Source organism: Convolutriloba macropyga, chromosome 9 (genome assembly GCF_964194025.1).
Source record: "Convolutriloba macropyga chromosome 9, txConMacr16.3, whole genome shotgun sequence".
Taxonomy (NCBI): domain Eukaryota; kingdom Metazoa; phylum Xenacoelomorpha; order Acoela; family Convolutidae; genus Convolutriloba; species Convolutriloba macropyga.
Window position 1 is genome coordinate 12420247 of NC_134476.1, and position 137438 is coordinate 12557684.

Genomic DNA, 137438 nt, shown 5'->3' on the forward strand with positions numbered 1-137438 from the left:
AGAAATTGAACGACAAAAATTCACATAATGAAACTAATCAAACAAATCATTTTGAAACAATAACAGGAAAATTAACAATGCAATTTATCTGACAACATAAATTTATAAAGCATCTGGTAATTTTTTTTTGCAAATTGACTCCAAAACAAATAACAACAATAGACTTTTCATAAAATTAATTTCTGTTATTAAACGACTACAATTCTTTGAAAAACCAACAAAATATCAGATCGGGAATTCGAGAAAAAAACAAAGGACAAATATTGTTTCCTCCAAAATTCTTGAACAAAATTATGCAAAAAAAAATCTGAAATGCTACTTGCAACATTACTTTGTAGACGAAACATTTATTACTTCTTCTGCTGAAGCATTCACTTGTTCATTGCTTGAAAAAAAAACATATAAAATAACAAAACGCAAAAAAAAAAGAAATCGAATCCGGAAAAATTAAAACATATTTTAAATTTTATTAGTGAAAAATGGCTTGTCTGGTTTTCAATAAATAACAAAATTGTGCAAGAGCCCCAAATCATAATTGTAAAAAGGAACAATTAGAAAACCAAAATTCTTAAAAGAAAAATTGTCATTCATATATTTCCCTTTCACTTACAAAAGTTTTTTTTAGGTCAAAACGCAAGCATAAGCGCGGAAACGAAAACAAATAACTCTGCAAAAAAAACTTTAGAAAAATTGTTACTCTTCGGTCATGCTAGGAAAATTATTAGAGACTTGCTTATGAGACTTACAGAAAACAGACTGTTATCATTGTACAGCAGGACTATCAGTTAGATGAATGGGTTACAGTAAAACACATGGCTGTGCCTGTTGTGATTTTAGATTTTATTCAGTCATTTCGATTTGAGAAACGCCTTATGAAAGGAGCTCAATACTTGCTGGATTTTGTAACTTCTTATGCCAGAGAGTTTGTATTGGAACCAGACACATTGGACGACGGAGTACAAAAATTTTTTTACGATTGTGACGGAACAATTAGAAAACCAAAATTCTTAAAAGAAAAATTGTCCCTCATATTTTTCCCTTTCACTTACAAAAGTTTTTTAAGGTCAAAATGCAAGCATAAGCGCGGAAACGAAAACAAATAACTTTGCAAAAAAAAACTTTAGAAAAATTGTTACTCTTCGGTCATGCTAGGAAAATTATTAGAGACTTGCTTATGAGACTTACAGAAAACAGACTGTTATCATTGTACAGCAGGACTATCAGTTAGATGAATGGGTTACAGTAAATCACATGGCTGTGCCTATTGTGATTTTAGATTTTATTCAGCCATTTCGATTTCAGAAACGCCTCATGAAAGGAGCTCAAAACTTGCTGGATTTTGTAACTTCTTATGTCAGAGAGTTTGTATTGGAACCAGACACATTGGACGACGGAGTACGAAAATTTTTTTACGATTATGACGGAGCAATTAGAAAACCAAAATTATTAAAAGAAAAATTGTCATTCATATTTTTCCCTTTCACTTACAAAAGTTTTTTAAGGTCAAAATGCAAGCATAAGCTCGGAAACGAAAACAAATAACTCTGCAAAAAAAACTTTAGAAAAATTGTTACTCTTCGGTCATGCTAGGAAAATTATTAGAGACTTGCTTATGAGACTTACAGAAAACAGACTGTTATCATTGTACAGCAGGACTATCAGTTAGATGAATGAGTTACAGTAAATCACATGGCTGTGCCTATTGTGATTTTAGATTTTATTCAGTCATTTCGATTTGAGAAACGCCTTATGAAAGGAGCTCATTACTTGCTGGATTGTGTAACTTCTTATGTCAGAGAGTTTGTATTGGAACCAGACACATTGGACGACGGAGTACGAAAATTTTTTTACGATTATGACGGAACAATTAGAAAACCAAAATTCTTAAAAGAAAAATTGTCATTCATATTTTTCCCTTTCACTTAGAAAAGTTTTTTTAGGTCAAAACGCAAGCATAAGCGCGGAAACGAAAACAAACAACTCTGCAAAAAAAACTTTAGAAAAATTGTTACTCTTCGGTCATATAGGACAATTTCCTCCACAAAAACTTATTCGTCAGTTTTTTCCATCTTTTCTTCATATGTCGTGTTAACTCGGGTTGAACTTGTTCTTGAACATGAGATCTAAAACAATTGGTTACACTATCTAATGGCCGAAAACAAAATAATAAAGGAAAAAGGCAAACTTAAACGAAACACAGACATCTCATTTTTTGATCAGTACTCTAAGACATTCAAATCGAAAATCAATCAATTTGTCAATTCGCTGTGCCTCACAGGCCCTTGGAAACATACCCGGCAGATTGACGGAAAACAGCCGCGGTTTATTCCCATGACCAAGATTGGGATTGCGAGAAGGGAAAAAACTAATGAAAAAATTGATTTTCGTACACTAACATTTTTAAAGTACAAAATATTTTGATGTCATTTTGGAGCTGGACAGACTCCTGTTTCGTAGCAAGACAACACAGGGTCTATTATCAATACCAATATGCGTTACAGATGTTAACTAAGAACAAAAATTGATTAACGGGCATCTAAAATTTGGCTTTATTGGTTTATCCCATTTCTATTTCTGATTTCGTTTTTTAACGACTCTGTCCATTTTGAATTTCTTTGCTGGGCAACTGCTGCCTAAAAACAGTTTTAGCAGATTGAAACAAGAGTGAAACTAGCCTAGAGAAATCAAAAAGACTTCACGCAAAATGTTGCAAAAGCTGAGAACTAAGGTAAAGCGAATAAATTTTATTCGACGAAGTAAAAAAAAAAACATAGCAGTGCAAGTCCTGAAATACGATTCGAAAAATTTTCTTTGACTACTCAAAAAACTAGACCTAGAACTGACTATGAGTGAAGAGGGAAATCAGATAAAAAAAATGATAAAAGACAGAAAATCAATGTCAAAATGCCGCTTGTGAACAAAAAATCACTAGCGAAAAAAGGAAATTTGGTTCGAACAAAAAACTAGGCCTAGAATGAACTATGAATGGATTTGGAAAACCTTTTAGAAAAAAATCCGATTCAAAATCCAATTTTAAAAAAATAGAAAAAACAGTAAACATCAAAAAGTGAAACTTCCACATGCGAACAAAAAACCACTAGGGAGAAGGCAAATTTTTGTTCAAACACCGTTTCTTCACTGTACTTTGAAATGAAAGTGAATAAATTTCACTTTACAAAGCTATTCGCTTTTTCGCTCCGCTTCCTGTTTCGGCGTGACCGAAATCACAACTCCAATTTGACTTCAAATATCATGAAAATATCATGAACAGATCCAAAACAAAAGACAGCGCCCCAATACAATTCAAATTCTTTGAATTGTAAAAAAATTAGGAGCGCTATAATAGTCGGCTGAGAAGCTGAGGCTGTTATTGAAAATGTGCTTGAGTGTATTATGAGCATAATATACCAATAACCTATACCAATAAAAGTACCAGAGTCTTTGACAGATAAAGGAAAGTTTTTTTCGCGCTCATCTCTACTCGTAAAAAGCGCCAAGTGAGTAGGGGAGTGGGGGTGACTAAGTGGCGAGCTCAAACTCCCAAGATTAAGAACTGCCCTTCACACTGTGAAATTTTCGCCTCAAAACAGTTTTTATGAATCGCATTCTTAGAGACCGATTACGCATAAGGCTCTTATAGAACTTTATGCCCTCCGAGCACCCGTTTTTGAGGACGAAAAGTCAAATGGGTCAGACGAAAAACCGGTCAATCGAAAATCCGCATTAAAAAGACCACATGAGTAATATAATTGCTACAATATCTTAATATTATTCTCTATTCCCTACAACTAGTTGGTGGCTGTGTCAAAAACTTTCACTAATTGAAAAGACAAGGTTTAATTTGGTTAAATTGGAACAAAAACTGTTGAAGTAATTTATTTCAAATCAATCATTAACCAATCATAGTTATACGAATTTTTTAGCACAAATCAATTCACTTCGATATACCAAATACAACACCATTTTTGTTTTCGCTTTCTTAGTGAAAAGACTCAAAAAGTAAAATCGTGTTAATTTTTCATCAAGTCTTCTTATTTCAGATATTTTTCACTGTCGAAAACGAATGAGGTATGATTAAATGCTGCGTTTTATCAAATTAAGTTTAAAATAAGTCAATGAACAATAATTGTGCGCAAAATTTAAGCAATATTTATTTATATATGCAATTAAATCAAATCATCATCGCCTCTCGATATAAAATCACTTTTAGTAAAAATATGTTTTTACAATATATGAACAAAGTAAAGAAGCCGGTAATCACATGGACACATTTTTAACTGCATTGTTGATTGTATTTGTAGATTAAAATTTGTTTGTTTTCACACCTGTGTGTAATATTGAGTAGTAGCGATAGTTATAGTAGTTATAGTGGTAGATCTCTATTCAAACTCCGATCGTTATCTCGTAAGATCTTGCACGATTCTCCAAAGACAGATCATTGTTTAATAATTTCAGTGAGCTGTGTATGGATTTCGACACGAGGATAGCCATGTTATACTGTTTCTCACAATCGATTAGTACATCAAAGGCAAGGAGTATCTTACAGACACAAAGCAAGACTATATTGAGACCCTATTAGTTAAAAAATTAGGGGTTATAAACCACGGCATAAAATGCATGTTTGAAAAAGACTCCAAATCCCAAAAACGCTTGAAATCACTGCATATATCAGCTGAATTCTCGTGTGTCCCTCTCTATGTATCTGTCAACTAAGCTTAAGGTAACTCTTATATTAACTTAGAAATAATTCATCAGAGAATACAATAAAAATGAATATTCTGATCTTTTTGTCTGTTTTTGAATCTGAAATTAGTAAAAGTAGTATTTTGTAGCTTCTAGTCGAGGACCAGCTATTGCCTAAAACATTGAATTTCCGAAGTAAAATTTTTATAAAGTGGTTCGTCTATTTGCTGAGACTATACAGTTTCGTCGTCAAAAAAGAACATATAAAAAGAATGAGTGATGCGCTCTATAAAGTCGGTTAACAAATCAATTCCTCCGTTTTGAAATGAATCTGTAGTTTACAAATAGCGTTTTCAACAATTTTTGGTGTCTTTTTTTAAGTAAATTCCAAAATAACTTCTGTCCAACAAAGCCTAAAAGTCTAGTTTTGAATACAATTTATCATAGACTCACAGTTCAACGCCGTGGAAAAATTAATCAATCTCAACTTAATTTTAAAATGTTTTCATTGAACGAAAATCAACAGTTCCGAACTCTCTTGTTTTCTGTTTTTCTTACGCAGTTCTTTTTTCAGCTTTCATTAATTTAGGTGCACCGTCATCTGACACGTGGCAATATCAATCCTTAAATATACGAAAAACTTGTCATCAATTTGATCGAATTTACCAAATCTCTTTTGGTTGGCAGCTTGATAGCCAGTTCATTTTCATTTACTCATTTGTTTGCTCTAAAATGTGTTATCCTAAAGTGAACTCAATGCTCATTATTAAACAAAAAGTCAGCCTATAGTGCTCCTCCTTATACCATCAGGTGTCGATGTGTCTTCAATAAAATTCACGTCTGCCCAGTAATTAAAAAGTCCAAAATTAGTAAAACTCGTCTGATAATACACGTTACATTACTGATCACGATTATATTTCAGGTTAATCTTTGTTTGACTTATAATGATTTTCAGGAAATTGGAAAATTCGAGGATGTCATTATATAATCCGTTCATTTTAGAACTGTTTCGGAATTTTATATAAATCTCCCACAGTTCCACGACAACCAACAATCTGCTGAAAAAAAATTTTGTTGTTCTGCTACCAAATAACTTTTTTTTATGCGTGTCTCAATATCAGTTGAGTAACAAAAACCCATTTCCGCATCGTCCATTAAATTTAAAACACTTATAAAAGCACGGGGAGCTCATTGGGGAGTCGCACTTATCCCTAACTTTGTCTACATACATCGTGGACGTAAAATTTGTTCTAATATTCTCATTCCTTCTACAATATTAAATTTCTTTTCAATCCAGCATTTCTGAACAATTTTGGCAATATTTCAGGCGTTTTTAAATCTTTCCGTGCTCCTGTTTAGCTTTTTTGTTATTGCGCAGTACCCAGAACAGATGGATGCCAAATCCGCTCTCTTGAAAGCTAAGTTCTCATTGCCATTTCATAAAATTCTTTTTGTTGTCATCATTCTTCAAAGTTTAATACTTTCATGTTCTCCATTTTCCCATAAAAAGTGGTGCAATGAACGAACATAAAATCTATTCTGATCAAAAGTAGAGGACCCCTGAGGGTCCGATACCAAATTCTGAATCCAGAAAGTGAAGTAGTTTTTTTTAAAAAATCAGACTAAATTCCCAGTGCATGGATTGAAAAACTACCTTAAAAAGTTGTTCTTCAAAATTCAGAACGCTATCAAACTTCTGAACACGTTCGACAAAAGATTGGGAAACATCGAAAAACATTCACGCTGTATATCTTCACCAGCAAGGAATTGGAAAATCATAAGAAATTTTCGTCAACGGACTATAAAACGTTTACAACTGATGCATATTTGCACAAATTTGCATATAAGCATATACGTTCCATTTTTTGTGTTAAAACGTATACGCCTATTGACGTCTTGTTACCGCCGAGGGAAAGCAAATAGTGCAAATAATTGAGCAGAAACGGATATCATTTTGTCAGGTACTCGGATCAGAGCCCGAAGAGGAACTTCCTTTTCATATTAGAGATGCTTATCACAACATCTACCGAAACAACTGATCGAGCTGAAAGACTGTGCAATTAACCGCTACAAATGTTTCATTTTTAGTGCAAAATGTACGGGGTCAATTAGAACTCTGAAGCACTCGCTGAAGCGTTGGAGGTGGCTCGTGAGAGTAGTTTCAAGAAGTGGTACAACAGTTAAAATTTTCCGTGCATTGATAATATAATGAGTACCATGCGGACATAGTTATTTGGGGTTTTTATGCTAGCAAAAACCGGGGATGCCAAAATGGCAAAGTTTATACTAGATTCGAGAAACGCAATGAAAACAAGGCTCACTCTATGCAATGATGGACGTCTTTTAACTGTCGAGGGTAAACGAATGGGGCAAGTAAGTGAGAAGAGACAGATAAAATTTTCTCATGTACCGGCATCAAAGCCTATGCAGAAAGTTCCCTTTAATGATAGCAATGCTTCCTGAGTACATCTACCAAAGAATTTGTTTAATTGCGAGACTTCCGATAAGTGTCTAACTGCTTGCGTTAGAGAACAAGTTTATGAGACAAAAATAAAATCTGAAGTAGTCGTTGCGTTGTTGTTGCGTTGTAGGTCGCCCGTGAGACTTTTCTAAAGAAGAGGCAACAAAGTTGAAAAATTCCGCAAATAGATGCTAGGAAGAGCCAAAAACATCTTGTAATCAAACCGTCATCTTATCTGCTGTGGCTAAGATCTTGCGAGTTAACATTATCGAAACCGATGCACAACTCGTTACAGGATGGGGTCCCGGTTTACTAACCACACTGTAGACGTATGAACTTTTTTTGTGAAAACTCCTCTAGCCAAGAACTAGCAAGCGCCAAAAACTCGATCAATTTCTCAATGATTATTCGGTGGATTGCCTACTTGCTAAGACCGAAAAGCTTTGTTCTCTGATACTTGCATTTGGTGGTTAAAAAGTTGTTGATTACTTGTTGATTACTTGAATTGAAACGAGGAAAATCATCTAATTGTAGTAGTTTTGACAGCCAAACGTAAGTTCGTAGGAAACCTATAATAGAACGGAAAGGTTGACAGACATATTGAAAAAAATGCACGCAATATTAAAAAGAAGTGCGGCATTTTATTAAAAAGATTTATAAACCAAGTCCTAGCTGTGAAACCTTCGCTAGTTTTTAAAAAAAATTCGCAAAAATCTTAGGTCTTCCTCTGGTTAGATACCATTTCTCTTTGTTCAAAGGAATACAAAAGTCTTTTTTGACTTCTAGCTGATCTTGACAAAATTAAACAATCTTCATTTAATTTTAATTTTATTTTAAACAATCAAAACAAAAACCAATTTTTCAGTACTGTTTTTCCTCTCTTAGCCTTACATGCTTTTAGTTTTCAATAAATAAGCCAGAATTCATTCTCGAGACACCTTGTATCAAAGATGCAATTCAAGATTCTCTGCTAACAAATACTTTGGAGCTGGGTTTGGCAGCGAGAAATTTCTCATAGGTCCAATTGTTATAAACTTCTGTCAATTGTTATAGACATTTGTATTGGTATTTAAAAAGCTTAAAATGCCACACATTATTTTTGGTAGTGGACTCAAACACTTCAGCAACCCTAGCTTTGAGACGAATCTCCCTTGAGTTCTTGCATGTCAATTTCAAAATTGAAAAGAACTTGGATACCCATTTTCCTAATTAAAAAAACGCAGGGGTAACCAAGGAGAAGCTCTTGTGCGAAATTCGCGTTATCCAAATTTTATGTCAAAATACAGCGTGGACCTTGAAATAAACCTTTGATTCTGAGGAAGATTGCTGCAGGAAGACGCTTAACTACTAATACCAAAGGCAATAATCGCAAAACCAACATAGAAAATTATCCGAAGCGTCCTTCATCATTCCCTATTCCAGGGAAATGGAAATGTTCTTAACTGATGAAACTAAGACACTATTCATTGGAACATAATAAACGTTGGCATGAGACCTCAGGGCAGAAAAAACTTTGATTGGAACAGATTTTGATTTCCAATTACTGTGTGAACATGGAGGAGATTTATACTGAGTGGTTATGCCAAAAAAGGCTTTCCAAATAACATCTCAGAATAGATAACAAGTTTAATAAAACGTGATATGAGAGCTCAAAGAAGCCTTTACTTTTGATAGTAATAGTTTTTATATACAAACATTTTGTCAAAAGTACTTTTCACACGGAAAAGTGGAGAACATAGAGGTGAATAATTTGGAATGGTCAAGCCAACAGATTGAAATTTCCCACCAGCACTTACAACTCGGATTTGATAGCAAACGTAATGGCAGATAGATATCTGACCCTTCCTATTCCTGGTATTTCTGTATGTTTTTGGCGTTTTGGTTAGAGCAGTCCTTCGCTGCGTAACCAGTAACACCCAATTGGCCCCCATTGCGTGCCCAAGAAGAAACGGTAATTTTCTTCTATTTATCCAGTATAAAAACCAAACCTTTTCATTACAGCAGAAATTCTATTAAAATAATTCAGGTCTTCTCATTAAATGTTCCAAACACTTTCTGTCGTAAACGTTCAGTACACTTTGTTATTTTAATTTGTTTTGTGTTTCCCTAACCTCTCTAATGTATTTAAGTTCACGTCGTTGAATCGCACTCGTACTCTGGTTGTTTTGATCGTCTATTTTTATGTATTTGTTTACTCATTATAACTTAGGCACTTTTCTGTAAATTTTGTCTCGAAATACTTTCTTTCAATTACAAAATCGAATCTTCACATTTGAGTGCTTGAAAGCGTCGAGGGATAACTTCAAACCAGGACTGCCTGGATGTAGTAAAAATGCATTCAGTGTACTAAGGAACGCATAACCGCGGTGGTTTGAGAATGGTGTAGAGATAAACAACGAAAAACATCGTCTGTTATTAGCGCAAACACTTTTGTACGTTTGCGGGCACTAAATTAGGAAACTGTCTGTTTCGTTTCTTTTTTGGTCTCTAATGAACCAGGCACCGCAGCTATTGCAAGCAATGCAACTATATTTACCTCTCCACAGAGTACCAAAAAGGGAATCCTTGTGTATTAGGGTTTAAAAGAAGCAAGAAAAAGATAAATTTCCGCAAGCAGCTAAATTGATCGGCGGTTTTAAGCTGCTTGAAGGCAAAGATAATGCTCATTGTGAATCTTACACACCTCACAACTACAATATTTTCTTTCAAAGGCTTTTTACCAAGGAAATCAAAATGTACTATACTTCCGAAACAAATCAAAATCGTTTCATAGGTTTCAAAGGCCTTAATTAGTCCTAAAAACATTCGCTTGATGGACCTCCTAACCGTATTCAACATATCTGATTGTGATTTGTATTCCAGTTACATTTTTATTTATATTAAAAGTTCTAATTTTTTCAACGACATGAAATTGAAATATAGCAAAAAGACTAACGATAAAAGTTCAAAATAGTATATTCCTCTGAAAGGTAAAGGAGAATTGCAATGACAAAAAAATCAGCAACCAATTCAAACTTCTCGAATATTTCTATTATTGGAAGCGATTATCTATGTAACACAAGAATTTTTTCGGACAACATCTTCAAAATCTTTCTGCATAGATTATTCACAAATAAATAATAATCCTACAGATATTTTTCAAAGATATTCCTTGCAGAAACTTTTGGTTATTTGCAATGACACCACAGTGCGTGCCATCTGTAGTTTCGAGAATTAGTTGCAATTTTGTTGTTGATTCACTCTCAAAGCCTCCAAGTGGGAGTGGGAACAACTTCATAATGCCTCCATACAAGTTAATAGCGTCTGTAATTAGGCCAAAACCATGTTAGTTGTACGGGAGATTTGTTCGGGAGATATTAATACGTTTTGCGAACACGAACTTGAAAACCACATCACCTGGCATCAATTTTTTCACATGTTTGTTTACAACATGTTAGTGAGTAATTTGATTATAGGTTCACAATTTTTTAGGACCCCATCTGCGGTAAAATCAGGTGGCCAAAAAGTTTGAGCGCAATCAGTCCCATTTGTTTAAAACAAAAGGTATGAAACCTTTCAAACACGACTGCTAGCTGCATTATGTCTACTGATAGGCATAGACAATGATGGTCAACCAAAGTGAAGCAAACAAAAATTTGAAAAATTATGTTTTTTAAACGCTATTTTTATTTGACAATGAATTACCCCAGTTGTTCAGGGGTAAAAGTTTCTATTCATACAATTGGTCATAAAAATGGCTATGGAAGTGAGGTTAAAATATCAATTAGTGACAGTTTTCAAAGTGCTGATCCAAAAACCTAAAATTATCGTCTGGCCGTGATTCATCCAATTTTTCTAGCGAAGTTTTCATTAAACGAAAAGAGTCCAAAAATCGCAAGTCCCTTTACACTTGAACGAGCATGTGTTTTTGGTCTAGATGTTCTTCTATGAAAACATTCAGCGTTAGGCTGATATACGTTTCATCGGTGTTTGGTAAAATACTAAACCTAATCCTATGGTGGCAGTTGTTTAATGCATTGCATAGGTGGTCTAAATCGTAATGACTCAAGATATGAGCTAAAACAGGAGTCAAACTTTGAAATTTTTTGTTGCTATTACAAACATCATCAGCCAAGTCAAGAAACTTGTCACTGAAATGACAACGATCTAAACATTTAAATCATTAAATCAAATTCACTTTCACAAATCCCACAGCAATTTGCGTTTCAATTTTGCTAGTTTATTGGAATAGTTCCGGGGAAAAAACACGATGCTGCTGTTTTCTGCAATAAATATTATGAGCCGGGTTTCTTCTTTTGGTCTACAAAACCCATCATAAAGTCAGGTCTTCGTTCCAGTCTGCATTTGTACGGTACTGCGTAATTCTGTCCCACTGAAACGAAGCAATACGCGCTCGGCGTATGCTTTTCATTTCACATCGAATGACTTTTTTTACAGTACACTTTGTTATTTTAATTTGTTTAGACTTTGTTTCCCTAACCTCTCTAATGTATTTAAGTTCACGTCGTTGCATCGCAATCGTACTCTGGTTGTTTTGATCGTCTATTTTTATGTATTTGTTTACTCATTATAACTTAGGCACTTTTCTGTAAATTTCGTCTCAAAATACTTTCTTTCAATTACAAAATCGAATCTTCACATTTGAGTGCTTGAACGCGTCGAGGGATCACTTCAAACAAGGATTGCCTGGGTGTAGTAAAATTGTATTCAGTGTACTAAGGAACGCAATACAGCGGTGGTTTAAGAATGGTGTAGAGATAAACAACGAAAAACATCGTCTGTTATTAGCGCAAACACTTTTGTACGTTTGCGGGCACTAAATTAGAAAACTGTCTGTTTCGTTTCTTTTTTGGTCTCTAATGAACCAGGCACCGCAGCTATTGCAAGCAATCCAACTTTATTTACCTCTCCACAGAGTACAAAAAAGGGAATCCTTGTGTATTAGGGTTTAAAAGAAGCAAGAAAAAGATAAATTTCCGCCAGCAGCTAAATTGATCGGCGGTTTTAAGCTGCTTGAAGGCAAAGATAATGCTCATTGTGAATCTTACACACCTCACAACTACTATATTTTCTTTCAAAGGCTTTTTACCAAGGAAATCAAAATGTACTATACTTCCGAAACAAATCAAAATCGTTTCATAGGTTTCAGAGGCCTTAATTACTCCTAAAAACATTCGCTTGATGGACCTCCTAACCGTATTCAATATATCTGATTGTGATTTGTATTCCAGTTACATTTTTATTTATATTAAAAGTTCTAATTTTTTCAACGACATGAAATTGAAATATAGCAAAAAGACTAACAATAAAAGTTCAAAATAGTATTTTCCTCTGAAAGGTAAAGGAGAATTGCAATGACAAAAAAATCAGCAACCAATTAAAACTTCTCGAATATTTCTATTATTGGAAGCGATTATCTATGTAACACAAGAATTTTTTCGGACAAAATCTTCAAAATCTTTCTGCATAGATTATTCACAAATAAATAATAATCCTACAGATCTTTTTCAAAGATATTCCTTGCAGAAACTTTGGTTATTTGCAATGACACCACAGTGCGTGCCATCTGTAGTTTCGAGAATTAGTTGGAATTTTGTTGTTGATTCACTATCAAAGCCTCCAAGTGGGAGTGGGAACAACTTCATAATGCCTCCATACAAGTTAATAGCGTCTGTAATTAGGCCAAAACCATGTTAGTTGTACGGGAGATTTGTTCGGGAGATATTAATACGTTTTGCGAACACGAACTTGAAAACCACATCACCTGGCATCAATTTTTTCACATGTTTGTTTACAACATGTTAGTGAGTAATTTGATTATAGGTTCACAATTGTTTAAGACCGCATCTGCGGTAAAATCAGGTGGCCAAAAAGTTTGAGCGCAATCAGTCCCATTTGTTTAAAACAAAAGGTATGAAACCTTTCAAACACGACTGCTAGCTGCATTATGTCTACTGATAGGCATAGACAATGATGGTCAACCAAAGTGAAGCAAACAAAAATTTGAAAAATTATGTTTTTTAAACGTTATTTTTATTTGACAATGAATTACCCCAGTTGTTCAGGGGTAAAAGTTTCGATTCATACAATTGGTCATAAAAATGGCTATGGAAGTGAGGATAAAATATCAATTAGTGACATTTTTCAAAGTGCTGATCCAAAAACCTAAAATTATCGTCTGGCCGTGATTCATCCAATTTTTCTAGCGAAGTTTTCATTAAACGAAAAGAGTCCAAAAATCGCAAGTCCCTTTACACTTGAACGAGCATGTGTTTTTGGTCTAGATGTTCTTCTATGAAAACTTTCAGCGTTAGGCTGATATACGTTTCATCGGTGTTTGGTAAAATACTAAACCTAATCCTATGGTGGCAGTTGTTTAATGCATTGCATAGGTGGTCTAAATCGTAATGACTCAAAATATGAGCTAAAACAGGAGCCAAACTTTGAAATTTTTTGTTGCTATTACAAACATCATCAGCCAAGTCAAGAAACTTGTCACTGAAATGACAACGATCTAAATATTTAAATCATTAAATCAAATTCACTTTCACAAATCCCACCAGCAATTTGCGTTTCAATTTTGCTAGTTTAATTGAATAGTTCCGGGGAAAAAACACGATGCTGCTGTTTTCTGCAATAAATATTATGAGCCTGGTTTCTTCTTTTGGTCTACAAAACCCATCATAAAGTCAGGTCTTCGTTCCAGTCCGCATTTGTACGGTACTGCGTAATTCTGTCCCACTGAAACGAAGCAAAACGCGCTCGGCGTATGCTTTTCATTTCACATCGAATGACTTTTTTCCGGGCCATTTTGTACGCTGTGAACTTTTTCCAGTATAAGTTCAAGATCATAGTACACTACAACTGGGGACAAATTTTTGCTCTAAGTTTTTTAAAGGTCACTTCCTTTATAGTTGGCAAGCAATAAACGCAGCGTCAAAATCCTAGCTCAAATCTTGATTTTTTCAATGAAACAGCTTCTACAACAAAATTGAACGAAATTCCTACAAACAGCCAGACAGTTGTCGACTTCTATGCTTCTTATTTTTGCCGTCAGCTTGTCTAGATTTTTTATCGTTTACGAAAATAGTTGATTGCTGGCCCGCAGAGATCAGAAGTACATTAAGGAGTAGATCGCATCTTTTCTCGAATACTAAAAAAGGCAACAAATCTTTTTGATAACGATGTTCCATTGGCATCTCAAACACGCCTTGAGATTGATGAGCAGTCGCGTTCCGTTCGTACTGTTATACAGAGTTGGACTTGTGATCATGCGTCATGAGGTTGATCCCAGGCGCTCCGTATTTCAAGTGCTATGCTGTAGTGCAGCAATAGAGGAAACAGTTACATCGTTTACATTGCGGATGTTTAGCAGAAGTTTGTTGTGAACCAGTTCTGATGGCAGCAATAGATATGACGAGCCATTTTTTTGTTCCAAATTGTTTATTTTGTCTAGTACACAAGCTCTCTCATTCGATGAAAAGCAGTTCAGAGCCAAAATCATTTATTGAGCCAACCTGAAAAGTTAATCTTTGGATAAAGCATCATAGTAGACAGTTTTCAAACAGATTTTGTTTTCGCAAAAATTGTTGCGTATTCACATTCATTGTCAACTCGTGTCTTCAAGAGCTTCAACCCTGCTGTCAACCGAAATTTATGGGCTCCAAGGCTTGTTTTGTAAAACTTCATCTCCGGCTTCACTGTAGTGAGGTAAGACAGCAGGTGAGTTTCTAATGTTGGGCTGATATTGCCAAAGTCATCACAGCCGTTGAAGGCTGATTTTACAGATTTTGGCCAATTATACCTTCTCTTGGAAACTCCTCAGCATCCGAACTCGTGATGGTCCAGCTTGGTTCGAACATTTAGCCTGTGTTGTCGCATCTGCATCCCAAACAAGTAATCCGTGCTCGTTTTTCATGTGTCAGACAAAATTTTCCTTGCTCTTCAAGTATATGCAGTATAGGTACACACTCTCGACATTTTCACCTCCGTGTCGGCTGCGGCCGTGACCAGTGAAGCCGAGTAGGATTTGACTTTTGAAAGTTCATTGATTACATGAGTCGGACGCGCTGGCTCTTCTTTATGAATTAGGTATAGATCTCTTCTCAAACGGGTTTTGTCGGAGAGATCTCGATTCAAAGGAGCACAACAAAAGGCCTTTTTGCCGTGTTTTCTGTTTTTGTGGTCTACTGTAGAAAAAAAAATTAGAGACCAACCAGTTGCTGAGAGATTCAGAGCTTTTCTGATTAGTTGTTAAAATCTTGTTATTATTACAATTTTTCATGGAGCTGTGTTTGCGCTTATAGTTAAAATTTCTGTGTAGGATTTTGCTCAAAGAAAAAGTGTTTAATAGTTAAGTTTTCGGTTTCCAGTTGCTGTTAATTTTATTAGTTTCTCAAGATCTAGAACTTTATATTAGTCCCATTGTCCCACGACTCCTTGGCTGTGGTGGATGGTGTCAACTTGCTTCGGCCTGTAGCCTAATATGACTGACTTTTGTTTTTTTTACTAACCAAGATTTTCATTCAATTAATTGAGCTTCTTTTGCATGTCCTATATACAGAGGAAAAACGTTGTTTTAGAAAAGATCCAAGAGAAAATTTAAACAAGTCATCATTTTTACAAAACTTTTGGAACTACGACTTGAACTAACAATTTTCAACAATTCGGTGTTCAATGCGTTCATTAAAAAAAATGCACGCTTTGAAATAGTTGAGGGGTATATAGAGGCCGCAAAAATATATAATTGAATGTATTTGAAATCATAAAGATTTTACAACACAGAGACGTACACACACTAAATTAACGCAAAATTTTATCAATTGCTTAGAGGTCTGATTTTCTGCCCGCATCATTTTCATAGAATAGAACTCTATCACTTCGCTTAAATTTGTTTTTCGGGGGAGCGAATGTAAGTAGTGATGTTTCTTGGTTGAGTGTTGACTGAAGTTGCATCGTAATATCTATAGTACTCTGCTAACTACTATCAGCAATGGCTGCCGTACTTCGAAAATTTTGAAATAAGGAGCTTTTTCATAGAGTTCTCAAAAAGAGACGTTGACCTAGGACTAACTAGGTCCCTAGTTCTTTGAAAATCTTGATATTGCTTGTTGTGTTAAACCGTCTTGTTTTTCATGACTTTTTATCCAAAATGTAGAATCTAATTAATATGAATCACGAATTGTACCTTCAAGATTTTCATAAACAGTGACGGTTGAACAACTCATTTCATAGAGGGATTTCAGATTTGAACTGTCGAGAGTAGTTGGTTCTGAATAACAATCTGTTGATAGTCCAGAAATTAGGTCAACCGGTGAAAGATTTCCAAGTGATGATCTTGTTTCTGATAAAAAGAGAAAAAGGTGATAGTAGGGAGCAAAATTTTATTGACGTTCACCCACCGTTTTTTTTCACAATTTGGTTCAAAGACGGCTGCACATCGACATTGCTAACTTTCGAGAAATAAACTTTTGTAGCAGAAAACTTGCGCCTTTGGAGAATTAAAGCCGCGAAAAGCATTTTGCTCTGAAATAGCAAAACGCTTTTAATTTTGAACAAGTTTGAAGTTTATAATACTCGGTTGGACTTGCCTTTAGCTTAAAATATAACTACTGGATGCGGTGTCTAGTAGATTTATTTAAACTATGATTGTGTGTGTGTGTTTGTGTGTGCGAGAAAGACTAGGGAGTGTCAACAAGTCTTGATAATTTAACGAGCTGGTCTAAAGTTATACGAATCGTAGGTATTGAGTATTGGCGAGAAAAGGGTTCATTTCCTAAGTTGAAACAACAGAACTAACTTCCATTATCTAAGCTATGACATCACCAATTGATAAAGGTTGTGAAAAACTCTTTATCAATCTGTGAGAGCAAAAAACGAACAGATAGAGCTTATGTAAAGACTTATAAGAATACCGGTACATATGTTTTTCTGACATTGTACAAGCGCAATGAGGTTGACGATTTGAGTTTTAGTCAACGAATTTTGTTCTCTTTATCAGGGTTTCAGAAAGTTAGCAGCGAAACTGAAAGAAATAAAGCGATTGGTGTCAAAAACTCCAATGAGGAGCTAAGAGCAAGTACTACGCAAAAATCTTCGCGAAGATTGAAGAAGAGAGCGATTCAGTCAGATGAATAAGAAAAAAATTGCCAACCTCCAAATTTTATAACTTGAATAGATATCGTGATTGAGAAATCATTAATTGTGTTTCAAAAACCACAACATCGTAAAGCTATGTGTGAACAGTCTCAAGATTTTTTCCAAAAGTTTCAAAACCTTTCAAGATTTAGATTTGCTATACATTACCGGAAATGGTTTTTTCTCCAAATAACGACCGAGTCAGTTATGCTGACGCAAAACACGCAACAGATGACACAAGCAATTATATGAGTGAAAACAACACCGTCTGACATTTTCATTATCATGTTTTGATTGAAATGAAAAATCTTCTACCGAACCGCGAAGACATTAATGTCAAAACGCTTCAGTTTACGATGACTGTTCACATGCTTCAAGGAGCTGATTTCAGATGTGAAAGATTAGGTTGCTGTGGGACACATAACGGAAAAATTGACTACATCGGTTTTATACAATAAATTTCACAGCCTGGAAACACCAGGGCGACATTCAGGAAAGGGTTTAACACAATTTTTTTTTGTTCAAACGCACTACAAGCTAACTCAGCACACTCAAACTATCATATTACCGCTCGTTACTATCAACCGTATAACAAATGTTCTTTTTTGTTCTCATGCCGCAGATTTATGAAGAACTTTAGAAATAATGCAAAGTGTATTTGGAGATTAGGTTTGCGTTGTCGCATCCGTATGCCATATAGGTAATCCGAGCTTGTTTTTCATCTGTCGGAAAAGTCTTCCTTGCTCATGAAGTATATGCAGCATATGTATACACTCACGATATTTTCCCTACGAGGTGGCTGCGGCAGTGACCAGTGAGTCCGAGAATGATTTAATTTTTGAAATTTGATAGGGCGCTCCGTCTCTACTTTATTAATTAGATGTATACTTCCTTTGTCGGAGAGTTCTCGATTGAAGTGAGGACAAGGAAGAGTTATTTTTGCAGCGTTATTAGTTTCTGTGCTCTACTATAGAGAATAAAAAAGAAAGAACAACTAGTTGCTGAGAGATTAAGAGTTTTTGTGCTTAACTTGTTAATATCATTTTATTATTACAATTTTTCCTGGAGCTGTGTTTGTGGTAAAAAAAATTGCGTAGGATTTTGCTCAAGGAAAAAGTGACTGAGAATTAGGCTTTTTTTGTTTCCAGTTTCTCTTGATTTTATTAGTTTCTCAAAACCTAAAAAAGTATATAGTCCTACATACCTGATTATTGTTTCACCTACACAACCTTTTATGTATACCTAAGTGAATACAAACCATAAGCAAACTTATGATTAAAATATCCAAAGGGGCTTTAATATGATTCTGTTTGGTTAAAGTTAAGTTTTGACACCAAAACATAAGTCTTGGCGTAGCCTCTTTTACTTCAAGGCAATGATTTCTCAATTGTTACTCACGGAAAAAGTTAAATAGGAATATAACTGTAATAATTTAGTACAATGGTTAACCTCAACAAAACCTTACCAATGCTTAACCTTACCAATACAAAATGAGAAAGCCTAATACAATTCAAATGTCCTCGTGATTAGATGAAAGGCAGCCCCGTTGGAGTACAATACGTGTTGCATATCGAAGTCGGAGAGATGCAGCGACACAGACTCCAGCGAGTGTAGAGGTGTGGAGTTCAATTGACAATGAGCAAGAAAACCAGAGGGAGAGGCTTTTTGCCTCTCAATATTTTATGGCCGCTACCATCGATTCCCAGAAACGTCAGACTGCGAGGCTCGTGGAGGCACTTCAAATGCAGAGTGTCTGTGTCCCAAGATGCCTCGGCGTTGGTGGAGGAAATCGACCTGCTTCGGCCGGTAGCAACATGACTGACTTTTGTTTATTGCTAACTGTTTGTTTTTTTAATAACCAAGATTTTCATTCCATTAATTGAACTTCTTTTGCATGTCTTATATACAGAGAAAATATTTTGTTTTAGAAAAGTTTCACTATATAAAGTTGAAACAAGTCAACATTATCACAAAGCCTTAAAAACTACGACCTGAACTAACAATTTTCAAAAATTCGGTGTTCAATGCGCTCATTTGAAAAGAAAACTGCATGCTTTGAAATAGTTGATAGGTATGTAGAGGCCGCAAAAAAAATTATAATTGAATGTTTTTGAAATTATAAAGAAATTCTACTACACACAGACGCTCACTCACAAAATTAACCCGGAATTTTATCCATTGCTCAGAGTTTTTGTTTTTGCCTGGATCTTCTTCATAGAAAAGAACTCTATCGCTCTAACTTCGCTTAAATATGTTTTTTGGGGGAGCAATTGTAATTGGTGGTGTTTCTTTTATGAGCGATGACTGACGTTGCATCGTAATATCTATAGTACTGTACAAACTAATGTCATCAAAGGCAGCCATGGTTGCGAAATGTGAACAGGGGAGTTTTTTCATTCAGCTTTCGAAAAGAGACGGCGGCGTAGAACTAACTAGGTCCATAGTTCTTTGAGAGCCTTGATATTGCTTGTTTTGTTAAATCATTTTGTTTTTCTAGGTTTTTTATCCGATATGTAGAATCTAACTGACGTAAATCACAAATTGTACCTGCTTGATTCTCATAAACAGGGACGGTTGAACAAGGCATTTCATTGAGAGATTTCAGAAATGAACTGTCGAGAGTAGTAGGCTCTGAAATAAATTCTCTTTCAAGTCCAAGAATTAGGTCAACCGGTTCGAGGCTTCCAAGTGATGATCTTGTTTCTAATAAAAAGGGAAATAGGTGATAGTAGACGTATTTGGAAGCAACATTTAATTGCCGTCCACCCACCGACTGTTTTCAACATTTTGTTCAATGACGACTGCACATCAACGTTTATTTTTTCAGGAAATAAACATTTGCTGCCGAAAACTCGGACTCTTGGAGAATCATAGTCGAGAAACCATTTTGTTCTAATATAGCAAAAAGATTTTTCAACTTGAACAAGCTTCATTTTGTAAACTGTACAATACTCGCTCACACTAGCCTTCAATTGAAAAAAAAACAACTACTGGGTGCGATGTCTAGTGCATGTATTTGGACTATGATTGTGTGTGTGTTTGTGTCTGTGTGTAAGAAAGCTTACGGAGTATCTACATGTCTTGTTATTTTTATGAGCTGATCTAAGATCATACGCGTAGTAGGTATTGAGTATTGGAGAGAAAATAATTCATTTCCTAAGTTGAGACAAAAGAGATAAGTTCTGTTTTTTGAGCTATGACATCAGCAATTGAAACAGACTGTACGTTTTCTGCTTACTCCGTATCAATGACCTATGATAATACTCCGTGTCAATGACCTATGATAATACCGGCACATACATGTTCCTGTCATTGAACAAGCCCAATGAGGATGATGATTAGATTCTTAGTCAACGAATTTTGTTGTTTTTATCAGATGTTCAGAAATTTAGAAGCAACATTGAAAAAACTTTTGGTGTCGAAAAACCTTTAAAATTAATAGTTTCCTGTTGCTGTGGGACACATAATGAAAAATTTGACTTCAAGGTTTTAAACAATATTTTTCACAGCCTGAAAACACAAGAACGACATTCAAGAAACAATTTACAACAAGTTTGTGTTCAATCGCACTACAAAGGGACTCAACAGACTCAAACTAACTTATTACCGCTTGATAACATAATCGTATAACAAATGTTCTTTTTTGTTCTCCTCGTGTTGTAGTTTCATGTAGATCAGAACATAATGCAAAGTGCTTTTGGAGAATTTGATTTCAAGTTTGATGATTGTAGATTCGAAATTTCAATAGATAGTAGTAATAACTTGATTTAAACGTTTTCGCTAATGTTTTATCCCCTGCAACTTTGGTAAACAATGGTGAACGTTTTAAATTTATATCACATGTGCTCGCTTAATAGCATTAAACCATTGTCGTTCATAAAAATCAATGGTGAAACTTTAGAACTAAACGAATTATCAGCTGTATAAATAGATCCATAAAAACAGACCAAAGAGAACAGACTCCATGGGTTGAATAGTTTGTGATTTGAATCCTCGTTTGCTTTGTGAATACATTTGAGAGAATCGTTTGAAAACTTGTTGGTAGTTTTCAATAGGGTATCCCAGAGGACAAGCGAAATGTATGTCGTTTCGTCGTCTGCATAGTAGAAGCAAATGGCTGTGAAGGGATGTTCCATGGATGTTCCTGTCTGTGACGTTGCTCAGGAGAATGTGAGGTTAACTGATGTTGAACAGTTGGTTATTTACGGTTGAATGAAATCATGAGAAGCTTCCTCAGTGATGTAAGATCAAAAGCCATAACGAAATGATTATCATAGTCTCCGAGCGAAATACCATCTCATGTAGTAAATACCAACAGAAATACCATCTCCCTTCAGTAGTAAATCTGAAACCTCACTTGCATTGTAGTATTTTCGCTTCTGTTGTGTTGTAGATAAAGGAATCCTTAAAATAGGTAAACCGTAACCGTAAGTAGTGACTTTGGATAAATTTAAAGCTCGGTAACAAAAAGGATTTGTCCGGTTTGTTTAGAAGTAAAGTTGATTAATTGTCATTGCAATTTTCATGCCACGCACCATTTTCTTCGAAAAAACGTCCGCCTGACGCTGATTTTGAACACCTAGCAAGAAAAGTTCAATTAGAACTTTTGTGAAACCATACTCAGCTGATGTCTTCAATAACTGTCTCTCAAGTACTCCCAAAACCTTATCGGTGATTGTCAAAACTTCTAGTTGGCTTGCTAAGAAAGACCTTTCTAGGTGTGCTTGATAGCGGTAGCACTTCAGATCGCCAAAATGTCACTGTGAATTATTATCAACAGGTGCTTGTTGAGGAATCCAAGTAATCTAGATTTTATGTCAACATAAGCGTGGAACTACTATTTATTCAAAGAACCTCATCCCGTGAACTCAAGATCAAATTTCATTTCACGCTCGCAGTTCCAGGCAATTTTCAAGATCAATCATTAGCCTTAGTGTATCTCTGTGCTCCTGTTTACCTTTTGTTATGGCGCAATACCACGCATAAGAGGGATGACAAATCCGCCCCCTATCAAGAATATTACCTAATCTAAGTTCAAACTGAATTCTGGACAATTGAGATTGCCATCAAAACCGTTCATAAATAATCACGTCCAACCTCTTCATTTTTCCATGGGACAACTTCCTCTGCTGCGATGTATGGGTCCGAAGAGTAGTTTCAGCCAAAGAAAGTGTCAGCTTCATCCGATATCAAGCTCAGCTACTTTGGACTCTTTTCGCAAGATCTTATGTTTTCAAATTGTAAATTTCACCATGATATGGTCGTATTGAGGTCATCATATCTGTCTGCTCCCGCAATTGTTAATCGAGTTATTTTTCGCGAAATGGGGTTTAATTCTCAAAGGTGGTTTTTAATACTATTTTTGAAAAAAATTCTAAGTATTCATTCAATTTCACCTGATTAAAAGGTCTTTTTTATTGTTTTCCTTTGTCACGAAAAAAATTACATTTTTCACAAATCTCAAAATAGTAACGTTCGATTAGATCTTTCTAAAAATTAATTCATTCAAATTAATGATGTTTTTGTTCTTCATTTGTTGGTTGGATTGATCTTTATGCATCGAAAAAATTTAGAATGACAATAATAAGCAAAATAGTTTTTTGATCATGCTTTAAGGCGAAGTATCCCGGAAAGCTACCGTTCGATAGTTGCAACACTATAATATTTCCAATGGCGTTCTATAAAAAACTGCAAAAACTGTTTTCCTTGCTTCTGCAGCATTCCACGATTTCTCCAGATATTTCGATGTCGCGAAGTTCGATCAACAAGGTGGGAAAAACGCATTAGAAACGAAACGCCATTTTTATGTTACGGAATTTAGAACGTTCTTTTACTTTGCTTTGTACTGTACGCAATTCTCCACGCCTTCTCACAGCCAATATTAGGCAAATAGTGCATATATAGGACCAAAAACTGATAACAGGCTGTCGGGTACTGGGATTAAGGATAAATTTCTCTCTAACGCTAACTATGCTCCTTCGATAGATCTAGAGAAGGAACCGAAAGAACTATTTAATCAGAAAAATTGCGCAACTACTTGCTATAGTTGCCGACTAGCCTGCATTAGCTTACAGTATCCATTAGTAACACCAAAGCACACGTTGTTGCGCTGTATGTCGCCCTTGAACAATTAATTACTTCATGAACTGGAGCAATAGTTACTACTCACAGCATATAGTTATTCAGAGCCTACAACAAAGCATAATTCAAATCCTTGACATGTTTGCTCCGGCTAAGATCTTGCAACCTTATCAATTGCTTTAAACAATATGATTTGGTTTTACTACGCAGGCGTTAAAAGGGGAAGACAAGATGGCGCAGTTTTTACTTGACTTTGAGAGGCGCAAAGACAACGAGGCTCACTCCACGCTTATCTTGGGTGCCTTGAATAAACCGAAGCAACCGAAAACCAAGAGTTGTCGCTATTGGTGCAGTCTTTGAGGCCTACTCGATTTGAATAGATGTTGTTGGCGGAGCAAAGTTTCATTCGTTCTCTGTTCATTAGCGACTGATTAATTTCATTGCTTAAATCTTTCTAGAATTCTTTCTAGCTTACGTTGCAGCAAAAACGATACGCAAACTAATGAGCATAAAAGTTCGTTTGTATCAAATACATTTCCATCTTGGTTAAATTTGTTAAACTGGTCATTTGATTGATTAGAATTCTTATTTTTTCAACAGTAAATATAAAATTCTACTGTAAACAAAAGTAAATATCTATACTTAGCTACAACCATTTATTCTCATCTCACTAGTTAATTGTAAGATACTAGTAAAGTTTAGCCACTTCGTCAGCAGTGCCCGCCAAATTCCACGCAAGCTTAGATAAACGTCGAGCTCGCGAAATAATAGGGGAGTTGTGTGCATTTTCTCCTCCCCAATGGCAAGAGAACACTTGGACTTCAATTAAGACTCACCAAAAAGAGGGCTAAGCAATAATATGTGGCAGCTGAATTTATTGCACTCAACCAAAAAAGGGAGTTTGATTTTAGCAAAATTTCAGCTGAGCTGCTAGTATTGATCAGATATCTTGAAAAATACTCCCAACTGTTTTCCATTATAGAATAGCCCTCTACACCAGAGTTAGAATTCATTAGCGATCACTTACAGGCATTCAATTCTCATGTTTTGGGGAAGAGTTACAATAAAGATTAACTGTAACTAGAACAATAAACTTTTTTTTTGCAATGCAAAAATATTATATAGTTTTTAGCGGAGAACTTGCTAACCTTGTGTATAACTGAAGCTAAATTTTAGTGGTGATCTTACAAAAATTCACCACCTCCTCAGAGACTCTATACATTAATTACGCGAAAGCAAGTCTGCAAGTGCCGTTACTGTAGCAGAAAAAAACAAAATTTGTCCCACTACGCACGATATCTAGCTAGAATATTTTGGGTTTTCTGTTAATATTTACCTCGACTGGTTAAGCAACGTTTTCGTGCACATTTTTGATCCGATCACTGCAAACCCGTAAGATAAATGATATTAGCTTAACATAAAATTTTTCCGTGAAAAGTCTGAAAAACCTTAATAATGACAATAAATGTCAAAATTGAAAAAAAAAAGCAAAATTTGTTAAAAAAATGCTAAAATTCGCGATGTTAAAATGCTGCAACCATTCCACTACTACTAGAAACTACAGTAACCTATTATAATACCCTACAGGAGGTTCCTTGACACCTAGGGCAGAAAAAACTCAAAAATGACAAAAATTTTCAAAAAACTTGAAAAAAATTGTGAAAATTAGTATGAAATTGCGAGTTTTTTAGCGATCGGTTGCTCGAGCGTAGCCATGGGGGCGGGGGGCTTGCACCGGAGCCTGAGGGGGGATGGTGGGGGCAACAGTGGGGTGGGGGCAACATCGCAGTGCCGGAAATGATAACTGTTCAATCCTTAGACGAACTTGAACAGTTATCTACTAAAACCCTAACAAGAGCCCTTGAAAGGTGATGCATTGCATGTGCGAGCTTTAGCTGATAGCCGTCCCAATTAACCTGGGTATGGTTCGAAGTTCTTGCGAGGAAACGATCAGAGTTCGAATTGGGTTTCAAAGTTGTGTGATCAAAGCTTAACTGTCGAGGATACAAGATTGGGCAAAGTGCAGACGAGTGAACACTAATCTGTTGCTGTGTTGCTGTTGTGTGTGATAGAACTCAGCTCAGTAGAACCTGAAACAAATATCAGTTGATAGAATCATTCAAGTAAATAAAAGATCAACTTTGATTGCCGTTTTAAGCGAATTTACAATTTTATCACGAATTGCTTCCGAAGTTTTCAGTGACTCATTAACGAAAAACTGCCTCTTTAACTTTGTGATCTGAAAGTTGACAAATTTTGCATACTTTATGGCCGATGTAGGGCAAATATCAGTTAAATTTGATGGTGCCCTTTTTATAAATTTCTTGAGCAAATTTCTTAATATTTTTATTTCCAACAAATTTCAATAAAATCTTATCTTTAGATGGTTTTTCTATGCTATTCCAAAGTGGTTGTCTTGAACCAAAATTAGAAACAATTTTACATAAAATTTTGAGTTTAGAATTTTTCCGAGAAATCTCGGATTATATCATGCGATAGATTTCGAACTTTTGCAAGAAATAAGAGTTCATTTAATTCAAAAATTCAAAAAATGATTAATTAATGATGTTGTGATAAAATAGGGATGTGAGAGAAAGGATTTAAATTTTTCATTCAGGTTATAAAGTATTATTTGTACAGAAAAAGAATGTGCCATATTACTTCGTGCACTGCGTAAGTTCAGTGCCGTGAATTCTAAACCAGATCTGAAATTTCAGACAAATGATTAGTAGGAAACTTTTTGACGCTGTTGGCAAAAAAATTTCCTGGTGAACATATTCACGGGTGTACAAATTAATTGATAGCACATTAATTGATGCAGAAAACAGTCAAGTAGGGGTCACATAGATGTGCGAAAAAGACAAATAAATATCTATAACATATCTATCATGACCTTTGTTGGGATTGAAGCACGTGGCGAAAGAAAAAGATTTTAAATATGATGTTCTTCTTCTAATTTCCTTTTCAACTTCTATTTGTCTATTTGAATAATAAATGCGCACGCACAAGGAATAGAGGTAAGTTAAATTTTAGATGTTTAATTTGTTTGCAGTCAGATTATTTTCAATCAGAGTTTGAATCAAAAGTTTAAATTCATTCATTAAGAGAGTTAATTTTTTGAGCGAGGTGGGTGATATATGACCGGAAACCTGATCACATTATTCAGCTGAAAATAATGCTAAATATAGAAGCGTTTCTAGTCACAAAAAAGGGGAAAAATGCTGTTTCGAATGATTGAAGCGTGACCAAAAGATTGCAAAAAGATTGATGCAGACAACAAATTCAAACCCATACAACTATCGAAACAGTGAACCTAGCACCAAAAATTTGCTGCTGTCAAGTAATACCTAAATTTAACTCAAAAGCTGTATTGAAAATTAATAACTACTTTAGAATGGAAACAGACAAATTTGTCATAAATGTTAAAACATGATTCTGAGGCTCATAATATTTCCAAATTTTTGTCATTGTGACAGCTTACTGAACAAAAAACAGTCAAAGCAAACCAAACAAATCGTAAAGCAAAAATGGGGAAAAAGTCAATAGAAAATCATAGTCCCTTCCAATAGACAAAAAATTGTTTTCCGTTCCTTACTTTCCATAAACTACGACCAAACCGGACAAAAACACAACCTAAAATATTACTGAGACTAAGAGATTTTACTACTAACTTTTTCCCTGTGATACACTAATGACCTCTCGAAAAACCAATTTCTAAAACTTCGGTCGCAGAATTTTTTATGATCGAAAAATAGCCAAGAATTCCAAAAGGAAAGAAAAATGGCCAAACACCGCAGAAGTACCTTAAGAAAAGTCGGCCCGACGTTAACCTCTGCCATTTATATTGTCTTAAGTGAGTTTAAAATATGACACCGTTTTCCATATTGCATAGCTCAGTTGAAACCAGGCCTGAAGAACGTTTACATATTTTTTTAAACGTTCTTCCTGAAACGTTTGTGCCTGAAACGTTAAGTGCCTGAAACTTTAGGTGACTGCAATAACAGAAAACCTACCTAAAACTCACAATTTCCCATAAAGAAGAAATTGAAATAGTAACCCATAAAGTGCTGTCATTTGTACGCCTAATACAGCGAAGGAAACTGTGAAAAAAGCTTCTCCAAACTAATTCAAGATCTGAAAATCAATTTGTAGTGTTTATTAGAGTGTCAACCAAAAACCAAAACAAAAAATACCTGAAAACAATGCTTCGTGAACTTTGCTTCTACTGTAAATTTTGTCAAAGTATATCATCTCAGTGTGCGGTAGAGCTATTGTTATACACAACTTTGCTTTACACGTTTAACGAAGTTCTCAAAATGTTTTGAGTGCACCATAGAATTTAAAAAAAAGTTAAATGATAAAACTTGCTGTTTCCAAAATTACCCTAAAACTCATTATTTTTAACAAATCTGCTTTCTATTAGAAGTTTTTGTACACAACCTTTTGTCTCATTTTTATACAAACTTTGGGCGTTCTTGATCAATGTTCTTGATTTTAGTTAATAATGGATTGAAAATATTCTCCACTAACAGATATTCAATTATTAACTGGTTCTAGAACTTTGAATAATGGTACATAATTTGACGGGAAAATTTTTTAAACATAGCCGGCAGATTGCCGGAAAATAGCCACCGTTGAGGCGCTTGATTCACATCGCGATTGAAACAGATGAAAAGAAAAATAAATTTATCAAATTTTTTTCTGTTTATTTTTTCAATGTCAAAAAGTGTTCTAATTTGGCGTGCAGTTTCCGTTGCATTCTATAACTATGCGTAATTCAGCTTCTAAACTGAAAGCTAACAAGCTTAATACCAACGTCAGCTAGCAGGCACTCTAATGAATTTTGATAACCTAATTCTCAATGACTTAATGACCGGTCTTTATCAGTTTATCCCCTCTCTTTTGATTATGAACTTTTGACTTTCACAGTATTCATCACATTGCTTAATTGAATGCGTGAAAAAATTTGAAATTCATTCAGTAGAAACAGTGAGTGAAGTGCGCCAATATCAAACGTTAAAATCCTGACTTATGTTAAACGAAAAACGTTAACAAAAGGCAAAGCGAAAAAAAAACAGGAGAACACCTAAATAATAGCCACTGAGAGCCTGACGGCAGCTATTCAAAAAACAATTGGAAAAAATCTCAATTGGTAGAAACAATCGAATAATGCTATCCCCATTAATACAGAATACCTTGAAAATCCGTCTCTGTAGCTAAAACAAACATGTTTTTTGGCGAAAGTGTAATTTAAATAATAATTTCCAAGCGCAAGAAAATTTCTCAAAGCTATTGATTTTAAACTGCCGGCCTAAGTGGCAGTAACATGAACAAATTTAAGAAAACGATTGGCTATGGTTCCACAGCTCTCGATTTTAATTAGCATTAGCGTTTCCAACCGAAGCAGAGCGACAGTTTTGAAACTTCTCCAAATTATAAATCCAAAAAAATTGATAAAAGAAGCAAAACTAGAGTACAAAAAATTCAGCACCATCAATTTGCAGTTAAAAATTATTTCATAAAATCAATTGAAAAACTGAAATGAAAAATAATAACTACTATATGATGAAAATAAAATAAATTGTCAAAAATAGTAAAAAGTTCTCCTCAAAAAATAATCCTCAATTTTAGACAGCATACTGAACATTAAACGGTAGGGCAGAAACAAACCAAAAAATCTTTAGAATTTTTAAAAAGAGAACGAAAATTAAAAAATTAATAGAACAAAATTGATAAAACCATTCATCCCGTTCTTATGCTTATGAGAATCACCACAGAACTGCAACACGCTTTTACAAAAAAGTGGAATGAGACTGACATTTCACATCCAACTTTTACCGCTGAGACCTACTAAAAACCTCTAGAAAACCCCATGTCATATGATTTGGCACCAGAATTTTTGATGCCAAAAAGATAGCCACATGGAAAGATTAAGGGCAAGACATCGCAGATTCACCCTAAAGAAACTTGGCTCACTTTAATCTGCCATTTTTATTATCTCAAATTTGTTCAATGACGAGACCCCTTTTCCTATACTGCATAGCTCAGTTTAAAAAAACAAGCAGTTTTTTTAAATGATCTATGCAGTATAGAAAATGGGCTCTCACCATATATTGAACAAAATTAAGATAATAAAAATGGTAGATTTTAAATTGAGCCAACTTTCCTTAGTGTAAATCTGCGATGTCTTGCCGTTAATATTTCCATTTGGCTAATTTTCATCATTAAAAATCTGAAGCCAAATCACATGACATTGGGTTTTCTAGAGGTCTTCGGTAGGTTTCAGCGGAAAAAGTTGAATGTGAATGTAACTCTCGGTCAACTCTTTTGTAAAAGCGTGTTGCGGTTCCATGGTAATTATCAAAATTTTCGACAGATCTGCTCAAGCTCGGCGACGTGGCTGCAACGTCAGATAATTGTAATCACAAAGTATCTCAATCCAAATTTCCTCCCTTTTGGAACAAATTGAATTTGCAACCCACAAAGTGCTTTCATTTGTACTCCTAATACAGCAAAGGAAACTAAAGAAGCTTCCAAAATCTAATACAAGATCTGGAAATTAATTTGTGCTGTTAATTAGAGTGTCAACCAAAAACAAATACCAAAACACCTCAGAATTGAGTTTCGTGCGATTTGCTTCTACTTTCCACTTTCTGAAAACCATCATCCAATAATTGAATTTTTAGAACCTCTAGAGAGCGGCACAGAAAAACAAAAAAAAACAATTATCTTCTGAAAACTTGCTGTTTCGAGAACTACCCTATTAAAATTTCGAAAAACCTTCTTTTCTATGGAAATCCTTATACAAATTTTTGTCTCAGTTTTATCAATCAACTTTTTTGGATGAATTTGCTGATTTTTATCACACCTAATAGCTGCTCCTCCCCAATTTTTTAAAACTTTTATTGATTTACTGTAATGCACAAAAAAGCAGCACTATATTGGTGACGTTGAATGTGCCACATGTCAATTGTTGCCAATTTAGACAAATCATTTTTTGTCGTTAAACACTTAACTTTTTTAACCGAGTGCTGGCCGGAGTTTTTCGTAAAAAAAATGAGGTAACTATTGTTTTTTTTGATGAAAATTTTTTCAACTTTATTTTTTGTCCTTCTCTCAACCAATGACAACTATCAGTTAACTAACTGTCACAGTAATATACTGAAATAATATTTCACACTTAAGCCATAAAAGGGTTTGATTTTCTTGCAATATAAAGCTATTATCATTTCAAAGTTAGCTTTTTTTCAATTCATACTACCTCCGTCATTAATTTTGCTTCTTAGATTTGTTTTGGATCAATTTCACAGCAACGATTTTTTTTTAAAAAAATCTCAAAATTTTTCGATTTTTTCATTCTTGTTTCACGTTGAATCAATCAAAATTCCGGTCGAAACTTGAAATTCAAAACTTCAAATAAGCAATTCTCAAATCACAAGTTAAAACAATGTCAGCACTATGATAGAGATAAAATTGAGAGAAACAACCTGACGACAAAACAGCAATCTCTCAACACACAGCGGCCAAGTTAACGGAAAATAGCCGCCCTTGACGCGCACTTGATGCACGTCCGGATTGAAAAAGAAAAAAGTAGAGATTAAACTGACAGAAGTTTCAGAAAGTGTTTTAATCTAGTGAACATTTTCAGTTAGATTCAAGAATTATAATTAATTCAACTTTTAAACTGAACGCTATCAAGCGTTATACTAATAATAGCTTGCAATGGCTCTAATGAAGTTTGATAACCTAATGCACAATGACTTAATGACAGGGCTTCATCGGTTTATCTCGTTTCTTTGATTTTGCTCTTTTGACATTGACCGTTTTCACTACCCTGCCTTATTCACTGCGTGAAAGAATTTGAAATCGAAGAAACTCAGTTGAAACAGTGAGTGAGGTAACTCACGAGCCAAACGTGAAAAATTTGACTTATGAAAAACGCGATCAAAAGGTAAATCGATTTAAAAAACATAGCAGGACAAGTCCTGGCCGACAGTTCGAAGAAATTTCATTGACTAAACAAAGAAACTAGACCTCGAATGTGGTATAAATAAGAGGCAAGCTGATGCAGGCAAAACAATAACAAAACTAGAAACTTGAAAAAAAAAACACTGAAGCCTCACTAGAGGTTTTGGTGTCAATATCCTCAAGAACAAACCTATAATGAAACTTTATTCAAACCGTCACTATCAAGCTTAAATAAACATAACCGACTAAAGTCAGGCGAATTGCTCTCAAAAAAACCGGCGAGCGGTTGACTTCGTCAGTAGCTTCGTCGGTCAGTAATGATCGTTAAACTCAGAAAAGGACAAAAATATTCAAAAATTTGAAACCAATCGCAAATTTTAACAAAATCTTGGTAGAATTCAAGATATTAAAAACTTCAAAACGATTTCATTGTCTCGAGAGACCATCCAGTATTCCTATTTCAAGCTTTAAATAGTTTCACTGGTTCAAAGACCCATAAACTTGGAACATGACAATAATTTTCCGAAAACTTAAAAAAATTTAACTTTTATCAAAAAATTGCTTAAACACTAGTCATTGAAATAATGATTACAATTCCATTAACTCTAGAAACTATGGAGCACTTTATTATCAAATTTTGGGAGGAGGTCCCTGGTCCCCTTGTGCCGGAAAAAATCGAAAAATATTCAAAGAACTTGAAAAAATTGATAACATTTTTAAAAATTGCTATTACAACTAGAAGCTATGCAGTAACCTATAATCAAACCCTACAGGAGGTTATGTGGCTCTTGAGGCTGAAAAAAACCTAAAAAATGACAAAAATTTTTAAAAAAAACTTGAAAAAATTGTCATCATTTGTCATATTAAAAAATTGAAAGCTATTCCATGGTAAATAAATTTTTTTCAGCAACTTAATATCAAACCCTTGAGGAGGTTTTTCGTCTGGAAAGACGTGCGTAATGAAAATTAAAGGTCACAAAAAATGAAAAAACTTGCACGTTTTGTCAAAACAATGCTAAAATTCGTGATGTTGAAATGTTGAAACCAATCCACTACCACTAGAAACTAAGCAGTAACCTATTATAAAACCACAGAGGAGGTTCCTGGACAACTAGGGCTGAAAGAACTCAAAAAATGACAAAAATGTTCAAAAACCTTGACACAAATTGTGAAAATTAGTATAAAATTGCGTGTTTTTAGCGATCTGTTGTTCGTCAGTTGCCACGTGTGGGGAGGGGGGTGCACCGGGTTCTTAATGGTGAGGGAAGGGGGTGGGCAACAGTGGCGGGGGGAGGGGTGGGGTCAATAGTGTTGGGGGTCAACACTGGGGGTGTAATCAACCTCTAATAAGAACCGCCCTTCACGCCATAACTATAAGTCTCCAAAACAGTTTGAGCTGAAACAGAGCTGAAAGGCTCTAAGAGCACTTAATGCCCGCTGGGCGCTACCTGTTTATACCGTTTTTGAGGACAAAAAGTCAAAAGAGTCAGACGAAAAATCGGCCAAGCGAAAAATCGCATTAAAAAAGAACAACGGGCCTAATACAATTGCTACAAACTTCGTTTGAGAGCAATTAATTATTATAAATGGCGGACATTAAGGTAATTTGAAAAAGACAAAAGGCATTCCAGATAAAATGGACATATTACAAAACTATTTGCAAACTTGTCTAACTCTTCCTACTCATGACTTTGCATTTTTTCCACCTAAAATATACGGAATAACCAATTTACAGGCTAGCAGAAATCTGGTTGCAATTGTGAAAAGGCAATCAGAAGCATAAACGTCGAAACATTTGTTCTCCTGATTTGTTCATCTTGGATAGTACTGATTTTGTGTCTTGTGATAACAAACTGACAAACGTCGGAAAAATTCCTCTCGATTGACACGCAGCGCAATTTAATTCAAGGGCTGTAGCCTAGATAAATTTTTCTTTATGGATGCGAAAATATCAGCCAAAGGTAGGATTTGAACCCCAAACAAAAAACAAACTTGGACCAACAAACTTTATTTTGGAGCGAAAGCAATTGAAACCACTCAAAAATCAAGTGAGTGAAAGATTCTTCTGCAGAACGTAACAAAGGAAAGTTCAATTATTTTAAGGTAATTTTACGTTAACAGAGCTAACTTATATTTTTACCTTTACTCGAGTTAAGGTAAAAATAAGGTAAACTTTACATTAACTTTACCTAATCAAAGGTTTACCTTAACTCCGTTATGGTAAAAATACCTTAAATTTATATAGTGTGTTATTCTAGAAGAAAAGCGAAAAACTGTCAAGCGGACATTTTGCATAAAAAGACACACGTTTACAATAATTGGTTCTTAGTCGAGAGCAATTAAAAACAAAAATTAGTGAATCGAACTCTTTTTCTGATAAATAACTCAGTTTTCTTTTTATTAGATCACAGGATTGAACAAAATCAAACCATTGAAAATAAAAACAGGACAAGAGAGCGCCGCAAAGAAACCACAGTTTTGTCCTACATTAAAATTTTGAATTTACTAACTTTAAAAATTGATCAAACTTTAAATTCAGCAAAAACTATTAATATAAACATTAATGAATTTTGAAATATTGGGGTATTAATAATGAGGAAAAATCTAGCTAAAATGAGTCTAAAACTTGTCAACCTGGCCTTTTCACTTTGAATAATACCGATTAAAAGTACCGGAAGTAATTCTCGTAGTGATGTAAGTCATTGTGATTTCTTTCGCGCATAGTTCGAATGCCTGATCATAATAGTATAAGAATCGGAAATTCGTGCACTATCTCTTAACTAGCCGTACCTAAATCATGAAATCAAAAATAGAAAAATAGCAAAGAAAATTTAATTTCCCAATAAAACTATACAAAGTAAGTAGTTGGCGGAGAGGAGCGGTAAAAAAAACTACATTTATAGCATTGTGAGCAGTATTTCTGTAATTATTGATCAGTTACGGGCTGCTGCAACTGCCAATTGTCTTCTCACCCCAATTTTCAATTAAAGGGACTTTTTTGATTAATCAGCTATTAAACTTTCCTTCATTTTGGTAAAATTGACATCGTTAGCTATCGCTGTTAGGTAACCGTGGGCAGCAGTGACAGCATGGAAGTTTGACGAGGGAATTGGAAAATAGTCAAAATATTGTGACTGTTGTACACGTTTGCTCAAAAAAAGGCATGTCGGAAAAATGTGCCGGCTATTTTCAAACTCGAAGCAAAATTGAACTAAATTTGCTTTCTGTCACATATGTCCGCAGAACTCGTTTATAACGCTAATCTTAAATGATCGCGGAAAACTGTGACAAACTTGAATACATTTAGACGAGCAAATGGACTTTCGCCAGGTAAAGAAAATGGGCTGAAATTCTGTGGACCAACTGCCTTTTATGAAAAAGTAACAATCTGACAAACCCTTTTATCCTTTATTGGGGTTTTTTTACTTCGAATTATATGCGTAAACGGTTTACAATTTTGTAATTTCCACTGTAACTTGGAAATTCCCGCCCCAAAATTACTTCTTGTTAAAGAAGTACTTCTTGTCCAATTTGTCGAAAACTACGAGAGCATTTGTTTCGTACTTTTACTGAGGTCTTTAAATGTTTTTCCTTAATTTCTGATGCAAAAGCTTTTGTTTCGGAGCGTTTTTTTCAGGTTTTTGAAGAATAGAATTCTTTCATGTTAAAAGTATTGCTAGACAAACAATCACGATAACTGCTCGAATTATACAAGTCTGTCAAAACAGAAAACAGAGACCAGATGCGCTATGAAGCAGCATCAATAGTTCGTATCAGAAAGTTATCTGGGTTTTGGTAGTTCATTATGGTTCATAGTGGTCAATTATGGTAGTCCGTTATCGCCAATTTGGATCCGACATTTAGCAGCCTAAGACCAAAATTAGGCACCAGAGATTCATTGAAAATTCGAATGCTTGTTTCCATTGTTGCCTTGTTTCTGCGTTTTAACCCTAGCTGTAGCCTGCTGAATCTGAGAAATATTCGAATTCAAACTTTTCTGCAATAATATAACAATGAAGCATTTTTATACAATTACCAAGATAAGAGATTTTAATGCGATGGATTAGTAATTTGGATAAAGATCTTTTCAATAACGTAAAACTGTATGCAGGCAGATTTACAATGAATTAAAACACCAATACTTATTTATATTTATTTGTTTTGTGAACAATTTGCTGACAAGATAATATTAGGAGAATATTGTGCTAAAGTCAAGCGAGCCTCCGTGTTGTCTTAAGTAGTTGAATGATTAAGGTTCCTGGCTGTTTTTCCTGGCAATTATAAGTATTATAAGTATCATTGGTTCACGAAAATCAGTTTTTGCAATGTTTGAAGAAGCCATAGATATTTAAATTTAGGGAACTTTTCCGCCAACCCCCCCCCCCCCCCCCTCCGCATAGTGGGTCGCATATCATTTGTACCCCCACCCCCCTAGACGCAGCATGCTATTTTTTACATAATTATTCAATATGTAATGGACCATGTTCTGTTACTTGGGCTGCATAACGTCTTGGGGTGGGTGGGGGGGGGGGGGGCTGTGCGCACAAACGGAAAAGATCTAAATTTAGTAGTGCAAAAAAATTTACAAATCCTCTGTAGGATTAACCTAAACCCCAGTAGCGAACCAAAATTGAGATGTACGCGTTTCGAACTCCTGTGTCGAACTCTTCGCCCCAAAAATTAAAAACATAGCTGGCAGATTGCCAGAAAATAGCCGCAATAGATTCGTAGATCGGCAGTCTAAAAAAAACAGCAAAAAAGACCGACCAAAAAAATTCGTCTTTTCATTGAAGGCTGATCTGTTAATATTTGATTAAAAATCTGTATAATTTATTGCTGCCTCTATTAGCTGATCTCAATTAACCTTCATTTAGAGTGAAACACACCTTATCTCTTTGAATTAAAGTAAATAAAAGTCAATTTCAAAGTGAGGAAGTCATTTTTGAGAGTGAGGTAAGTCAAGTGTGACCAAAAATTTAATCACGCGAATGAACAAAAAAACTCGCTCCACTAAGAGCGAAAAATGACGTAGCGCATGCAATTCAGTTGAAATTGCATGAACGAATGAACAAAAAGTGGCTGTGAAGTCATATGGTCGTAACAAAAATCATGACGACGAAATAAAAAAAACATAGCAGGACAAGTCCTGACGTACAATTCAAAGAATTTTCATTGACAAAACAGAAAAACTAGACCTAGAATGGACTATGAGTGAATTCAGAAAAACATTTTAAGAAAATCAGAAAAAAATAAGAAAAAAAACAGAAAATCACTATCAAAATCTAATCACGCAAAAAACTTTTGCTAAAGAGAGTGAGAAATGACGTCACGCGCGCAAACGCCGTTAGTGAGAGAAATAAGTCATTCAGAAAATTTGACTTTTTCAGCTTTGCTGTGTGGACAAATGTAAAACGAAAAAAGAGCGTCAGACGACGAAACAAAAAAACATAGCAGGACAAGTCCTGACGTACGATTCAAAGAATTTTCATTGACTTAACAAACAACTAGACCTAGAACGGACAATGAGTGAATTGGGAAAACCATTTCTAAAAAAAATCAGATAAAAAAAACAGAAAATCAATGTCAAAATGCTGCTAGGGAGAACAAAAAACCACTAGTGAGATATGAATTTTGATTCTAACAAAATAACTAGGTCGAGAATGAGCTGTGAATGGATTGGGAAAACTATTTAGAAAATCCGATCCAAAAAATCGAAAAAACAGTAAAAATCAGAGTGAAATTGCCGCATGTGAACAAAAAACTACTACCGAGAAACCGAATTTTTGTTCAAACACCGTTTTCTCACTCTATTTTAAAATTAGAGCGAAAAAAATTCACGCCACAAAACCACTCGCTTTTTCGCTCCATTTCCTGTTTCGGCGTGACCAAAATCATCACTCCAATTTGACTTCAAAAATCATGAAAATGTGTGAACAGATCTTAAAAAAAAGACAGCGCCCGAATACAATTCAAATTCCTTGAATTTTAAAAAAACCAAGTGAAGGCCAATAATAGCCCCAGCTATCGCTGTGCGGCTATTAAAAAACGAAGGTAACTGCGGGCTTTGTTCAAAACTCCTCCTCAAATCAATTTTCTTTGAGGTGGAGGGGAGATGGGGTGAGGCAAGAATAGGGTACTGAAGTAGGCGGTGGGGCAATTAACCCCCCTGTACAGATCTGTGGACACTATTTCTGGACATTGATCTACCAATACCGCCGGTATTAATTACTTACCTGTGCCATTTTTACTGTATTCTATGTTTGCGCCCTTTCATACATACGTGTTCTTCACAGCCGTTTCACAGGTAGGTTAGTTTTGAAAATCCAGAACAAGATCTTGTTACTTCATACTGTGCAGCCCAATACAATCCGCATTAGTGCTCTATCATGATATTAGATTGTACAACTGACGTTGCATTTGGTCCTACCTTTAAGGGGTCCGCAATGACCCAACCCGCCCAACAAAACTCATTGCCCGTTTCCGTACAGAGGGCACAATGTCCCAGATCCCAGGGCAAAAGAGGATCAGAGCTGGTTAGGTCTAATCGTGTTTGAGTAAGTTGGAGTGTTGGGTTTGAAGTTGAGTGTGTGTTTGTCAGAGAAATTGACTAAAAGAAGAGAGTGAATGTTGTGGTCATTAGAGAGTTGAGGTCATAAAGACACAATCAATGGACCACTCTCATTACTCCTCCTTTTCAGAAGTGGTCGAGGAACACCTGTTGGGAAGAAGCACAGCACGAATTCATGATAACCATAAGTCAATATGTCATTCCGGATGACTGTAAATTCACTCTTATTATTAAATTAACTCTATAAGCTATCTAAACTAATTAGAAACTAAATCTAAAAGAGCATCAAGCATCAGACTCTGCAATATAAAGCACATATGGTTGCATTAAGAAATTAGAAAATTGGGTTAAAAAAAGTTGAGATTAACTTTATTAGATGAATTAAATGCTCAGATTAATTGGACAGTCGATAACTCTTATTATTTGTGCCGAGTAACATCGTTAAAGCTGGACACAAAAAGCTGGCAACAATTTAAAGCACATTGTGCTAGCCTTGCCATAAAAACATCCTCCTGAACAAAAAAAAACATTTTTGACAGAATGTTTGATTAGAATTTACAAAATCAACTGAAATTCTCTTTTTAATGTTGCCAGGCACCAGAAACATCGACAGCGCTCTGATTTAATGCACTGATTTGTCGCGTCGCGAAGATCAGAAATCAGCATACCTGTGTATCGTGGCGTTTGAACAGGATCAAAGGCTTGAAAATTAAAACTAAAATTGAGCGAATGGCTCTCAAATGACAGATGAGCGACTGGCTCGTCAATAAATACAGGAGCTCGGGAGAAGGGTGAAGCTGAGGTCTAAACAGAAAAACTGCCCCTGAACATGATTTTGTCTTCTCAGCAGCATAGAGTTCACTTGGAGACTAGTAAACCTATACGAAAACAAATCAGCTATTTAGCGCCCTCTGGGATTAAGCTCTTAATTCCGTTTCTGAGGATCAAAAATCTAACGGACAGACGAAAATAACTTTCAGACGGAAAGTAGCACAGAAAGTCGCGAAAACCAACAGGACTAACATTAATGACACAACTTTGTTTGATATCAATTAACAAAGCAGCAAATCATGACTTCAGAAACAGATATAAGTTGAAAAAGTTATTGGCGCAGCACAAAAAGCTATGTAAAAAACATTTAGCGATAAATTAAAAAGACTGTTGAAATTCATTGCGCGGAAGCCTTTTTATTAGAGAGCTGTATAACACATATGAGTTCCTTTGACCTTCATTCAAAATAACCTTAAGTACTTAAGTGCAAAACCATTTTATTGAGTAAGGTAAGTCACGTATGATCAATATCCAATCGCGCAAATGACCTAAAAACTGTTGCTAAAGAGTGAAAAATGCCGTCACGCAAGCAGACACCGTTAGTGAGAGGAAGAAGTCATTCAGAAATACTGACTTCAGCTTTGCTGAGTGAAATAAAAAACGAAAAAAAGAGCATCAGACGACAACAAAAACGTAGGACGAGTCCTGAAACACAATTCAAAGAAATGCATGGAAAACTAAAAACTCCACTATCTGACCAGCAGACCAAATGACAATTACGAATCATAAAAACAACAGAGATTCAAAAATTTAGAGAACAATGTATACAATTTCAGGATAATCGTGTTGAATACCATGCTTTTCAAACAAAACTGTCACAAGGCGAAGAAAAAAATATGAAACAAACAAAATTTGCTGGATACATAGACAAACATCTATAGGCAAAGCAGGCAAAATGAGCGTCAAACCACGAAACATAAAAAACATAACATGACAAGTCCTGACACAATATAAAGTTAAGGTCATCCGTATTTTGTTGCTCATCAAACTAACCAAAAATTTGTATAGTCAGCAGCAAAGAGCACTATTTTATTTCTTTTTGTCAAATTTACAAAGTCATTTATATAAACTAGAAAAAAAGCAATGCACCAAGCACTGATCCTTGAGAAACTCGACAAAACATTTGTAAGTAGTGAGTAAATGAACACAAAAAGTATGATTGAGAAATATGATTTTAGAAGGTCTCTCTATGTGCCTCTGAATGTCTGAACAGGATCCAACGACGCACAATCGGACAATATTTCCATGACTGCGTTAATTTGCAGACTCCGACTTGACTGCTGACCTCTTGCTTAGATATAAAAGTATTTAGAATGCCCGCTACCATTAAATTACTGTGTGTGAGACCCTCAAACTAATCAAGAGGCCATTTTACTCCTAACAATGAATTTCAAAAAATATTGTCAATCTACAACTGAGAACTTTCTTGTTTTATAAAGAAATCCAAACCAGAGACGACAGCTAATATCAGGCGCAATCACTGAATCGAAGAAACTTTTTCATAAAATGAAAGTTAAAAATCAAATTTAAATTGACTAGGAAAATATATTCAAAAGAATTGCATAGAAACATTAGCATACTTTATTACATAAAGTTTATTTAAGTACACATATTAGAAGCGGCAAACAAAAGAATTTTCACAAAGCACGCAAGTTGAAATTAGTATTAATAAATTAAACGATTGTAAAATAAATGGAAACAAACAAATTATTTATAAACTGAATTCAATTCAACAACATTTCTGTTTATTGATATGCTTTTTCGGTGCAGTTATTTGTTATACACAAATTTGTGAGTACACTCGACATTGACGTTTCAAAAACAACCCATTTGAACGGAACTGTTCACTTTGCTCGGCTATGCATTACAAGACATTCTTTTTAAAAACATAAACAGCAGATTGCCAGAAAATTGATTCCCATAACCCAGATTGGGATTGAAAAAACAGGAAAGAAAAAATTATTGATGAACGAAAACATTTTTGAAGTGCGCTCTATTCTGATTTAATATTTTAGTCAGACATACTCTTGTTTCGTAATGAGAGGATGCGATACGGCGACTAGATAAATACCAATAAGCATTAGAGACGGTTAAGACTTATAAGACCAAAATTTGATCGTTTTTCGATACCAACTCTGTTGACTCAAATTTTGAAATAGTTTCAACAGGGGCTACGATCAATACAAACAAGCATTAGAGATGGTATCTCGTAACAAAGACTAATAAGAACAAAATTCAAGTAGCGGGCATCTAACAATGGGTTTTATGGGTTTATCCCGGTTCTATTCTGGATTTCGTTTTTATGACTACATTCATTGTAGATCGCTTTGTTATAAACTGCTTTTTAAAAGCGCTTTGCTCAGAGTGGGCAAAAAATAAAGCTAGCCTAGAGGTCAGAATAATTCAAATATTGAACGAGCTGTGAAGAACGGCAAAGCAAAACAAATTTTTATTTGAAGTAAAAAACAGTAACAGGACAAAACCTGATCTACAATTCAAAGAATTTTCATTGTCAAAAAAGGACCTAAAATGGACTATGAATGGATTGGGAAATCTATTTAGGAAAAAAACGATCAAAAAATCGAAAAACGGTAAAAATCGTAGCCAAACTGCCGCATGTGAACCAAAACCACAAGTGAGCAAACGAATTCTTGTTCAAACACCGTGTTCTCACTCTATTTTAAATTAGAGTGAAAAAACTTCACGTCGCAAAACCGCTGGGTTTTTTGCTACACTTACTGTTTCGGCGTGACCAAAAGCATCACTTCAATTTGCCTTAAAAAATCATGAAAGAAATAAGATACTTTTTCACGATTCTTTGAATTTTATAATAATAGGGCCGCTATATTAGTCGGCTGAACAGATAAGGGCGGGCGTGAAACAGTAAAAATTTAATTAAAATTGTCGAATATGAACAAAACCACTAGCGAGAAAGCGAGTTTTTTTTTCAAACACAGTCTTCTTACTGAACTTTTAGAGTGAAAAATCTTCGCTCCGCAAAACCACTCGCCTTTTCGCTCAACTTCCTGATTCACTGTGACCAAAATCACTTCTCCAATTTGACTTCATAAATCATCAAAATGTGTGAAAATATCTTATAAAAAGTGCGCTAATACAATTCAAATTCTTTGAGCAGTAAAAAAGGGCAGCTATAATAGCTGGCTGATTAGATGAGGGCAGCATTCTTAGCACCTCTCGTGTTAAAGCCACTAGCCCCATTGTAGATACCGAAAATCGATAATTGATAATTTTGCACGTTTTAATGGCTAGTCCCAACTTTCAGTAGGCCGCACAAGCCATTATTTTTAAAAGCATTATTTTTTAATACATGTAAAGCCGAGCAGTGAAAACAAATTTGTTCACGCAAGAGAATAGGAAACAGATCCGACTTTATCGCTCGCTACCAATGCTGATACCCGAATTTTGCGAAGAAGATAAACCGGATTGAGAGGACTAATTTATAATATTGATGGAATCTTTTATGCATTATCCCCGTGCTTGCGCCCCCAAAAATATTTTATCTGTGTCATTATCTAGGAACCCATTTTTTTCGTTATACGAATAAGATGCATTCACCCAGCCATATTGGGAATGAGGGGTCAGGTACAAACGAAAAAGATCCCATTACTGAGCAGGGGAAGTTACAAAAGAGATAAAACTGTTAATTGGTGAAAATGAACGAGATGTATGTTTGTTGGCTGCGAGGGGGTAGGGTAGGGGGGGGGGGGAGGGGTGCACGCACACCGGAGAGGGGGGCGGGAGGTAAAGTGAGTGAGTGATAAGTAGCACCGATGATACAACACATACCAAGCACAGTTAGCACGTATTAAATATAATAGGAGAAACTTTATTTCAAGAGGTAAGAATTGGACTGTAATTTTTTCAACTATTTCATTTTAAGGTAAAAATGACTTTTTATCTGTTTTTGCACACACACTTTTGTAAGTTAATTGTTAACACTATTCGTGTATTTAACATTATTATCGGTGATTAACAAGTTGAACAGCGTAGCAGGGTTTGTGTTCAAGATTTTGAGATCTGATATAGGACGGGCAATTTTTGGCGGTGGGTTTGAGGGGAGGGGTTAGAGTGGGTGGGGGGATGAGATACGTAGGTGACGATTCAGAGGTAAGTTGATTTTACTTCAGTACGTGGTCAAGGATCACCCCAACTTAATGTGAGTTAGTTAGTTGGTTGCATATACAGTTGATTAACACAGTTTTGGCCGTGGGTAGGACAAAACGCACAAATTTTGGCAGAAACAATAGTCGGTGGGTTAAACACCAGAGCAGAAATGTCGATATCCAACTAATCGTGATCGAAGATGATGACAGAAAAGACAACGGAACAGATTTGCAGACTAGAAGAACAACAGAATTAGAGATCCCAAATCGTGAATGTTGAGATGGAAGCGGGTGCCACTATAGCAGGAGTTGGTAGTTAGTTCAGCGTGAGAGGGCTGTTAGTTTGTATTGAATTATGGTTTGTGCATTAGTACCATCGTGATAGCCAAATTGCCAGACGCAGAAGCAACGTAACAGACCATAACAGAGTAAAGAGACCAGATTAATTGAACTGAATGGGCTGACCAACTCCAGTTTGAGTGGGTAATTGTTAGATTGCGCTAAGGTGCGTTAGGTACCAACTTGAAAATGAATCCGGAGTAACCGATTCCAGTTAAACGTACTCTGTTAGCTTTCTGGGAATACCACCCAGTCCTCCGGAAGATGTGGTAGTGTGCCCGGTGACTCCTGGTGCCCCAGGTAGCAGACCGTTCGACTGTCTCTGCACCCACTTTTTCATTTCAGCCACAACAAACACGGATGAAGTCAAGGACACCAAGAAGAACAGGTCTGAAACATTTGTGTGCACATTGAACAAATAAAAAAAATAATTTCTGAATCAATTGTCATGAAACAGTATCACAAGATTAAGCGGACAAATAAAAGATCAGTACATATCTGCTTTTTAATTTATTCTTTAATATTACTCAGTTAACATAATTACTCAATGTCACCTTACACTTCCAAAAAAAAAGTTTTCACAGGATCAGGAGTATGTTTCAGGGTAAATATGTTTCTGGAGCTATTAAAATTATGACAAAGCTTATTAGCTTTTTCCAACTCGTATACAGATAGTATATTGCAATTAAAAAACAGATCCTCAATGCTATCTGTATTTTCTCTGAAAAAGATCAATTCAATCTGCAGTATGAAAATAAACAAGGACGTGTAGCTGCAACAAATGTATACAAGAACGCCATACTGAATAATTAGTAAAGTGATATTTGATCAAACAAAGAGGCTCGGTAATGTGCGATCGCACATAAGGTTCCGACCCCGCTCATCCACAATTTTGGCATAATTGTCAACCAAATGAGGAACAGATGGAAAAACACAAACACATATTTTTCAAAAAAACTGGCGTATGAACGAAAAGATAACCTCCAAAGCAAATAACTCAGTGGAATAAAAACTGATGCAATAGATTGATGAGATATGCCGATATGAAGAAAGCGATCGAAAACGAACGGCAAAATCAAACAATAACAACAAACATTAATTACATCAAAAAATTTATGTCCGTTTTAAAAATCAAAACTTAACAAAGTCAAAATAGCGTGAGATAAAACTGAAAATAAACAAAATAACTTGTAATTCACCAGAAAAAAAATGGTTATTCACCAGTTCATAATAAGGCCTGGTAACAATTAGACAAAAAAGAACAAACTTTAAAGTCAGAAACTTTGCTGAATTTTTTTTAAATAAACGATTAATTTCAAAGTAATGAAAACCATTAGGAATCAACTGAAAACATACCACGCAGATTGCCGGCAAATAGCCGCCGTTGATTCCAATAAGCATGATTGGGATTGAAAGAATAGAAGAATTGAAAAAAAAAGATTTTTGTACAAAAACATTTTTTAAGTCCGATTTATTTTGATGGCATTTCGTAGTTGAACATAACGTACTTCTGTTTCTTAGAGAGAGGCTACAGGGGCTACTATCAATACCAATAAGCATTAGAGATGGTAACTAAGACTTATAGGAACGACGTTCAAATAGCAGGCATCTAAGAAGGCTTTATGGGTTTATCCCGTTTCTACTTCTGACTTCAATTTTTTATACTGACTCTGTTCATTTTGAATTGCTTTGCTGAGCAACTGATGTTCAAAATCACTTTCAGCAGAATGAGAGAAGAGAGAAAGTAGCCCAGAGAAGTCGTCAAAAAGATATCACGCAAAATGTTGAAAAAGCGGCAAAATGAGGTAAAGCGAAACATTTTTTTATTCGACGAAGTAAAAAAACATAGCAGGACAAGTCCTGACGTACAATTCAAAGAATTTTCATTGACTAAACAAAAAACTAGACCTAGAACGGACTATGAATGGATTGGGAAAACCATTTAGAAAAAAATCCAATCCAAAAAATCGAAAAAACAGTAAAAATCAAAGTGAAATTGCCGCATGTGAACAAAAAACCACAAGCGAGAAAGCGAATTTTTGTTCAATCACCGTTTTCTCACTCGATTTTAAAATTAGAGCGAAAAAATTTCACGCCGCAAAACCACTCGCTTTTTCGCTCCACTTCCTGTTTCGGCGTGACCAAAATCACTACTCCAATTTGACTTCAAAAATCATGAAAATGTGTGAACAGATCTTAAAAAAAAAGACAGCGCCCCAATACAATTCAAATTCTTTGAATTGTAAAAATAGGAGCACTATAATAGCCGACTGAGAAGATGAGGGCGGCTATTAATAACCCATAGGTTTACAATTACCAACTATACTATAGAAGGGAATTAAGAACTCTCGGTATTCAATTTTTTATGCAGTTGCAAAAAGAACAACAAATAGACAACAAACAAAAAATCAATTAAAACTTGCCAGAAAATGCTTTGGAAACCATAAAGCCATACTTTTGCCCCCAAAATATGTTTCATTGCACCGTCATCGAACACCATAATGTATTATGTGACTTCTCATTAATGAAACTATGAAACTAAGTAATAATTAGACAAAAAAGAAAAAAACGCAAAATTATGTAATACTTGTTTTTTTTCGAAAAAATTTTATTTCCAAAGACATGAAAGCCATTAATTACAAAATGAAAAATTTGAATAGCTTCGTCCATTCTTCCAAAGGAAGACCTTGAGACCTGCAATTATCCAGAATATGTCTTACGTCTACAAAAAACCGTCAAATATGACAAAAATAAAAAATTTCATTTACTTTTTTTTGTGAAAAACCCGTGTGGAAGCCAGTAAAGTCGTAACGAATTCTCTTAAAATAATATATTTTGTGACACCACTCCCTTTTCAGACCTTTCCTTGGAATGTTTTAAGTGACCTCTCCTTAATGAAACTTGGTAACAATTAGACAAAAAATAAAAAAAGCAAGATTATGTAAAACTTGTTTTTATCGAAAAAAATTTTATCTCCAAAGACATGAAAGCCATTAATTACAAAATGAAAAAATTGAATATGTTCGTTTATTTTTGAAACGAAACACTCCAGACCTGCAGTTATCCAGAACATGTCTTACGTCTACAAAGAGAACGTCAAATATGACAAAAGTCAAAACTTATTTCTTTTTTTTTTTGTGAAAAAACCGTGCCGAAGCCGGTAAAGTCATAACGAATTCTTTAAAAACATTAGATTTTGTGACACCAATACCTTTTGACTCCTTCCCTTGACAAAAATAATGTCATCTTCAACCTCTAATAAACGAGACGAGGTAACAAACAGACAATAAGAGGAACAAAATTGCGAAAATGAAGTGTTTTTTTTAATTTTGGAAAACAATTGTTTTCAAAGTCATGAAAGCCATCCTCTATCTACTAATATCAGAACATCGGCTCCTCTACTCTTCCATGAAAAGCCAATCAAACCGGGTCATTGTACAGGAAATTAAATACGACTCAAAAACAAAGTAAAAATGACAAATGAAGACAAAATAAAAAAATTTCAATTGAATTCTTCGAGAAAGTATTGTCGAAGTGGTACAGAACCACAATCAATATCTTTAGGGATTTAAATATTGTCAATTGTGCGTTATTTTAAACGCAAAAAATGTGATATATAAACTGCCAATAACGTGATAATTTGACAAAACTAGAAAACATTAAAATTGGGCAAATACCTAAAAAAAATTGTGAAATCTAGTAGAACACCATAACTTAAGGCGTTTGAACACCATAACTTAAGGCGTAAAACCAAAAAACAACTAATTTTGAAATCAGCAGAAGGAAGGAGCACTCTTTGATTGCTGATACTAAGCTACAAGTTGACCAAATTAAGAGAAAAATGGAGGCAAAGTTCAATAAGCCATTTTTTAATTTAAAAATCAAATATTTTAAAAGTCAAAACAAGCATAAGCTTTCAAGCAATCATCTAGAATAATAGATTTGGAGCTAATCAGGAAGCCAATAGGACCTATCACTAGTGAGCTTTGATTTGAAATGTTCTGTTATTTAATTAATATAAAAATGATCGAATTTTTTATATAAAAAACCGACTGACGACAATCCGAATTATTTTTGGATTGTAACGGTCCAAGATTGGTACAGAACTAGTATTGCTAATGCTGATTGTCCATTGAGAATATTTAATTTTTCGAATGTTATCGATATAGATATTTTGTTAAAAAAAACAAAAATAAATGCTGCGTTTTTGATAATCAACGAATAAAGTTAGCAAAAAACGGCAAAGTTTTAATTACAGAGCACTCTCAACCAAAAGTTGAAGTAGAATTAGCCCACTTTTTAGTCTACAAAGATTGTGTTAGTGGTGTTTGGGTATGCACTTCCTGCAAATTTAATCAGAGTTGACTAAAGAAACTTATTTCGTGCTGTTTTCGATGAAAAAGTCTGAATTTTGTGAAATATTTGGCCGGAATTTGTGACAAAAAAATGCAATGGAAATAGCCGACAATATATTTTGTCTTTAAACGTAAAATCAACAACGTTTTCTTGAAAAATTTTATTAAATTTTATCAAAATTGGCAAAAATTTTAGTCAAAAATTCCGAAAAAAGGTGAATGAAATCAACGAATTCACTCTATTTTCTCGAAAGTTTAAACCTCTATATATCCCTGCAAAAAACGAAAATAAAAAAAAATCTTTTTAATTCCACATTCTACGCTGGACAAGTTTCTAATGATACCGGTCTCAACTCTCTACGATGAATATATCGATCGGCCAAAATTGACTGAACAAAAAAAAACCCATTTGAGTATATAGTTCCTCCCCCCTCAAGAGGGGTCGGAACAATGATATCTGCGATCATAAAGCCGTAAATTGGCGATTACATATTTCGTGGACATTTATAGCTTAATATTATCAATATGACACTAAAAGCCTAAACATTAATCTAAGTATACTCTTCAGAACTTGCATTTGTTTGTTGATATGCCGTTCAGCGAAAAAAACTTAGAATTCCCTTTTACCTTAATCGGCTTTACAATGAAACGGAGTTCTATTAAAGTTGATTACTAACGTGTTTGTATTTAGCCATTTGTCCGAAAGTTTACACTCGAGTTGTAGGTCATTTATATTGATAACAAACAAAAGTAAAAGTGGGTTCAGAATTGATCCCTGAGGCAAGCCACATTTGAACTCTTTCCAGTTTGACCACTGACAATTTAATCGGTTCTCTGTTTTCTAAATCTTAAGTGAGAGTGGGACCAGTTTAATGTTTTTCATCTTATTCCATACATCTCTAGTTTGTTCCAAAAAAGCTGATGATTTAAGGTATCGAATGCCTTACTGACTTAATTTCTCTGTAAGCTTAACTAGTGCATACATAGCACTATGTTTGTTTCTAAAACCAAACTAGTTATTATGAACAAGCTTGAAGTTTTCAAATAAATCGTATTGTCAATTGAACATAACCTTTTCGTAAACCTTGCTCCATACAGTAAGAAGTAAAATCGGACGACAAGTAATGACTGAAAATTTAGTTACCAAAGTTGAGTTGTCAAAGTTAGGTGCATGTGAAAGCACGGTTAGCATTCAGCTTGCTTAATTTTAGGACTCAGCATCAGAGCTTCCTTTGTAGTATATCATTACATTTAATCACGCTATTTACAACTTTGGTAACTCAAGAAAACAACGCAAACGCATTGGACCACTTTAAATTTACAATCACGTTTTTTGCAGCATGGTAATATTTAGGTAAAAAAAATTTCCTCTCAACTTGAATAAAATTTTGCTACAGCTAATGCTAGAATTTTTACGCAATAGAACTAAACCGCCATAGAATTTTACCTTTGAACCCCAGCTCAGTAGATTGCTCCATATCATTTCCAACTCCCGAGTTCATTAGCTATACTAACACAATGATTTGCTACGCAATGACAATTGTTTAGTTACTGGAGCGCATAGCTTTCTGTGGGAGGGAGGGGATATAGAAAAATATCTATGCATGTCATACCTCCGAAAGAGAGCGCCTCAGTCTGGAAGATTCTCTGTGCAGGTGGGAAATAGATGACAGCCAGCTGACCGGCAATCGACAGACCAACTGCAATCAGGAAGGGCTTGTTCTCCAGGAATCCTATCTGCAGGATCGACTTAGTCTGAAATACACACAACACTTCACAACTTAGATCAACATCATTTTTTATTCCGGGTGTGAAGAGAGTTACACACATTAAAATTTCACTTATTTTGACAGAATCTGAAAGCCATTATAATAAGCATTATAACAGGACCCCAAAAGCATGATTTGGTGGGTTGAGTTCTTGTGTGGGTGGTATTACTGACCTGAGATCTGCAACTGAGTGCGTTGAACATGTCGAAGAAGACGAAACAGGTGAAGGTCATAGTTGTGTCTCGAGGAGTCATTTCGTTGTCACTCATCTGAAACATCAACATACCATTATCGAAATCTTTACCCAGAATGCTCGCTATAAATTTTTCCCAGAAATTTTTTTTAAAAGACAGGCATAAATTCAAATCAAAATCGTGATCCGCGAGTTGAAATATAATTCCAAAAGTTAGTTACATGTAGTTGACCATTATTCATTATTGACACCCCCTCCCCGCCACAAGCTCAATGTGGTTAAAATATCTACATTTCCCAATTACTATGACTATAACATAGCAAATTTTGTTGGTTGTCTATAATAGAAAAGAGTCTCTATAACACAAAATTCTTTAAATCGGCCATCTACTTGATTCCATTGTTTCCATAACCAAATCCAATCTACAAAATGGGCAGTACCTCTCTCATGAATACGTAGAGGGTTCCAACTACGATAATGAGGGCGGAGATCAGAACATTTGTAATGAGCTGTCTGGTTATGATTGGATCCTGCACTCTCCTAGGGGCACACTTGATCACGTCTCCATCTACTGGCTCCACACCCAAACTAAAAACAACACCAACATTTATACGCAACTCTATCTACACTATCGCATCTCAAAAAACTTCGACCGTTTAATTGCACTTAAACAATGTTCTTAGCAGGAAAAGGCTATTTTGAACACAAAATATTGTGATGCAAAAGTTGAATATTCCCAGTAAAGTGAAGATCATGTTAACGAAAATAAAAGCACGTTTATCATCCCTAAGGCAAATCTGAGCAGCTGGGAATTCAAGCAATTTCGGAAAACAACTCGAAGAGTTGTATTCAACATGCCATCAGTTCAACAAACATAGCTGTCAAATTGCCGGAATAACTGCAAAATAGACTGGCGCGCCGAATAATATAGATAGAAACAGATACAGATAAAAGTTTAAAAATTTATGGACGTCGCTCAAAAAGCTATGTAAAAATCATCAGCGATAAATTAATTAGGCCTGTTAAAATTCATTAGGCGGAGGCCTTTTATTAGGAACCTTTATTAAACATATGGGTTCCTCTGACCTTAAACTAAATAAAGTAAGTATTAAAAGTATTAAACCTTCAAATAAAGTAAGTATTAAAAAGCAAAAGCCATTTTATTGAGTGAGTTGTCACGTATGATCAGAATCTAATCACGCAAATGACCTACAAACTTTGGCTAAGGAGTGAGAAATAACGTCACGCGCGCAAACACCTTAGTGAGAGGAAGTCTTTCAGAAATTTTTATTAGCTTTGCTGAGTGAACAAATGTAAAATATAGCTGGCAGATTGTCAGAAAACAGCCGCAATAGCTTCGTAGATCAGCAGCCTAAAAAAACAGTAAAAAAGACAGACAAAAATACGCTTTCAATTAAAGGATGAGATGTTATATTTTGAGTAAGAACCTGTATAAGTTATTGCTGCCTCTATTCACTGATCTCAAATAACCTTCAATTAGAGTGGCACACACACACTCACTTGACCTCATCTCGTTGAATTAAAGTAAGGAAAAAGTTTTGAGAGTCAGGTAAGTCACGCGTGACCAAAAACTTAATCACGCCAATGAACACAAGAACTCGCTGCAATAAGAGTGAGAAATGACGTCACGCACGCACTTCAGATGAAATTGCATGAACGAATGAACAAAAGGCAGATTTTAAGTGGTTGTGACGTCATATGGTCGTAACAAAAATCTTGACGAAATAAAAAAAAACATAGCAGGACAAGTCCTGACATACAATTTAAAGAATTTTCATCACTAACCAAACAAAAATAACTAGACCTAGAACGGACTATGAGTGAATTGAAAGAACCATTTCTAAAAAAATCAGCTAAAAAAACATTAGCGAGAAATGGAAATTTGGTTCAAACAAAAAAAACTAGGTCTAAAATGAACTATGAACGGATTGGGAAAACCAATTAGAAAAAAATTCGATACAGAAAATTGAAAAAACATAGCCGGCAGATTGCCGGAATAGCTGCGAAATAGACTTGCGTGCCGTAAAATACAGATAGAAAAAGATACAGAAGTGAGTTGATAATAGTTATCGCCGCCGCCTATAAAACTTACAAGATTATTTCAAAGGAGGTTGTTTTTGGGTGCAAAAAAATTTTCCCTGTCGGGTCTCGAACCGGCGATCTCCGGATTAACAGCCAGTCGCCTTAACCACTCGGCTGTCGGACCATACAATCTGTTTTCTTACAATCAACTTGTTTTAGGAACAGATTCTGTTTCTGAATAACCGCAATTTAGGTCACGCAGAAAGCGTGAAATCAAGCGCGAAAAAGCCATTTAAGCGGTGACGAGACAGAATGTTCTAGAACAAATGTAAAACGAAAATGAAGCGTCAGACGACGAAACAAAAAAACCAAGAGCACCGCAATATAGCTACGCTCAGCTTACAGCTTCGCAGCTATAAAAACAGTAAAAAATCAAAGTGAAATTGCCGCATGTGAACAAAAAACCACTACAGAGAAAGCGAATTTTCTCTCTCTACTTTAAATTTAGAGCAAAAAAATTTCACGCCGCAAAACTACTTGCTTTTTCGCTCCACTTCCTGTTTCGGCGTGACCAAAATCACAACTCCAATTTGACTTCAAAAATCATGGAAGTGTGAACAGATCTTAAAAAAACAGCGCCCCTAATACAATTCAAATTCTTTGAATTGTAAAAACCAAGTGAAGGCCAATAACAGCCCCAGATATTGCTGTGCGGCTATATTAAACAAAAAAAGAGCGTCAGACGACAAAAAACATAGGACAAGTCATGAAATAGAATCCAAAGAATTGAATGAAGACCCAAAAACTCCACTATCTGACCATCACACCACGGCGAATCAAACATTACGAATCCAAGAGACAAACATAGTTCACCAAATTTAGACAATAACAGCATTCAAAAAGTATACACTTCCAAGATAATTTCGTTGAATACTATACGTTTCCATCAAAACTGTCACAAGGCCCAAAAAAGGAAACTGGGAAACAAAAGCAAAATTTGTTAGATACATAGGAATGAATCTATAGGCAGAAGCAGGCAACAACAGAAAAAAAAGAAACTAGTAAAAACACGGAATCATTACGTCAATGTCCTTAAAACTAAAATTGCACTTCTGTTTTGTGCGTGAGACAGCAACAACCTCAAAAAATTTTTGACCACCTGAGTTTAAAATTGTTCTTCAAAATTGAAAATGGTAAAACTGAGAGCTTGAAATTACAAAATTATTGCAAATCTTTCTAAATTATTCCTACTTAACAAAATCACATCAATCTTGCTTTAAAAAATACCGAATAACTAAATTACACGGTAGCAGAAACCTGTTTGCACATCTAAGATACAAACAGGCAAAAAAAATGTTTTCAAAATTGAATAAAATAGCCAAACATGTTTGTTTTTGAGCAAATGCCCTCAAAAACAAATTTATGCATCGTCAGTTTACCCACTGACACAAACACAAGCGGGGATAAGGCTCCATGGGCCCCTAAAGATTGAAAAAAATTCAAAAAGAACAAAATTCTTTAAATAACATTAATATTTTCAAAACGAGATAAAAAGGATTCATGGCTCCTAGAGATCAAAAACTTCAAAAAAAAACTTTATGCAAAAAAAACTTGAACAAAATGCAAAAATTAATACACCTTTTTGAATTCTCTCTTGTGGCCTTGTAATAGCTTATCTTACGACCGTTTACTTTGGCAACAAACAATTTGCGCAATTCCGGTGGCGCAAAGATCAGGAAAAACTGCTCGAAAAAGTCACTGGAGAATAAAATCGAAATTGAATTGTCCCAAAAACTCATTTGAGAGAGCGAAAAATTGAGTGAACAACAACACCTTGCATAAGCAAGAAAAAGGAAGTCACACATGCAATTATTTTTCAAAAATTTTATGAATAAATGAGCAAAAAGCTGATTTGAAGTGAGAGTCACTGGTCATTAAAAACTTGACGACCAAATAAACAGCAAAATACTAAGAAAAGGCCAATAATAGTTCTGCAAGGCCATCGAAGCTATTAAAAAACATAGCCGACAGACTGCCGGAATAGCTGCGAAATAGATTTGCATGCCGTAAAACAAACATAGAAACAGATACAGAAATGACTTGAGAATATCGCGGTCACCTTAAAAACTTTAATTCAAAGGGTGTGGGTGTGTATCATTGAGAACATTTTTGGGGCGCAAAAAGTTTTGACAACGGAGAGATTCGAAACCCAATCCCCGGCGCAAGAACCAGAAGCATTAACGACTTGGCTTTCAGGCCCGCCACCTCTTAGCTCACAATCAAGTTTGTTTTAGCCAGAGACGATTTCTGCAATCGAGCAATTTTTGAAGTCACGCAAAAAGCAAGAAATCAAGCGTCAAAAAGTTACCGAAAAACGAAAGCAAAAGGATGTTCTAGAACAAATGTAAAACGAGAAGAGACGACGAAGAAAAAACATGAGCACCGAATATAGCTATCGCAGATATAATAAACACGCTAATGTCGATGAATTGCTCTCCAACGGCAGTCGGCGGCAACTTAATTTAGGTGGTGTAGCTTACAGAAATCTTTTTATGGGTGCAAAAAAAATCCGACCTCAAAAGGTTTGCACCCGTGACCTTCAGGACTACATTCTGACATTTTTACCACTAAGATATAGCGGGTTTCATACTCAATAGTTCACAATCGCATTTATTTTTTAGCAAAACGATATTTCAGGTTGAAAGCAAGTGAGATCACACAGAAATCGAGTCAATCTTTAAAAAGTCACTTGAAAGGGAGGAATATTCCTGAAAAATTCCAAAAAAGTTCATGCAAAAAATTTGCATAAAGACATGCGTATACAATAATGCTTCACAAATCGTTCGAGATCAATTAAACACAAGTATAACCAAACTAACTGCGATGAAATTGAATTGAGAGCAATTAATAAGGCATTAAACTATTATAATAAGGGGTGTAGGTAAAATAATGTAAGGGGTGTAGGTTAAAAATTTTGAGGGTGCAAAACATCGACATCATAGGCTTCAAACCAGCGACCTTCAGGACAGCAGTCTCACATTTGAAATACCAAGCTACAACGGCCTTCATCCTCAACGGCTCAATCAATTTTATATTAGCAACAAACAATGAGAGCAATTGAGGTCACTCAAAAATGAAGTGAAAAGTCACTTCAGAAGTCCAAGAATGTTCTAGAACAAAAGCGCAAAGACAGGCAAAAAAATTTTGCATGTAAAAACGTAGCCAGTAGAATACCAGAAACGAATAGAAGAGTCGTGCAATAAAAACTCTTAACTCACCCTACCTATTTCAGAGATATGAAAATAAAACATAACCGACTAACGTCGGGCGAATTGCTCTCAAACGACCGGCAAGCGGTTGACTTTGTTTAGCACAGTTTGATGAGGCTAGCTTTAGCTTAATTGAAGGGGCATAAGGTGATCGCAGCTGGGGGGGTGCACCGGGGGATGATGGAGGGCAACAGTGTGGGGGGTGGGTGGGGACAACAGTGGGAAGGGGGGCTTGGCTGAGTGAGAAGGGGGGATAAAGTAAGAGTGTGCTAATGTGGGAGGAGGGTTGTGGTGGGGTGGGGGTGGTGAGGGTCAACCTCTCAGAACCGCTCTTCACACAATAAGTATAAGACTCCAAAACAATTTCTGTGAATCGCATACGAGGAGACTAGTGAGCTGAAAGGCTCTAAGAGCACTTAAAGCTCGCTGGGCGCTGCCGAAAAATCGCATAAAAAAGAGCGACATGATTAATATAATTGTTACCAACTTCGTTTGAGAGCAATTAAAAAGCAATATATAGTGTGAAAAACTCAGTTTTGGGTAGTTAAGTGGTGGGGGGTAGTTTAGATAGGTTGAAGGGACTTATATGGGATCAAAAATTCTGGTAATGACCTTTTAACCTTGAATATTATCGTTAGTTCTTAGTTATCAAACATTACAAACTAAGCTACTTTTAATGTCCAATGTTTGAAAACAGAAGTCAACGTTCTAAAACAGAACCAATGTTCGAAAACAAAAGACAAATTTCAAATCAGGACTTTAGCTTTAAAAAAACCGTAGAATCTCAATACTCCTCTTCGAGTCGTAAAAAGACACGTTTAACTGCCTCAAACTTCGTTCGAGAGCAATTGAACGCTAAAAACTTTCTCTCTTCACTTTGTCTCGGTTGCAGAAACAAGACTGATTTAATACCTGATTGGATTTCACACTCAGCTCCAAAACACTGGTTATTTACTGCTTCTTACCTCTGGGCAGGTGGTCCGTCCATGATAATGTTGATCCACAGAATCTGCATGGCATTGAGTGGGTTCGGGATCTGCAGGATGGTTGAGGTCGCAATTAGTGTCAGGGCAGCAATGCTCCTAAAAAGAACACAACACCACATTATATGTCAACTAGCACGTGAGATGATATATATTTATTAAACTTAGATTAAAGGCACTTTAAAGGCACAAGAAAACCGCACAATAAGCCATGAGAAAGTCAAACATTGTTCTAGCATCCCGTGTTTACAAAATCTCACAATTTTTAAATTTCAACTTCCCCATTTAGTTCATTTCGAAGCATTCTTCAGAAACAATTTTGCATTCCGGCAAGGGGCGATTAGCAAGCATCAGTATTTTTAGCAAATAGAATTCTACTTTTATTTAAGTGGTCTTATTGCTAGAAAGGTCGATGCAGGATACATACGTGCTAAGTTGGAACCGGACAAAGTTCTTGATGTTGTAGAAGATACATTTACCCTCCTCCACGGCACTCCTAAACAACACAACAAAGTTCATAGACACAATACGAAAAAGAAACTGAATCTGTTTCCCCTTACCTTGCCGATTATGACAGCATATAATACAAGATCAACAGCAAGTTTATATAAATCTTTATCATAACGTTCTTGTCAATGACTTAGAAGCTGCTAGCAACCATTCTGTATGTAGAAATAAATCTTCATTATCTTTTACAAGATGTTGTGTCTTTGCAGTAGAGTTCGAGATCTGCCCATAGTGAAATGGTCAGACAATTCTAAATCATCAAAGTGATTTCATATCTATGCGTTCCTTTTACTTTCGATTCTCAAAATATCATCCAGAAAGACAAAGAAAACTACACAAAAACAGTTCGTTTAGGTACTGTCTGTTTAATGCTTCGTTCAACATTTAATGTGCTTCGTTTTTTTAATCCTAAACACCTTTTTGACACGTTTTTTAAATCCTTGAAAATCCATGATGAAAATCAACACTAACAGAATAGTTGAAAAATCATCGTCAACCAGAATCATATCAGCAGCCTCTTTTGAGACATCAGTGCCTGTTTTGCCCATTGAGATTCCAATGTCCGCCTGTTTGAGAGCCACTGCATCATTCACACCATCTCCAGTCATGCCGACCATGTAATCCAGACTCTGGAGAGCTTCCACAATCTTCACCTGAAATATCCATAAACCTTCAGATTGATTAGATAAAAACTTTAAGTTATAGCTCTTCGTCTTTTTTATTGATCTGAAAATCTCATTTCTTCGAAACAGATAAAGTTAACGTCTAACGCAGTTTTGGAGGTAGCGTAGAGAGAACTTCTATAAGAAGATCATTAACCATAACAGCAATATTAATAGCAACTATTGGCACAAAATTGACATGCATACAGGAACACTTCTTTCTTTTTCAAATCATCCAACATGATAATTCCACATTTGATCCGATTTTGATTTTTAAAGCCTACGCATATGTTTCCCTGTATTTAAAATTTCTATTTTTAAACGACTGTGTGGACAAACTAATTGAAATTTTGGCCTAACAAAAGGTGTGGCCTGACATAACGATTTAAAATGACGGTTATAAAGGCGTAAAAATGACAATTATAGTCGCATATTATACTGAGCGTGATAGGAAAGTGATTCAAGGTTCCATTCCGAGTCTTTTCTGACCCGGTCTATCAACGCCCGCCCTCTGGCATCGCCAAACGCAAAGCACTATTCTAGTTTAGCTAAATCTTGTAACCTTGTGTTTTGGGTTGACTCTGTAGAAGACAGACACATTCTCGATTATCTCAGCCAGAGATTTGGTTGTGACTCGCTCTACTTCATCTCCAGACATGCACTTGTCCAGCGGGCTCAGGATACCAAGCGTCATTGCTATCAACAATAAATTGTTAAAAATCAATATGGTCTTCTATTTCGCTCTTTCAGGTCCTATAAAAGTTTACGCGATACTTTGACGTACAAAATTTCCCTTTTCTTTTTGTTGTTCTACTTCCTTTGTTTTTCGTTTGAGTTATCGTCAAATTTTTGAGTTATCGTCAAGTTATCGTTTGAGTTATCGTCAAGTCTGTAACGTCAATACAGACTTGCATTGAAAATCTTGCGCAGGCGTTTCAAATTACGTTGAGTGTCCATAAATATAATCTAATCAAGCTCGTAGCTATATATTAATATTAACCGATTGGAAAATATTAAACTCACCGATAGATCTGGCAGTTTCTTCAGCATCTCCAGTGAGCATTTTGACCTTAACTCCACTCTGCTTCAGAGTATCAATAGCCTGCTTCACACCTGGTCTCGGGGGATCATGGATACCCACAAGACCCAGGAGGGTCAGTTTGCCCAAATCGGTGCCAGTTGCTATAGCAACAACCCTGAGTCCCCTAGATCCCATTTCCCTGGACTGTTGGATGAACTCCTGGGTGTGGTGTGAGGTAAGAGGCACTGGGTTGTTGGCTTGCAGAGTGTGTGTGCACTGTGTGAGGACTTTTTCCAAGGCACCCTTCATGAACAGCACCTCCTCTTCCTAGAATTGTGAACAAATACAAATTCAGCAATCAATGCAAACATGAATCAAGTGATTCACGACCAGTCATGATAAAAAACTTAACCTTACTCAACTATCTACTCTTGTATCAAACTACGTCAAGGTAAAGAACGAAAATGGATTGCAGAGAAATTAGGGTCCTTCCCGTCATACCTGTTCCCGTTATTACAAATATCAGGATTGGATAAGTAAGCGGCAATTATTCGCCTGAGGGTTGCAAATACCAAGGGTTGCAAATAGGCAAGGCAACACCAAGCTTGTACCTTTGATCTTAACTTTTTATAGTTCAAAGCTCCTGTTTTTAGAGGTTGTAAATTAAGATGTGACTAACTGTGTTGACGTAGATGCCTTTGACAGCCATCCACTTGTTCTCTGAGCTGAATGGGTATTCGAATGTGCGTCTGAACAGATGTCTGGGGTCTCCCAGTCCATACTTCTTGCCCAGTGCCAGAATAGCACCTTCAGTTGGTGCACCCAACAGGTAACCGTCCTTGAAGTCAGCGTCATTGCACAGACACCCAGCCTGTAGCAGATCACTATCATATTATTAACAGACATCAACTCATACGTTTCAACGCGGTTCAGAACACGCCCATCTATAATAGATTTTTTGCTAAATTAAAATGTTTTATATAAATTCTAAGACAAATTTTTTGATACTAGGGCACAGGAATATTTTTTCAAGTCTTAGATTTTTTGCATTTGGTTATCATTGCCTTGTCACTCCCCGTTGACACCGCTGATCAACTTTTGGATTGAAACGGTAAGAGAACAGTAAAGAGAAAATTAAAGACAACCTATCTAAATTTTCGTTTTGACAGCAAGGGAAGACAGCCTAAGGGTAACAAAGTATTCTAATTCGGTCCAGAGTTTCATTAAATTCGATATGCTGATTTCGGCCTTAAAATTGGAGAACAGCAAGCTTAATTACTAATACCATTTAGCAGCTAGTCTAAGGAAATTTGAAAACTTAATGCATGAAGTCTTAAACAAATACGACTAACGTCGCGCAAACTGCTGCTCTCCCTCCAACGACCGTAGAGCAAAATTGGTAGCAGAGCAGCGTGTGTGTGCGGAGTAGGGGTTAGGGTTGTGGGAGAGCTGGACGAGAGGATAGACAAAATGCCAGGTTGGAGGAGGGTGGAGGGGGTGCCGGGAGGGGCGTTGGGGGTGAAAAATTTAAGGAGGGTAGTAGGGCTTAAGACTCTAAGAGAGCTACTCGGCCACATAATGTTCTCCGAGCGATACCAGTTTATCCCCCGCTTGAGGACTAAAAGTCAAATAGGTAAAAAAATGGTCAAGAGAAAAACCAAATAAAAAAGACCACAGGACAACTACAATTGCTAATCCTCATTAGCGAATTAAAAATACTCACAAAATTTCAACAAAAAAAAGCAAAAACTAACATCAGTTTGAAAGCAAAAACCTCTATGAACTTTTACAAACGTTAAATTATTGCCCATCTAACAAAAATCAATTGACGAAATACCAAAAAAATAAACCATTTAAGGCTCAAAAACTAAAACTGATCTTTTCAACTTTAAATTAGGATTTCCTAGCAGACTCAGCACACTAAGCACTTTAAAGAATAAGCTCAAAGTCATGGAAAAATAAGCAAAAAACCTTATAAAAAAGACAGCGCACCAATACAATCCTAAAATCAGAAACGAAAAATTGAATAAAACCTGGAACCGAAAATCAGACATATCAGACACTTCCGATGATTATGAAAGCAAATAAACGTACATCGAGAAAACGAAAAGAAAATTCTAAAGATTTAACTACTATTCTTTTTTCGGAAACCAATTTATTCAGAGACCTGGAATCCGATAACAAAATTTCAATTACTGTTGACAATACTCGTTCACAGAACGCAGAATTAAATTTGAAGTTCACAGAACTAAATTTGAGCCAAACCAATGAAGACAAAATTTAGGATGAAAACAAAATTACTTCGAAAAAATGTCTTTGAAAGAATGACGTCAGTCATTACGAAATGTTCCAATTTGTTGAATCCCCTAGAAACATAAAATCTATCTGCTTGCAGAAAGCACATATACTCCACAATGCCTATATAATCACATGACTAAAAACAAAAGGAACATCAAACGTGTTTTTGTGAGATCAAAGAATGTCATTGAAATTTTAAGTTCTCATCTAAATCCATTACGCTCATTCAATTAAATCTAATAATAAGGCATGCTCAGAAGAGATCTGTCGATAATATGACTAAGTGATCGATTGTATCAAAAAAAAATTTTCAATGAGCAAAAGCAGTAAAACAAACGGAAGGCGCTAAGTAGAATAACTTACATCACACTAAAACAAAAACAGACTTTTCATTAAACACGCTAAGTGAGAAATCGACAAAAATAACAGCAAACACGTTAGATCACAATAACTTATTAAAAACTCAAAAAAGACAAAGAGAGTCAAAAGAGGCCGACGAAAAAATAGTGTCAAAGTTACAAATATCAAAAGCAATCACTTCAAACTTACACTTAAAACGCCAATGCTTCATTAGCAAGAAAGAAAAAAAAACAGAGTAAGGCCGGATAAACTGCTCTCGAAAGACAGACGGGGTAATTTTTTGAGGGGGCGAGTTAAATGTTTCATGGATGCAAAAAAAACTTCCCCACTGGGAATTGCACCCGGACCTCTAAGTTAGCAGCCTGACAACTAAATTAGAACGAGAGCAAATTACATCACTCAAAAATGAAGAACTGAATCGAGATAAAACTGATTGTCACTCCAGGAGTCAAAAAATATTCTAGAACAAAAACGCAAAAGCATCAAGCAAACATTTTGCATTACAAAAAACGCACGTTTACATAATTGCTTCTAACGTCGTTCGCGAGCAATTAACAAAAATTTCCGGCCCAAAAGAATTTATTATCAAATGAAAAAGAAATAGAATCAGCCAAAAAACTTTAAATATCACCTGGAAACCTAAATATATCATCGTACGGCTCTTTAATTAGAGGGCCCATAGGACCTGCAATCAATGAGATGAAGCAACAGAACACCGAAAAGGACATTAGTTACATGCAAAACTCAAATTACCATGAAATAGTTTAAACTAATGAAAACCGACAGCTACGAACTAAAAGCAGTAACGCATTCCAATATGCCCTATTTGAAAGCCCATAAGACATGCCATTAATGACATCAGGTGACGGAACAAACAACAGATGTAGGCAACACCAAAGAATTCAACGGAGGTAACGATGGGATGGCGGTTTTTCACTGCACGGGACTCAACCTCTAAGAACCGCCCTTCACGCGATAAGTATAAGTCTCCAAAACAGTTTCTGTAAACCGAAATACTTGGAGACTAGTGAGATGAAAGGCTCCAAGAGCACTTAATGCCCACCTGTTAATCCCGTTTCTGAGGGCAAGTTAAATGGGTCCGACTACAAATCGGTCAAGCAAAAAATCGCATAAAAAGACCGACAGGACTAATACAATAGCAACAAACTTCGTTTGAGAGCAATTAAAAACAACAGATGTGGGCAACACCAAAGAATTCACTTATTTGGAGAACAAAGTGTTGAACACATAACAACCAGTAGCTATGAACTGAAACTATCTATTAACTACTTTCATTTGAGCCTCATTCGAAAATAGATGATCATTAAAGTGAGAATTCTAGGTGACAAAACATTCTAAGAGATAAATACGGGCAAAAGTAAAAAATTCATTAAAAATTTATGAGAACAGATAAAAAGTCAAAAAGCATTAGCTGCCCCATTAAAATTTCAAAACAGTTCAAAAATGCATGCTTTAAATTACCTGCTTTTTGCTCGTTAGACTACCCTAATGGGATTTAAATAAATAGTCCAAATTGACTTCTCATTGACATCAAAAGAGTGAAAACAATGGACCTTTTCGGTTTTCGCCCCAGCTTTTCATGACCAACAATTACAATTTATGAGTTGTTATATAGCACTTCAAGTTTAGAAAATACACGTGCGCCTGGAGGCATAAAAGATATATGCCCGCTAGGCACGGGGGTTGAAACAGAGTAGAAAAAAATTCACGCCGCAAAACCACTAGCTTTTTCGCTCCAATTTTTGTTTCGGCTTAACCAAAAGCACTACTCCAATTTGACTTCAAAAATCATGAAAGTGTGTAAACAGATCTTAAAACATAGCCGGCAGATTGCCGGAATAGCTGCGAAAGAATAGACTTGCGTGCCGTATAATGGAGATAGAAACAGATACAGATCTAAATTGAAACAAAAATCTACGCCGTTCAAAAAGCTAGGTATAAAAAACATTCAGCGATAAACTAATAAAGCTTGTTAAAATTCATTCCGCAGAAGTCTTTCATTTGGAACCTTTACTGCACAATATGAGTTCCTTTGACCATAAACTAATTAAAATCAAACTTTTTGAAGTGCAAAAGTCATTTTATTGAGTGAGGTAAGTCACGTATGATCAAAATTTAATCACACAAATTATCTTAAAACCTTTGCTAGAGAGAATGAGAAATGACGTCACGCGCGCAAACGCCGTTAGTGAGAGGAAGAAGTCATTCAGGAAATTTGCCTTTTTCAGCCTTGCTGTGTGCACAAATGTAAAAGGAAAAAGAGCGTCAGACGACAAAACAAAAAACCAAGAGCACCGCAATATAACTCCGCTCAGCTGACAGCTTCGCAGCTATGAAAAGAACGATAGCAACCCAATACAACTCAAATTCTTTGAATTGTAAAAAAGGAGAACGCCTAAAAAATAGCCGTTGAGAGGCCGATGCCGGCTATTAACCAGAAATAAACGATTGTATAACAACAAACCGAAAATTTACTGCCATTATACTATTTGTTGCCATTATCGAAGTGAAAGTAGGAGACTTTTTAAGGCAATGCTATTTTTATAACCGTACAATGCAGTCTTATTTCAACTTCCACGTCACATTACTCTAGTGAAATTTTAAAAATGAAAATAACCGACAGTACGATAAGGACAAAATAGAGATATTTCGCAGGGATAAAGGTTTATTTCCTTCACAGATGATTATTATCGCCGAATAACATCTTAACAAATTTTGGCCAACCAGGCTCGCGATGCAAACACAGAAAAGTTCTATAAATAATTAAGAAACAAGCAGCTTTTATATAGGCAGTTTTAACGGGTCGATATCCGCATTTCGTACATTCCATATCTCAATTCTTCTGTTTGAGAGAACTGTAGACAATAATTTGTAGATCTGTTTGGCAACAGAACTGTCACATGATTTTCTCTACGTTTGTTTTTGTTGAATGTTAACCTTCTGTAGACAAACAATCTAGCGATTGTTAAGAATAAAAGGACTCGGAGCATCATTTGACTCTACATATCAATTTTTTCAAGCCTCCTTGTTAATTTTTTCGCTTGATTTTCAAAGAAAAATGAATATAAAAAAATGTTAATTACACGAAAAATGGATATTAGACGCAGCGAATGGATACAAAACATCCCTGTTCCAGAAACATTAAAAAATCTTTGTAAGAACTTAATAACTTAATAAGATTCAACTCGGAAAATTTCGACATATTTAAACTTATTAGAATTTTGTCAGTGATTGATAACTTCCTAAATGATTGTCATAGATCTAGATTCGAAACCAACCTTAAACTGTTTTCATTCAAGAACTTAAAGCATAAATTTGTAAATTTTATCAATTGCGTTTCATAGGAATCCCTCAAAAACCATTTCAAATTTCCGTTCTTTCAGTTTAATAATTTGTTATTGAAATATTATTCAACTTTCTTAATATGCAATTCTACATTGCATTGTGGGAATTATATCGCTATTAAAAACATAACCGACTAAACGTCGGAAGAATTGCTCTCGAACGACTAGTGAGAGCTCTATTCAATTGCAGCCTGCTCCAGTCGGGGGAGTCTAAATGGGACTAAGAAGTTCAATAGTGGGCTTCAAATAACCACATTAGAGGTTAACATATACCACTGTTAAGATTGAAAGTGAAAAATGGTACCAGTTTCGGCGCACTTTTCATTTGACTTTTAGTATTAAATTGCCGCCAATTGAGTTCAGCTGCTTGAAATTGTGATTGAGAGAGAACTTTAGATCAAGCGAAACGCAAAAAGTCAAGGGCGTAAAAGTCACTCGAAAAGTCAAAACAGTCAAGCGAAAATTTTGCAAGAAGACACACACGTTTACAATAATTGCTATGAACTTCATTCAAGAGCAATTAATAACACTGATGAACGAATGCAGTGATTTTTTTACCCAAGAGATGACATACCTGAACGAGCTTAGTGAGAGAGGGATACAGCTTCGGTTCATTAACAGCCACTTGTTTCACAAACACGGTGCCCTCCCCAGAGTACCCTACACCCTCTGTCTCTGCCATGATCCCATCCGAGGTATAAATCATAGTCACTGTCATCTCATTCATTGTCAAAGTTCCAGTCTTGTCAGAGCAGATCACGTTTACACACCCCAAGGATTCAACAGTTGGCAGTTTCTTCACAATGGCATTACGTTTGGCCATTCGCATTGTGCCCAGAGCCAGAGTCACTGTGACCACAATCGGAAGGCCTTCTGGAATAGCTGCTACTGCCAAACTAAAATAAGAACAGAACATAAGTTTTTCTATAACAAGCCAGTAGACTGGCTATAACATAGCCAGCAGATTGCCGGAAAATAGCCGAGATTGACCAGCCTGCCCTCCTTTGAAAAAAAACTGACAAGAAAAGATAATATCAACAGCCCGTTTTCTTCCAATAAACTAAAAAGTGTTTCAATATGGTGTACAAAATAGATATGCCCCAAATTCGTCAAGTTTCCAAATGAATAACGCCCTGTTGAATTTGCCGCTGTTGTACAAAACTGATAGGACTTTAATTCCTATCGTTAATTTCCAAGTCACGTGAGGAACTTCACGAATGATCATTTAACTTATCACTCAAATGAAACAATAACTCACACGCATAAGTTTAGCAAATGACCTTGCGCGAGCATCTCTGTTGGTGAGCTGTAGATGTGACAATTTTGAGCTTCGAAGGCGCGAGTTAATTGTTTCGTGAAAAACCAATGAACACGGCCAACGGGAAAATGCAACAGGAAAAGTCCTGAAGAGTCATCACAGAATTGAAAGAAAAACAACTTGGAAATCCGAGCGAATGCAAAAGTCGAAACTCCAAATAGAGAAATTTAACAAGAACAGAAAGCACATTCTAAAAATATCATATTTCCAACCAAAAAATATCAATAGCTAATGACAAATTATAATGCAGGAATCAAAAAAAATAATTATTTCACTGAAATTAAATAAAATTACGTTGAGAACGAAAGAACAGCACTATTGATTGAAAATTGTGTTCATGTTTCCAAAAACTACAAAAGTCTTTTAACCATTAGGAACCAAACAAAAAATCCCCAAAATTCGATTTTGAAAATTGACAAAATTGCAAAAATAGTGTCTATCATTAAACTGATGTGAAAAACATTCAAAAGTTAGCAGAAAATTCCTTTGACCTGAAAAACAAACATAACTGACTAACGTCGGGCGAATTGCTCACAAACGACCGGCGAGCGGTTGGCTTCGTCAGTAGCTAGCCGCGGTTTAGTGAGGCTAGCTTCAGCTTGATTCGACTCTTCAACTTTTAAATTTCTAGCCTTGTTAGTAAATAAATCAAATAAAAAACTGATACTTAAAAATTTGCAAAGTATATCAAAAAATAGAAGAAAAGCTTCCAGATTTCGCAGTGAAAATTTTCAAAACTATTTTTTGTCTCTGAGGTGATGTCAACTAACCCATCTGAAACACTTGAAAAGCTTCGTTGGCCAGTAATGATTGTTAAACTTAGAAAAGGACAAAAATATGCCAATCGCAAATTTTAACAAAACCTTACTAATATTCAAGTTATTAAAATCTTCGAAACCATTTCATTGTCCCAAGAGACTATCCAGTATCCCTATTTCAAGCTTTAAATAGTTTCACTGGCTCCGTAAACTTGAAATCTTTAAAAACATTCCATTACATTCAGAAACTATACAGCTACCTATTTTCAAACCCTAGAAGAGGTTCCTCGGCTTTTGAGGCTGGAGAAACCTAAAAACCGACAAAAATTTTCGAAAACTTGAAAAAATGCAAGTTTTATGAAAAAAATCGCTAAGGTTTTTCATGTTAAAAAATGAAAGCTATTCGATGGCAAATAAAATTTTTTCAGTAACTTATTATCAAACCCTTAAGGACTTTTTCTGGCCCCTGCATCAGGAAAGAAGTAAATAATGGAAAAAAATGTCAAAAAAATTTGCTCGTTTTGTCAAAAAAATTGCTAAAATTCGTAATATTAAAATGTTGAAACCATTCTACTACCACTAGAAACTATCCAGTAGCCTTTTATAAAACCTAGAGGAGGTTTAGTGACACCAAGGTCTGAAAAAAAAACAACAGAAATTTTTAAAAAGCTTGCAAAAATTGTGAAAAGTAGTATAAAATTTCGTCTTTTTAGCGATTGGTTGTTCAAATGAAGCCACGGGTGGGGGGAGGGTGTGCACCAGGTGTCTGATGGGGAGGGAATTGGGGGTGGACAACATTTTGGTGGGGGAGGGGTCAACAGTGGGGGTGGGGTGTCTTCAACCTCTAAGAACCGCCCTTCACACAATAAATATAAGTCACCAAAACAGTTTGAGCTAAAACAGAGCTGAAAAGCTCTATGAGCAGTTAATTCCCGCTGGGCGCTACCCGTTTATCCAGTTTTTGAGGATGAAAAGTCCAAAGCGTCAGACGAAAATCGGTCAAGCAAAAAATCGCATAAAAAAGACCGACAAGACTAAAATCATTGATTCAAATTCGTTTGAGAGCAATTAACAACAAACAAAAAAGATTTTGACAGCATAAAAATTCTTTGGTTAGTGATGAAAAAACAATCAGGTATAAATAACAAACAACAGAAAACTTGAAAATATCGACTGCTAAAACGTTGCCAAAAGTTCACGGTGTTGATGTCATGAAAAAATAACCGACTAACGTAGGGCGAATTGCTCTCAAACGACCGGCGAGCGGTTGAATTTGTCAGTAGCTAGTCACGGTTTAATGAGACTACCTTTAGCTTAATTGAAAGGGCGTGAGGTGAGCGCAGTGGGGTGGAGTTATGGGGGGCAACCATGGGAGGGTGGCCTTTGGCTGCACGGGGCTCTTACGGCCTGAACGATGTGCAGGGTTGGGTATTGGGGGTGAAGTGAGGGGGGGGAGGGGGGGGGGGGGGTGGCTGATGTTGGAGGGGTGGGGGTTGGTCCACTTCGAAAAACCGACCTTCACACCACAAGTATAAGTCTCCAAAACAGTTTCTGTGAATCGCATACTTGGAGACTAGTGAGATTAAAGGCTCTAAGAGAACATAATACCCCTCTGGGCGCTGCCTGTTTATTCCGTTTTCGAGGACGAAAATTCAAATGGGTCAGACGAAAATTCGGTCAAGCGAAAAATCGCACAAAACAGACCAACATGACTAAAATAATTGCTACGAACTTCGTTTGAGAACAATTAAAAATGTCATTAAAAGCTACACAAGTACGAGCAAGCTTAATAAAATTCCTCTTTCGAAATAAAAACATACCAAGACCAATGAAAAATTTTCAGTCGCTTATTATAAAACACATAACGAGGTTTTCTGGAACATGGGGATGAATGAAATTGAATAATGACAGTGAAAAAAATGAAAAAATTGCAAGTTTTGTCAAACAAATGCAAAAATTCCTGATGCTAAAATGCTGAAAACCATTCCATTACCACTAAAAGACGAAAAATTAAATTGTGAACATAAATATGAATTTGCGTGTTTTTGTTTGGAGTACCAAAACAAAGCTCTTAAAATGGGCATTAATGTACTTATATCTTGCAAAAGACCTTCATCAACTTTAACCAGCCTCAATTTTTGACTGGTCCAACAAAAAAACAAACCCAGCAGATTGCCGGAAAATAGCCGCCGTTGATTCCAATAAGCATGATTGGGATTGAAAGAATAGAAGATATTGAAAAAAAAAGATTTTTGTAAAAAAAAAAACATTTTTTTCAGTCAGACTAATTTTGATGCCATTTCGTAGTTGAACGTACTTCTGTTTCTTAGAGAAAGGCTACAGGGGCTACTATCTACTACCAATAAGCATTAGAGATGGTAACTAAGACTTATAGGAACGACGTTCAATTAGCGGGCATCTAAAATTGGGCTTTATGGGTTTATTCCGTTTCCATTTCTGACTTCAATTTTTATACTGACTCTGTTCATTTTGAATTGCTTTGCTGAGCAACTGATGTTCAAATTCTTTTTAAGCAGAATGCGAGAAGAGATAAACTAGCCTAGAGAAGTCAAAAGATTTCACGCAAAATGTCGAAAAAGCGGCAAAATGGTAAAGCGAAAAAAAGTTCGACGAAGTAAAAAAAATCATAGCAGGACAAGTCCTGACGTACAATTCAAAGAATTTTCATTGACTAAACAAAAGACTAGACCTGGAATGAACTATGAATGGATTGGAAAAACCATTTAGAAAAAAAACACGATCCAAAAAATAGAAAAAAGTAAAAATCAGAGTGAAATTGCCGCATGTGAACAAAAAAAACACTAGCGAGAAAACGAATTTTTGTTCAAACATCGTTTTCTCACTTTACTTCAAAATTAGAGCGAAAAAATTTTACACCGCAAAACCACCCGCTTTTTCGCTCCATTTCGTGTTCCGGCGTGACCAAAATGACTACTCCAATTTGACTTCAAAAATCATGAAAATGTGTGAACAGATCTTAAAAAAAAACATAGCCCAAAGAATTCCGGAAACGACTCGAAGGAAAAAACTAACGCCCCTAACAAACATTTAATTTATTCTACTGATTGACCACAATAACTAACATAATGCTAATCCTTCTGAATAACACTTGTCACTTTAAAACAAGAAAATGAAAAACATCAATGAAAAAATAACTGACCAGAAAAGACGATAAAGCACGTGATAAAAAATTTAACATTGAGTTGCACGTTTAAAAAATACAACTTTTGGCGAAAACATATGTAATAGGTTTAGTTTGATTTCGTTGAATCACTGCAAATTGAGACAAAAACCAAACACAAAATTTTCAAGTAGAATAAACGAAGGTAAAAGAAAGGAAATGAAAAACAAAACAAAAAATATTCTGTAAAAGAACAAAAAAAAATTGGCCACAAATTGTGAATCAAATACCATTATGCTGAATTCAAATCATTATTTCAAAAAACTTTTAACACTACATCTGGTGAAGCGTCCACCAATCCAAATCATTATCTATTTATAAAAGTAAAAACGAAGAACGAAAAAAATAGAAAAAAGTTAGAGATTAAGAAAAGTTAATTATATTTGTCATTGAAAAGTGCACTAAAAATATTCCGATAAAACCTCTAGAAAAGCTCCTATCAAACGCTAGAACACTAAAAAGTGTCAAAAAGCAGACAATCAGAAGATTTCAGCAAAAATTCCAAAAAAACACAAATAATCGAGAAAATCTTCATAAAAATTACTCAATTATCTTTATCAAAATGTCTCAAAAATAAAATCAAAACCATCAAAACGCATCAAAAACAACTAATTTGGACTATAGGCTTCCCCAATGCTATAAAAAATTGAACACAAAGCGGCATTTAAAAACAACTTGAAAAAAAACATAGAAAAAAATGAGCTTTTTTTATTTTACGGGAGCACATAGACCCAAAAAAACGTTAATGGGAGCGAATATAGTACTGGAAGACTTCTAAAACAATAGAAAAGTCGAATAGGCTAAAAAATTTCTCCAAGTTTAGAAAAAAAGCGAAAAACAGCAAAAAAAATTAATACAAATAATTAAATATTTTTCAGTTTATCGTCATTTTTCTAAACAAAAATGATGAGGGCGGCTATTAAAAAGAGACAAATTTGCCAAAAATTGCGAATGATCAAATTTTCGAACAATTTGGTTTGAATCTTGTCATTGCAATACATACACCTAAGACCTCAGTTTACAAAACTAAATGCATTTCAACAAAAACCGCGCGGGAAGACCATCGCTTAACATCTGCTATTTAGCAAAACACAATAAATTTGATTGCGCGTTCTCTCAGTGGAAAAGAATTCGGCGTTTCAATTACTATTGAAGTACAATGTGGGGATGGCAGCAGGTGCAATATCTTCACTGTAGGGAAAACTTCACTACAGTGCTACAAATTGTTGTTAGAGTTTACCAAAGACCACTCAAGACTATCAATTTTACAACTCTCTAATCGTAAATCAACATCCATTGCTCTCAAGACGTTAAGAAAGTTGTCTCTCAAAATAAACTTTTTCAACGTTTAAAATATTAAAAACAAACCAGAGATATAAAATCAATGGGAGATCAAGTTGACGAAATCTATGAAAATGGAGATACAATAATGTGACAATACGGAAGTGGAAGTTAAATTATAGCATGGCTATGAGGCAGTATAACTGAATTAATAAATGTGACATGCTTTGAATTGAACTGTATTCCATCTGAAGTGAATATTTGATTTCACTTTTGTCAAATAGCGCGTTTAAAAAAAAATCAGGTGCTCAAAAACTCATTATCGCTCAAATCATCATAAGATAAAAATGAGTATTAAACGGTCAACGCCGCCTCTTATCTGTGTTGCTTCTAAGTCTGGTTAAATTTCATAACTAAAAATATCCATCATTCATTATTGGGCTTTCCACGGCAGTCAATATCGATGCACTTTTTCACCGCAAACCATGATTATGTGATTTTCCTTAGAATGCTGCTATAGTTGAGTCATTTATTCATCTTTTATCGAAATGTCAGCTCGTTCCCTTTACAGATCCCAAACAAAAATGAAGCTTGGCTAATATGGTAAAATGACAGGAATTTAGGGTGTAACAGCCATTCCCCCTCTCTGTTAATCACAGTCATTTACTGTTATCTAATACGAAGTACAGCCTAGACATATCTGAAATGTAGCAAATTTCCCGTGACGTTCACCAAAAAGTATCGTGCTGTTCAGAAGTAAGGAAGCTTTCGTGTCTTAAAATTATCTAGAGAAGAAGTCTACAGATTCAAAAAGTAACAAAGAATTTCGATAATTTGTAACAGTCATTAGCAAGTTGTAAAATGGCAAATCTCTGCAAAGCCAAGTTTTCCTATATGTAGTGCCAGATATTAAAACTTCAATCGTCAGAATTCTCAAAAGATGTTTTTTTTTACCTCACTCCGACTGTGAACATTTCCAGGATGGGTCTCTTCTGCACCCAGCCAATCAACACAATTACACCTGTAAACAAAATGAAACAACCATTACTTACATCAAAAAGAAACAACATGTGTATTGCATGCGTGTAGCTTCAGAAAAACAACAAGCAAAACGTATTTTTAACTAATCAGTGCACTTTTAGAGTGCGTGTTTCATACCATTGAAACTAAATATGCGGTGGCGCTTTCTGATTGGATAAGAGTAAAACTGACCATTAAATACCACAAAAGTATTACGTAAGGCAAACGAACCATTACGTAATCATACGCAAAAAAATACAACAATGTAAAAGCTTTGCTCTAATTACAGTACATTATATTCATGCAGCTCTTCAGAGCATGATCTCAGCTTTTGTTTTGAGACACCAGAACTTTAGCAAGTACATAATTTATGACAGAATAAATAATTCATTTTGTATGCGGAAATGTGGATAGATTTAGGAAAGTCTTGCTAATACGGTAGACAGTAAACTTTCCATATAACCCCACTCGTTTAAATCTTAACCCATAGCTCTGTCAATACTAGACATGTAATTGGGTATTTAGTAGAAACAGGAATACCACCAGTGCATGTAAGCAACCCCGCTTTCATACGTCACTAAATCACACAGATATAAGTGTTTATACAGTAGTCAAGGGTCTTATGGTAAGGTAGGGCCTCTTTTCAAAAGAAACAGAGGGTTTGCACCAGTTATTGTTGGGGGGGGGGGAGTTTGGTTGATAGTTTTGCCAGAATACAAGGTACATGACATGTGGTCGGGTAATGGTGGTAGTGTTGGGTTGGGGGGGGGGGGGGGGGGGGTGATGCTTTGCTCTAGAATAAGTGCACGAAGTCTGACTAACTATACAACCCGAACCGTGTAACTGGCTACACAAACTGAGGTCGAGGGAAGGGGAATAATTTCAAGTCATAACAAGCAGAATTCGGAGCATTTAAGGCGTAAAACGGCCAAATCTATCAATTTTCCTGTTCCTTGCTCCCTTTATTTGCCAATTTCTATTTCTTGACTTCGCTTCACGGAGTTAATACAGAAAAGGACCTCCAACAAAGCCCAACTCAGTTAGCCTTTCGGTTTGAAATAAATCAAGCGTAGAACAGCTGCGTGTAACCGTCTAGAACACACACACACGTTTTCATAGCTACTTGTAAAAATTCCATTTGACCTGACGCTTATGTGTAAACTTGTGCGTGTTTTCCACAAATTTCAGGGAAAATGTTGTGCTTTCGTAATCTATAGGAAGCCTTGAATAAAACACCAGGCAAAGTAAATACCACGAAAGTTACCACAAACTTATAGTCTATACCGGCAATGTTTAAATTAGCTCGAGAGACGGAAACAAATTTTGAAACGTCTGCTTAATCTGATTTTCCAGCAACATGAATTACACCCTTTATTTGTTGTGTATTTTGTCAAACTGGCACTTCACTTCACTTAAATTATGAACATACTGATAAATTGATAATTTGATTCAAATGCTTGCGAACAGCTTGTCGCAATACTTAGCTCCTTAAAAGTTTTTCTCAAATTACATATAATTTTAAGTGTTACTGTTAATTTCAAAAAAGAACAAGCTGAAAAAAAGCTCTGGGAATAAATTCATACGAACACGGCTGGCAAAAATTGATATAATATCACCATCGCGGCCTATCAAAATGATGTTCGAAAGTTTACAAACATAGCCGACGTATTGCAGGAAAATAGTCGTCATTGACCACCTTACAGATAATTAATGGAATTGGAATCTTTTCCGTTTGTGCCCTCTCCCGAGCTTGATGGGGGCATATTTCTGCACCCCACGGACGCACATCCCATATTTTTACTTAATGATTTGCCACGTAATATCACGTGCTCTGTAAATGGGTGGTGCAAAACGTACTTGGGGGGGGGGGGGGGGCAAACGGAAAAGATCCTGGAACTGAAAGAGGCAATAAAGAGCAAAAAAGAGGAAATAAAGTTAGTAACAAGACTCACTGATTGTAATAGTAGTAACTCTAATAGAAATAACTCACCGATGATGACCATAGAGTACAAAGAGAGCTGTTTGCCCAGAGTGTCCATAGTTTTCTGCAGAGGAGTCTTGGGGGGTTCTACGTCATGCATCATCTTGAAGATCTCTCCAAACTGTGTGTTCTCTCCAGTACCAATCACAATACCCTACAATCAATCCAAAAAATAGTGTCATGCAAATTATCCAAAATAATTCAGCAGTATAGCAGAAACAAGTCAATTCTGACCCCCATCCAGGCAAGTGGGCATAAATTTTTACGCTTCGCAGATGCACGTGGTTTTTAATATAGTAATTTGGTGCATAGCAACCCAAACTATAATTGTGGGTCTAAATTGGCACTGAGGGGGAGGGGTGATCCAAACCGCGGAAAAACTGTTCTTCACACCATTTGTATATTCTCAGCAGCTAACAAGAATTGTACAAATAGAAGACTAGTAAAGTTTTAAGAGCTGCTCAGCCACTTAATGCTCTCCGGTCTTAACCTGTTTATCCCGTTTTTGAGGACAAAGTTAACCGAAAAATCGATCAAGCGAAAAATATCATGAAAAAGAAGGGGACTAAAATAATTCTACAAACTTCGTTTGACAGCATTTAACTTCTACTCACCTTTGCCTTGCCAGTTCTCACGAGTGTACCCATAAAGGCCACCGTTGATAAAGCTTTTTTGTCACCCTCAGCCACTTCCGTGCCGTCTCCGATCACCTTTGAAGACTGGTTCGATTTATCAATTAGGCTAAGCGGTACTTCGGCACTCTTGAACACTGGCTCGTTCTCTCCCGTGAAGGAGGACTCGTCACATGACAGTTCCGCACTCTGCATCACTCTCAGGTCTGCCGGAACCCTGTCACCTGTCGCCAGGTGTACTATGTCACCCGGAACCAGTTCTCTCGCTAGAAGGGTTTCTGTCTTCCCACCATTTCGCACACTAAACAAACGATTGAGACTTCCAGATTGGCGACGCAGCTTTTTTAGAAGAAAAACAATGAGATCTAGGCCGATTTGATAACGCTCACTTCTCAGAGTTTTTATCTAGTTAAGTTACTGGTTCTCGGGTGTTGCAGTGGACAAGATCGCTGCTGTGTGCGGTGGTTGCATTTCAACAAAAACAAACTAAATTCCATTTTCACAAATAATAAACCTTGCATCACTTTTCATGTAAATCCGTAGCTCAATTTTTAACTAATTAAATTTTCTTTTTAACTAATTATGCAGAAACTTGTGAGAGCAAAAATTTAGAGGCAACCTTAATTGCAAGAATAAATAGATATCAAATGTTATGTGAAACTTACACTTTGGCAGCTGGTGGCATTAGCTTCTTCAATTCTTCTAAGCTCTTCTCAGATCTGTACTCCTGAATGAACGCAACTGTGACCACAATTATTATTGCCTAAACACACGTACATTCATTCAATCAATCACATTATTTACATATAAGGATCAACCCGGGTCTTGACGGCGATCGACAATATTTAGTGGGTTTTTCCTATTGTAGCCCTACTTCCCACTCTAGAGTGTATCGAGCAGAGCTCCCCCAATGCACAATGCATGCCTCAACGGGGTTTATTTTCATGAGGATGAGGGGTCAAAAATGGGGAAGTCTTCTTAGCAAACAAAAACCTGGTACCGGATATAACCAGAACTCGCTACATCAAATGTGTTCACTAAAATCTGGACAAACTTGATTACAATTCAGAGCGTTTTCTTAAAGAGTTCAATATTTCAATTTTAGTTTAAAAAACATTGTCAAAATGTTCCTATTAAACTCGTTTCTGTCACTTTCAACAGACATTTTTAAATTGAAGTTTTCAATTATCGCTGTCCAGCTATCCACATTTCTGAACACATAAAAAGGAAGGCTTAAAAATTATCAAGCAACATCTCGCGAAATGAGTTAAAAAACTCCAGAAAAAGTCGAAGTTGAACCCTGACATTCAGAATGAATCAGGTAGAATAAGAGATAAAAATCGACAGGCTAAATTTTTTTTCTCAAGAGTCAAAAAGTGCTCTGATATGGCCCTTTCATTAGATTCGGTAAATATGGTGAGCTCAACCTCCAAACTGGAGGACAAAACATAAACCGACTAACGTCGGAAGAATTGCTCCTGAACGACAGGCGAGGCCATTTAATTCAGGGGCTGTAGCCTAGATCAATTTTTTTTATTCGAACCATGGACCTCCCGAGCCCTCATCAGAAGCACTATCCACTCGGCTATCAGTCCCTGCTTGTTGCTATGCTGCAATCGTTTTTTTGTATTTTAGCAACAAGATTTACTTCGGAGCAATAGACATCACTCAAAAATGAAGAACGAAAGCGTGAAAAAGTCACTTGAGAAATCAAAGAATGTTCTAGAAGAAAAGTGCAAAATTCTCACGCGAAAAATTTGCATAAAAAAGACCAAAACGTTTACAACAATTGCTATGAACTTCGTTCAAGAGCAATTAAAAACTTAACTCTACGACCAGATAGCAATAAACTATACGCAATTTAATGCACGAATTCTTAACATATTAGGTCTTATCGTTTTGTCCAGTTTCTTGAGATTCCGCTTTCTCACTTCAAACGCATTTGCATAAATTTATTGATCGAATTTTAAGTCAGAAGCAAAATGATAAAGTCGTGACACCTGTGCAAAACAAAAAATTAAAGCGCACTAAAAACAAAAAGCGCCTAATAGCCGTATGAGATGACGGCGTCTATTAAACAAAGAGTTTGAGAACTTCGAGAAGCTCAAACTTTCTTAGCTTAAAATTTGTCGGGAAGACTGTGAAAAACTTGAGCAATAAGTATGTGTAATGAAGGGAGACATTTTTCAAAAACCTGAAAAAATTCTAAAACTCCACAACTTCTTTTCGCTTCAATTTTTTTCCTGGTCGTTCAATTTTGCTAGAAATGAAAAAATCAAAAATTTGCTTGAAATTTAATGTTTTTATCACCTTGACCACCTTGTTTCTTTACCAGTAGTCTATAACTCGACCAAATAAATTTTATCATGGATCAAGGATTCCTAATTTTGCACATCTTTAAATTTTATAATTCGAATAAAAACAAAAAAAAATCGACGAACGTCGGACGAATTACTTTCGGACCACTGGCGAGGCAAACAATTTGGGATCTATTCTGTTCCCTCAGCTTAGTGGGTATATAATTTTTACGCCCATCAGGCACACGTGCTATCTGTTTTACATAGTAACGTGCTATATAACAACACATCAAATACTAAGCTACACAGCCAATGTCTCTCGCAATCGCTTTATTTTAGCAAGGGATTTAATTTCAGAGTGCGCGCAATTCAAATCAGTCACAAAAATCGAAAAGTCAAGCGTGCAGAAGTCACTCGAGAAGTAAAATCGAAAGAATATTCTAGAAGAAAACGATCAAGCGAAAGTTTATATAAAACATAGCTGGCAGATTGCCGGAATAGCTTCGATAGAATAGACTTGCATGCCGTATAATAGAGATAGAAACAGATACAGATCTAAATTGAAAGAAAAACCGACGCCTATCAAAAAGGTAGGTAAAAACATTCAGCAGTAAATTAATAAAGCTTGTTAACATTCATTCCACAGAAGCCTTTTATTAGGGACCTTTACTGCACATAGGAGTACCTTTGACCTTAAACAAACTCAAATTAAACCTAAGTTTTAAAGTGCAAAAGTCATTTTATTGAGTGAAGTAAATCACGTATGATCAAAATCTAATCACGAAAATGATCTTAAAACCTTTGCTAGAGAGAGCATGAGAAACAACACGCGCACAAACGCAGTTATTAGTTATTGAGAGGAAGAAGTGATCCAGAAAACTTGACTTTTTCAGCTTTGCTGTGTGAACAAATGTAAAACGAAAAAGAGCGTCAGACGACGAAACAAAAAACAACGAAGAGCACCGCAATATAGATCCACTCAGCTTACAGCTTCGCAGCAATGAAAAGGACCCAAACGTTTACAATTATTGCTTCAAACATCGTTCGAGACCCAACGTTTCTCAAACGCCAGGTGGGAACCTGATTCTACAGGAACCAGGGGGGTCGCTTGTAGCCTGATTCAGCTGGGCTGCTGCCTTAACTTCATTAAAGGGCTTCAAAGGACACTTCGCGGGAGAGCGATAAAAGCTTGCAATTTTAGGTCCCCTAGTTGTTCTCTAGGGGGGAGGAACTATATACTCAACTGGGTTTTTTTTTTGTTCCGTGAATTTTCGCCGCTCGATATATTCATCGTAGAGAGTTGAGACTGGTATCATTAGAAAGCTCGTCCAGCGTAGAATATGGAAACATACCCGGCAGATTGCCGGAAAATAGCCGCCGTTGATTCCAATAAGCATGACTGGGATTGAAATAACAGAAGATATTGAAAAAAAAAAATTTTCGTACAAAAACATTTTTTTAAGTCCGATTTATTTTGATGGCATTTCGTAGTTGAACATACTTCTGTTTCTTAGAGAGAGGCTACAGGGGCTACTATCAATAACAATCAGCATTAGAGAGAGGTAACTAATACTTATAGGACCGACGTTCAAATAGCGGGCATCTAAAATTGGGCTTTATGGGTTTATCCCGTTTCTATTTCTGACTTCAATTTTTATACTGACTGTTCGTTTTGAATTGCTTTGCTGAGCAACTGATGTTCAAAATCACTTTAAGCAGAATGAGAGAAGAGAGAAACTAGCCTAGAGAAGTCAAAAAGATTTCACGCAAAATGTTGAAAAGGCGGCAAAATGAGGTAAAGCGAAACATTTTTTTATTCGACGAAGTAAAAAAAAAAAATAGGAGCGCTATAATAGCCGGCTGAGAAGATGAGGGCGGCTATTAATTAAAAAGATTTTTTTAATTTTCGTTTTCTACAGGGAGTTATCGAGGCTTAAACTTCTGAGAAAAGAAGAGTGAATTCACGTTGTTTTTATTCACATTTTCCGGAATTTTTGCCTAAATTTTCGTCAATTTTGCTAAAATTTGTTATAATTTTTAAGAATAGTGTCGTTGATTTTATTTTTGAAGACGAACAAGCATTTTTGATTGTTTTGATTTAATTTTTTGGTCAAAAAATCTGGATAAACATTTCAAAATTTAGCCTTTTTCATCAACAACAGCACGAAATAAGCTACTTTAGTCCACTTTGATTCAATTTGCCTACAGTACACCCCCAAACAACACTCATACAATCTTTGTAGACTCAGAGGGGGGGCTATTTCTACTTCAGAGTCCGCAGAGAGTGCCTTGTAGTTAAAACTTTGCCGTTTTTTGCTAACTTTACTCGTTGATTATCAAAAATGCAAAATTTATTTTGAGTTTCAACTCAGAAATTATCTATATCTACAACATTCGAAAAATCAATTGTTCTTAACGGACAATAAGTATTAACAGGGGTAGTTTTGGGCCATTCTTGGACTGTTACAATCCAAAAAAATCGGGTTGTAATCAGTCGGTCTTTTTTTTTTAAAAAAAAAAAGACTTTTTTTTTAATAATAAAGAACAGAACATATCAAATCAAAGCTCAGGAGTGATAGGCCCAACCAATTCGCTTGCTAAACAGCTCCAGGCTAATGCATTTATTTTTTTAATTGAAAGTTTATGGTCGTTTCTTTTTTAAAAATAATTGACTTTTCAATAAATAATGGCTTAATTAACTTTTCCTCTATTTTTTTCTTAATTTGTTCAACTTCCAGCTTAGTGTCAGCAAAAAAAGACTGCTTCTTCTTTCTACTGAGTTAACATTTATTCTCGGTTGCAGTTTTAAGCCTGAAATTATTGTTTTCTGGCTTTGATACTACAAGATTTTAGATTTTTGTTTGTTTTGATATTTGCCAGTTTTTCACGTTTTCTAATTTTGTCACATTATCACATTATTGACAGTTCTCATGTCAACTTATTAGCATTCAAATTAAAGCACAATTGAACATATTAAAATCCTGAAAGATATAAATCATCGTTTTAATGGCCTCGACGCCTCTTTCTTGAAGAAATCAATTCAATTTTTTAATTTTGTCTTAACTGTCATTTATACTTTGTCGTTTCGGTCGTATGAAATTTCCTGTATAGTGATAGCTTTCATTGGCTTTTCATGGAAGAATAGAAAAACCGATATTCTGATATTAGCAGATAGCTGATGGCTTTTATGACTTTCAAACCCATCGTTTTCCAAAATTAAAAAAAAAAAACTTTTTTAACTTCGCAATTTTGTTCTTTTTATGTTTCTTTTTGTTACCTAATCTCGTTAGTTGATTACAGGTCAAATATGACATTATGGGTGTCAAGGGAATAAAAGGGATTGGTGTCCCAAAATCTTTTTTTTTAAGATTTTGTTATGACCTTACTGGCTTCGACACCGCTTTTTCACAAAAAAAAATTAAATTAATTTGATTTTTGTCATATTTGACGTTCTTTTTGTAGATGCAAGAAATATTCTGGATAATTACAGGTCTCGAGGGTTTCCTTTTCATGAAAAAAAGACGATATTTAAATAGCTCTTCTTGTAATTAATGCCTTTCATGACATTGAATGTAATTTTGTTTCGAAAAAAAAAATAAAAGTACTACATACTTTAGCACTTTGCTTTTTTGTCTACTTGTTACCTAGTCTTACTAATGAATGGCCACGTACTACATTATAGCTGTCTGAAGAAGGCGCAATCAAATATATTTTGAGTGCCAAAATTTGGCTTGACGGTTTTGACAGCGTTTTCTGGCAAGTTTCAATTGAAATTTTGTTTGTTCTTTGTTGTTCTTTTTAGCCGCTCTAAAAATGAATAAGGTCAGGTCCTAATGCCCTTCTATAGAAGCAGTGGTAATCGCAAATTTGTGGTAATATTAATTTATTCCTAATGGTATTTATTACTTTGAAGTTAATTGTTTCAAAAAAATAAGTTAATTTTTTTTACTTTTCTGTTTTTGTTCTTTTTTGTATAATTGTTACCAAACCTTTTTATGGACTCGTCGCATATGTTTTCTGGTGATTTATAAGTTATTTTTGTTTAGTTTCAGGCTTATCTGACGGTATGTTGACTTTGTTATTAAATTTAGTTTTTAAGAGGGACATAAATTTTTTGATGTAATTAATGTTTGTTGTTGTTGTTGTTTGATTTTGCTGTTCGTTTTGACTCGCTTTCTTAATATTGACATATTACAGCAATCTAATCCATCAATTTTTACTCCACTGAGTTATTTGTTTTGGAGGTTATCTTATCGTTCATACAGAATTTTTTGAAAAAGACTTGGGCTTTTTTGGGATTCGCAAAAAAATAATTTTTGGGTTTTTCTATCTGTTCCTCATTTGGTAGACACTTATGCCAAAATTGTGGATGGGCGGGGTCGGAACCTTATGTGCCATTGCACATTACCGAGCCGCCTTGTTCCAATTACTTGCTAAAATGATCAAACGGAGGCTTCCTTTCCAAAAAGCGGATCAAACTGGCTCAGACTCTTGTGGAGGTGTTAGGTGATGTGATGGCGGGGAAGATACTTACAGCTGTGATACTGAATGCATCGTCAAACTGTCGCATGAGGATGCTGACTAAGGCTGAGGCCAACAACAACCCAATCATCGGGTCTTTGAACTGAAATAAAAACAGCAACGTCATAGCTCACCATTTACAACCAGAAACCAGAATAATTTTGCGTCAGTTGAATTGAGTTTCCGCCTTAAAAACTTTTTAACACCTATATTTCATTTTTTAAAATTAAATATGACTCTTGGGTACTAAATTTAACTGGACTAAATATCGCATCGCAAAAACTTGGTTCGGTCAATTTACCTGTGAAATGTATTTCATGAACAGTGATTCATCGTCGCCAGACTCAAACTCATTGTAGCCATGGGCTTTCCGCCTTCTTTCAACTTCAGCATAGGTCAGTCCATTATGGGGATCTAAACAGACATTGGCAGACATTAACTTCAACTTTCTTCTACATTGGGTCAATTACACGACAGTATGTTGCAACCTTTATGGTATACAGAAGAACTGAGTTGAAAATCATCTGTCAATATGTCTAGAGAGTAAGAGACTTGATATATTTGAGATGTAATCAATTATTACAGCGATATTTATGGTTCGAATCTTATCAAAGCCGCTTACAGTTTGACCGATCAAGCTCTAAAACACGGATCTAATGCTTTCATGTTGACGAATTTCATACAAAGACTGTATAGCTCAATGCACAAGAGCAAAAAGCCGTTTCATGTATTTAATTTAATCAACTAATGTTGCGATAATAACAGAGGCATAACTTATCAATGAAACAAACTGTATACAATCGCTTAACAACCGTGAAGAACGTGCGTATACTGTACTACAAACATGTACTTCCAATTAGTGTACGAAATTCCCCCACTTTTGAAGCGCAACTTTCTAATCTAATCGCCAAAACAGTGGGTTAAGTTACAGCACCGATGTTATCGCAACAGGAGCTCAATGAAAGCATTACTACTCGGTTATAATCGCCCCATCGAAGTTAGTCGCCAAATCGGCTTCGCATCAGAGTTTGAGAAGTTCTTAATGGTAATTATCAACCGCGTGGTAATGTCCAGTAATAAACTTAATGCTGTGATTATCAATGCTATAAAGACAAATTTTGATCTAATTTGATTAACACATAATTGGTTACAACTGAAGATAATCCAAATTTCGCTCAGAAATGATCGGCTTTGAGAGGATAAAAACGTTAGGACAAGATTGAGATTGAGTTCAATCGCCTTTCTTCTTTGCCTTAACTTGATCAGAAAAAAGGATTTGGGAATCAATAATCAGCATGACGGTAATTTATCTCAAACAGATATTTTAGTCGACCATTGCCAGAAAGACAATTACCAAAGCTTCGCTTGCTTTCTACCTGTGTCGAAGAATCCTGCAATTGACAACGATTTTATCAACATACTTTACTAAACAAGAGAACATGATCTCATTCTCATGTAGTTTAGAAGCCAACTAAGCTCAAATGACAGAGTCTTTTGATCTCGTCGACAATTTATGATGGAAGTAATCTTTAAAATCATGTGTTTCACACAGTCTTGTGAGACAGATCGTGAACCGACTACTTGAAGTTTTTCTCAGTAAACTAGGTGTATCAATTTCGGTATATTCATTCAAGTTTTGGTCGATCAAACCGTTTTGGCTCAAACATCTTGTTAAAGAATTGAAGGAACTATTATATGCGAGCCTTTTCTTCGGTAAGTTAACCAGCTTGACATGATAGTATGTTACGAAAAGCACCATTCGGCCCTCACAACCACGCGCACGAAAAACGCAGATCCACGAGCAGACATAAGAGCTATAGCAATAAAAATTACTCATAGACACTGGCACACACTCGCACGCAAGTATTCCGACTCAGCCGAACAACTCCAGAAAACCAAAAGAAAGTAGGACAAAATTATTGAACAATTTGTGCGAATACGGAAACTTCTCTCATTATTCGATTAATCTTTGACGTTTATTGTCCAATGTTAAGAGATAATAGTTTAAATAAGAACTCATCTTACATTGAATATTAAATTTAGGAAAAAAAAACAAAGAAAGAACACCAACATTTCTAACATATTAGCCCGAAAACACAAAATTACAAAAATATCTGTAAATAAATTGTTCTAAGCCAATCCAATTTCAGCTGCCAGTCCAGATCGAAAAAAAATAGAAAAAACGCGAATTTAAAGTTTTTGTGGTTCTATAGAAATGAGCAAAAATTTAGATTAGAAGCTAAGAATGTATTAAAAACATAAACCAACTGACGTCCGATTAATTGCTCTCGAACGACAGGCTGCGATTAATTTAATTTAAAGATGTAGCTAAGAAATTTTGTGGGTGCAAAAAGTCGGACCTGATTGATAGGGGTTCGATCCATCTACCTCCAGGATACCAGCCAGACATCTGATCCATTATGCTACAACCAGGACGTTATTTAACCGCTCACAATCACTTTTAAAATACAAAAAACTTCATTTCAGAATGAGAGCAATTGAAATACCTAGAAAAGAAAAATTGAAGCAAGTCACAATGTTCTAGAACAAAAGCGCAAAATTGATCGAAAAAAAGTTTGCATAAAAAAGACCAACACGTTTGCAATTATTGCGACAAATTTTGTTCGACAGCAATTAAAATCAAAATTAACAAAACGACAACTGCAATACACCCAAGAAACCAACATTTTTATTGGACAAAAATTCAAATAATTTTTTCTAGACAGTAAAATTTTCCCATATCAGCATTTTTGTTGAAAATTGCTTTATCAATAAAAAATGCAACGTGATTTAGTCAGGAAATTTTCCTTGTCTTCAAAACACACTTTCATACTATGAGCTGTTGATTAGCAAAAACAAACACACTGAAAAGAAATGTATTCCGAAAAGATTTTCAACATTTACATTAAATTTGCTCTTAGTCACAATTACAATTAGCTGAAAAAATCAAATGGCTATAAGAAGTTGAGAAGTGAAAACTTTTGTTAGATAAAGCTTAAAATTTGCATTCGAAGTTCTAACACTACGGCATCTAAAAACTTAGCTGTTGTCATTCATGCATCCAGTTTTTCACTAGGACATTAAACCTTATTCGTGTTATTTTCATTTAAGTGCTTAAGAAAGCAAAAACTGAGCAAATATTACATAACCAATAAAATAAACATAATCGACTAAACGTCGGAAGAATTGCTCTCGAACGACTAGTGGGAGCTCTAACCAATTGCAGCCTGCTTCAGCCGGGGGAGCCTAAACGGGATAAAGAAATTCAATAGTGGGCTTCAAATAACCACATTAGAGGTTAACGATTAATTTAATTTAAGGATGTAGCTGAGAAATTTTGTGGGTGCAAGAACGCGGACCTAATTGATAGGAGTTCGATCCACCTACCTCCAGGATACCAGCAAGACATCTGATCCATTATGCTGCAACTGAGACGTTATTTAACGGCTTACAATCACTTTTAAAATACAGCAAACTTCATTTCAGAATGAGAGCAATTGAAATACCTAAAAAAGAAAAATTGAATCAATTCACAATGTTCTAGAACAAAAGCGCAAAATTAGTCGAAAAAAATTTGCATAAAAAGACCAACACGTTTGCAATTATTTCGTCAAACTTCGTTCGACAGCACTTAAAATCAAAATTAACAAAACGACAACTGCTAGAAACGGACATTTTTATTGGCCAAAGATTCAAATAATTCTTTCTAGACTGTAAAATTTTCCCATATCGGCATTTTCGTTGAAAATTGTTTTATCAATCAAAAATGCAACGTGATATAGTCAGCAAATTTTCCTTGTTTTCAATTTTTGTGAGTTTTTTTGAAAAACTTTTAATTATCGCTACCTATCGTAGTAAATTCGTTGTAATCGCATGGGAACCTGAATTCTACAAACTTCATACAAACATACTTTCATACTGAGAGCTGTTGATTAGCAAAAACAAACACACTGAAAAGAAATGTACTCAAAAAAAGATTTTCAACATTTACATTAAATTTGCTCTTAGTCACAATTACAATTAGCTGAAAAAAATCAAATAGCTATAAGAAGTTGAGAAGTAAAAACTTTTGTTAGATGAAGCTAAAAATTTGCATTCAAAGTTCCAACACTACGGCATCTAAAACAATTAGCTGTTGTCATTCATCCAATTTTTCACTTTGACATTAAACCTTGTTCGTGTTATTTTCATTTAAGTGCTTAAAAAAGCAAAAACTGAGCGAATTTTACATAACCAATAAGATAAACATAGTCGACTAAACGTCGGAAGAATTGCTCTCGAACGACTAGTGGAAGCTCTAACCAAGTGCAGCCTGCTTCAGCCGGGTGGGGGAGCCAAAATGGCATAAAGAAATTCAATAGTGGGCTTCAAATAACCACATTAGAGGTTAACATATACCACTAATAAGAATTAAAGTGAAAAATGGCATTAGTTTCGGCGCACTCTTCATTTGACTTTTATACTTTTAATTGCCCTCAATTGAGTTTAGCTGCTTGAAATCGTGATTGAATGACAATTTTAGATCACGCATGGGGTAAAAATTACTCAAAAAGTCAAAACAGTCAAGCAAAAATTTTGCGTAAAAAAAGAACAATACGTTTACAATAATTGCTATGCACTACGTTCAAGAGCAATTAATAAGCAAATGATTAAAAAATTTTGGCGGTTGAGCTAAGGAAAAATGAAGTTCAAAATGCAGAGGTCCATGTATTTTCGAACAATATATCACTGTTTATCCAAAAATTCTTTGACGAAAAAGTTCCAAACATTTTTGGACAAAAAGTTCCGATGAAAGAAGTCGATAAAAAGGCGAATAAAGAGGTTCCCAAACCGAAGATGGTTCCCAAAAATTTTTGAAGGCAATTAATAACAAAACCAAATTTTCAAAGACTAGTGCTTTCAATTCTCAAAAAATGCATTTTCGAACAATATATCACTGTTTATCCAAAAATTCTTTGACGAAAAAGTTCCAAAAATTTTTGGACAAAAAGTTCCGATGAATGAAGTCGATAAAAAGACGAATAAAGAAGTTCCCAAACCGAAGATGGTTCCCAAAAATTTTTGAAGGCAATTAATAACAAAACCAAATTTGCAAAGACTAGTGCTTTCAATTCTCAAAAAATCGTCTGATCCTTTTCGTTTATTCTGAGCATTAGCTAAGTCTCGCAGGAGCAAAAACGAATATGACAACCATTGTGAAGAACGCGAACAATTAAGCAAGCACTGTCAAAATCATTCCGAAAAGCAACGGGGTGATGTGGGCTTTATTTCAGTTATCCAAACAGATCCTCTTATTCGGATCAATTTATAGTGTGCCTATTTATATTCACAAACGATGAGCTTGTGTGCAAAAGTACTTTAAGTGTTCTTGCATAGTGAAAAACAATATACAAAAATAATTCATCAAATATTAATCAAACAACCTTTCAATAAAGAAGCCTAAATGCCAAATGGTTGAAAAAACAAGAAAAATTTCACAAAAAAAAAACATTTTGATTATTTTGTCTAATTTTCTCAATCACAGCTGCATTTAGCTTTTAAAAAAGTTGAACCAACCTTAACTCCTCAAATTTTTGCGCTCAAGCTTCACAGCATCTGTCAAATCAAAAATATAACCGAACACTGAATATAACGAAAATATAAAAAATATATATAACTGAATATTCAAAATATAACTGAATATAACAAAAATATAACCGAACATAACTTTTAACACTGGGAACCGTCACTTACACAATTAAATTGTCCTTACAAACAGTTTCGGTCAATTGCATACTAAGATAGCATGTAAGGTGTAAGGCTCTAAGAGAGCTGTTGGGCCACATAATGCCATCGGGACGCTACCTGTTTATCCCGTTTTTGAGGACAAATTCAAATTAGTCAGACCAAAAATTGCTCAAGCGAGAAATCGCAATAAAAAAGAACACAGGACTAGTATAAATGCCAAAAACTTCGTTTGAGAGCAATTACTGATGAATGTCATTCGGTCGTCATAAAATATTTTCAATCTAAAATTATATCAGATTTGCATTATTTTCAGTTCAAGGTTCTATTCATTATAAATGCCGAAAAAGAAATCAAGTTTCACAGGAGCACTAACGCAATAGGCAACTGATCAAAGATGATTTTCGTGCTTTTTTTGAACAGTTCAGAGAATAGATGCGCCAAAGAAATATAACCGACTAACATCGGACGAATTGCTCTCAGACAACTGGCGAGGTGTTGGCTTGCAGTAATTGACTTGTGGAGGAGGTAGAATTGACATTGGCGATGATGGGGGGTGTAGAGTGAGATGGGGTCAAAAATCACAAGAATTTTTGCCTACTTACAGACTAGTAAGACTCTTAAAGAACTTCCCATTTCTCAAGAAAAATCTTTTAAAAATTCGTTTCTCAAAAGAAAAAAGTCGGTCTGACAAAAAGAGGTCGGTTTTTGAATGCAATATTTGAATGCAAAAAAAAATATTTTGTGATTGACGGAAATCAATGATTCCTGCTTTCAACTCTCGGAAAGGAGCCTAATCCCTTTCGTTATTTTCTGAGGAGCATCAACTGTTTACACCACACTAAGTCTGACCCGAGCATAAAAGAATTGGAATGACAACTATTGTGAAGGACGTGAACAGTTAAGCAGGAAGCACTTTCAAAATCACTTTGAAAAACAAATAACATGGTACTGCGAGCTTTAATTCAGTTTTTCAAACAGATCTACATAGTCCGAACATTTATTGTTCCGACCCACTTTAGCGGGGGAGGAACTATATACGGGTTATTTTGTTCTGTCAATTTTGGCCGGTCGATATATTCATTGTAGAAGGTTGTAGTGGTATCATTAGAAAGCCCGTCCAGCGTAGAATATATAACTAAAAAGACTTTTTTAATTTCGTTTTTTCCACGGAGTTATCGAGGTTTAAAGTTTTGTGAACATTTGAATGCCTTTCGTTGTTATTGTTTAGCTTTTCCGTATGTTCAAGCAATTTTCTGCCCACTTTGTCGAAAAAAAAATAAAATTTGGAGTTTTAAAGCATTTTTGGTTTTGCCTCTCAAAACAGAATATTGCTTTAGAACTTATTGATATATTTTTGGATAAAATTTAGCCTTTTTCGAAATTTAGCCTTTTTTCATCAAAGATGGAAGAAATAAGCTTTTCAGTCCACTTTGTTTAACTTTGCCGGATTGACACTCCTAAAAACTGCTGGTACAATCTTTGTTGACTCCAAAGAAGGCAAGTTGTACTATTGCATTCTTTTACAGGGTTCTTGAATTAAAATTTTGCCGGTTTTTTGTTACTTTAAAATAATTATGCAAAATGCATAACTTTTTGAATATGGTGACATCTTTGTAGTCAAATTATCCATATTCAACGAAACCTATCTAGATCTTTAGTCAAGGTTTATGGTTGTTTTGATTTTTAAAACACATTTTCAAAATAAGCAATGGATTAATGAGCTTTGCGACTTCCTCCTCTTTTCTGGTTAACTAGTAGCTTAAAATCAACAAAAACAGTTCGCATCGTCTTCCTAATGAATTCAGATTTAAGTTTTTTACGGTTTCATGTGTTAAATAATGGTTTTCTGCTTCGATATGAATTTTCGTTTTGTCGTTCCCTTTGTGTCATTCTTTTGTAGTCGTATAATTTCTGGATAATTGCAGTCTTAACGGCCTCCAGTGGATGGACAGGGCAATCTTTTTACTGATTTCAGTTGATAGCTAACGTTTTTCTGTTCTTTTTGGTCTACCTGTAACTTGCTATCAAAAATTGCAGGTCCCAAGTCATTTTGTTGCTGTTTAAAAAAGGCCATGAACCTTTCTAATGTTTTTAGTGCATTGTTTATTGTTTTAACGGCTACGACGCACCTTTTCAAAGGTTTAATTTAAAGTTGCCTTCTTGTGTATTAGTCCTTCTTTTTGAACACGTATGACTAATCCTGAATACTGATAGAATGGCTTTCAGTGGTCATCTTTGGAGAAAAAAAAAGATTCTTTATTGTGAATTCAGTTAATAGCTGATTTTTTACGACTTTGCTATTAATTGTTTTCGAAAAATACAATTGTATTTTTTTCAATACTGGTTACCTGGTCTCATTTTTCAGAGGTCACATATCTCATTATTGGTGTTCAATTGGTGCGCATTGATTATATAGTTTCTACGGAATAGATTGTGGTTTGAACTGCTTCAACACCGTTTTCTTGCAAAAATTAATGGAATTTTTGTAGTTCTCGTCTGAATTTGGCGTTCGTTTTTGTAGAGGTTTTCTGGACTGGATATTAAGGATAAATACAGGTCTAAATGTCTTCATATCGAGGTAAGAAAGAGAATAAACCTATTTAAAATTTCAATTGATATATAATGGTTTTCATTAATTGCAAGTTTGCCGTTTTTCATTATTTTTGTCTACTTGTTACTGAGTTTCATCCAGGAATGGTTCGATGTTTTTTCTAGTGAAGTACGTTTTTTTTTAAGCTTTGAGCTTTGGATGTAAATGTTTGTTTCAATTATTTCATTTTTTTGTCTTGTCTCGTAGTTTTAATAATGGAAGGTCTTCTGGTCCCACTATTGTGGTATTATATGCCTTTCTAAGTGATTTAAGTTGGACGCATTTTTTAATCACAGACCAATTAATTTTGGTCAGTATGAGATTTTTTTGAAATACGAGTTTTCTTGCGAAATTTAATGGAATTTTTGTATTCGTCGTCTGACTTTGGCGTTTGCTTTTGTAGACGTTTTCTGGATATTCGGGATAAAGATAGGTCTAAATGTCTTCATATCGAGGTAAGAAAGAATATACACCTATTTAAAATTTCAATTGATATCTAATGATTTCCATTATTTGCAACTTTGCCGTTTTTTGATCATTTTTGTCTACTTGCCACTGAGTCTCATCAAGTACTGGTCCGATGTTTTTTCTACTGAAGTGCAATTTTATTTGTTTAAATTAGATTTTATTTGACCATATTTTGAATTTGACATTGAGTTTTGGATGTAAACGTTTGTTGTAATAATTTGGTTTTTTTGTCTTGTCTCGTAGTTTTAATAATGGCAGGTCTCGTGGTCCTACTCTTGTGGTATTATTCGCCTTTCTAAGTGATTTAAGTTGGAAGCATTTTATAAATCATAGACCAGTTTTTTTGGTCAGTATGTGAGATTTTTCGAAATACGAGTTTTCTGTCTCTTCCTCATTTGGTAGACAATTAAGCCGAAATTGGGGATAAGCGGGGTCGGAACATTATGTGCGAACGCACATTACCGAGACTTCTGGTTACTTCATGTGCCATCCCTGCTCTTTATGAACCAGCTTACCACAGTCAAACAATATGACTCAGCGGATAACCCAATTTGTAAAAACTTATCTCAATCTTCTTAACAATCCCCTTAGTAAATACTTCTTTTGGATCTCCAAGAGAAAACGATTCGAAAAAATTTAAGTTTTCTCGACTTTTGGTTTTCACAAAAATATTCGCATGCAACGGTATTTCAAATGTTCTTGCATCGTGATTGAAAAACAATACATCAATTTTTGATCAAAAAACAACCTTCCACTGAGGAAGCATATATACGCAACGGTTCGGTTATTCGCCTGACATTTGAAAAACGTAATGAAAAAAGTATTACAAATTTTAATTTTTAACCTGTATGAACAGCGTCGATGACTTCCTGGACTGACAGTTTGGCGGCGGATTGGGTGGAGAGGGCGTCCATTCCGTCCACAGTCATGCTCCTTCCTTCTCTCCTCGTTTTTCCTTCAGTTCACTGCACTTCGCGCTCTTACTCGAGCTATTTGTTAACTTAGCTTCGTCTAACCTTGAATAACTTCTTTTGGTTACTAATACTGATTGCTGCAGTCCTGTACACGCTCAACAAAATTCATATGTATAGTGAATTCGTGAAACTATATGACTGCGAGATGTACGGCTTCGTCACACAAATAATAGAATGCTGCTGTTTACAAACACAGTGTGCTTTTAAATTAATATAATACACTATTCGAACTTGATGTTTTCATTTTTCTGACTCTTTTATCATGAATATACTAAAATATACACATAATAACATGCAAAACAATTTTAAAGAAGTAACGCGCACTATGAGATAGATCTTATGTAGACAGGGGGATTGGAAGTTTTTCCATTCAATGCCGTCAAATTACTATAATTAGTTTATTGCTTAAAGTTGAGACATAAAAAGGTATAAAAAGAACTGGCCATTGCTGGATTAGAATGCTCCGCTTTCACTGAAAGAATTTTCAACCCATTCGTTCTTAATTGAGAGATCTGAAGCAGTTCATCGGCGCCATTTTCCGATTCGTTTCCTTTGCATTTGGCAATTGCTTTCATATTTTGAATAAAAATACAGCAGATATCAAAAGAAACAGCCGAGGACGATCAACTAACGGATATAGAAATCCTTTTCACAATAAAATCAGATTCTAAATTAACCCAAAACCTGCAATTGTCAACCGAGAGACAAAGCAATTAATTAATTAATTAAGATTTAGCGTCAGACAACTGATCTCACTGCTGCCTCACGTCAATTAGATCAAAATTCCGAACTTAGGTTGTTCATGGTTCGGTTATTGTTCTTACAATTTTTGACAGAAAAGTGGACGAACTTATTGCCAACTCCAGTTTTTAATCTTTCGGACAAAGTCTGACTGTTTTCAGGGCATCTGAGATGAACGTTGGTAGCGAGAAAACTCTGTCTAAACTTCAACCAGAAACTTCAAATATCGGCAACTGTTTTCGAAAATAGTCTATGGCGTATTCTCTTTTATTACGTTTGGAGCAGGCTGCTTAATTTCGGTAATTTTGCTTATTTTGATGAGTTCGCGGCTGTAGACATTTTCCAGATTTAACCACTGTATATGCGTGCCTTATATAAAAATGCGTGCCTTATCAATCGTTTGCTCTTTACCTGCTCAAGTTTCTGACAAAAGCAGAAAGATCTAAGCAGAAATAAAAAAGTGAATCTGGGCTTTGTCAATAAATTTTGCAGTACCTTTATTTTCAGACAACACAGTCCACAGGAGAAACTTTTCTGTTATATTTCCGTAAAAATAAAGCGACGAATTCCTACCCCTTAGATCTCTGAGAAAACGATAAAAATTAGAACAATGTGTAATTGAGAACATTTTGGTTCCATTGACAACTTCTCTTGTTTTAAAATTGCACTGTTGTAATTATAGCTGTTATTGTGAGAATTAAGAACACAAACAAATCGTTCAGCTCCGGAATTAATCTGCAGCTGCAAATCAAGAAAAGAATCTGTTCTCCCCGTGTTTTTTGTGCACCAATTATGAAATGTGCTGATATATAGCATGTCAGGATCTAATCTGTACCCTCCAGCTCAGTGTGCTCGTATTTTTTACGTCCCCCTAGATGCACGTGCTAAAAACCGCTACCTACCTAGCAGTTTTGCGTAGCCAGTGGTTACCTAGCCTACCTAGCCTGCGGAGGCAGTGGTTACCCAGGTTACCTAGCCAACCACTGCCTACCTAGCCTACCTTGCAGGTAGTGACTTCTAAAAAAAAGCAATTCTGAAGGAAAAGGGGATTGGAAGTTGTGATAAGTATAGGACGAAGGTTTCGCTTTTGTTTGTTCAGGGGATTGACTTTTTTCCCAAGTCGTCTGACACCTCTTACAATGCCATCGCAAGCTAACCCCAGTTGCGATATTATCTTTTTGACTTCAATCGAGTCCTTCTCGATTTGCTTCAAATACGAGTCTGCAGATTCAGTAACACCAGTAATAAACTGCAGATCAAGATTTTTGTTCTGAGCTATAGCAGCCGCCCGTGCGCAATATGTATTATCTTTTGTAATTGAGCGTGGTACTTGTTTAAAATACAAGGATTGAAGTTCAATTAATAAGTAGATAAAAGCAGAAAATGGTTTCAAATAAATGATGATCTAATTGAGTGATCAACTCTGAAGGTAGGTTTATTGTTCAATGAATGAGTTCTATCCTCAGTTTTGTCCGTACCCACTATCAGTTCTATCACCGTGGTAAATTAACCAAGTAAATACTGATATGTCACAATTGTTAGTATTGCTCGAAGCCCGAGTTTTGTCTATTTCAATCTGTCGACACCTATCAAGATTGTGTCAGTCATTTATCAAGTAAAAAATTAAAATTTAAACTAAATCTTTGACCTTGAAACCCAAGGTTTTTAGTACACCTTTTTTTACATGCGTTTGACACTCACAGAGCGTTCGAGCGCCCTGAACTAAGGTCAGCATAAGATGGCAGGTGTCATTAATGTCATCGTATAAACGACTAGTAATAGACTCACACTGCCCCCCTCTCAATAAGAATAGAGTGTGCCACTCACTCACCTAAAATCAAACAAATTTTACAGCTCTTGATGCATGAACGTTTTAAAATACAAAACGTTTGTACTTTTCATATAAAAAGTTTAGGTATCAGTTTTCGTGATTCATGACTTTCTCTGCCTCGTCCAGCCCGAAATTGTTGTACGCTTCTCGCGCCCCATCGTTCATCAGTATTTGGTATGCTCGATTAATGGTCTTGAAAAACTCCTCATCTCCACCAGCATCAGGATGCGTCAACAAGCTCATTTTGTGGTAGTGTTTTTTGATCTGATCTTTTGAAGCGGAAATTTTTACCAACAAAATCTCGTACAAAAATGCAGGCCAATTCAATACATTTTTATTCCGAATCCCGAATAAACACATTTCTGTGGCCTTCATTTTGGCTTTCTAGTTCTTCGAAGAATGCATTTCTATATCAATTATAGTGTCTTTCCTTCGGCACTCACTCGCCAAGTACTGGTTATAGTTTTCTAACAGCTGAAGTTCTGACCTCAATTGGTCAATCTCTTTCTCCATTTTCTCCATGGTTTCGCTCTTTTTATCAGTATTGACTTTTAGATCGGCCAACTCTTGCTTAAGTAAGTCGATTGACTTTTTGCTCGGCATTTCTAGCTGCCGCCGCCTTTAGGTTATCTCTTAGCGCCTCACACTCGACGCTCAGTTTTCCCCATGCTTCTCTTGTTGCCTTTTTGGCTTTGTCGCAATGTTTGTCTAGTTTTTGTCGAAGCTCGACAAGATCCTTTTGAAGTAAAGAGTTTGTACTCTTCAATTTCTCTAACTGCGCGCACTGGTTTTGCAGTTCCACTTCAGTCTGCAGAGCTTGGGACCGAATATTGGCGGGCGCCAGAAATTCTAGTGTAGACACATTCCAAGTCGGTGACAGACAGGATTCCACTCGGTACACTCCCGGGGAAATCTCCGAAATAACTTTCCACAACTCTGGCATATAGTACACATATTCACCAATTTGTGGGGTCTCACTGCTTGCTATGTTTAATAGAAACCATTTTTGCTTCTAAAGTTTCTCAATATATTCAGTCTTGATCTCAAGACTTTTCCCTTATTTTTATTGGTTTTGACCTCAAGACAACTCATTTATATTTTTTTTTGGTCTTGAACTCAAGACAAGTCATTTTCATTCATTTTTTTGGTCCTGAACTCAAGACAAGTCATTTTCTTTTTTTTTGTTCTTGAACTCAAGACAACAAGACAACTAATTTTCATTTTTTTTACACAACCGACTCTTTTAAGGACTCTTTCTCTTCAATCATTTTCCTTTGTTCTCGGCGCTCATTAATTAATTTGAGTAGTTAATTATACATACGTGTTCCCGTTACTGGGTCAAGTTTCTGCAACAGTTGTTGCTAGGAGGCTCCATTAACGACTAATGCTAAATAGATGAACAATTTAGGAAAAATTTTTACAACTTGGAATATGAGGTAGACTGTTAAGTCTGACACAGCAATGTCCTTAGCTTTTAACCAAACGTATAAGCTTTCAGTTTTTAAGTTACTAAAAATTGTTATTTCATTTGTTAGAAAAAAATTGTTTTTGGAACTGAGCGTTCCTATGAATAAAATTTTCATGACTGTATTTTCCATCCGAATCTTGGAATGCTTCCCGGCTGATAATTCCTTTACTATTATGGCAAATTGTTCGAGCAATTTGACTCTGTTTTACGTCTGATATGGAGAAAAACCTGCGATACAGGTTTTCATCACTTACAATTAAGTTATTATTCATCGACCACTGATATATCTCAGGAATGAATTTCCTCAGCGTTTCTCCGTATTGTTGAAAACTGCCGTCTTCTATTTTCACAACATTTGGGTACAGCGGGTTGCATGCAGCGATTGTATAATTATGATAGAAAATTTTTGTAATAGGGTCCATACATCTAATAGAAGAAAAATTCTGAACCTCTTCTAAGAGAGGAACTTCTTCTGTGCAAAAAGGAAGTTTAGTTATTGTTGCAACCATCTTTGCACATTTATGAACATATAACACAGATCCTGCTCTTTCGACGTGAATTCCTTTCTCGAAGAGCATTACCGATGGACTAACAATGTTTTTTGATATTTCAATCATAGATTGAATTTTTAGTCGTTGAATCTCGCATTGGAGCGTTCTAATTTTCATAAAAAAATTTCTCTCTCTTTGAGAAGTTCGAAATTTAAGATGTCAACAACGCTTGAAAGAAATATTTCCATGGTTCTTTTAAGATTAACAGTTTTCAGTTCTGAACTTTCCTCGGAGTAAAAAACACCTGGAACTCCGGTTGTTTTCAACTGAGAAACCTAGGGGATCCTTAAAGCTTAAGAGGTTTCTTTGTATCAGCTTTCCCCAAATTGTTCCGATGTAAAGTTTTGCAATGATCATCACATTTCCAATCAGTTTTACTCCTGTAGGTGAAACCCACTCTTCAAGCTCAGCATACATAGCACCTTCACGATTATTTTTTTCATGAAGCTCTGGCTATGCTCCTCGGCATAAATAGTTTCACTTGCTCGTTGTAAAATCTTTTCCGTTACTGAATTGTTGACTTTAAAGGTTTTATCTCCAAAACTTGGTAAAGCAAAGTTTTAGTTTTGCCAAATGCTCTAACAGGTTCCCGCGTTTAATAGACAAATGGATTTTAGGAGTCTTGAGTTTTTGGTAGTAAAGACAACATCGTCATATACCTTGCTCTTTTTAAGTGCAGACACAGTATATGCCTCTTCATACATGCAAAATCTTAATTTTATCTCGGGCTGAACCTCAGCATATATCAAATTACCTTCTTCTAATGTTTTCGATACTCGAATTTTGTTATCACAGTTTGTACTGTGATCCAGAGAGTATATTTTTGTTGATACGATATTTTCAAAATCATAGCCGTATATATTAAAACAAAGTGAAGGAGAAGCAAAAATGGCTAGCAATACCAGATACAATTATAGTGATATTCCATCAAACGATGCTCCAGACGAACTCGTCTTTCTTTTCGATTCCATTATTTCTATCTCGATTTTCCTGAAACAAAAACATCATCAGTTTCCTGGCTGCTAAAGTACTCCTCATCTGGCTCAGTAAAGTAATTTCTTAATCTCTCAGGCACCGATTGTAATCGACTGCTAGACCTTTTAGCCATTTTTGGTGCCTTGGGATTACTATTAATCTTTTCTTCATTACTTCTTGTTTTACTACTAGATTCCTGTTGCTTTTTTTCTGGTTTTGGAATTTTTGTTTCTGCTGGTTTTTTTTCCGGTGTACTCTGTAGCTTTTGATGAAGTTGCACCTCCTCCCTCTTGCCCTTTAGAGGTTTCTTGCTCTGATTCTTTAGCTTCATTCTCAGACGTTTCATTTGTAAGATTTAGTGAATCGTTAGCATCCTTAGCTTCGGATTGAATTTCTGTGTTTAGATTGCTTTCACTGTCTGTTGATGATTCTATTTCAATTATATTGCCATCGTCTGAGCTGTTCCAATTGCTATTCTTCTGCTCCTTAATGGTTGTTTTTCGTTTCGGCTGAGGTTCAGGCGTGAATGGTTTTTCTCGTGTTTTATATTTCTTCAGTCGGTCATAATGGACCTTGATAGCTTTCCTCGTCGTTTTATCTTCTATCGATTTCAATTATCGATTTCAATTATATCGCCATCGCTGAGCTGTTCAAATCGCTATTCTTCTGCTCCTTAATGGCTGTTTTTCATTTCGCCTGAGGCTCAGGCGTGATTGGTTTTTCTCGTTTTTTATATTTTTTCAGTCGGTCATAATGGACCTTGATAGTTTTCCTCGTCTTTTTATCTTCTACCTTGAAATTCAAATCGTTTATAATTTCAACAATTATGTATGGTCCTCTATAGAAAGAAGTAAATTTTCTTGTTTCTCCTTTTTTAGCCGTTGGGTTGAAAACTAACACTTCTTCGCCAAATTTATAGCTCGGCCCATACTTACTGCGATCATAATACGACTTCTGGCGTTCTTGTTTAACATCCATATACTCTCGCATCAACTGGTGTGTTTCCTGTAGTTTCTGTTTCATCGTGAAAACATAGTCACTTGGTGTTGCATATATTGTGGTCTGTGGTGTGCTATAGATGCAGTCTATAGGTAGCGACAGTGGTACTGGGTTGTATCTTGTTACACTATAAATTTATGATCGATATGCCATCATCGCTAAAGGTAGAAAATTAGTCCACTCGTGTTGGTATTGTCCTATATATTTGGAGAGGCATTCTTCTGTTGTTCGATTTGTTCGTTCAATCATCGCGTTCCCTTGTGGGTGGTAGGATGTGGTTGATGTCCTCTGAATTCCTAGTTCACTGCAAAGACTACGAAACAATTTAGACATAAAGTTTGACCCTTGGTCACTGTGTAGTTTGACTGGACAGCCGAATCTTACTATCCAGTGTTCAAAAACGCTTTTGCCACAGTTTTTCCCTCTTGATTGGGTAACGCTACGGCTTCGTACCACTTACTGAATTGATCACCGATAAGCCAAATGTACTTGTTTCCCTGAGACTCGGGAAGTGGACCCATGATATCAAGAGATACTTGCCAAAATGGATGACTATGTTTCCATTTTGTGAGTGAATGCCGATGTTTCTGCTTAGTGCCTTTCCTTTTTAGGCAAACGTCACAGCTTTCTATCCAGTTTCTTACGTCCCTTCTCATGCACGGCCAATTAAACCTTTCGCAAGCTCTTTTGTACGTTTTCTCTATACCAAAGTGTCCTGCGCTAAGCGAATCATGCAACAGCTCAAGAACGTTGGACACTCTACCCCAGGGTATCAGCATTTGGTAAACAGTTTCAAAGTTAGGTTCTGTTTGGTGTTTTTGATACAAAATACCTTCTATGAGAAAAAAGATTTTATACTGAACTCAGTATTTCCATAACTCCTTTGAAGCTCCGTTTCTCATTTGCCGTGGTTCGGGTCATTTTTTGTTTATGACCGATGAATATACTTCTTTGAGTATATTGTCACTTTGCTGCGAATCTCGCAGTTTTACTCTCTGTAGTTTGTGTAACTGCCAACCTCGACTACTATAGTCGGTATCGTCTTACTCTACGTCTAGCCCAATAGCGTTAACGAAAGCTGTTTGTTCCTCATCTTCTGTGTTTATGCGCGAAAGACAGTCAGCGTGTGGGATTTTCTTTCCTGCTCTATGCTCGATGTCAAAATTAAATTGCCCAAATTTCTCTATCCATCTTGCGACTATACCGTCTGGTTCTTTAAAACTATAAGTTCAAACGAGAGCCCTGTGGAGCGTTATTATTAAAAAATGCTGACCAATTAAATAGTTTTTAAAATAATGGGTAAAATGGACTATTGCGAATAATTCCCGCTTAGTTGCTGAGTAGTTTCGTTGACTTTTACTCAAAGTTTTGCTAGCCTATGCAATAACTCTATCCTCAGTTCCTTGTTTTTGTGTAAGAAATGCTCCGATGCCTGTCAACGATGCATCGTTAGTTAATGTATATAGATCCCTATCGTTTGGAAATCCTAAAACTGGGGCTTCCAAAAGCTTTTTCTTCAACTCTGCTACCTCATTTGTGCACTCTGTACTCCATTCAAATTTATTTGATTTATTTAGTAACCTGTGAAGAAGTTCTGCTGTTTTTCCGAAACCCGGAATGAATTTTCTATAATAGCCCAAAATGCCAAGAAAAGCCCTGACGTCTTTTAGGAATGATGGTTCTTTCATTTTTTTTACCGCTCTTACTTTCTCTGGGTCGACCTCGACACCACTCTCATATATAATATGTCCTAAAAAGCTGACGGGCTTTTGGAAGAAATTGCATTTTGATCCTTTAATCTTTAATCCATTCTCCTAAAAACGTTGGAAAACCAGCTCTAACCGTTTAAGATGTTCTTCGAAATTTCTTCCGAAAACGATAACGTCGTCTAGATAAACTAAAGCTACTTCGTAAGAGAGACCAGCAAAAATTAATTCCACTAGGTGTTGAAAAGCTCCTTGTGCAGAAGCTAGTCCCATAGGGAGCCTTTTCCAATTATATAGGCCCAAAGGTGTTATAAAAGCTGTTACATTTTGACTCTCTTCTCCCAGTGCCATTTGAAAGTATCCCGACAGAAAATCAATGTTTGAGAAGTACATGTTTCCCTCCAGTGAATCAATAACCTCATTAATTCGTGGTGAAGGCCAGCATGTTTTGTCTATTTGTTTGTTTAGACCACTGTAGTCTACAACTAAGCGGTAGGTTCTGTCTTTTTTTGGTACCAGTAATGATGGTGCTGCCCAATCAGAGTGTGTTGGTTCGACTAAGTCATCTCGTTCCAAGTCTTCAGCAATTTTCTTCATGGCTTTTCTTTTCTCAAAGCTCATGCTGCCGTATGTACGTCTGTATGGCACAACATCCTTTTTTAATTTTATTTTATGATAAATTCGGTCGCAAAATCCCATATCATTTGAGTTTCGCGAAAACATCCCTTCTTATTTTGTGCAAAGTGACCTCACTTTTGTTGTTTCCTCACAAGACAAGCTCATTGAACTTGAATTCACGTGTTTCTCAAAATCAAATTCATCCCTATGCTTTTTATTATTGTCAGAGTTATTTTGTTGTACGATTGAAATTTTTTCAATGTTTTCTGCACATGCGATTATTGCATTTTTGTAAACTTTCTTTGGTTCTAATGTGGGGTTCAGAACTCGAACCCATACGACATCATCAACCCTGTCATTCAGCGATCTCGCTATTAATAAGTGTGATTTGTCTTCAAACTCTTTCATGGGTTCAACTATAATTTCTGTTTGCTGTGTTATGTTACCTTCGTCATCGATAATTTTGCATTTAATGAAACCCTCGCAGCGACGAGGTAATTCGTGATCCTCAGCAACAATTAAAAACAGATTCTTATTACTTCGTTGGGATGGGGACAACTGTAATGTTTTCCCAACTGCCCCGCAAAAAAGTTCGTTCTTTCTGAGATTTAAAATACAGTCAAAATTGTTCAAGAATTCCATGCCTAATAAACAAGGCGTTATCTCAATTTGGTCACTAAAAATTTATATGTTATTTCACATGTAAATTTTTGAAGTTGAATTCGAATATCTGCTGACCCCATTATAGGCATTTTCCCGTTGTTGGCAGCTATTATGTTTTTATTGCACATTCTGATCTGGCTCGGTTCCCCCAATTGCTTGGAGAGTGTGTCGCCTATAATATTAACACTACTTCCACTATCAATTAAGGCCATTATCAATTTGTCTTTTATCATTATTTTTGCAAACAACGCCTCCACTGGGCTCTTTCCGCAACGCAAGGTTTTTACGTAGCAGGATGAAAATGAAGCCCTGCCATTTCCAGCTAGTTCTCGATTAAATACGGACAATTTCGTTTGAAGTGATTTGGGCTCCCACGTTCGAAACAGTTTTTGCATTCCCTAGATGCATGGTTTCGCTGACCGCAACGGCAACATTTTTCTTTCTTGGAACTCACCGCTGCCTTCGACTGCTCGGCACGACTCTCGTGCGATCTATCTCGGCTTCTGTTCTCACCTCCCGGTGTTAGCGAACGCGCTCTACTTTCGTAACTGTTTCGTCTATGCTCAGCGCTGCTTCTATTTTAGCTATTATTACTTCTATTTCTATCTCCGTTCTCTCTTGAACATCGCTCACTACCGCGCAGAAACTCTTTTGGCCGCGCTCCTTGCGATGAAAACTTTTAATTCTCTTGCCTATTAGGTTGATTAGTCTGCAGTGTTCGCACTAAGTCGTTAGTCGAATTAACTAGTTGTGTGTGTTCATTCGACTGGATGGCAGAAACCCGCGGCTCATTATCCTCCTCCTCAATTCTCGTGACTGCTTCAATGTGTAGTGCTCTTTCTAAAGCTTTGTCTAAAGTCATATCCGCGTCACCCAATTTCTTTCTCAGGTCGAGTCGCACCTGACTATTTTCTATGACTTCAAGGAAACCCCTCAAAATGAGATGTTCTCTTATCTCGTTAGACTCCTGAGGGTATGATTTCAAGGCTAAAGTTTGCAAATCACCGAAAAAATTTGTTAATTTTTCAACGGGCTGCTGGACTCTCCTAGCTAGCCTCCCCCGGAACACTACTGGTTTCTCATTATAATGTTGTCTGAAAGCCTTTACGGTCTCGTCATAACTATTTCTAGTGTCCTCCGAAAGTGTACGATAGAAATCAATAGCCGACTTTTGTAGCCTTAACGCGAAATAATGCGGCCGTTCGTCAATTTCGGTCTCGGCGCCGTTTACTGTTTCTTTTTTTTTGCCACTTTTGAAGTTGTGACAAGAGCTCAAAGTGTGTAACATAACTTTCAAAATCATTTGATCCAGTGAACGGTTCGGGTAACAGCGTCTTTGAGGAATGCCACGCCATCCTTATTTTGTTTAAAAGCTGTTGTTATTCAAAATATTTCACTAATTTTGTTCGAAACTCGAACTATTTTTCCGACACTCTAATTAACAGCTTTTAAATATGATTGAAACTCTAATTCCCTTTTCAATAAATGCAAAAAAAACTCGAGGTTTAATGCTTGAGTTTAAGTCAAATTAAGTCAAATTAAAATACTGATGTTTCTGAACGCTATTTTATTATCAAAAAACATGTACACCCTGATTTATGCTATTTGAATTTTTAGAGAGTACTCACTTGAATGTTCCAAGATGGCAGTTGTTCTTGTCAAAACCCGACAGCAGTCCACAATTCCTCTTCCGGGTCGTGATGTTAAGACGTCGAACTCGAGTTTAAAAGTTGGTTTTCAAACAAAAAAATGGATTTCATTTGGAAATTAGTACAACGCTCAATATTATTGGGTGGTGGTTTTCTATTCACTTTTAATCTCTGTCGCTACTATAGCAGCTGCCCGTGCGTAATATGTATTATCTTTTGTAATTGAGCGTGGTACTTGTTTAAAATACAAGGATTGAAGTTTAATTAATAAGTAGATAAGAGCAGAAGAGAATGGTTTCAAATGAATGAAGATCTAATTGAGTGATCAACTCTGAAGGTAGGTTTATTGTTCAATGAATGAGTTCTATCCTCATTTTTTCCGTACCCACTATCAGTTCTATCACCGTGGTAAATTAACCAAGTAAATACTGATATTTCACAATTGTTAGTATAGCTCGAAGCCCGAGTTTTGTCTATTTCAATCTGTCGACACCTATCAAGATTGTGTCAGTCATTTATCAAGTAATAAATTAAAATTTAAACTAAATCTTTGACCTTGAAACCCAAGGTTTTTAGTACACCTTTTTTTACATGCGTTTGACACTCACAGAGCGTTCGAGCGCCCTGAACTAACGTCAGCATAAGATGGCAGGTGTCATTAATGTCATCGTATAAACGACTAGTAATAGACTCTTTAACAGCTTTAGGAATTAATTCTGCAATTGATGATGAAAACTTGTTTTTTAAAGGATCAAATAAGCCATTCAACTTAGCTTCGGTTTTTGAAAAAGTGAAGATGTTGTCAATCTTCCCGACTCAGGAATCACATAGCCACACACAGTTGCGTTTAGCTCCAAGCAATTTAACTTCTTCCTCCGAGCGGTGAGCACAGGTACCATGAAACCAAAGTTGACAACTTCCGCACCCAATCGCAGAACCGTCATCCTCTTTGCCTTTTTTCTTGCATTGGCCGCGTTTGACTGATGCGTTAGAAGAGTTAACTCTTTGATTCTTTGACGCCGTTGTTCAAGCATACATTCTTCTTAATTTTCGCAGCAAAAATCAATTGTTTAAACGGCAACTTTTTCTCCTACGACAACAGTTAAAGATTTATGAGCTCGGTGATTTTAATTTTCCCGGTATCAATTGGGAAATTTGCATCGATTAATTCTCAGGAACTAAGTTTTTGGACATACTTGACGAAGTTAAATTGAATCAATTTGTTAGCGGTCCACTCACAAAAGTCACAACACGTTGGATATTATCTTGCCTAATGTGGATAAATTATCTGTATCAACCGGAACCAAACTTTTTTCCGATCATTACACGATCTTCTTTTATTGTAATTTTGATCTGATTGGTGCTAAATTTAAATCAGGGTTTTCTCGCTCGTCATTCACTGCGCAAATATTCAATTTTTTTCTTTCTGATTTGTTCAAATTTCTAAGTTTTAACGATATCAAGATGTTGGACTATCCTGAGCACTGGTATTTTTATCTGCAAGAAAGTTTTAGTCAAAAAGCTAAAATTAAAAGATCTACGCAACGTAATGTGTCAATATTTTTCTCCTCGCATACAATGCTTGTCCTGAATCAGAAAGAGATTAACCTCCGTAAGCCTACAAAAAATTGGACACTTTTGCTCTCACTAAAACAAAGAGAGCATAATAAATCTCTCAACAAGTCGATTGAATTGGACCAGCCAATTTTCAATAAAAAATTCAACTTTTCATGTTTTTCTCACTGTTTCAGGTTGCTGAGATCACTTGGTTTTTAGTACGTTTATACCTTCTGTTATGTTTTATAGCGGATTGTCTCTGTCCTCTGGATATGAGATGGCTTTAATATTTTCTTTGGTTCCGTTTTTTGTCCCAAAATTAAATACGATTTGTCAGCATCTCATGAATTTTGGCCAGAGTTGTCTATAGACAACGTAAAGATTTCAGAAACAGAGATAAGAACCCTATAATTGCACTGTGATGATTCGAGCTCTATGTGTGCTGATAAAATTTCTCATTCGTTCTTCGTGAGTGTGCTACTATTTTGTCTCCAGCAGTTCAACAGCTCTTTTACTGGGTTACCAAATATTGCACCTGGCCTTTTTTATGGAAGATGTCATATATTACGCCCTTACCAGAAACGGGACCACTGAACTTGGTTGAAAACTATCGTCCAATAAGTGTTTTATGTACACTTTAGTAGGTATTCGAACGTATTTTCTTTGAATTTACTTATACAAAGGTGAAGATTTTAATTTGCAAACAACAGCACGGATTTGCGACATTAAGGAGCACTGTAACTCAAATTATTGATTAATTAGTTATTGTTTAAAAATCCCAGTACAAAAGCACTCCTGTATTTTCAGTTTATTTTGACATCAGGAAGGCCTTGTTCTTCAATACACTGTTCCTCAATACCTATTGCTGTCTAAACTTCAAATTATTGGTTTCTGTCTTGATTTTATGATACTTTTTGAGTCTTATCTTTCTGATCGCTTGTAATTCATCAAAGTGAATGACACTTTCCCTCCTTTCTGGAATGTGACATCTCATGTACCAAAAAGCAGTGTCCTCGGACCACTTCCTTTCCTGTCATTAATCATTGATATGCCAAAAGTAATCTGACATGGATCGTTTTTTTTTCTGTACGCTGATGAAGTAAAAAATTTCACGTGCTGCGAGTCAGAACTTATACAACAAGACCTTAACGCTTTTCATCAGTGGTCAGTTTTAAAATGCTTGAGTTTTCATACGTCTAAATGTAAAATTTTACCTTTAAATTTTGACCGTTCGCAAGTTTTAAAACTTGATGAGACAGACTTTGGCTTCAACATATCAAGTAAATTGAGCTGCCAATGTCATCTTGATATAAAAATAGCTAAAAGCAGAAAGATTTTCTATTTCATAAATCGAAACGTGCCTTTGACAATCTCAGCAAGGAGAAAACTATTATGGTAATAAAACCTTGTCCTCTACATCCGTCTTTACGGTTGTGCTTTGTGGCAGCCTGCCATGACCTATATTCTCACGCTGGAGAAATTTCAATCAACAGTTTTCAGATTGACTATTTCTGATCGCGATTTTGTTCCTGCACTTCAGCGACTTTCTTTCTTGCCAATTTGCTACCAGAAAATTGAGTCGGACATGATGCTGCTTTGGAAAATGATCAGTAATCAAGCCGAAGTTGAGATTGAAGTACAAAATAGTTTTGTCAACACAATGTAATCGACTCTTGGACTGTTTAGCGTGCCTAAAACGCGTAAATTATACTCTGAAGGAACTTTTTGTCAGGGTCTCAAGATGTGCAAATGAACTTCTAAAGCTCAATGTTATTAATTTTGATATGCCACATTGCGTTTTTCGTACTAAAGTACATATTTTTCTAGTTGAAACATTTACTCATTGTAACAATGATATCTCTTGTTCTTATTTTGTGATATGTTTTTATAAAAATTGTCGCTCTTAATTTCTCTTGATGCCCGGACCAAATGATCTCTGCACTCCTGTTTTGGAATTGAGTCTTTTACTTCTACTATTACTGCTACTACTACTACTACTACTACTACTACTACTACTACTACTACTACTACTACTACTACTACTACTACTACTACTACTACTACTACTACTACTACTACTACTACTACTACTATTACTACTACTACTACTACTACTACTACTACTACTACTACTACTACTACTACTACTACTACTACTAATACTACTACTACTACTCCTACTACTACTACTACTACTACAACAACAACAACAACAACTACTACTACTACTACTACTACTACTACTACTACTAATACTACTACTACTACTCCTACTACTACTACTACTACTACAACAACAACAACAACAACTACTACTACTACTACTACTACTACTACTACTACTACTACTACTACAACTACTACTACTACTACTACTACTACTACTACTACTACTGTTTGAACACCTGAATTCCATAAAAAAAAGTAAAGGAACAATGACAATAAGTACAAACAAGTTAATAAAATGCATATAAGTTTGAGCTTATTTGCGTTTAATTAATCCAGGAAATGCTGCTCGACAAAACTGTTGAAGTGGGATTAAGACTCTCTTTTCGCTTTCTGTCGTAAGGTGATGTAGCTCATGTTGTTCCTTGAGCAATCTTCTTCAAGTTGATCCAGCCACGTCTTGGGTTGACCCCCTGGACTTGTTTAGCATAACGATATTTTTCTATCGGCTTCCAGGTGAAGGTTCGGAGCGCTAGATGATCGTCATTTATCCTCACGACATGGCCAAACCATTTCAACCGTTTAATCATGATCATTGCAGAAAGTGTCGAGTTACGTGATCTAGCCAGTACTTCTTAATTTGTCACCCTCTCCAGATATGAAAAACATAGTATCCTTTGCAGACAACTGGCCTGAAAGCTCTAACGTTTCCGTTGCGTTGATTTATTCAAGGTCCACGTTTCAGAGCTATATAAGACCACTGATAATATGAGAGCTCTGTATAAATTGCATTTGAGGGGAATACTAAGTTGTTTGCTCTTCCAAAGCTTCTGAAAGCTCGCAAATCGCTGTCTCCCTTCCGCCAGCTTGACACTGATTTCCTTTAGATCACCATGTTGCATTATCACGAAAGATCCGAGATAATTGAAAGCTTCTACCTTTTAGAACTCCACTCCATCTCGATCGTGGACATTGCAGGAGAAAATGCGGGATCTTCCAGCATTTTCTCTGCCGCAGTATCGTTACTCGTGAATTTGTCGGCTTTTCACAGTCCCGAATTTCCTAGTGCACTTCTGACAAGTGAGGCTTTTCTCTAGCCCAACAAACTTTGACGCGCTGTCTTCGACACTCTTCGAATTCTTAGACTTGCAGAATCTGGCTTCATGCACTTTGCAGCCTCTTGCAGTTTCGAAGCGACGTTTACAAACTGAACATACACAACTCTCGTCATCAGAGACCACAGATGATCTGTTATTCGCCGTTGACACTAGATCAGCAACCACTAACCTCTCGTCGCTGCTAACTGCCACAAGCTCAGCCTCCGCTGAACTTTTCAATCTCAGTTTCTCACCAGCTAATGTCTCGAACCAGCCCGCATTCTCTTCTTTTCTTCTTGCCCACCAGCACCTCCCTGCCAATGAGTAGTCGGGATTGGTTTTCGGCCTCAATGAGAGTCCCAAAACGGCCTTTGTGGTTTCCTGTAAGAACTTCCACGTTGATTTGAGCAATGGGTACACTGGCTCGGGGTTTTTGGCATTTAACACCCATATTCTTTGTCTTCCCAACATTGATCATTAGGCCAACAGCTTCGGCTGAAGATTCAATTCTATGTAGATTTGCTTGAACTTCGGAATCAGAGACGACCAAAAGGGCAACATCATCGGCGAAATCAAGATCAGCAACACAGCGTCCAATGTCGATTCCTCCTTGAACTGAATTAGGCAACACATAGTTTATCACAAGGCCAAAGAGAATAGGCGACCATACATCAACCTGGCGAACACCAGTTTTTACGTCGAACATCTGGCCCTTCTCGGCCTCTGCCTTGACGCCGCACTTGAAGCCTTCGTAAATATTGCGGACGACATTCACAACTTTTTGTGGGAGACCCTAATGTTTCATTATCTTGTACATCATCTCGCGGTCCGCCGAATCGAATGCAGCCCGGAAATCAATGAAACAAAAAATGACATCCAATTGGAAGGCCATGCATTTCTCTAGTATTTGCCTCAACGCAAACAATTGGTCAGTGCAGCCCCTGCTCTTTCGGAATCCGCATTGTTCTTGTCCTAGCACTTGATCAAGTGCATCTTTGCATCTATTCAGGATGATTGATGCAAAAACTTTTCCAGGTACCGAGAGCAGTAAAATTCCGCGATAGTTCCCACACTCAGATCTTTTTCCATCGTTTTTGTATAGCGGGAAAACTTCTGCTAATTTCCAGTCTTGTGGAAGATTTTCTTCAGTCCAACACTTGTTGACAATGTCCCACAGCCATTCAGCGATTCCATTATGCGACTTTAGCATTTCGGCAGAAATATTGTCTGGTCCACTTGCTTTACCGTTTTTCAGTTAACGGACGGCATATAGAACTTCATTAAAACGAATCGGACCTAGGTCTGTTTCAAGACTCGGATGCTTCCACTATGCTCAATACAGAATTGCCACTTGTCGTGGCTGGATTTAACAGATGCTTAAAGTGCCCGGTCCAACAATCCAACCTTTCTTCTTTCGTTTACAGAGGCTCGCCTGTGGTTGAAAATAATTTACTTATATGAGGACTTTACTTCCGGCATAACTGTTTTGACCCCCAAACTCTTCTTTCAGATCATCTTTGTCTGAAGGATCTTGTATTGTTTTACTTTTGTCTTTCAGCCACTGTCTTTTGTCAGATCTTAGCGCTTTTCGTACTTCTTTGCAGCAATTAGAGAAAACTAGCAGCGCCTCCGCGCTACTATGCTTCCTCAACTCTACATCGGCCCCTTTTCTAATCAAAGCCAGCGTTTCAACTGTAACCCAGGGTTTGTGCACCCGCTTTTCGGGGATGAGTAGTTTTGTTGCCGCTGCATTAAGAACCGTTCGAAAATTTGCCCAAGATTGTTCTACGCCTTCAACAATATCGCTCTTATCAAGATAGCGTTTCACTTCTGCGCAGAAAGTTTCATGCGTGACTTCATCGCGCAAGTCGGCAGAGCAGACTTTCGGTTGACTGCTTGGCTTCTGTGCCGCTACTTTGAATCGCACTTCAGCAATGACCATTTCGTGACCGGTGAGAGTGATCTTTCCCCTCCTTGTCCTAACGTTGTGCAAACAACTCCTGCGCCTCAAACCGAATAAGAAATGATCTAACATCTTCTTTCGCATCTGTTGGTCAGGTGGGTTAAATGTATACCGCTGCACTAAACAGTGTCGAAACCAGGTTCCAGCAATCAACAAGCCATGAGAGACACAAAAAGACAACAATTTTTCTACTACTGTTGTCCTGTTGTTGTTCTGTTGTCCTTTAGTGTCATGAGAGACATTAAAGGACAACAATTTTTTCTACACAAAAAGACAACAACAACAACAACAACTACTACTACTACTACTACTACTACAACAACAACAACAACAACAACAACAACTACTACTACTACTACTACTACTACTACTACTACTACTACTACTACTACTACTACTACTACTACTACTACTACTACTACTACTACTGTTTGAACACTTGAATTCCATAAAAAAAAGTAAAGGAACAATGACAATAAGTACAAACAAGTTAATAAAATGCATATAAGTTTGAGCTTATTTGCGTTTAATTAATCCAGGAAATGCTGCTCGACAAAACTGTTGAAGTGGGATTTAGACTCTCTTTTCGCTTTCTGTCGTAAGGTGATGTAGCTCATGTTGTTCTTTGAGCAATCTTCTTCAATTTGATCCAGCCACGTCTTGGGTTGACCCCCTGGACTTGTTTAGCATAACGATATTTTTTTATCGGCTTCCAGGTGAAGGTTCGGAGCGCTAGATGATCGTCATTTATCCTCACGACATGGCCAAACCATTTCAACCGTTTAATCATGATCATTGCAGAAAGTGTCGAGTTACGTGATCTAGCCAGTACTTCTTAATTTGTCACCCTCTCCAGATATGAAAAACATAGTATCCTTTGCAGACAACTGGCCTGAAAGCTCTAACGTTTCCGTTGCGTTGATTTATTCAAGGTCCACGTTTCAGAGCTATATAAGACCACTGATAATATGAGAGCTCTGTATAAATTGCATTTGAGGGGAATACTAAGTTGTTTGCTCTTCCAAAGCTTCTGAAAGCTCGCAAATCGCTGTCTCCCTTCTGCCAGCTTGACACTGATTTCCTTTAGATCACCATGTTGCATTATCACGAAAGATCCGAGATAATTGAAAGCTTCTACCTTTTAGAACTCCACTCCATCTCGATCGTGGACATTGCAGGAGAAAATGCGGGATCTTCCAGCATTTTCTCTGCCGCAGTATCGTTACTCGTGAATTCGTCGGCTTTTCACAGTCGCAAATTTCCTAGTGCACTTCTGACAAGTGAGGCTTTTCTCTAGCCCAACAAACTTTGACGCGCTGTCTTCGACACTCTTTGAATTCTTAGACTTGCAGAATCTGGCTTCATGCACTTTGCAGCCTCTTGCAGTTTCGAAGCGACGTTTACAACCTGAACATACACAACTCTCGTCATCAGAGACCACAGATGATCTGTTATTCGCCGTTGACACTAGATCAGCAACCACTAACCTCTCGTCGCTGCTAACTGCCACAAGCTCAGCCTCCGCTGAACTTTTCAATCTCAGTTTCTCACCAGCTAATGTCTCGAACCAGCCCGCATTCTCTTCTTTTCTTCTTGCCCACCAGCACCTCCCTGCCAATGAGTAGTCGGGATTGGTTTTCGGCCTCAATGAGAGTCCCAAAACGGCCTTTGTGGTTTCCTGTAAGAACTTCCACGTTGATTTGAGCAATGGGTACACTGGCTCGGGGTTTTTGGCATTTAACACCCATATTCTTTGTCTTCCCAACATTGATCATTAGGCCAACAGCTTCGGCTGAAGATTCAATTCTATGTAGATTTGCTTGAACTTCGGAATCAGAGACGACCAAAAGGGCAACATCATCGGCGAAATCAAGATCAGCAACACAGCGTCCAATGTCGATTCCTCCTTGAACTGAATTAGGCAACACATAGTTTATCACAAGGCCAAAGAGAATAGGCGACCATACATCAACCTGGCGAACACCAGTTTTTACGTCGAACATCTGGCCCTTCTCGGCCTCTGCCTTGACGCCGCACTTGAAGCCTTCGTAAATATTGCGGACGACATTCACAACTTTTTGTGGGAGACCCTAATGTTTCATTATCTTGTACATCATCTCGCGGTCCGCCGAATCGAATGCAGCCCGGAAATCAATGAAACAAAAAATGACATCCAATTGGAAGGCCATGCATTTCTCTAGTATTTGCCTCAACGCAAACAATTGGTCAGTGCAGCCCCTGCTCTTTCGGAATCCGCATTGTTCTTGTCCTAGCACTTGATCAAGTGCATCTTTGCATCTATTCAGGATGATTGATGCAAAAACTTTTCCAGGTACCGAGAGCAGTAAAATTCCGCGATAGTTCCCACACTCAGATCTTTTTCCATCGTTTTTGTATAGCGGGAAAACTTCTGCTAATTTCCAGTCTTGTGGAAGATTTTCTTCAGTCCAACACTTGTTGACAATGTCCCACAGCCATTCAGCGATTCCATTATGCGACTTTAGCATTTCGGCAGAAATATTGTCTGGTCCACTTGCTTTACCGTTTTTCAGTTAACGGACGGCATATAGAACTTCATTAAAACGAATCGGACCTAGGTCTGTTTCAAGACTCGGATGCTTCCACTATGCTCAATACAGAATTGCCACTTGTCGTGGCTAGATTTAACAGATGCTTAAAGTGCCCGGTCCAACAATCCAACCTTTCTTCTTTCGTTTACAGAGGCTCGCCTGTGGTTGAAAATAATTTACTTATATGAGGACTTTACTTCCGGCATAACTGTTTTGACCCCCAAACTCTTCTTTCAGATCATCTTTGTCTGAAGGATCTTGTATTGTTTTACTTTTGTCTTTCAGCCACTGTCTTTTGTCAGATCTTAGCGCTTTTCGTACTTCTTTGCAGCAATTAGAGAAAACTAGCAGCGCCTCCGCGCTACTATGCTTCCTCAACTCTACATCGGCCCCTTTTCTAATCAAAGCCAGCGTTTCAACTGTAACCCAGGGTTTGTGCACCCGCTTTTCGGGGATGAGTAGTTTTGTTGCCGCTGCATTAAGAACCGTTCGAAAATTTGCCCAAGATTGTTCTACGCCTTCAACAATATCGCTCTTATCAAGATAGCGTTTCACTTCTGCGCAGAAAGTTTCATGCGTGACTTCATCGCGCAAGTCGGCAGAGCAGACTTTCGGTTGACTGCTTGGCTTCTGTGCCGCTACTTTGAATCGCACTTCAGCAATGACCATTTCGTGACCGGTGAGAGTGATCTTTCCCCTCCTTGTCCTAACGTTGTGCAAACAACTCCTGCGCCTCAAACCGAATAAGAAATGATCTAACATCTTCTTTCGCATCTGTTGGTCAGGTGGGTTAAATGTATACCGCTGCACTAAACAGTGTCGAAACCAGGTTCCAGCAATCAACAAGCCATGAGAGACACAAAAAGACAACAATTTTTCTACTACTGTTGTCCTGTTGTTGTTCTGTTGTCCTTTAGTGTCATGAGAGACATTAAAGGACAACAATTTTTTCTACACAAAAAGACAACAACAACAACAACAACTACTACTACTACTACTACTACTACTACTACTACTACTACAACAACAACAACAACAACAACAACAACTACTACTACTACTACTACTACTACTACTACTACTACTACTACTACTACTACTACTACTACTACTACTACTACTACTACTACTGTTTGAACACTTGAATTCCATAAAAAAAAGTAAAGGAACAATGACAATAAGTACAAACAAGTTAATAAAATGCATATAAGTTTGAGCTTATTTGCGTTTAATTAATCCAGGAAATGCTGCTCGACAAAACTGTTGAAGTGGGATTTAGACTCTCTTTTCGCTTTCTGTCGTAAGGTGATGTAGCTCATGTTGTTCTTTGAGCAATCTTCTTCAATTTGATCCAGCCACGTCTTGGGTTGACCCCCTGGACTTGTTTAGCATAACGATATTTTTTTATCGGCTTCCAGGTGAAGGTTCGGAGCGCTAGATGATCGTCATTTATCCTCACGACATGGCCAAACCATTTCAACCGTTTAATCATGATCATTGCAGAAAGTGTCGAGTTACGTGATCTAGCCAGTACTTCTTAATTTGTCACCCTCTCCAGATATGAAAAACATAGTATCCTTTGCAGACAACTGGCCTGAAAGCTCTAACGTTTCCGTTGCGTTGATTTATTCAAGGTCCACGTTTCAGAGCTATATAAGACCACTGATAATATGAGAGCTCTGTATAAATTGCATTTGAGGGGAATACTAAGTTGTTTGCTCTTCCAAAGCTTCTGAAAGCTCGCAAATCGCTGTCTCCCTTCTGCCAGCTTGACACTGATTTCCTTTAGATCACCATGTTGCATTATCACGAAAGATCCGAGATAATTGAAAGCTTCTACCTTTTAGAACTCCACTCCATCTCGATCGTGGACATTGCAGGAGAAAATGCGGGATCTTCCAGCATTTTCTCTGCCGCAGTATCGTTACTCGTGAATTCGTCGGCTTTTCACAGTCGCAAATTTCCTAGTGCACTTCTGACAAGTGAGGCTTTTCTCTAGCCCAACAAACTTTGACGCGCTGTCTTCGACACTCTTTGAATTCTTAGACTTGCAGAATCTGGCTTCATGCACTTTGCAGCCTCTTGCAGTTTCGAAGCGACGTTTACAACCTGAACATACACAACTCTCGTCATCAGAGACCACAGATGATCTGTTATTCGCCGTTGACACTAGATCAGCAACCACTAACCTCTCGTCGCTGCTAACTGCCACAAGCTCAGCCTCCGCTGAACTTTTCAATCTCAGTTTCTCACCAGCTAATGTCTCGAACCAGCCCGCATTCTCTTCTTTTCTTCTTGCCCACCAGCACCTCCCTGCCAATGAGTAGTCGGGATTGGTTTTCGGCCTCAATGAGAGTCCCAAAACGGCCTTTGTGGTTTCCTGTAAGAACTTCCACGTTGATTTGAGCAATGGGTACACTGGCTCGGGGTTTTTGGCATTTAACACCCATATTCTTTGTCTTCCCAACATTGATCATTAGGCCAACAGCTTCGGCTGAAGATTCAATTCTATGTAGATTTGCTTGAACTTCGGAATCAGAGACGACCAAAAGGGCAACATCATCGGCGAAATCAAGATCAGCAACACAGCGTCCAATGTCGATTCCTCCTTGAACTGAATTAGGCAACACATAGTTTATCACAAGGCCAAAGAGAATAGGCGACCATACATCAACCTGGCGAACACCAGTTTTTACGTCGAACATCTGGCCCTTCTCGGCCTCTGCCTTGACGCCGCACTTGAAGCCTTCGTAAATATTGCGGACGACATTCACAACTTTTTGTGGGAGACCCTAATGTTTCATTATCTTGTACATCATCTCGCGGTCCGCCGAATCGAATGCAGCCCGGAAATCAATGAAACAAAAAATGACATCCAATTGGAAGGCCATGCATTTCTCTAGTATTTGCCTCAACGCAAACAATTGGTCAGTGCAGCCCCTGCTCTTTCGGAATCCGCATTGTTCTTGTCCTAGCACTTGATCAAGTGCATCTTTGCATCTATTCAGGATGATTGATGCAAAAACTTTTCCAGGTACCGAGAGCAGTAAAATTCCGCGATAGTTCCCACACTCAGATCTTTTTCCATCGTTTTTGTATAGCGGGAAAACTTCTGCTAATTTCCAGTCTTGTGGAAGATTTTCTTCAGTCCAACACTTGTTGACAATGTCCCACAGCCATTCAGCGATTCCATTATGCGACTTTAGCATTTCGGCAGAAATATTGTCTGGTCCACTTGCTTTACCGTTTTTCAGTTAACGGACGGCATATAGAACTTCATTAAAACGAATCGGACCTAGGTCTGTTTCAAGACTCGGATGCTTCCACTATGCTCAATACAGAATTGCCACTTGTCGTGGCTGGATTTAACAGATGCTTAAAGTGCCCGGTCCAACAATCCAACCTTTCTTCTTTCGTTTACAGAGGCTCGCCTGTGGTTGAAAATAATTTACTTATATGAGGACTTTACTTCCGGCATAACTGTTTTGACCCCCAAACTCTTCTTTCAGATCATCTTTGTCTGAAGGATCTTGTATTGTTTTACTTTTGTCTTTCAGCCACTGTCTTTTGTCAGATCTTAGCGCTTTTCGTACTTCTTTGCAGCAATTAGAGAAAACTAGCAGCGCCTCCGCGCTACTATGCTTCCTCAACTCTACATCGGCCCCTTTTCTAATCAAAGCCAGCGTTTCAACTGTAACCCAGGGTTTGTGCACCCGCTTTTCGGGGATGAGTAGTTTTGTTGCCGCTGCATTAAGAACCGTTCGAAAATTTGCCCAAGATTGTTCTACGCCTTCAACAATATCGCTCTTATCAAGATAGCGTTTCACTTCTGCGCAGAAAGTTTCATGCGTGACTTCATCGCGCAAGTCGGCAGAGCAGACTTTCGGTTGACTGCTTGGCTTCTGTGCCGCTACTTTGAATCGCACTTCAGCAATGACCATTTCGTGACCGGTGAGAGTGATCTTTCCCCTCCTTGTCCTAACGTTGTGCAAACAACTCCTGTGCCTCAAACCGAATAAGAAATGATCTAACATCTTCTTTCGCATCTGTTGGTCAGGTGGGTTAAATGTATACCGGTGCACTAACCGGTGTCGAAACCAGGTTCCAGCAATCAACAAGCCATGAGAGACACAAAAAGACAACAATTTTTCTACTACTGTTGTCCTGTTGTTGTTCTGTTGTCCTTTAGTGTCATGAGAGACATTAAAGGACAACAATTTTTTCTACACAAAAAGACAACAACAACAACAACAACAACTACTACTACTACTACTACTACTACTACTACTACTACTACTACTACTACTACTACTAATAGTTCTTCTACTACTACTACTACTACTACTACTACTACTACTACTACCGGGCGAAAACAAAAATGATCCGCAAGTTATTATTTTGTAAACTTTCATATTGGGAGGCGTAAAAGTAATATGGCCATTAAGCTAAGGGAGGGGGATTAAAAAGATCTCAAAAATGTACAAGCAGCTGAACGCATGCAGCTGAAATGAAATCGCTATAAAACCTATTTTTTGCTTCCACCTCTTCCACCTTAAATGGTAGAAAAGACGGCGTCAGACTTCAGAAAAAAAGTTTACCTTCAGTCAACGTTTGAGGGTCAAGTAATGGTCGATAGCAGATATGAAAAATTGATTTAATTCTCGGAATTGATCACTTGTTTAAATCGAAAATTTGAACATTCAAAAATCATTGATTTTCAACTTTCAAAACATTTGGCTCAATTTTTTCCATTTTTGAAAACCATATATTGTTCGTTAAGTTTTTTTCCGAAAAAGCCAACTCACATGTCAGACTAATACTTGAGTGTTAGCTCCCGCCCCCGGTGTTTGTCGCGCGATGAATACCGGGGGCGAGAGCTAACACTCAAGTATCAGTCTGACATGTGAGATGGATTGTTCGGAAAAAAATTTAACGAACAATATATGAATTTCAAAAATGAAAAAAATTGAGCCAAATGTTTTGAAGTTTGAAAATCAATGATTTTCGAAAGTTCAAAGTTTCGATTTAAACAAGTGATCAATTCCGAGAAGTAAATTAATTTTTCATATCTGCTATCGACCTTTACTCGACCGTCAAATGTTGACTGAAGGTAACTTTTTTTCTGAAGTCTGACGCCGTATTTTCTACCATTTAATGTGGAAGAGGTGGAAGCGGAAAATCGGTTTTCTTCAAGCAGTTTTGAAAGAGCAGTGATAGCAAAAAAAAGCTTTTCCTAGCGTTTTATCAATTTTCTGTGACAAGTGATTTTAATTTTTTGTAATTGACAGTAGATTTGCGTGTGTCCAGTTTACTATTTAGGTTCCTTTGTCTGTTTCCAGCAAATATATGGAGTTAAAGTCCTCTTGTCGTCGTCGCAAGAATTGGCACCGACCAGATTTTTTATATCTGCTATCGGCCTTTAAATGACCCCAACCCTCAAAATTTGACTGAAGCTAATCTTTGTTTTTCCTGAAGTCTGATGCTGTCTTTTCTACCAATTAATGTGGAAGGGTTGGAATCAAAAAATATTTTTCATAGCGATTTCATTTCAGCTGCATGCGTTCAGCTGCTTTTAAAGTTTTTGGGAACTTCTCAATTCCCCCTCCCCAGCTTAATGGCCACAATATTTGTACGCCCCCTTTATGTTTTTTTCTTAATAACATGCGGTTCTGCACTATTCCATACCAGTGGTTTGTACGCCCTCCAAATCCAAATTATTTGTCGTTTTATAGCACGTTAATCTGTTAAATAATTTGCAAGCGTGCCTGAAAGGACGTAAAAATATCAGCCTACATAAGTGGAGTGAACATAATAGATTCTAACATGCCATATATCGATACCTCTTATAATTGGGGCACAAAAACACGGAGAGAACAGAGTCCTTTCATGAGTTGCAGCTGCCGATTGTTTCCGGAGCTTAATGATAAGTTTGCGTACTTAATTATTCCCACAATAACAGAGCTATAACTTCAATAGTGGCATTTTTTCAACAAACGAATTTGCCAATTGAAACAGACTGTTCTCAATTACACATTGCTCTAATATTTGTATTTTTTCAGAGATCTCAAGGTTTATGAGTTTGTCATATAGTTCATACGGAAACAATCTAACTAAAAAATTTCTCCTGTGGACTGAGAGTTGTCTGAAAAAAAATTTAATGCAAAAATTATTGACACAGCCCAGATTCAGTTTTGTAATTTCCACTTAAATCTTTCTGCTTTTGTCAGAAACATGAGAAAAAGAGCTCCTCAAGAATTTTAGAGCAACAAGAGATTAGTTAGTCTAATAGGCCTGTAATAAGGACATCAGCGTTTTTTCTTTAAAAAATGATATTTCTTTTCTATCTTCTATGTTTAGGGTACTTGCAAGTATTCAAGCAAGTTCGAAAAAGTAGTGATAGCGATTTTACTAGCGCTTAATCACATTTTTTTAACAAGAAGTTTCTATTTTTGTATTTGCCAGTAGATTTGTTTTTGTACAGAACACTATTTAGGCTCCGATAACTATTTTCCAGAAGTATCAAATATATGGAGTTTAGGTCGTCCCATTCGTCGTTGCAAAAATTCTTGACACCGCCCAGTTTCACTTTTTTGTACAAGATATTTATATATCAGCAATCAAAAAATGATTGAAATTTTATAGTTCTCGTAATTGATCACTTGTTTAAATTGAAATTTTAAGATTTTGAAAACCGTTGATTTTCAATTTTCAAACCATTTTGGTCAAGTTTTCCATATTTGAAATATTGAGGGACTATCGTCCACCACTAGCGTGATTTTCCGCTTTTCTTCGAATTTTGTTTGTTAAATTTTTTTCCGAACAAGCCAACTCACATGTCAGACTAATAATTGAGTGTTACCTCCCGCCCCCGATGTTTGTCGCGCAATGAATACCGGGGGCGGGAGCTAACACTCAAGTATCAGTCTGACATGTGAGTTGGCTTGTTTGGAAAAAAATTTAACGAACGAAATTTGAAGAAAAGCGGAAAATCACGCTAGTGGTGGACGATAGTCCCTCAATATTTCAAAAATGGAAAAATTGACCAAAATGGTTTGAAAGTTGAAAATCAACGGTTTTCAAAAAATTATAAAATTTCAATTTGAACAAGTGATCAATTACGAGAACTATAAAATTTCCATCATTTTTTTGATTGCTGATATATAAACATCTTGTATAAAAAAGTGAATCTGGGCGGTGTCAAGAATTTTTGCAACGACGAAAGGTACGACTTAAACTCCATATATTTGATATTTCTAGGAAATAGTTATCGGAGCCTAAATAGTGTTCTGTACAAAAACAAATCTACTGGCAAATACAAAAATAGAAACCTCTTGTTAAAAAAATGTGTTTAAGCGCTAGTAAAATCGCTATCACTACTTTTTCGAACTTGCTTGAATACTTGCAGGTACCCTAAACATAGAAGATAGAAAAGTAATATCATTTTTTAAAGAAAAAACGCTGATGTCTTTATTACAGACCTATTAGACTAACAAATCTCTTGTTGCTCTAAAATCCTTGAGGAGCTCTTTTTCTCATGTTTCGTACAAAAGCAGAAAGATTTAAGCGGAAATTACAAAACTGAATCTGGGCTGTGTCAATAATTTTTGCATTAAGTTTTTTTTCAGACAACTCTCAGTCCACAGGAAAAATTTTTCGGTTAGATTGTTTCCGTATGAACTATATAACGAATTCGTAAACCTTGAGATCTCTGAAAAAAATACAAATATTAGAGCAATGTGTAATTGAGAACAGTCTGTTTCCATTGGCGAATTTGTTTGTTGTAAAAATGCCACTATTGAACATATAGCTCTGTTATTGTGAGGATAATTAAGAACGCAAACATATCATTAAGCTCCGGAAATAATCGGCAGCTGCAACTCATGAAAGGACTCTGTTCTCTCCGTGTTTTTGTGCCCCAATTATAAGAGGTATCGAAATATGACACGTTAGAATCCATTCTGTTCATTCCACTTATATAGGCTGATAATTTTACGTCCTTTCAGGCGCGCTTGCAGTTTATTTAACTTTGGATTTGGAGGGCGTAAAAACCACTGGCATGGAACAGTGCAGAACCGCATGTTATTAAGAAAAAACCATAAAGGGGCGTATATATATTGTGGCCATTAAGCTGGAGAGGGGGAATTGAGAAGTTCCCAAAAACTTTAAAAGCAGCTGAACGCATGCAGCTGAAATGAAATCGCTATGAAAAATATTTTTTGATTCCAACCCTTCCACATTAATTGGTAGAAAAGACAGCATCAGACTTCAGGAAAAACAAAGATTACCTTCAGTTAATTTTTGAGGGTTGGGGTCATTTAAAGGCCGATAGGAGATGTAAAAAATCTGGTCGGTGTCAATTCTTGTGACGACGACAAGAGGACTTTAACTCCATATAATTCCTGGAAACAGACAACGGTACCTACATAGTAAACTGGACACACGCAATTCTACTGTCAATTACAAAATTAAAAATCACTTGTCACAGAAAATTGATAAAACGCTAGAAAAATTGCTATCACTGCTCTTTCGAACCTGCTTGAAGAAACTCAAGCACCCTAAACGATGGAAACTAAGCAACAAAATAAAACAAATTTTCAAAGAAGAAAACATTGATGTCTCTTGTTGCAGGACAATTATCCTACCTACTCGCTCGTTGCTTCAAAGTTCTTGAAGAGCTGATTTTCGGTCAACCGTACGCCATTGTCAAGAGTTCGCTCCATGAAAACCAATGCAAAAATTTATGACTTCGTGGCCTTACATCTTTGCAGATTGAACCACTGTATGATCACGTCTGACTCTTTTCAGGGCATCTAAGATGAACGTTGATACTAAGAAAACTCTGTCTAAACTTCAACCAAAAATTTCAAATATCAGCAACTGTTTTTGAGAATAGTTTATTGCGCATGCTTTTTTATTATGTTTTGAGCTGGTTGCTTAATGGCGGTATATTTGCTCATTTTTATGAGTTCGCAGCTGTAGATATTTTGCAGATTCAACCACTGCATAATCATGAAAGTGCGTGCTTATCATTCGTTTGCTCTCTACCTGCTCATGTTTCTGACCAAAGCAGCAAAATCTAAGCAGAAAAAAAATAAATCTGGATTTTGTCTATAGTTTTAGCAAAATGTTCAATTTCGGACAACTCCTAGTCCACAGAAAAAATTTTTTGATTTAATTGTTTCCGTAAAAATTGAGGGACGAATTATTTAATATTGATATCTCTTAAAAAAACGATACAAATTTTAGAAAAATTTGTAATCAAGAAGATTTTGTTTCTATCGGCAACTTCACTTGTTTTAAAATTTCAACAAATCGTTAAGCTACGTAAATGGTCAGCAGCTGCAATTCAAGACAAGAATCTAGTCTCTTCCTGTCTTTTTGTGCCCCAGTTATAAAGTGTGTTGATGTATAGCATGCTAGGATCTATTCTGTTCTCTCCAGTTTATTGGGCCTATATATTTTTTGCCATCCCAGGCAAACGTGCTGATTTTAACAGTCAGTGTAACGTACTATATAACGATATTTAATTTGGAGTCGGAGGGCCTAAAACTATTGGGAGAAACAGAGTAGAGCCGCTTGTTAATATGTAAAAATGTGTAAAATATGTAAAAATACGTAATGGGGGCGTGAAATCAAAATGGCCATTAAGATGGGGGAGGGGAGAAAAAAAGACCCTAAGAGTTTTATAAACAGCTGATTGCATTCAGACTTCAAAGAAAAGATCGCCTTCTGTCAACGTTTGTGCTTCAATTTAGGGTCAATAGCAGATATAATAAAGTAAATCTGAGCGATGTCAATTATTGCAACGACGCCAAGGGGACTTAAATTCGATATTTTTCCTAGAAACAGACATCAGAACCTACTTAGTGTATTGGACACACTAGCAATTACATCAGAACCTACTTAGTGTATTGGACACACTGGCAATTACAAAAATTAGAGACCTCCTGTCACAGAAAGGTGATAAAACGCTAAAAAATTGCGATCACTACTCTTTCGAATTTGCTTGAATAAATGCAAATACCCTAAACAATGAAAACTAAGTTAAGTTAAGCCAATCAAAGAAGTTAACAACGCCTCTTGTTACAAGTCAATTAGCCTACCTACATGTTCGTTGCTTTAATGTCTGTGAAGAGCTCATTTTCGGTCAACTGTACGCCTTTGTCAAGAATTTTTTTGATGAAAACCAATTTGGATTCCACAAAACTTGCCCTGCAACATTACTGTTTCTTAACATTATAGACACCTACAACGCCGAACGAAATGAAAAACTAGCGTTATTGCATGCTGACTTCTCCACAGCTTTCGACTTGATATTTAAAACTGAAGTCATTTGGCATCGGTAGAAAACTCTTGGAATTATAGTTTCACACACAAGTGAAAGACAAAAAGTATCAAAATGGAGGCGTCTCTACTCCACAAGAAAAAACCATTGCAGTGCCTGAGTGCCTCACCTTAGGATCTCTGCTTTCCTTATCTTTATCAATGACTTGTCAGACACATTACCCTCAACACAGAGAGTTATGTCTGAAATTAATAGTACTGTCGAAACTGTTTAACAAAGGATGAAAGCGTACAGAAATGCAACCGAATGCAGAGAAATAACGCATGCTTAACATAAAGTGGCACATTTTTTAAAACAAAACTTGTTTTATTTATTCACATTTTAACATCCAATAGACACTTTGGCCTGATAGTGCAACCAAATCCGGCCTGGAAGTGTAACTATATCTGGCTGACCTCAGCAGTCTTAGGCGCATTCTTTCTGCTGAAACGTAATCTACGCCAATCGTGCAGTAATGCAGTAGCTACACCAAACTAAATGTATATTTTAGCTATGTTACGCCTATACTCAACTATGCCTTGCTAGCGTGGAAGCCAATTTTTTTTTTAAAAAAAACTTGCTCGAAATTGATTGTGCGCAAACAATGGCATCCAAGTGGACACTTGGCAGCCTTATAATCTCCGAAAAAAGACTCAAAAATCTCGGGGTGTTACCATTGTGTCTAGGCATTCAGATTCACGACATATTGGATTTCTTAGCTTTGCAAACGAGAAAAGATTTAAATCTGGAATCACAACTAAATAGCACCACCTGCGAAAAGATCAGACATTATAAGAGAGACGAGTTCAACATACACAAATATCGATTGCCTAAAACCTTAGACGATTTTTTACGGACAAATTGATTGTTTAAACCCTAACGAACACGTACATATGTTACAGAGGTGGGTTGGATAAAGGAATTCTAGAAAAAGTTTAGCGGAAATGTTTGAGAATAACTTCTCAGATGAAGACAAACGCACGTGTGGAGTGGTCAGCAGATGTGGGAACTGTAATGCAGTCTCAGAACCCAGAAATTACTAGAGCCAACCTTGACACTGACTCTCAAAGGTTGCAGACAACTGTGTGAACTGGGGTCACTACTACTTGCACTACTTGGGTTTTTGACGATTCCCTTTAACTCATGTTTAAATATCTGACTTTATCCTCGTTACTAAGCTTCTCATGACTGTTCTAATTGACATAAGTTTGATATGATCAACAGTTGTCACTTTTTTTTCGTTTTTGAAATAATTTTGCAATTAGAAGAATTAAGTTTAAAAATGGATATTTTGTTACCTTCCCCCCGCCGCTCTCTATAACTGATATTTTTGCACCCGCGAAAAAATACAAGGCTCCTCAAAACCAACACTTTTCTATATAGCGTCACAAATTGATTTAACTGAGACAACGAAGGCAATAGTACCGTAGATTAACAGAAAAAAAATTGGTTAGCCCTCTCCATGCAATTACAAAAGCATACTAAAAACCATGCAGAGCAGAATTTTTTATTCATGCTTATATTGTGAGCAAAATTTTATTGCGTGTACTCATCATCAACCTTTTTTGTTCTTGGCTTACTAACTCTACGTTGAGCAAAAGGTTTTACAAATTCATTTTCATGACAACCCAATATAATAATTAACAGTGGTATTTCTCTTGCAATTAAACTACTCCCAGTGCTACTACTTCTCACCCTTGATCGGATCCAATTCCAACGTTTGTCCTAATTTCGATTGCCAGATGGATTGCTCCCCTTGTTACTCAAATTCTTATTAGTTATCAAAAATAAAATATGATCCAATACGTTGAAATGTTTGACGAACTCCTGTTTTGAAGTCATGCAATCCTCAGGACGGTAGCAATTACCGGACAATCATTACACTTTCTAACCTTTTGCTCATTCTTGAACATCTTGTTTCATTCATCTATCATTTGGTTCGAATTAATATGTTCTAAACTGCACAGTTTACTCATTAAGCGCTCCAGAATTGCTAATTTTGCCATATCTTGATGAACTTTACTCACAAAAGCATATCAACAATCAGCTACGATGTTGATTTCGCTTTATCGATTGCTCTTAACCTATGACCTTTGCAGCTCTTTCTAAATAAAAAAAAAGCTTTTTTCGGTATCAACACCGATTTATTAAACTTGTTTAGATCCTATATCTCATTTAGAAGCCAAAAATTAGATCTATATTGACGGATCTTTTTCCGATGCCTTAGAAGTGATAGCGGAGTGCCTCAAAGCAGAGTTTTGGGCCAGTTGCTAATCGTCATTTTTATTTAAAAAAATGATGTTTCTCATGTCACTGAGACTTCTGATTGGTATCTGTTTAATGATAATAGTAAGCTATTAACGCTTTAATCCCTCGAAGAATTACAAAACTGGGTCGAGGTTTGGTGGAGAATTTTCGTAAGAAATGCGGTGAAAAAACTTTTCTTAATTCTTACATCTTTTTGCGGTGAATGAGGTGAATTTATTTTTTTCAAAGCGTTCTTGGTGGCGGTGAACTATTTTTTTTCAACGCTTGATGCGATTTATTTTTTTTTTCACCGCATCTAGCGTAGTGTTCACGGGAAGACACATGCCCCCCCCCTCGTAGTTTGCCCAAGAAGACACATCACTACTGTTAGCGCATTATGGGACAAAAAATTTATTGAACTCAAAAAATTTTGGGGGCTTCAAGGCTTTTCGTAAATCAACAGCAAAAAATTATTTGTTGATGAAATGTAGGGAAAATTCAGAAGACGATAAAAACTTGCCTAAAACGCCACTGAGCCATTATAGTGACGACCTGTCGATAAATTGTCGACAAGGTAAGGTACTGTGAGATTTAAATAGTTGACACAGAAGGTTAACTTTGATTTTGAATTGGACACATTTTTCAGATCTATGCAGTCCAACAATTTTTATCGCCAATCAACAACAGAGTTCTATATTGAGAGGTATCATTCCAATGGTCTACCGGTACCGAACTTTAGAGTTCATTCGCTCACTTTCATAGCTGTTTTCCACTTTTGTATCTTGATACTATTCTTTGATGTAGAATAGGGTTACTTATTTTTGAATGCTTTATTTAGTCTATAAATCGCAGCCACTTTGTTATTAAATATAAGTAGGTTTTTTTTGTACCGGTAGACGGTTGTCACATTCATCGATGTCGGACAAAATCAGTCATTCATTTAAATTTTGTTCTGTTCGATAGTGTCTTTAATCCACTGTTTGAAGTGGTAGACGTTTGCAAAAGCTCCTGGACTGTCGGTACAGCTGCTGGTTCCACTCAAACTCCGACTCACCACCCCACAAATAGAGAAGGACCCGTCAGGGTTGTCACACAGTAAGGGCCCGCCTACATGTAACATGTGATCTCATTACGGCAACCCGGGTCGAGGTTTTTGGGTAAATTTTTGTAAGAAATGCGGTGAATGCGGTGAATTTTTGTAAGAAATGCGGTGACTGCGGTGAATGCGTTGAAAATAAATATTTCACCGCATTTCACCGCATTTCTTACAAAAATTCACCACCAAACCTCGACCCGGGAAGCAATTAAAGATACGATTCCGAAGTCATAGACAGAATTGATCTCTGACCATTGTTGACCTCTATTAGACCACTGTTTGGGCGTTCCAGCCGTTTTCGGACTCTCTAGACCCTGTAATATTGGTCCTGGAATGACCCAGTATGAGCTCAAAGCGGTCTGATCAGAATTCATATCTGTCTTGAATCTCAGCCTGAGATTTAACGCTCAGAATGCACACTTCTGACAAAACCCGTTTTGAAAAAATTATAAATTGGTTTATATAATTCATATAACTCATATTTTACAACTTTGTTTAACATTCGCTCTAGTAATTAAGATCATTCAATGCTCTCGTATTTTTGTTTTAACTAATATCCTCTAATAATCAAGCAGCTCAATAAAATATAATTTTTGAATGTTACCACAATGTTGCAAGAAGAAAAAATTTTTTGAATTAAAAATGCATCTCATGAATTAAAAATTTTTATTACTTTGTGAAACTTTTTTTATAAGCAGGGTTTTTCTAATAATTAAAAAAATGTTTTATTCAAAGTTGCGCCGGCAATTCGTTAGTTTTTCGGAGAAAAAAATAAACAAGTAGAGGTATGTTTTAAAGACAACAGTTCTTCAGAGATAAATGAGTCATGGTCAGACCCTAGCTCATTTTACTTAAATACTCTTTTGACTTCGTTAACTTTTCACCGTGATCAAAAGTTTATTTACGCGTACAGAGGATAATATACCAGATTTTTAAACTGAGGCAACTTCAGCATATTTCCACCGAAATTGAATTATTTCCCGCGGTACTCAATGGAGTAACTAAAAAAGCCGACACATCCAACCAATACTAAAAGCAAAATCTGAATTAGCGACTGTATCAATAAAAAAAAGCGTATTGTTGTGATTTCAGTAGCATCGAAATTTATGAGGAAAAATAGTTGCACCTGACAGGGGAGGGGAGTTCGCAGTGACCGAAATCATATTCTGTACAACTTTTCAGTTGCACTGCTCCGTCTGGCTCATATCTGAATTGCATCTGTTCGGTCTGGCCCATACTTGAATTGAGTCTGTTCGGTCTTGTACATACCTGAATTGCGCCAGTTCAGTCTAGCCCATTCCCTGTCTTTGGTTTGTTTGGTTTGGCCCAAACCCAAACGTTGGTCTGTTTGATCTGGCTCATATCCAGTTGCCGGTCTGTTCGGTTTGGCCCGTACCCAAATCGGCATGTGAGGTCAATTGCAGAAAAACGAAAAGAATGCAATCAGATTAGCAAAAAAAAAGTTTAAATAAAGATAAAAATGTTCAAATAGTTTGGAACAAAAGTTGATTGAAAGAGAAATTTTCGGTAATCACAGCTGCTAGAGTTCACCGTAAAACATTTTGTTTGATCAAAATTTCCTATAAACCGATAAAGAGTTGACAAGGTAAATCAATGCCAGATTTGTTCCATCCGATTGACGACTGGTTCTCACAATTGCTGAGTCCTTATCAAAAACGAAAATTGAATACCAAAAGATTTCATGAAATTTTTTATTAGTTAGCGCATTATGGGACAAAAACTTTTATTGAACTCACAGTTTTTATGGGCTTCAAGGCTGTTAGCAAATCAACAGCAAAAATTTATTTGTTGATGAAATGTAGTTAGGGAAAATTCAGAAGATGATAAAAATTTGCCTAAAACGCCACTGAGCCATTATAGTGACGACCTGCCGATAAATTGTCGACAAGGTAAAGTACTGTGAGATATAAGTAGTTGACACAGAAGGTTAACTTTGATTTTGAATTGGACACATTTTTCAGATCTGTGCAGTCCAACAATTTTTATCGCCAATCAACAACAGAGTTCTATATTGAGAGGTATCATTCCAATGGTCTACCGGTACCGAACTTTAGAGTTCATTCGCTCACTTTCATAGCTGTTTTCCACTTTTGTATCTTGATAATATTCTTTGATGTAGAATAGGGTTACTTATATTTGAATGCTTTGTCTAGTCTATAAATCGCAGCCACTTTGTTTGAAAGTGGATTATTGGTACCGGTAGACGGTTGTCACATTCATCGATGTCGGACAAAATCAGTCATTCATTTAAATTTTGTTCTGTTCGATAGTGTCTTTAATCCACTGTTTGAAGTGGTGGACGTTTGCAAAAGCTCCTGGACTGTCGGTACAGCTGCTGGTTCCACTCAAACTCCGACTCACCACCCCACAAATAGAGAAGGACCCGTCCGGGTTGTCACACAGTAAGGGCCCGCCTACATGTAACACGTGAACTCATTACTGCAAAAACAATTAAAGTACGATTCTGAAGTTATAGACAGAATTGATCTCTGACCATTGTTGACCTCTATCAGACCACTGTTTGCGCGTTCCAGCCGTTTTCGGGGGACTCTCTAGACCCAGTAATATTGGTCCTGGAATGACCCAGTATGAGCTCAAAGCGGTCTGATCAGAGTTCATATCTGTCTTGAATCTCAGCCTGAGATTTAACGCTCAGAATTCGCACTCTGGACAGATCCGTTTTGAAAAAAATTATTAATTTGTTTGAGATATTGACTTTATATAATTCATATTTTACAACTTTGTTTAACCTTCGCCCGAGTAATTAAGATCATTTAATGCTATCGTATTTTTGTTTTATTTCTAATATCCTATAGTAATCAAGCAGCTCAATAAAATAGAATTTTTGAATGTTACCACAATATTGTGTTTCAGATCATGCAATATCAAAAGTTGATGAGTTAAAAAATATCTCATGAATAAAAATTTTTTATTAATTTGTGAAACTTTTTTATTAGCAGGTTTTTCTAATAATTAAAAAAATGTTTTATTCAAAGTTGCGCCGGCAATTCGTTAGTTTTTCGGAGAAAAAAAAAACAAGTAGAGGTATGTTTTAAAGACAACAGTTCTTCAGAGATAAATGAGTCATGGTGAGACCCTAGCTCATTTTACTTATATACTCTTTTGACTTCGTTAACTTTTCACCGTGATCAAAAGCTTATTTACGCGTACAGAGGATAATATACCAGACTTTTAAACTGAGGCGACTTCAGCATTTTTCCACCGGAATTGAATTATGTCCACTGGTACTCAATAGAGTAACTAAACAAGCCGACACATCCAACCAATACTATAAGCAAAATCTAAATTAGCGACTGTATCAATAAAAAAAGCGTATTGTTGTAATTTTAGTAGCATCGAATTTATTTATACTATTACATGTCCATTTTTTCGGATTTTCAAACACCGTCGTTCGGATTAGAAGAGGTACCCAGTTTAAAAAGCACACAATTAATCAAAAGTTTCTTAACGGTTATATTGATTTCTTGTAATTATCACAACAGAAGTTTGCACATATACATTTTTATATTTGTGAATATGTAAGCATTCAGTCTCACGTTCATGTTTTTAATTTAGGTTTCTTTAAGAACAAAATCGTCTTCACAATAATATTAACAAGGCGGCTCGGTAATGTGCGATCGCACATAAAGTTCCGACCCCGCTCATCCACAATTTTGGCATAATTGTCTACCAAATGAGGAACAGATGGAAAAACACAAAAAAATTATTTTCCAAAAAGAAAACTGGTGTATGAACGAAAAGATAGCCTCCAAAGCAAATAACTCAGTGGAGAAAAAAAAGATGCATTAGATTGATGAGAAATGCCGATTTTAAGAAAGCGAGCGAAGACGAACGGCATAATCAAACAACAACAACAAACATTAATTACATCAAAAAATTTATGTCCGTTTTAAAAAACAAAACTTAATAACAAAGTCAAAATAGCGTCAGATAAAACTGAAAATAAACAAAATAACTTGTTATGCACCAGAAAAAAATGGTTATTCACCAGTTGATAATAAAGCTTGGTAACAATTAGACAAAAAAGAACAGAAGCTTTAAAGTTAGAAAACTAACTGAATTTTTTTTAAAAAAAACAACTAATTTCAAAGTATTGAAAACCATTAGGAATCAACTCAAATATCTCATAGGTTTAAAATTACCAATGCTTCTATAGAAGGGAATTAAGAACTCTTGATATTCAATTTTTTATGCAGTTACAAAAAGAACAACAAATAGACAACGAACTAAAAATCAATTAAAACTTGCCAGAAAATGCTTTGGAAGCCGTAAAGACATTCTTTGGCATCCAAAATATGTTTGATTGCACCTTCGTTGAACACCGATAATGTATTGTGTGGCCCCTCATTAGTGAAAATAAGCAACAATTAGACAAAAAAATGTAATACTTGTTTTTCTTCGAAAAAAATTTATTTCCAAAGACATAAAAGCCATTAGTTACAAAATGAAAAATTTGAATAGGTTCGTCCATTCTTCTAAAGGAAGCACTTTAGACCTTTAATTATCCAGAATATATCTTACGTCTACAAAAAGAACGTCAAATATGACAAAAATCAAAAGTTCATTTGATTTTTTTGTGAAAAACCCGTGTGGAAGCCAGTAAAGTCATAACAACTTCTCTTAAAACATTAGATTTCGTGACATCAATCACTTTTGACACCTCACCTTGAAATGTATAATGTGACCTCTCAATGATGAAACTAGGTAACAAATAGACAAAAAAGAAAAAAAGCAAGATTATGTAATATTTTTTTTATCGAAAAAAATTTATTTCCAGAAACATAAAGGCCAGTAATTACAAAATGAAAAAGTTGAATAGGCTAGTTTTTTCCTCCAAATGAAGCCTTTGAGACCTGCAATTATCCAGAACAAGTCTTGTGTCTACAAAAAGAACGTCAAATATGACAAAAATCAAAAATTAATTGACTTTTTGTGAAAAACCCGTAACGAAGCCAGTAAAATCATAAGGAATTCTTTCAAAACATCAAATTTTGAGAAACCAATCCTTTTGACACCTTCCCTTGACAAAAATAATGTCATCTTTAACATTTAATAAACGAATCCAAGTAACAAACAGACAATAAACGGAACAAAATTGCGAAGTTGAAATTTGTTTTTTTTTTGGAAAACAATGGTTTTCAAAGTCATGAAGGCCATTATCTATCTTCTAATATCAGAACATCGGCTCATCTACTCCACCAGGAAAAGCCAACCAAACCCTGTCATTATAAAGGAAATTAAATAAGACTAAAAAGACAAATTAAAAACGACAGTTAAAGACAAAATTAAAAAATTCAATTAAATTCTTCGAGAAAGTACTGTCGAAGCGGTAAAAAATTTAAAAATAAGGATTTAAATATTATCAACTGTGCGTTATTTTGAAAGCGGAAATTGAGATATATGAACTGACCATTGCGTGATAATTTGACAAAACTAGAAAACATGAAAAATGGGCAAATACCTGAAAATTAAAAAAAATGTGAAATCTAGTAGTATCACAGCCAGAACACAATAACTTAAGGCGTAAAACCACAATAAAAACTAAAATTGAATTTAGCAGAAAGAAGGAGCACTCTTTGATTGCTGACACTTAGCTGCAAGTTGACCAAATTAAGAGCAAAATGGAGGCAAAGTTCAATAAACCATTTTTCATTTAAAAATTAAATATTTTGAAAGTCAAAACGACAATAAGCTTTCAAGCATTCAACCAGATAAATTATTCTGAGCTAATTAGGAAATCAATAGGACCTATCACTAGTTAGCTTTGATTTGAAATGTTCTGTTATTTAATTAAAACAAAAATGATCGAATTTTTTTTTTAAAAAATTGACTGACGACAATCCGAATTATTTTTGGATTGTAACGTTCCAAGAATGGTATAGAACTAGTCCTGACAATGCTGATTGTCCATTAGGAATATTTAATTTTTCGAATGTTATCGATATAGATATTTTGTTAGTTAAAAAAACAAAAATTAATGCTTCGTTTTTGATATTCAACAAATAAATTTAGCAAAAAACGGCAAAGTTTTATTTACAGAGCACTCTCAACGGAAGTTGAAGTGAAATTAGCCCCTTTTCAGTCAAGAAAATTTGTGTTGATGGTGTTTGAGTGTGCACTTCCTGCAAATTTAATCAAAGTGGACTAAAGAAACCTATTTCGCGCTGTTTTTGATTAAAATGTCTGAATTTTGTGAAATATTTAGCCGAATTTTGTGAGAAAAATCAGAACGAAAATAGCTGACAACATATTTTTTCTTCCGCCACTGAGCCATTATAGTGACGACCTGTCGATAAATTGTCGACAAGGTAAAGTACTGTGAGATTTAAATAGTTGACACAGAAGGTTAACTTTGATTTTGAATTGGACACATTTTTCAGATCTATGCAGTCCAACAATTTTCATCGCCAATAACCAACAGAGTTCTATATTGAGAGGTATCATTCCAATGGTCTACCGGTACCGAACTCTTGAGTTCATTCGCTCACTTTCATAGCTGTTTTCCAATTTGTATCTTGATACCATTCTTTGATGTAGAATAGGGTTACTTATATTTGAATGCTTTATTTAGTCTATAAATCGCAGCCACTTTGATTGAAAGTGGATTATTGGTACCGGTAGACGGTTGTCACATTCATCGATGTCGGACAAAATCAGTCATTCATTTAAATTTTGTTATGTTCGATAGTGTCTTTAATCCACTGTTTGAAGTGGTAGACGTTTGCAAAAGCTCCTGGACTGTCGGTACAGCTGCTGGTTCCACTCAAACTCCGACTCACCACCCCACAAACAGAGAAGGACACGTCCGGGTTGTCACACAGTAAGGACCCGCCTACATGTAACACGTGAACTCATTACTGCAAAAACAATTAAAGATACGATTCTGAAGTTATAGACAGAATTGATCTCTGACCATTGTTGACCTCTATTAGACCACTGTTTGGGCGTTCCAGCCATTTTCGGACTCTCTAGACCCTGTAATATTGGTCCTGGAATGACCCAGTATGAGCTCAAAGCGGTCTGATCAGAGTTCATATCTGTCTTGAATCACAGCCTGAGATTTAACGCTCAGAATTCGCACTCTGGGTTTTTCTAATAATTAAAAAAATGTTTTATTCAAAATTGGGCCGGCAATTCGTTAGTTTTTCGGAGAAAAAAATAAACAAGTAGAGGTATGTTTTAAAGACAACAGTTCTTCAGAGATAAATGAGTCATGGTCAGACCCTAGCTCATTTTACTTAAATACTCTTTTGACTTCGTTAACTTTTCACCGTGATCAAAAGTTTATTTACGCGTACAGAGGATAATATACCAGACTTTTAAACTGAGGAAACTTCAGCATATTTCCACCGGAATTGAATTATTTCCCGCGGTACTCAATGGAGTAGCTAAACAAGCCGACACATCCAACCAATACTATAAGCAAAATCTAAGTTAGCGACTGTATCGAAAGAAATCTTTCTGTTGCAATTTTTAATATAGTATCGAATTTATTTGAACTATTGAAGTATGAAATTTAAATTATCAACACCAATACTACAAGCACAATCTAAATTAGCGACTGTGTCGAAAAAAATCTTACTGTTGTAATTTTTAATATAGTATCGAATTTATTTAAACTATTGAAGTATGAAATTGAAATTATCAACACCACTACTATAAGCAAAATCTAAATTAGCGACTGTATCGAAAGAAATCTTTCTGTTGCAATTTTTAATATAGTATCGAATTTATTTAAACCATTGAAGTGTGAAATTGAAATTATCAACACCAATACTATAAGCAAAATCTAAATTAGCGACTGTATCGAAAGAAATCTTTCTGTTGCAATTTTTATTATAGTATCGAGTTTATTTAAACTATTGAAGTATGAAATTGAAATTATCAACACCAATTTTATAAGCAAAATCAAAATTAGCGACTGTATCGAAAGAAATCTTTCTGTTGCAATTTTTAATATAGTATCGAATTTACTTAAACTATTGAAGTATGAAATTGAAAATATCAACACCAATACTATAAACAAAATCTAAATTAGCGACTGTGTCGAAAAAAATCTTACTGCTGTAATTTTTAATATAGTATCGAATTTATTTAAACTATTGAAGTATGAATTTGAAATTATCAACACCAATACTATAAGCAAAATCTAAATTGGCGACTGTATCGAAAGAAATCTTTCTGTTGCAATTTTTAATATAGTATCGAATTTATTTAAAGTATTGAAGTATGAAATTGAAATTGTGAACACCAATACTATAAGCAAAATCTAAATTAGCGACTGTATCGAAAGAAATCTTTCTGTTGCAATTTTTAATAGTATCGAATTTATTTATACTATTGAAGTACGAAAATGAAATTATAAACACCAGGAACAAATTGGTCTGAAATAAAATGAAGAGCTTGTCATTTAATTGACACCGTTTATCATCCTTAAAAGATTCAAAACTAAATCCCAGAATCCGCAGTAAATTAACGGTGGTATAGTAACAATAACAATATTTTCACTAATCGAGAAATAGTTTTCAGTTTCAGAGAGGTTAAAAAATTTTGTTTTTTTTTATTTCTATTCTCTCAAAACGAAGAGTAAGAAAAAAAGTAAGTAAGAGGAGAACAAGACTGATGTTATAGAGAACGATAGAGAAAAATGAAGAATTCTTCAACAAAACAAACACTTCCTTTTTTGAAATTTCAATGAGCAAAAATGTTTGATTCCGAATCAACGTTTGATAACAAAGATTTGTATTAATCCATATAATTGTGAAGAAAAAGTCAAATTATTGGGCCGTTAAAAATACAAAAACACATTTAAATTGCTCAAGTGACTTATATTTTGAGGCGTGTGTTTGAAATCATAAAAAATTATCGCTAATAGGAGATGTGTGTGTTGTGTGAGATAGCTTGTGTATGCGTGTGTTTGTGTTTGTGTGTGTGTGTCTGTTTGTGTGTGTGTGTGTGTGTGTGTTTGTATTGTGAGAGAGCGTGTGTATGCGTGTGCTTGTGTTTGTGTGTGTGTCTTTGTGTGGTGTGAGAGAGCGTGTGTATGCGTGTGCTTGTGTTTGTGTGTGTGTGTTTGTGTGTGTGTGTGTGTGTGTTTGTGTTGTGTGAGAGAGCGTGTGTATGCGTGTGCTTGTGTTTGTGTGTGTGTGGGCGTGTTACTGAGTAAAGCGAGATATTATTAGCCTATCAGATCCGAGTTATTAAATTGCGTATAGAATTATTGCGTCCAATTTACGTACAAAGCTCGGAAAAAGTGCAAATAACATAATTTCAAGTAAATCTAATCATAAGACCTATCAAAAAAGACATGATTCGGCTCAATAATTTTCGGGTTTTTGGATTCACTGGTACAAAATGGTGACTCGCATTGAACTGATTCGTTATCAGACGAAATACCGGCCAAAAGAGCATCAAAAATTGCCGTCTAAAAAACCACTTGTTGCTATCTTCGATTAGTGAATACGTTGATATGTTCGCCGTAATCTTAATACGTACTAATGCTTACACGTGTTGCTAAAACCTATACGTGTTGCCGATAATACGTTTAGTTATTGATCTTTGCTTAAAGAAATACGTTACTTGAATTGAAGTTATCAAAACGAAAGAGTGTTTTACGCCTTTACATTTGGTGCCGCGACGGCTTACGAACTTCAAAATTTTAGCCTAATTGTTGCGATACACGTATTAAATAGAAGTCTTTGCTAAAGATTCGTTTCATGTTCAGCATAAAAATAGTGAGTTTGGTTCTTCCGGCATAAATTTACCGTTTGTGCAGATTATTATAAACGGGTTTGCAACCCCAGTGGACCAGCGCCGCTTCTTCGTTGACGTTTATTTCGAAAGCAATCAAGATGTGGGTTGTGGTGGAGCTATAATTGACGATTTATGGGTCATTACGGCAGGACCTTGTGTGGCCGAAACGAATCGAACCTGAGGTCACGGAGAAACAGCAAACGAGATGACTGAATGAGAGATTCGACAACTGATGTACGGACATCATACAGACTTCTTACAGGACAAAAGTTGACCAACCCAGACGCCGTTTGAGGAAATACATGGATTGCAGGTTTTACTGGGTACTAAAACAACTCATACGAAGTGCAGCCAGACGTAGGTTCTCAGCGACACGCAGTCGAGAAAAAAAACTGCAAGACACATCCAAAAAAACTACTCTAAAACTTTTTGCCGTAAATTTATATTGATTTTAGACGGCAAGTCCAACCCCTAATTTTCCCAACTCTTTAATCAATCATATTGGGTTATCAAAAAATTAACTGTATCAGATCAAAAAAATTAAGAATTCCGTGTTTTTCGATGCGGAAATCTTGAATTAAGATTTCCGTGATTTTCGACGCGCAAATCTTGAGAATTCCGTGTTTTTCAACGCGGAAATCTTAAATTAAGAATTCCGTGATTTTCGACGCGGAAGTCTTAAGAATTCCGTGATTTTCAACGCGGAAGTCTTATTTTAAGAGTTCCGCAATTTTCAACGCGGAAATCTTAAGAATTTCGCTATTTAGATAACCGGTCACCATCAAACCCCCAATAAACATAATTTTTGAGACGAAAAAACATCGATTTTGAAAATTTTTGATCGAATTGTCGAAAACTTGTAAAAAGTGATCAAATCGTTTTGTATATCAATAAACTACCTCTGATATAGAGAAAATAGAGAAAACATTATGCTAAATTGTTTAATTTTCTAAAAAATTTGGTCAATTTTCATTTAATTCTAAAAACTTTAGAATATCAAAACCGAATATTGATAAACCATCCTTTCAAGTATAAAACCTTTGAATTTACAACATTACCGTTCCGTAGCCACGGATTTGCAGAAAAATTTACCGAAACTTTGAAAAAATTGAACAAAGGCATAAAATGTTGACAAATTCGTCAAAATTCTTATTTTCAATCGAAGATTCGTTAATTGAGTGAAACTCAATACAGAGAAAAGGTGCGAAAAAATTCACAACATCTGGCCCATAAAAAAATGATGTTATCATATTCTTTCCGTATCTCGTTTTCGTACCGTACCGTCCGCTTCTTTATCGTTCCTTAAGTTCGCCATTCACAATTTCCGTTTATTTTTCATCAACGTCGCTCTCACAAAATTTCGTTTCCGTATCCGATCATTCCGTTTCTTTTTCTTGCGTTCACAGTTGGGTTTCTCCGCCTAATTATTTCCTTGATGTAGTATGTTGTCATATATGATGAAGTATTTTTATGTTTTTGTTGCAGTATGTTGATTATGCTAGTATGCTGGTTGGTTGTTTTGGTCTTGTTGCTTTCTAGGGTGTGACTTAATCTTGTTCTAGAGTAACGGCTAGTTGGTTCCTGTACTTTTTCAACTTTACTAATTTACTAGCCCCCTGTTGTAGTATACCGATTTTTGCTGCTGTATGTTTACGTGTAACTGTATGGTTGTTAGTTGGTTTAGGTTTTTGCCTTCTAGGGTGTGAATTGAGTTTATTCTGGAGTTACGGCTAGATTGTTTTTTTAACTTTTTCAGCTTTCATAGACTACAAAAGCGCTGCATATTACTTAACTTTTGCTGTAGTTTGTTAAATATTGTTGGTATGCTGATCGGTTGTTTAGGTTTGAATATTACTAGGGTGTGACTTAAGTTTATTCTGGAGTTACGGTTAGTAAATTTCTTGCTTTTTTAATCCATTTAGTATACAACCGCTTTGCCGTAAATTATTTTGTTATTTGTATACATTAGGCCCCATAATGACTTGTGCTAGTTTATCTTGCAGTAGCATCTCTCTTCCTTCCTAGGGTGTGACTTAAGTTTGTTCTCGAGTTATGGCTAGTTTGTTTGGTTGAGTTTGTTGCTGTGGTCTGCTAGCATAGTACTTCCCGAGCTCCCCGCTCGCTGCTTGATCGTCTCCCGCCCGTTAATCAAAAAATTAACGGTATCAGATCAAAAAAAATTAAGAATTCCGTGTTTTTCGACGCAGAAATCTTGAATTAAGATTTCCGTGATTTTCGACGCGGAAATCTTAAGAATTCCGTGTTTTTCAACGCGGAAATCTTAATTTAAAAGTTCCGCAATTTTCAACGCGGAAATCTTAAGAATTCCGCTATTTAGATAACCGGTCACCATCAAACCCCCAATAAACATAAATTTTGAGACGAAAAAACATCGATTTTGAAAATTTTTGATCGAATTGTCGAAAACTTGTAAAAAGTGATCAAATCGTTTTGTATATCAATAAACTACCTCTGATATAGAGAAAAAAGAGAAAACATTATGCTAAATTGTTTAATTTTCTAAAAAATTTGGTCAATTTTGATTTAATTCTAAAAACTTTAGAAAATCAAAACCGAATATTGATAAACCATACTTTCAAGTATAAAACCGTTGAATTTACAACATTACCGTTCCG

General features: G+C 36.0%; 2 protein-coding genes across 7 annotated transcripts in view; both read right to left on the bottom strand.

Annotated features, from left to right (window-relative positions):
• Positions 1-25246: 25246 nt before the first annotated feature.
• LOC142345614 (calcium-transporting ATPase type 2C member 1-like) lies at positions 25247-91146 on the bottom strand. Of its 5 annotated transcripts, none has more exons than XR_012759349.1 (21): positions 90657-91146; positions 82404-82418; positions 81329-81441; positions 81041-81130; positions 74875-74972; positions 74192-74510; positions 73587-73731; positions 71531-71597; positions 64592-64913; positions 58674-58865; positions 57997-58321; positions 57536-57669; positions 56783-56964; positions 56232-56300; positions 55787-55903; positions 49950-50097; positions 49490-49585; positions 49161-49302; positions 43417-43582; positions 37758-37937; positions 25247-25452 (listed from the first exon to the last, which is right to left on the bottom strand). XR_012759349.1 is itself a non-coding variant. In XM_075397755.1 (20 exons), exons 1-20 carry the CDS (start codon positions 90739-90741, stop codon positions 25443-25445), a joined length of 2835 nt encoding a protein of 944 aa, XP_075253870.1. In that variant the 5' UTR covers positions 90742-91145; the 3' UTR covers positions 25248-25442. The 5 variants fall into 5 exon arrangements, 1 of the variants encoding a protein (XP_075253870.1); XR_012759347.1 differs by having other exon boundaries at positions 37758-38045; XR_012759350.1 differs by having other exon boundaries at positions 43376-43582.
• Positions 91147-126735: 35589 nt separating this feature from the next.
• The window catches only part of LOC142346046 (uncharacterized), a 163054-nt gene continuing 152351 nt past the window's right edge, over positions 126736-137438 (bottom strand). Inside the window, exon 11 of one of the 2 annotated variants that reach the window (XM_075398531.1) lies at positions 126736-127442. In XM_075398531.1, the coding sequence (XP_075254646.1) occupies positions 127276-127442 (167 nt within the window). In that variant the 3' untranslated portion in view covers positions 126736-127275. Of the gene's footprint in view, positions 127443-131614; positions 131882-137438 lie in introns of those variants that run through there. The other variant, XM_075398532.1, reaches the window with a different exon arrangement.

What these genes read in the sequence shown, in the direction of transcription:
- LOC142345614 (XM_075397755.1), bottom strand. Translation starts at nt 90,741, where the DNA reads ATGACTGTGGACGGAATGGACGCCCTCTCCACCCAATCCGCCGCCAAA. An exon ending in GTCCGGTTCCAACTTAGCAC is followed by an intron (nt 55,904 to 56,231) that starts GTATGTATCCTG and finishes TGTTCTTTTTAG; the next exon opens with GAGCATTGCTGCCCTGACAC. An exon ending in GACGGACCACCTGCCCAGAG is followed by an intron (nt 50,098 to 55,786) that starts GTAAGAAGCAGT and finishes TGTTGTTTTTAG; the next exon opens with TTTGGGTGTGGAGCCAGTAG.